This window comes from Gobius niger, assembly GCF_951799975.1.
Source record: "Gobius niger genome assembly, chromosome: 22".
Taxonomy (NCBI): domain Eukaryota; kingdom Metazoa; phylum Chordata; class Actinopteri; order Gobiiformes; family Gobiidae; genus Gobius; species Gobius niger.
In genome coordinates, this window is record NC_136873.1 from 4,326,539 (window position 1) to 4,440,942 (window position 114,404).

At 40.1% G+C, this 114,404-nt stretch overlaps 4 protein-coding genes across 6 annotated transcripts; 2 read left to right on the forward strand and 2 right to left on the reverse strand.

Moving 5' to 3' along the window:
• Nucleotides 1-8,358: 8,358 nt before the first annotated feature.
• Nucleotides 8,359-20,711, forward strand: sowahb (sosondowah ankyrin repeat domain family member B; the record flags this gene model as incomplete). Its single annotated transcript, XM_079581163.1, has 9 exons — nt 8,359-9,432; nt 10,229-10,345; nt 12,965-13,049; nt 13,134-13,262; nt 14,893-15,057; nt 16,200-16,411; nt 17,457-17,644; nt 17,852-18,932; nt 20,679-20,711. 8 exons carry the CDS (start codon nt 8,359-8,361, stop codon nt 18,297-18,299), a joined length of 2,418 nt encoding a protein of 805 aa, XP_079437289.1. The 3' UTR covers nt 18,300-18,932; nt 20,679-20,711.
• Nucleotides 20,712-24,627: 3,916 nt separating this feature from the next.
• taf1c (TATA-box binding protein associated factor, RNA polymerase I subunit C) lies at nt 24,628-43,833 on the forward strand (the record flags this gene model as incomplete). The annotated part of the gene is made up of 15 exons (XM_079581164.1): nt 24,628-24,925; nt 26,977-27,079; nt 27,519-27,568; nt 29,209-29,304; nt 29,400-29,482; nt 31,847-32,097; nt 33,767-33,880; nt 36,047-36,161; nt 36,413-36,484; nt 38,087-38,222; nt 38,301-38,429; nt 39,743-39,926; nt 40,880-41,017; nt 42,061-42,908; nt 43,777-43,833. Coding segments are annotated over exons 1-15 (2,502 nt in total), but the record flags the coding sequence as incomplete, so codon positions are not given.
• Nucleotides 43,834-45,143: 1,310 nt separating this feature from the next.
• LOC306981394 (uncharacterized protein) lies at nt 45,144-47,291 on the reverse strand. The gene is made up of 2 exons (XM_079580999.1): nt 47,184-47,291; nt 45,144-45,965 (listed from the first exon to the last, which is right to left on the reverse strand). Exons 1-2 carry the CDS (start codon nt 47,235-47,237, stop codon nt 45,582-45,584), a joined length of 438 nt encoding a protein of 145 aa, XP_079437125.1. The 5' UTR covers nt 47,238-47,291; the 3' UTR covers nt 45,144-45,581.
• A 10,286-nt stretch (nt 47,292-57,577) lies between these two features.
• LOC306981631 (regulator of G-protein signaling 3-like) lies at nt 57,578-102,173 on the reverse strand. 3 transcript variants are annotated; one of them, XM_079581254.1, is made up of 16 exons: nt 101,838-102,173; nt 83,939-84,020; nt 83,552-83,657; nt 80,624-80,711; nt 79,432-79,660; nt 76,833-77,020; nt 67,645-67,728; nt 67,473-67,584; nt 65,195-65,391; nt 64,884-65,061; nt 62,940-63,151; nt 61,859-61,905; nt 61,706-61,789; nt 61,572-61,633; nt 57,993-58,156; nt 57,578-57,920 (listed from the first exon to the last, which is right to left on the reverse strand). In XM_079581254.1, the coding sequence occupies exons 1-16, from the start codon at nt 102,162-102,164 to the stop codon at nt 57,726-57,728; spliced, it is 2,355 nt and encodes a 784-aa protein (XP_079437380.1). In that variant the 5' UTR covers nt 102,165-102,173; the 3' UTR covers nt 57,578-57,725. The 3 variants fall into 3 exon arrangements, with proteins under 3 accessions (XP_079437380.1, XP_079437379.1, XP_079437381.1); XM_079581253.1 differs by having other exon boundaries at nt 61,572-61,645; XM_079581255.1 differs by lacking the exon at nt 101,838-102,173 and adding an exon at nt 95,122-95,217 and having other exon boundaries at nt 61,572-61,645.
• Between the last annotated feature and the right edge of the window lie 12,231 nt (nt 102,174-114,404).

Consider the following 114,404-nt stretch of genomic DNA (forward strand, 5'->3'; position numbering starts at 1 on the left):
AAAAAAAGACATAAAATCCAGCAAAAAAAAGACATAAAATCCAGCAAAAAAAGACAAAAAATCAGCAAAAAATGACAAAAATCCAGCAAAAAAAGTCAAAAATCCAGCAAAAAAAGACAAAAATCCAGCAAAAAAAGACAAAAATCCAGAAAAAAATGACAAAAATCCAGAAAAAAAACAAAAAATCAGCCAAAAAACGACACAAATCCAGCAGAAAAAAGACAAAAATTCAGCAAAAAAATGACAAAAATCCAGCAAAAAAAATGACAAAAATCCAGCAAAAAAATGACAAAAATTCAGCAAAAAAATGACAAAAATTCAGCAAAAAAATGACAAAAATTCAGCAGAAAAATGACAAAAATCCAGCAAAAAAATTACAAAAATTCAGCAAAAAAATGACAAAAATTCAGCAGAAAAATGACAAAAATCCAGCAAAAAAACGACAAAAATCCAGCAAAAAAAACGACAAAAATCCAGCAGAAAAAAGACAATAATCCAGCAGAAAAAAGACAAAAATCCGGCAGAAAAAAGACAAAAATTCAGCAGAAAAAAAGACTAAAATCCAGCAAAAAAAATGACTAAAATCCAGCAGAAAAAAGACAAAAATTCAGCAGAAAAAAAGACTAAAATCCAGCAAAAAAAATGACTAAAATCGAGCAGAAAAAAGACAAAAATCCAGCAGAAAAAAGACAAAAATCCAGCAAAAAAGTAGTAAAAAAGTGACAAAAACACATAAGGGAAAAGTGACGACAATGGCAAAGAGGAGAGAATGGATTTGGTTTTGGCGGGTGGTAAGACGTTAACAACAAAATGTAACGACGATCTGTATTAATAACGATGTGATCTGTCTGTGTACCTATTCCTCCCTTCCTGTAGGTGGAGCTGTGTGAGGCTTTGGGGAAGTGCATCGAGAGTTTGCAAAGGGAGAAGGAGGCTCTGAGCGATGCGTTCAGGGCCCACACGGAGCTGGGGAAGCGCGTGGAGGCCTGGGTTCGGGAGCTCTGCGAGGACAGCGAGAGGGAGAAGTACAACATGTTCATCGGTACGACACGGGAATCATGACTAATATGTGACCTCGCTGAAGAAGAGCCACAGCTATGGGGGAGACAGAGCCACTGCAGCCAGCACCTAATTTAACAATACGCTCATATTTCATCAATACTAGACTAACAAAATAAGTATTAAGCATTTTGTAAGGGCTTATATGAAAGGTCCATTAGAAGGCAAGGCAAGTTTATTTGTAGAGCACAATTCATACACAAGGCTATTCAAAGTGCTTCACAGTTGCAGAAATATAAGAAAAACAAATACAATCAATAAAAAACATCAACATAGAATTAGTCAATTACAGTAAGAGGCAAGAGTGTAAAATACTTTCAGTTATATGCATTTTTAAGTCTTGTTTTGACTCGCTCTGTCTTGGATCTTTTTCCTCACGTCATCAGATTTTCTTTCCATCGTTTTTTTGTTGGGTATTCAACTCATTATTTTTTTTTTTTACTTTTTTGTCATTTTATTGTCATTTTTTTGTCAGATTTTTGTTGTTTTTTTGTCACATTTCTGTCATTTTTTGTCATTTTGTTTGTCCAATTTTTTTGTCCAATTTTTGTAATTTTTTTCTCACATTTTTATCACATTTTTGTTCTTTTTTTGTCACATTTTTTTCATTTTTTTGGTCAAATTTTTATCATATTTTTGTTCTTTTTTGTCCTTTTTTTTGTCGTTTTTTGTAAATTTTTTGTCACATTTTTATCACATTTTTATCACATTTTTATCACATTTTTAATATTTTTTTGTCATTTTTTCGTCAATTTTTGTCAATTTCTTGTGACATTTTTGTGACATTTTTGACAATTTTTCGTCACTTTTTCGTCAATGTTTTCTCCCTTTTTTGTCACATTTCCATCATTGTGTTGACTCGCCTTCTCTTGAGCACTATTTTTCTTGCTCGTTCACACAAAGTTACCTAACCTCTGTTTTTGTCGCTCCTTCTCCTCTGGACATCAACATAAAATTAATCAATTACAGTAAAAGGCAAGAGTGTAGATAAAATACTTTCAGTCATATGCACGGGTAAAAAGAACTGTTTTCAGCCTGGATTTGAACATTGTCAGAGTTGAGGCCTGTCTCACATCCTCGTGAAGACCAAGACCAAGTTCCAGATTTTAGCTGCACGAAACTGAAACGCAGCCTCACCGTGTTTAGAAAACATTCCCAAGGTGGTTTGTTTTTCTTTTGGTTTTCAATCTCTGCGTAATCGTCCAGACAAAAATCCAGCAAAAAATTGACAAAAATCCATTAAAAAAATGACAAAAATCCAGCAAAAAAATGACAAAAATCCAGCAAAAAAATGACAAAAATCCATCAAAAAAATGACAAAAATCCATCAAAAAAATGACAAAAATCCAGCAAAAAATTGACAAAAATCCATTAAAAAAATGACAAAAATCCAGCAAAAAAAAGACAAAAATCCAGCAAAAAAATGACAAAAATCCATCAAAAAAAAGACAAAAATACATCAAAAAATGACAAAAATCCAGCAAAAAAATGACAAAAATCCAACAAAAAAAAGACAAAAATACATCAAAAAAATGACAAAAATCCAGCAAAAAAATGACAAAAATCCATCAAAAAAATGACAAAAATCCATCAAAAAAGTGACAAAAATCCCAAAAATTAAAAATTAGAAAAAAAAAACGTGAAAAAAAATTGAAACATTTTTTTTGTTGAAAAAAATAATAAAAGAAAATGTAAAAAAATATATATAATTGATTTTTTGCGATTATGCTAATTTTGTAATCGTTTATTGTTGTAATCGAAATCGTAATCGAATTTCGATTAATTGCACAGCCCTACTCAGAACTAAGAAATAGAAAGAAAAAACGTTCGATCATGCCGTTCATTCATTGCTCTATATTTGGGAGGCACCATGTTGACATTGCACTCCCCTCTCTGAGATATCAACAAATGAATGATGAAACTCCCCCTGTCCTTGCAGGTGACCTGGAGAGGGTGGTCAACCTGCTCCTGTCCTTGTGCGGACGCCTGGCCCGGATCGAGCGCTCGCTGGCCTCGCAACGCAGACAGCAGCCTGAGGAGGGCAGCACTGAGCTCTGGGTAAGACAACTGTTTATTCGATTGTCTCCGAGAGCCAAAATGAAAAAGTGCCTGTGGGTCTCGGGCCAAACATGGCGATGTCAAGCATGAAACACATATAACTGCAAATAATAAAAGTTACTTTATTTTCTTTTTTGGTTTACCTTTGCATTTAATTCAATCTATGCAATTAACCTCTTAACTCCCGTCTGAACCGAGAGGATCTTTTTCCTCACGTCATCAGATTTTTTTTTCCATCATTTTTTTGTTGGGTATTCAACTCATTTTTGTAACTTTTTTGTCATTTTTTTGTCATTTTTTGGTCACATTTTTGTCCAATTTTTGTCATTATTTGTCACATTTTTGTCATTTTTTCGTCCATTTTTTCATCACGTTTTTGTCACATTTCCATCATTGTTTTCGTCTCAGTTTTGTTGCTATTTTCACAGCTTTTTTCCAGAAGCTTTTGGATTGGGGTAAAGCCAAACTGGAGAAAATGTGCTCGGTTCAGGTGGGAGTTAAGGGGTTAAACATGCTACAAAAGCCTAGTTTTAGTAGAACAAAATCAATTATTGTAGCAATGTAGAGCAAAATGGAAACAACAGCACCACCTGTACCTGCAGCACCTACAGTGACTTTAGCTCATTCATTTCTTTAAGTCAAAGAAAATGCCATATTACATCATTTTGAAAGTGTCAGTTCAGCATAAATTCTTTTATAAGTCATAGATGTCAACGATTTTTGCAAAAAAAAGTTGGAAAACTGTGAAAGTTGATGCTGCGACGCTCTGTGATTGATAAACACCAAGACACCAGAACAGTGTTTCCTTAACTTTACGAAAGGAGTGAAACAGCGCCCCCAATTTGACGCTGGTGGACAAAAAGTGAACTGCATCTATATTTGCCATTGAAAATGAACGGGAGAGAGAGTTATTAACCAGATGCGGCGCAAAAGTAAGTCACCCTCTGGCGGGCCAACCTAATTGGGCCCCACTTTGGGCACCCCTGGTATAGACAGAATTGATGACGCTTTTACCTGTAGCTGCTCTGCTCAAGTGAAAGATGGGATTTTCCAACATTCTACCGGTCATTATTTTCTGATGAGGACCTCTGAGATAATGTGTGTTCCAGGACTCTCTGGCCCACAAGCGGACCCTCCTCCTGCGGCAGACCCAGGAGGCCCTGGAGCTGAGGGACCACCTGGAGCGGCGGCAGTGCGCGGTCCACGCCTTCCTCCGCCGCCGCCTGGCCCCGGCCCAGCTGCGGCAGTACGGGCGGCTGGTGCGCTCCACGCCGGCGCTCCTGGTCGGCCTGAGGCGCCTGGACGACCTGCGGCGCCAGGCTCAGGAGACGCTCAGCCTGCTCCTGGACACGGTTCCCCTGGAGGTGACCCAGGCCCGCGGCTGGAGCCGGGTCGGACTGGCTCTGTCCGCTGCTGTCCCCCCTCTCCTCATGCACACGCAGGCCTCGCCCACCTGGCACTCAGGCCCCGCCCGCCTGGACTGCCCTGTCACGGTGACCACTCTTTGACCGGATCAGGGGTTTAGTGAGAATTATGCAAAGACTTTCACCATCGAGGAGACTTCACCCTCTGCTTTCGAGGCCGAGGCGCTGAACAAAAGATTCACATGTGTGTGTTCCTTAAAGAGGGGGTATTCTGCTTTTTTCAGTCACATAGCCCCAGTCCATGTCACACTACAATGATGACCAAACCTTCTGTTGGTCTGTAAATGCAGTAAATTAGAATAACTGTATGTATAGAAATAATGGCTGGGTACTGTTTGCTTTTTTTGATACCACTACTTTTACGATTTTTCGGTGCTTTTCAGCACCGGTGCCTTAACAGTACTTTTTTCAATACCTATTTATATTTTAATAACATTAAAATATCATAGAGTTAGAATCTATGGAAGCCCGTTTCCGCCATGTTAAAAAATAAAAGCCCAACGGGAAGTCGAAATTACGAGATTTAAAGTCATAATTTTGTGTTTAAAACACAACATTACGAGTTTGAATCTCGAAATTACGACTTTTAATTTCGAGATTTAAACTCGGAATTTTGAGTTTTTCAGATCCGTGATCATAGACGTCTGTACGGCGGGACAGCCGAACCACGGGTGCAGATGTAATAAACAGTCATGGAGGATTAGCTTCATCGTGTTTTGAACCGGAGCTATAGCAACTCTGGGCTTTTACAAAGACACAGAAGTGTTTATTTTACCTCAACACCCAGGATTAAAAGCAGCGACAAGAAAAGTTATTAAAAATGTCTGTATCCACGATAGGAATGTGTTTAGGCCTTGATGATGCAGGGCATTCCCAAAGCTAATGCTACGATCGTAGCATCATGAACTTCCATGAACTTCGGATGATCATGATCATGTGAAAATGGGAAATATGCATGAATAAAGTCAATAAACCCACCGTCTACATAAAGTATCCCTTTAACACCGTCTACATAAAGCATCCCTTTAACAACGATCACATACTGAGCCGGGCTGGTTTATTACTCACACTTCATGTACAACTGGCTGTAGTGATTGCTTAGCACCCGGAGCTACCTAGCTTCTTAGCAGCTCTAGCATCCAGCTCCAATAATGGATCTTGTGGAATTAAGTATTTTACACTAAAAACGTCAATAAAGCCGTAACCACATAATGCAGCCTTGAAGATAATCACACACTGGGTCGGGATTGACGCATTGGTGGTTAATTGCAGACTTTTTTTAATCAACAATGAGCTGGATTGCACATGCTAACCGGACAAACTAGCGATTGTCCACCGGCATCGCCCTTTTATCATGGGGGAGACCATAGGGGTACCCATAGGACATGGCAGAGGCAAAGAGGCACCAATTTGCCCCAAACTAGCAGTTGTTTTTCAGGCATGATACGATTCCAAGATACGGCTCTGGCCAGATTAAGCTCCAAAGTTCAGACGCATCAGACAGGAAAGAGAACGGCAACAACAATTTTCAAAGTAAAATAGGGCTGACGTCTATGATTACGGATCTTAAAAACGTAAAAACTTTAAATCTCGTAATTCCGACTTCCTGTTGAGCTTTTATTTTTAAGCATGGCGGAAACTGGCTTCCATACGAATCAAATTGAAATAACGCAAAAAAGTATTTTTTGAGTTTAAAAAAAGTATTGTTCCGGTTGTCATAAAACCGCATACAAAGCAACACCGGACGTAGCAGTGTCACCTGCAACTTTGTGTTTTGAGCAGAATTTCCACTTAAGCAGTGACAAAAAGAGAGAGAGGTCTGCAGGGACAGACCAGATCCACATCATGACACTAAGCTTTTCTAAACACACTGCACTGTTCAACAAAGATCTTTACCCTGTGTCACCACGTCATCACTTTTTTGTTCCATAACCCTCAGGATCTTTTCAGAAATTCAAAATGATTGTGTTACTGCTTAAGTTTTTTTTGCCTTTGCCATCAGGACGTCACAGTGTGAACACCTGACAGAAACTGACACTGAATCTACAATTTTGCACATTTTTTTTCCTTTTAAAGGGATGTGGTGTGGTCCGAAACTTTTGATCAGCTGCAAAACAGAATATTTAATTTTATTTGTTGTTTTCAATAAAAGTGTTACTCATTTTTTCCCCCGTCTCGCTCCCTTTTCTTCTTGTTGCATCTTGAAGTTCTACTTGTTAAAGCAGTACTGAGTAACTCATGCCCCCTAGAGGCCATAAGCGCCACTGCAGGTGTCGTAGCATGTTGCAAGAATTGGATCTATTTTCATATCATTTGTCTGCACCTTCCAGATGTGAGTCCTGATCGTCTTTGGCCTTTAAACTGTCGGCGATTAAAGCATGTGGACTTTATTTGGATGTAACAGTTTCTTACACGTCTAAATTATATCTTTATTTGAGCAGTTAGAGCGGTTTTCAAGCGCCAGGAGAGAAAAAAACACAACAATGACCAAAACAAGTATTATTTTAAGTGCGCCCAAAATAGAAGAGGGAGATATGAGGTCATTTAGGCAATAAGAAAGAATGTGTGAGAAAACTGTTCAACTTGAACACTTGAGCAGTAGATTACTGACATTAATATGAGGAAAATTGTATTGCGGTTCACTTTTGGCCGTTCTGGTCCTGTCAAAATGCCCCTGAGAAGACCTGAGCAATGTCACACACATCGCAGTCTGATGTATCATTATGAATCTGATTCTATAATGTGCTTCTAACTGTTTGTTTGACACATGCGGCAATGTCAGATACATTAAAGTGGGAGTTAGGATGAGGGTTGCACTGAGTCGACATGTTTATGTTTATATTGTGTTCCAGTTTGTATTATGTACCTTTAACCTCTTAACTCCCGCCTGAACCGAGAGGATCTTTTTCCTCACGTCATCAGATTTTTTTTCCATCATTTTTTTGTTGCGTATTCAACTCATTTTTTTTTCACTTTTCTGTCATTTTATTGTCATTTTTTGTCATTTTTTTGTCATTTTTTTGTCACATTTTGTCACATTTTTGTCCATTTTTCGTCATTTTTTTTGTCAATTTTTGTCACATTTTTATCACATTTTTTTTTTAATTTTTTTTAATTTTTTGTAACATTTTGTCACATTTTTGTCAATTTTTAGCCTTTTTTTTGGTCACATTTTTGTAAGATTTTTGTAAGTTTTTTGTCATTTTTTGTCACATTTTTGTCATTTTTTTGTCAAATTTTTATCACATTTTTGTCACATTTTTGTCATTTTTTGTCAATTTTTTGTGACATTTTTGTCATTTTTTTGTCAAATTTTTATCACATTTTTGTCATTTTTTTGTAATTTTTTGTCATTTTTGTAAATTTTTTGTAATTTTTTTGTCAAATTTTTATCACATTTTTGTCACATTTTTGTCATTTTTTGTCAATTTTTTGTGACATTTTTGCCACTTTTTCATCCATTTTTCATCACTTTTTTGTCAATGTTTTCTCACTTTTTTGTCACATTTCCATCATTGTTTTCGTTTCAGTTTTGTTGCTATTTTCTCACCTTTTTTCCAGAAGCTTTTGAACTGGGGGTAAAGCCAAACTGGAGAAAACGTGCTCGGTTCAGGTGGGAGTTAAGGGGTTAAATAAATATCCGTTGTCCATTACCTCTATTTTACCAAACAGCCATTAAACCGCACTAGTTCCTGTCTGTCCAGGATCCTGCCTGACGCCGTCACGTGCAGGAATGCGTCAGGTGAGGGCTTTACCTTTGTGGGCGGAGCTAAGCGCGAGCTGCTGTTGGGACTTTGAACCCGCTCACAGCAGGGCGATGGCGGCGGAGTTCTCCCAGGACGCCGTGCTGCGCTTCCTCCAGAGCTGCGGGGGCTCCGTGTCCAACGCGGACCTGCTGCTCCACTTTCGGCCCTTCCTCCGGGAGCACGCGGACCGGGAGCGGAACCGCGAGCTGTTCAAGGGCTTCGTCAACTCCGTGGCGCGGGTCAAGCAGGAGCACGGCGTGAGTCACGTCGTGCTCCAGCGGAGGTTCCGCGGAGGCAAAGGGGAGTCGCCCGGAGGAGTCTCTACCCGGGGGAACGCGCACCTCAGCCCGCTCCGGAATGCGGACAATCCCCGGAACAGGAGCCCGGAGCCCAAGCCAACCCAGCCGGGGCCCGTGGTCCTCCCTGCCGCGGGGATCATCCTCAGCAACAACAACACCACCACAGAGCCCAACTTAAACCCGCCGCAGCGCAAAGTCCAGCAGAGCCATGCGCGCGGACCCTCTCCACAGGCGCTCCCCACGGGTGTTCCAGGCGGGCGCTCAGCCGCAGCCCAGCCCCGGGACCACACGGGGCCCCCTGGAGCTTCTTTCGAAATCAAAGCTGCTCCTCCAGAGTCCCTAGGGCCGAATCTGTCCGCTGAACGTGCCCCAGTCCCGGTGTTCTCAGGCCGTGCGTCCCCACCGCCGCACAGCCTGCCCCAAAGCGCGGCTCCTCCGGTACGCGCAGGCCCCGCGGCTCCTGTCAGCCCGGGACAAGCTCCAATCAACCCGGGACAAGCGCCCACGAACGTGCCCCAACAGAGTCAGCCCTCCCCCGTTAAAAAACCTGTTCCTCCGCGCGTCAGTGAAGCGCCCTTCCACTCCCAGCAGCCCGGCAGGCCGACCGCGCGCCACAGGCCGAGCTACAGGAACGCGCTGTCGCTGGGGGATGAAGGAGAGGAGGATGATGAGAAAGAGGAGGAGGAGAGGGTGGTGGTGCCTGACAGGAGGGCCTCGGCGCCGTTGGAGTGTGCGGCAGTGGGAGGTGTGAGGAGCGGGGAGACATGGGTGCCCCCAGCCCAGATCCAGGGTCCTCCACCCGGGACAGGCCTGCTCCAGACGGCCCCCTCTCAGCCTCAGGGGAAGGTGATGTCTCTGTATTTAACTCTATACCTCTAGACTATTTCTCATTAGACTGATGACTGATGATGACCGAGCTTTACCCAAATCTAAAAGCTTAACCTCTTAACTCCCGCCTGAACCGAGAGGATCTTTTTCCTCACGTCAGCAGATTTTTTTTCATAATTTTTTTGTTGGGTATTCAACTCATTTTTGTAACTTTTTCATCCATTTATTATCAAATTTTTGTCATTTTTTTGTCATTTTTTTGTCCAATTTTTATCAATTTTTTGTCAATTATTTGTCACTTTTTTGTCATTTTTTTGTCATTTTTTTTGTCATTTTTGTGACATTTTTGCCATTTTTTCATCAATTTTTCGTCGCTTTTTTGTCAAACTTTTCTCACTTTTTTGTCACATTTCCATCATTGTTTTCGTCTCAGTTTTGTCGCTATTTCCACACCTTTTTTCCAGAAGCTTTTCGATTGGGGGTAAAGCCAAACTGGAGAAAATGTGCTCGGTTCACGTGGGAGTTCAGGGGTTAAAAGAAAAGCATCCAAAAACAAAAATTCTCCCGGCAGAAGGCAGCGTTAGTCCACATTTGTTCTCGTTACAAAACGTTTCATGGCGATCTGTACAGCGTGCTCCTCTGTGGGGGCGCAGTCCACAACAAAGGCGTGTGTGTGTGTTTCTTTTTTGTTTTTGTTTTTTTCAACTTCAGAATGGTTTCAGGAGAATAAACATCCACACAAAGTTCCACAAGAGCCAAACTGACACAAAATGGAAGCTTTAAACCCTTGGCTTAACGTTGGTCTTCTCCTCAGGCGTCCCCAGAGAGGGTGGTCCCCCAGATCCACATCCAGGACGTGGACTCCAGGCGAGGATGGGACCTGCAGCCCAGGTTCAGGACCGGCTTACCACTGCCCGTTCACAACCTCTATGTATGTTACTATATTTTCAGCAATTAAATCTAAATAATGGATTGAGTCAGGTTTAAATGTATGGTTTGTTTTGCTGATGTATTGATCACAAAGGTTGTTTTCAGAGGAGATTTTGGATCCTGTTTTATGAGTGAGTTTTTTTGCCATTCAACGTCATCAGATTTTTATCCATCTTTTTTTTTTGGGGGGGGGGGGGTCAACTTATTTTGTAACTTTTTGTCATTTTTTTAAATCAATATTTTGTAATTTTTTTTGTGTCACATTTTTGTCAATTTTTTTGTCTTTTTTTAATCATTTTTTTTTGCCATTTTTTGTCAAATTTGTGTCATTTTTTTGTCACTTTATTGTCACATTTTTGTCATTTTTTTCGTCTTTTTTATCCATTTTTTGTCACATTTTTGTCCTTTTTTTGTCACTTTATTGTCACATTTTTGTCCATTTTTTTGTCTTTTTATCAATTTTTTATCAAATTTTTGTCACATTTTTGTCATTTTTTAATCTTTTTTTTTAAAATTTTTGTCTTTTGTTGCTATTTTCACACCTTTTTTCCAGAAGCTTTTGGACTGGGGTAAAGCCAAACTGGAGAAAATGTGCTCGGTTCAGGTGGGAGTTAAGGGGTTAATGGGGTCCCGTTGTACTTTTCAACCGGATATCTCATCAAATTATTAGCCTATTGAATACTGCTGTAGCATAGAAGGATTTACTGTCAATGTGAGATTTACTGTTTGTTAATCTGTGAAAGAGCGATCTATACAACGAGCTGGGTGTGTTTTACAGTATTATTAGCCGGCTGGTTTAGTGAAGTGTCAAGTAACTTACCTTATACCATGGTCTGGGTGATACTGGATTCTGATTGGCTGGTGCATTATTTTGGTATAACCGCACATGTAGTCCGGTAGTTAAATCACTGGGATATCACTCCGCTGTGGCGTCGCCATAGCAACGCATGACACAGCTGAATCAGATAAATGTGTAATTAGTGACTGACAGGAACGTCTGAGATGGATTTTGTTTTAATTTCAACGTTTTTGGCCAAAACAAAAGGTTTGCTAAATGTTTGTAGAGGAGCGTGAGCAGCTAGGTTAGCTACTGTTAATAACATATGAGCTTTACATTTCTATTGAAAACGGTTAAGGCTATTCATCATTTTCAGGCGTACATAAAATGATCCTGCATTGAAGCATATTTGTCTGGATTAGTAAAGTCAAACATAAAAGTTTGAGTTGGGGGGGCCCAGGTGTGAGCGACTCCACCGCAGCTGTTTCCATAAACAGTTGAGCTGGTTGAGCTAGCTAGCTTTAGCTTCAGGTTAAACAGCGTAAAAGGTAAATAACTCCTGCCCACGAGTGCCGCATATCGGTGTTTACTTCCAGGGAAAAGTGTTTCCGGGTTAGTCCTGTTGTGTTGTGATTCTGTGCTGATGTTGTGTCGTTGAGCCTGACTGAGATCCTCGTAATAGCTGCGGAGAATGACTCGCTCTGAGACCAGCCTTCAGTGACCGGCTAATAACCCACACAAAATAGTCCCGTAGTCTGGCACATTTAGTGAGTTTAGTCAATGAAAGAAACATTTATTATAAATGTTACGTTTGTGGGACCCTGGTATAAGAGGATTAAACAACGAGGAGCCGCATCAGACGTTATAATGCAGGAGGAACAACACTGCGCGTCGTGGTGTTCTTGACTCCGTGTCGTGCATTATAACCGTCTAACGCACGGCTCCTTGTTGTTTAATCCTTACTTACTCATGACAATGAGAATATTCTTTCTTTTTGGTCGCCATACAGGTGTATTCGAAACCCATCCTGACTCAAAATATCTGTTTGCAGAAAGGCTTTTATATGCTTTTAATGATTTTGAATGAAAGTCTATCAAGAAACTATGTACTATGTAAATATCGAGTGAAGGTATGTTGACCGAGAACTTCACGTCAGTAAATAACTCGGCCGGGAGCGTGTGTGGGTCTGTAATATCCAACAATAATAATAATAATAATGCATTGGTTTTATATAGCGCTTTTCTGGACGCTCAAAGACGCTTTACATTGCATTATTCATTCATCTCTATACTAGGTGGTGGTAAGCTACTATTGTAGACACAGCTGCCCTGGGGTAGACTGACGGAAGCGAGGCAACCAGTCTGCGCCATCGGCCCCTCCGACCACCACCAACCACTCACTCACGCATTACATTCGCTAGGCTTCCTGGTGTTACTAAATGGTCTCCCATCCAAGTCCTGCCAGGCCCTTCCCTGCTCAGCTTCCAAGGTCTGACGGGATTGGGCAGAGCAAAGGGGGTGTGGCCAACAATGACAGTTTGTTTGCATATGGAAGCGCCGCATCTCCTTGTAAGTGAGTTGTTTCCCTTCAAAATGTCGTGCGCTTGCATTTCTAGTCACGTGACTGGGAGACGCCTATACAGATAACCATGCGTGTGTATGTTTCTCCTGACTTTAGCCGAGGCTGTCTCCCAGAAAGGAAACCAGCCTTTCTTGCTACACAGCGAGGATGCTAAATCTGGCAGTATTTGTGAATGAGTATGTGTGGGAATCATCGTAAAAGAGAGAGTTGGGTCTGTTTTTTTGCTCTTCTATCTGAACGGCGCATGGTTTGTCCCTGCAGGGCTCCGGTGGCAGGGCGGGACACAGTCCGATGTTGGGCCGGGTGTCTTCGGGCTGGAGCAGCTGCGAGGAGCTGAGTCGTCCTGGTGCGTTCTCCTGGTGTGTGATAATGGGGAGGGCACTGGAATGACAGACCCTTTCACTGCTGTGCATGTGGGCAGGAGGATCAGGAGGATCAGGAGCTCCGGGAGGTCCAGGAGCTCGGGCCGGAGAACATGGGGCAGGACGGAGCGGGCAGTGGGCAGCAGATGAGGACAGACCCGGGGAAACCAGGGGGAGAGCCTGGCATCGCTCCACAGGTGACCACAAACCAAACTAGCTCTACCACAGGGGCTTCGTCCAGTCTCCTCCTCCGTCTACATGTTGCACCAAATGCATCCAAAATGTCCTTTCGAGGCGCGATGTTGGTCTGTCTAACGTTGCCATGACGACGTCAGACAGCTTAAAGTTCATGTCTGTGTAACACCATAGTGATGCCATACTGTGTGCCAGTGTTAGTTTTGACAACATATTTTAATTTAGTTTTAGTCTTAGTCTTTTGACTAAAATTTAATTTAATTTTTGTCGAGTTTCAGTCGAGTTTTAGTCCAGTTTTAGTCGGGTTTTAGCTTCTCCCACATGAACAAAGCTCAGAGCTGTTCCCTTGGCAGAGAATTTACATGATTTGAGGCTCTTTCAGACGGTCAATAGAAGTTTGGATGATTTTAGTCTCTCCTTTGACTTTTTATTTAGTCTTATTTTAGTCGGCTAAATTATCTGGACATTTAGTAATAGTTTTAGTCTCATGAGAAACTTTTAATTTAAGTTTATTCCAATTTTAGTCGTCAAAAATATCACTTTGACTAAAATTACGACATTAACACTGCTGTGTGCCATGCTTCTGTGCGCTCAAATCATTTGGAACTGCACAGCAGCCTGGGGACCATGGCCGAAATTTTCGCATGGCTTTGGGGACCAATCACAGAACAAGAAGGGACGGCAAGACGCACTATTCGACATACAGAAGATTGTAGTTTATTTACGGATAAAACATTTAAAAAAAAAAAAGTTGGCGGCAGCGACGCCATATTTTGATCAAGCTTCAGACCGTGTTTTAAATAGTTTAGCTTGAAAGTTTACAGCGGGTACGTCATACGTCATCTGATGCCATGATACGATTGGCTATGGCTTCATGCAGAGACAAGATAGACATTCGTAACAACCAATAAACAGCTATGGACGATCGTAAACCACATCTATGAGAAAATGAATTGGTGTTCCCCAGACTAAATACAATGATTTTGTATGATATAGGACCTTTAACCTCTTAACTCCCGCCTGAACCAAGAGCATTTTCTCCAGTTCAGCTTTATCCTGTAGGCCAGTGTAATGCCTCATTTGAAAGCTAAGATCTACAAAAATCATCTAAATGGATCTTTTTTCTCACGTCATCAGATTTTTTTCCATCTTTTTTTGGGGGGTATTCAACTCAATTTGTAGCTTTATTGTCATTTTTTGTCACATTTTTGTCACACATTTTGTCATTTTTTTGTCAATTTTTTGTCTTTTATTGTCATTTTTTGTCACTTTTTTGTCACATTTCCATCACTGTTTTCGTCTCAGTTTTGTTGCTATTTTCACACCTTTTTTCCAGAAGCTTTTGGACTGGGGTAAAGCCAAACTGGAGAAAATGTGCTCGGTTCAGGTGGGAGTTAAGGGATTAAGCTGTTAAGTGTTGACGTTTTGAACAATAAATTTGAATGTAATTTGAAAGAATAGCTGACAATTGCTTGCTCAGGTCTTTCATACGTCATAACACACTATTGATATACAGAAATAACACACTAATTATATGATGAGCAACAATAAATGCAAAGGTATAATGCTATGTACAGTTTTTCACTCCCGTTACATCCCTTTGTGCTGACGGTGACTGTGTCGGTCTCTCAGGTGACCTCTATGACGAAGGGACGGACACCAGTGGCAGCTGTGCCCCCTCCCCGCCCGCACCCCTCCGCCCGGCAGTGGCCCGGCGGCAGAGCAGTAACCTGAAGAGGATGTGCCTGAGCGTGGGCGCCGACCTGGACCAGCTCATGGACGAGGATGACAAGAGAGGTACGGACCGCGCCTTATACCAGGGGTTGTCAAAGCTTTTAGGGATATGGGTTCCCTTTACAGAACTTAAAAACCCCAAAGGTTCGAGGACTATGGAGGACTCTGATTTAAGGCGAGATACTGCAGGTGAAAAGGGAAGTAAAATGTCACCTGCCCCGACACAACCCTCACCTGCCCCTATAAACACCCCTCACCTGCCCCTATAAACACCCCTCACCTGCCCCTATAAACACCCCTCACCTGCCCCTATAAACACCCCTCACCTGTCCCGACACAACCCTCACCTGCTCCGACCCACACCCCTCACCTGCCCCTATAAAGACCCCTCACCTGCCCCTATAAACACCCCTCACCTGCCCCTATAAACACCCCTCACCTGCCCTATAAACACCCCTCACCTGCCCTTATAAACACCCCTCACCTGCCCTTATAAACACCCCTCACCTGTCCCTATAAACACCCCTCATCTGCCCCTATAAACACCCCTCACCTGTCCCTATAAACACCCCTCACCTGCCCCGACACACCCCTCACCTGCCTCAACACACCCCTCACCTGTCCCTATAAACACCCCTCACCTGTCCCTATAAACACCCCTCACCTGTCCCTATAAACACCCCTCACCTGCCCCTATAAACACCCTTCACCTGTCCCTATAAACACCCCTCACCTGTCCCTATAAACACCCCTCACCTGTCCCTATAAACACCCTTCACCTGCCCCTATAAACACCCTTCACCTGTCCCTATAAACACCCTTCACCTGTCCCTATAAACACCCCTCACCTGCCCCTATAAACACCCCTCACGTGTCCCTATAAACACCCCTCACCTGTCCCTATAAACACCCCTCACCTGCCCCTATAAACACCCCTCACCTGTCCCTATAAACACCCCTCACCTGTCCCTATAAACACCCCTCACCTGCCCCTATAAACACCCTTCACCTGTCCCTATAAACACCCCTCACCTGCCCCTTTAAACACCCCTCACCTGTCCCGACACATCCCTCACTTGTCCGAACAGCAGCAAAATCCTCATGAAACGTCCGTAATCTACACCCCGGTACTTCCCGGACCTCCTCACGGTTGGGCGGGGTGGGGCATTGTCGGCTGTGTTAATGTTTGGTGTTTGGTGTTGCAGCTCTGGGGGGCAGCGAGGCGGCCCGTCTCAACCGCCTGCACCTCATCTCCTCCTCCCTCAGCCTGGGACACATGTCCTCCATGTCCTCACTGTCCTCGTGCTCCACGTCGCCACGATATCACAGCCTGGCTGACCTCGCCGACCGAAGCAGCCCGGGAGAGCGCAGGAGCACCCAGAGCGCCCCGCAGCCCCAGGAGGGCAGCAGCAGACAGGTGGGAAAAAAGACTAAATCAATTCTTAATCTCTGAGTGTGAAGTCGAGCTTCAGTCGAGCGTCAGTCGAGCTTCGGTCGAGCTTCGGTCGAGTTTCGGTCGAGTTTCGGTCGAGTTTCGGTCGAGTTTCGGTCGAGTTTCGGTCGAGTTTCGGTCGAGTTTCGGTCGAGCTTCGGTCGAGCTTCGGTCGAGTTTCGGTCGAGTTTCGGTCGAGTTTCGGTCGAGCGTCGGTCGAGCATCGGTCGAGCGTCGGTCGAGCGTCGGTCGAGCTTCGGTCGAGTTTCGGTCGAGTTTCGGGTGAGTTTCGGGTGAGTTTCGGTCGAGTTTCGATCGAGTTTCGGTCGAGTTTCGGTCGAGTTTCGGTCGAGTTTCGGTCGAGTTTCGGTCGAGCTTCGGTCGAGTTTCGGTCGAGCTTCGGTCGAGTTTCGGTCGAGTTTCGGTCGAGTTTCGGTCGAGTTTCGGTCGAGTTTCGGTCGAGTTTCGGTCGAGTTTCGGTCGAGCTTCGGTCGAGTTTCGGTCGAGCTTCGGTCGAGCTTCGGTCGAGCTTCGGTCGAGCTTCGGTCGAGCTTCGGTCGAGTTTCGGTCGAGTTTCGGTCGAGTTTCGGTCGAGCGTCGGTCGAGCGTCGGTCGAGCGTCGGTCGAGCGTCGGTCGAGCGTCGGTCGAGCTTCGGTCGAGCTTCGGTCGAGTTTCGGTCGAGTTTCGGTCGAGTTTCGGTCGAGTTTCGGTCGAGTTTCGGTCGAGTTTCGGTCGAGCGTCGGTCGAGCGTCGGTCGAGTTTCGGTCGAGTTGAGCTTCAGTCGAGCTTCAGTCGAGCTTCAGTCGAGCTTCAGTCGAGCTTCAGTCGAGTTTCAGTCGAGTTTCAGCTTCTCCCACATGAACAAAGCTCAGAGCTGTTCCCTTGGCAGAGAATTTACATGATTTGAGGCTCTTTCAGACGCTCAATACAAATTTGGATGATTTTAGTCTCTCCTTTGACTTTTTATTTAGTCTTATTTTAGTCGACTGAAATATCTGTACCTGTGTGTAACTGCCCCGTGTGTGTCAGAGCCATGTGCCTTTGGAGGACACGGAGCACCTGTGGCTGGTGAAGGCGGCGTCGGGGGTGTGGCCTGACATCTACTCCCTGTTCAGAGAGGACCCGTCTCTGCTCCACAGACGGGACTTCATCTCTGGCTTCACCGTGTTGCACTGGATCGCCAAGCACGGAGACCACCGCGTCCTCAACACACTCTGGTGAGGGATCTGTAAAGTGCGGTCCGCGGGCAAAACCGGGCCCTTGACGGGGGTTTGTTGGGCCTGTGAGCGTGTGCTGAGGTTTGTGATTTGATTCAGTTGTGCTGTCAAACATGGTACTTTGTTTTTCGCATATGAACAGAAGAGAGAGCCGAGTTAGAAGTGTTTGTGAATCCCTTCTCTAAGCTCTTCACTCCTTTGCTTCAGGTACGGCGTGGACAAGGCGGGCCTGATGTTTGACACGGATGCTCAGTCGTCCTGTGGCTACACGCCCCTGCACATCGCTGCCATTCACAACCACAAGAACATCATCCGCCTGTTGATCAACAAGTTCAAAGCCAACGTGAGCCTACGGGACGCGGCGGGAAAGAAAGCCTGGTACTACCTGCCCCCGGGCGCCGCCCCGGACCTGTTCCAGCTGCTGGGAGCGCCCGCTAAAGCAGCTCTGGGGCCCACCGCTGCGGGAGAGGCATGGACCGCTCCCCAAACCCACCCACAGACACAGAAACGCCGCAGACGCCACCGCTTCTCCACCGCCTCCGGACAGCGCCCGCTGACCTTTTCAGGGGACGCTAAGGTCAAGAGGTCCAGTTCGCTGGCTGCTTTTCTCAAACACAAGTCCCTGCAGAAGGTCAAGGCAGAGTGGGCCATCTGAGGAGACTGCAAAAAGTATTTAACTAGATCAGTATAAACGTCTCAATTTGAGCATAATAACCCAAATTTTAGTTGTTTTGACTAGTTAAGAAGTTCTTGAGCGTTTGTCCTAGATTATTTCACTTGTTCTGAGATGTTTCGGACTCGTTTCGATGCATTTCGTCCTTATTTCAGGTCATTTTCTTTGCCAATGTGACAAAAATGTGACAAAAAAAATGATAAAAAATTGATTAAAAAAAAGACAAAAAATTACAAAAAATGACGAATGTGACAAAAAAAAAATGACAAAAATGTGACCAAAAAAAAAAAAAAAAGACAATAAATGACAAAAAAATTACTAAAAACTGACCAAAAAGTGACAAAAAATGTGACAAAAATGTGACAAAAAAATGACCAAAAATTGATTTTAAAAAATAACAAAAAAAGGACAAAAAGTGACAAAAAAAATGACAAAAAATTGATTTAAAAAAATTGAAAATTGCTCTCATCTCATTGGCAATTTTATTTTCTTGTTTCAAGCGAGATTTACCCTAGAACTGGTCTGAAATGTCCTCAAACAAGCAAAGCAAACTTCAGGAAAAGTGTCTAAATGAGTGAAAACCGCTCAAAACAAGAAACATTTCCTCAATTCAAAGTCATTTAAGCCGATGCTTGATATTTACTTTTTGTCGCAACTATAACTTTGTGTAGTCACGGGCAAAGAGATGGTGAGGTCAAGCCCAAACGTCTCTTTCTATTGTGCTCACACTACAAAAAGTAAATACCAATTGGCTTAAATTACTTTGAATTGAGGAAATGTATCTCGTTTTGAGCGGTTTTCACTCATTTAGACACTTTTCCTGATCGGACCGAGTTTGCTTTGCTTGTTTGAGGACATTTCAGACCAGTTCTAGGGTAAATCTCGCTTGAAATAAGAAAGTCAAATTGCCAATGAGACAAGACCAATTTTCATTTTTTAATTCAATTTTTTGTCATTTTTTGTTATTTATTTGGTCATTTTTTGTCCTTTTTTTGTAATTTTTTGTCTTTTTTTTTTAATCAATTTTTTGTAATTTTTTGTATTTTTTTTTTGTCACATTTTTGTCATTTTTTTTGTCACATTCGTCATTTTTTGGTCATTTTTTTTTGTTATTTTTTGTCACATTTTTGTCACATTGGCAAAGAAAATGACCTGAAATAAGGACGAAATGTATCGAAACGAGTCAGAAACATCTCAGAACAAGTGAAATAATCTCGGACAAACGCCCAAGAACTTCTTAACTAGTCAAAACAACTAAAATTTGGATTATTATGCTCGAATCGAGATGTTTATACTGATCTAGTTCAATACTTTTTGCAGTGTGGACCTGCACCGCTCACCTGGACTTGATTTTAGGTCTTGACTAAAGTCCAACTGTTGGTTTAAGGCTCCATTTGAGTACTTTCTTATTCAGATGTGATGATTAATGCTGCTACAGTAAGACATACTGTGCACAACATGAAAATATGTTCTGAACTCTGTAATCCACAGTTCTGGGAATGTTACACACCAAAGTCGCACTTGTGTGGATCAACTGTTTAAAGTATTATGCTGCACTTGAGCACGTCAATGTATTTAATTCAAATCCATATCACTTTAATCATGTTTAACACTTGGGGAATGTGAGTATGGTTGTGTTCGTAGAGATTTGTATAAACGGTATTCAATCACTGGTAGCTTTAGTGTTGCACTGAACTTTAATGTGAGGCTGGTGCCCGAGGTAACTTGTTCGTGCATGTCCTCAGATTGCATTCTCCAACATCTTCAAACATGTGCTGCCAGTCTGTTGCTCTACATCAGTGTTGATTTCGTCGACTAAAATATTTAGTGTTAATTTTAGTCAAAGTGATATTTTTGACGGTGAAAATTGGACTAAAACTAAATGAAAAGTTTCTCATGAGACTAAAACTATGACTAAAATGTCCAGATATTTTAGTCGACTAAAATAAGACTAAATAAAAATGAAAAGGAGAGACTAAAATCATCCAAACATCTCTCACTGCAAAAAGTCATTTACTAGATCAGTATAAACATCTCAATTTGAGCATAATAATCCAAATTTTAGTTGTTTTGACTAGTTAAGAAGTTCTTGGGCGTTTGTCCTAGATTATTCTACTTGTTCTGAGATGTTTCTGACTCGTTTCGATACATTTCGTTCTTATTTCGGGTCATTTTCTTTGCCAATGGGGAAAGAAAACTGGTCTTGTCTCATTGGCAATTTGACTTTCTTATTTCAAGCGAGATTTACCCTAGAACTGGTCTGAAATGTCCTCAAACAAGCAAAGCAAACTTGGTCCGATCAGGAAAAGTGTCTAAATGAGTGAAAACCGCTCAAAACAAGAAACATTTCCTCAATTCAAGTCATTTAAGCCAATGCTTGATATTTACTTTTTGTAGTGCATGAAGTCGAGGACCTTGATTAAATATGATTATAATGAATATTGTTAATGCAAAGTCGACTAAATTGACATGCAATTTTTGTCGACTAAAACTAGACTAAAATTGAAAAAATCATTTTAGACTAAAACTCGACTAAAATAAAATTACATTTCAGTCAAAAGACTAAAACTAAACTAAAATATGTTGTCAAAATTATCACTGCGCTACACTACAAAAAGTAAATATCCAGCATTGGCTTAAATGACTTGAATTTAGGAAATGTATCTTTGTTTTGAGCGAGCGGTTTTCACTCATTTAGACACTTTTCCTGAAGTTTGCTTTGCTTGTTTGAGGACATTTCAGACCAGCTATAGGGTAAATCTCGCTTGAAATAAGAAAGTCAAATTGCCAATGAGATAAGACCAATTTTCATTTTTTTAATTTAATTTTTGGTCATTTTTTTGTCACATTTTTTGTCACTTTTTGTTATTTTTTAGTCATTTTTTTGTAATTTTTTTGTAATTTTTTTTCCTTTTTTTTGTTATTTTTTATCACATTTTTGTCATTTTTTTTGTCATTTTTTTGTCCATTTTTTTTGTAATTTTTTGTCTTTTTTTTTTTTTAATCAATTTTTTGTCACATTTTTGTCACATTTGCAAAGAAAATGACCTGAAATAAGGACGAAACGTATCGAAACGAGTCAGAAACATCTCAGAACACGTGAAATAATCTAGGACAAACGCCCAAGAACTTCTTAACCAGTCAAAACAACTAACATTTGGATTATTATGCTCAAATTGAGATGTTTATACTGATCTAGTTAAATACTTTTTGCAGTGTACATCTATCTGTATCTTTATTACATTATATTACAACAGTTGAGCCCATCAGTCATTCTTCAGTGTTGCTGGGGACCCACAGGAGTCACCACACCTATAGATGAATGAACCTCACGTGTCTTTCAGGTGGAACCTCATTCAGACACATCATGGAGACATGCACTTGCTCGGACCTCCTTGGTGTGAGGTCAATGTGTTTAACCACTCTGCTTGTTGTCATTACACTCACAATCAAGACAGTCGAAGCCTCCTTCTGAGTAAAGCTAGGGCTACATTCTTGCACTTATTAAGACACTTGGTTTGGGATGTTGGGATGTTTTTTGTTAAATGTTTCTAGTGCAGGTGTTACCAAACCTTTCAGCCGACACCCTCAAACTACCAGAACAACTGCTTGAAACTGTATTTTGCGCTTTCAGATGCATAACACTTAAAATCAAAACAAAATAAACATTAAGGAACCCATTAAACATGAATAGGTTCAACATTAATTAACCTGTTAATGTTTATTAAAGAATACATTAAATACGCTGTTACAATAATTGAAAATGTTGTCTTGAAGTCTTGTCGCAAATCCCACTTCATTGTTTAATCCCAGGTACTTGCTGTGACTGTCGTCGTGTCCTTTGGTAATCCAGTGTCTAAGTACATTGGTGTGTGAAAGGACAAGTTCTTCATATAAAGTGCTTTACAAATGTACAATTATAGCCAACCATTATCGAGTGCAAAAGTCTGTTGTAGAGTTGACGAACAACAAAACATAACATAAAAGTACATCATAAAATTTGACAAGCAAATAATTATGAGGATATATGCAGGGGCGGACTGGCCATATTTACCCAAATCTAAAAGCTAAAAAGAAAAGCATCAAAATAGCGAGGAAAAGAGGATGAAAACATGACAAAAACACAGACAAAAAATCACAACAAAAAGTGATAGAAAAAATAATTTAAAAAAACAACAAAAATATGACAAAAATGTGGCGACGCGACGAAAAGTTTCCATCACTTTTGTAGGTCTTAGCTTTCAAATGAGGCGTTGCATTGTTGCTCTCCAGTCGAGAAGCTTTTAGATTTGGCTTCGTAACGTTCATTGTGTCTACTTGTGTAAAAAGTGATACTTTTAGATTTGGGTAAAGCCCAGTTTAAAAAAACATGAATCTAAAAGGAATTCCGTGGAGTATGGTGTGCCACAAGGTTCAATTTTGGGACCAGTATTATTTATTATTTACATCAGGGGTGTCCAAAGTGCGGTCCTCAGACCAATTTCTGGTGGCCCTCGGCCTCTTGCTGTATCGGTACACATCACCAGAGATGGACCTTTTTATTTGAAATGTAATAATTCTATACAATTCTAACCTAACAACTAACATTTTATTGTGAGACAGAGCTGGCATGAAGGATTTAAGCTTAAATAGAGGTGTGGGGCACAATTTAAACCTCTGCTAGTCGAAAAAAGTTTGGACACCCCTGATTTACATGAATGATTTTGCTTCTGTTTCTACGACCACCTTTCCCGTTCTTTTTGCTGATGATACCAATCAAAAAAATAACAATAAAAAGCCGAACTGGGGAAAATGCACTCGTTAATGTTAAGGGGTAAGAGGTTAAAATATGTATTTGTGGAAGTGCACATTCCCGCTAATTTGGGCCAGGCTGGTCAGAGTCCAGGGCTGTTTTTCAGTCCCAGTCCACCCCTGGATATAGAGTTCGGGAATGTGACGTCATATCGCTAAGCATTATGGGATTAGCGGCAATTGTAAACTAATGGAGATTTTAGAAGTTAAAATACTGGAGTTATTGTTCACATTAAAACACTTGGAGACCACAGTGTGTTAGATGTGTTTACCAGCAGTAACTCGGCAGCTAACGGAGCTGTTCCACGGCTATTTTCTCCACTTTACAAACTGTTTTTAGCTAATGTCAGTCAATGGAAATGTATGCTAACAGCTGCAAAGATGGCCGATCTCCAGGGTAACTGTAGGCTGGTTCCGAAACGGGCAGATTGCTAAGAGCTCTTACGCCAAACCGGATGTGCGTCAGCGTCCGCCATGGCAAGTTGCCTCCGAATTGGTCTGTCAGTTAGGAAGTAGTTAGGAAAAGGAGCCTTGATGCTAACTATCATGGCCACTTTAGCATAGGGACCTCTGATGCTAACTAACCAGTGATTAGGAGCTATGTGCCATCCCACAAGCCACTGCGCCAAAAAACCCCACCCCCCTCGCCCCCACCCTCGAGTGATTCATGCGCAACCACTGTTGATTGACAGGAGCACATTTAATAATAAAAATAATAATAATTAAAAATTAAGATTCTGCACAAGCCAAACTTTATAAAAGTGATAAATCCATGTTGTCGTCCCCACAGCTCAGTCACATGTCAGTGTTAAAGAGTAAACTCAGGAAACAGATTAAATGCTTTTGTTTTCATTTAGTAGAAACTTAAGCCACATGGATCATTTGCTGCTGTAGCTTTATGAAACAGCTGTGGAAATAAAATAACACTAAAGGGAAATGTTTGGATCATTTGGATTTATTTTTTTCCTTAAATGTCTTTGTTTGGACACTATGTTGTTGTTGGACACTAGGGGGCGACATGCACTTTTGTTTGACCTGCGCTCCACCAATAACTTTAAAGAAGAAGAAAAGCAGCTGTTGGTGATGTCACTTCCCCTTCCCCTGTTTAAGGACGGACGGATTGTGCAAATGCTGCTGAAGGTCTAGTTCCCTAACTGCATAGAGGTCTAACAGTTGACCCCATGAAAGGTTAAGGAGTTAGTTGCTAGTGTTAGTGCTTAGAGGCTACAATTTGATGGTTTCGGATTGAGCCGTAGACTTTCCCGAACTCTATATGTACTACAAAATGAAGTAATTAAATTAAATGTAACTAAATGTCAACATTTGTTGCAGTGTAAGTGTAACCGAATGTTTCATCTATAGTACTATTACTTCAAAATCATATTAAGTAGAAGTAAAATGAGTGATAGAAGGATGACCGTTGTAGAGGAGTTTTATTTTGGTAAAGCAGAGTTAGCGGAAGTTGGATATTTTAAGCGGAAGTGACTCTTGTTTGGGAAGTAGCCCGACCCCACGTGTCTGGGTGAGCGGACTTTCCCTCACACCAGAGTTTCCCTGCCCCGGGACCCCCCTCCTGTCTGCGGCCGAGGTCATATCCCCATCTGCGGGGCAGTTTCCCGATGATAAAGTTTACCAGAGGCTAATGCTAGGAGCGGGGCGCGTGGAGTGACGCAGCCGCGCGCGGGGCACGCATGGACCGCGACTTCCCCTCGGTGCTGTTCCCGTCCTACTACAACAGCGAGCCCCCGGACACTGCCCTGGGCCACTGTGCGGGGTCCTGGGGTACTTACGGCCAGCTCCAACCCCTCACTCCGCAGGTAAGCTCCTCACTGGGGCTGTTAGCACCATAGAAGTAAGAAATGAGCTTTGGAATAAGAGTAACGCTGCTTTAGAGTGACGTTACTCGAGTATAAGTTAAAGGTACTGGGAAAGTTACTACCTGCAAGTACTCGTAAATATGTTTGGTGAAAAAATTGCTACTAAGTATGTCGTGACAATCTGATAATTGTGTGTTGCTGTAACCTAATACAGTATATGATGCAAATAGAGTTCGGGAATGTCCACAGTTACCATGGAGATCCGCCATCTTTGCAGCTGTTAGCATACATTTCCATAGACTAATATTAGCTAAAAACAGTATAAAAAGTGGAGAAAAAAACCCAGTGGAACAACTCCGTTAGCTGCTGAGTTACTGCTGGTAAACACATCTAACACATTGTGGTCTCCAAGTGTTTTAATGTGAACAATAACTCCAGTATTTTAACTTTTAAAATCTCCATTAGTTTACAATGGCTGCTAATCCCATAATGCTTAGCGATATGACGTCACATTCCTGAACTCTATTCTGATATTTTCAAAGATGTTTATCATGAAAACAGATATTGGTTATTTCTAGGGCTGCAACTAACGATTATTTTGGTAATCGATTAATCTAGCGAATATTTTTACGATTAATCGATTAACCGCGTAGCTGTGAATGGTGTATGAAAATTGTATTTTTTAATTATTTTTAATCACATAATGCTATAGTGGCATCACTTGAGGACATGTTGATGGAGTAAACTTAAAGTGAGTGTTTTTGGAGGCTCTTAGTGCCAATTCTGCTTTACGACTGGATGAGACACAGACAGATATTTATGAAATTTTCAATGTACAAAACACTAAAGACCCTAACTTGTAAAACAAAGTAGGTTTCCATCAAAAATAAAAACATTTAAAGCAGTACTAAGTAACTCTTCCCCCAAGAGGCCATAAGCGCAACTGCAGGTGTCGTAGCAAGTTACGATTTTTAATTGTCTTGGAGAGTAAATACTACGCCGACAGAAAAGACGAAGGGAGGGAGGGTGACTGTGCATCCAATTATACAATGGAAATATTTTTTTTCACTCAAACTTGGCTGTAAATACTGTTTAAAGTGACGTTAGCCCGCAGTTAGCTTTGCCCGTTAGCATGTTAGCTTCTTCTTCATGATTCCATTAGTGTGTATTGGTGACTCCGGTCCGGTGGCAGCCAAGTTGCAAACATGGTTTTCTGGCCAGAGACACCAGGGGGAGATGAAAGACCCTCCAATCATCCCATAAACACTTCACTCCCCCATTATCACCCCCACAGGGACTACAGGAAGGATTTATTAAGGTAAACACGTTGCTTAATACTGCTTTAATGTCATTTTTGCTCTTTATAAGTCTGTGTTTACTAGAAAACGATTAATCGATTAATAAAATAGTTGACAACTATTTCAATAATCGATTAGTTGGCGATTAATCGTTTAGTTGTTTCAGCCCTAGTTATTTCTAATGAGCAGCCAACTTTTGCCATGCTCAGCACTGATCCACAGCCATTGGGTTGTGACTGAATACTTGTATTGCGTATTTAGATTTCTCATTTTGAGTATCTGTATCTGGCACAGTTACATTCCTAAATACGAAGGAATACATTGTGGTTCTATTCAATCGTTTAATCTCAGCTTCATATTGCACAACAACTATTAATAAAGAAAAGAACAACCTCAACACATAAAGCATGAAGGGACAACGTTACAAAGTGCATTTTAAGTCGAGTATTTTCTAACTAAATATCATTTCAAAGGATTCTCCCCAACACAGTCCACAGCTTTCAGAAGTGGCTACACAAAGAGGATTCAGCGTGATCAGGTTTACTGTGCAGGAGACCAGTAGTAGTTACAGTTGTAGTTGCAGCCTCCCATAGTTTGCCCTGTAACCCGTGGACATTTATTCTACATTCCTTGGATTGTCCGAGCCGGTGCTCCCAGTGCAAGCTTCATTTTTACTCAACAGCTTTTGACTACATTTTAATTTAGAACATGAGTCTTTACCTAACACGGTCCTGTTCTGTGTGTTTGCCTCAGACGTCCAGCTCCACCCACAGATTTAAAGCCCAACATGAAGCTGTGGGAGAGGTCTGGTGCCACACGGAGCCTGTGCCGGTGCCGCTGTTCTCTCCTAAACACGGTCAGTGTGTCCAGAGCTCAGGGTTCATCTGTTAAAGCCTTAAAGTGGCACTCAGGGTTAACCAGCACTGCACATTATATCACACAATCATTATTACTGCAATATTCACAGGACAACTAGATATTCCTTTTTTTTTTTTTTTTAATATTGATCAGTCTCAATTTCCTAGAGCTTCACATACAGTATTGTAATGGCAGCAGGGGAAAGTAGTGACTTTAATGGAAGCCGATGAGTAATACTGTGAGTGTTTTTCTACACGTTGCAAATTTAAGTTTTCTGAAGGCATTTGGCATTGGAATGAGAAATGCAAACATAATTACAAATGATTATCATGGCCATGCAGCCCAGCTTTCAAAATGACCAAAGCACAGCAAAAGATCCAAAGCTGAAGCAGGTCCCAGAATAAAAGAATAATGTGTACTTTATGTGTCGTTTTCAGCTGCACTCTGGCCTTCGACTCCTGCCAACCCTCTGGACTTCAGTGAGCACGTAAGTCGAAGGCCTCAGGCTCAACTCAAGAAGAGACACTGCAGACTAACTTTTCCTTTGCATTATTGGTGTAAAAAACAGCTCTGAACAGCAATCAGCATTGTTTACTTTTGATTTTGCTATCGTGTGATAGATACAGACGGCATCTTGTCATAGAAGGGGGCGTGGCTTCACCGAGGGGGAAAATAGAATCTTTTGGGAAACACAATTTTCCCTCTTTTTAGTCATTTTCTGGTGGAATATGAACTTATTTATCACATAAACAAAGTCAAGTGTAAATCGGGCCCATATGGATATTTTCTCACAGCAGATTGTTCAGTAGAAGTGAAAAAACGGCAGTTGTAGCAAGCGCAAGCTAAGCGTTAGCCCGATGCTAACATGTGGCATCAAGTTAGCATTCTCCGTTATTCATGTATTTATGGGCTGTTGAACCACTTTGCTCCTCTCCATGTCTTTGTATCTTTATTTAGTAGAAACTATATTCATATTTCAGCATTTGTTAAAGTAGTTTGTTTGTTTTCCCCCCTAACTGTTTTAAAAAATGACCATATATGGGCGATTCCAGAGATGCCGTCTGTATCTATGGCGTTTGTGGTAATAGAATCCGCTTTAGGACGTGGGGCGTGACCGTGCACAGGGCCACAATGGCAGCTCAGGACGAACACATGAACACTATTTCATTGTGCGGTTGTACAAAGACAAATAAAGCACTTACTTACTAAGAGGAAAGGGCGTAGATACTTTTGCAAAAACCGCACTTTTCAGTTTTGTATTTTTTTTTTTAATGTTCATAAATATATTTTACCAGGAAAGTCCCACTGAGATTAAGAATCTCTTTTTCAGGGGAGTCAGAGTTAGAATCAGGCCTTGATGCAATTAACAAGTTTAGCTGTCTTTGGGAAATTTTTAAAGTTTGTGACAGTATTTTTTTACTACTTTTTACATTTTCCTGACAATATTTACCGAATATGTTGCCAGGGTCATCACTTAGTAAGATATATGTCAGTTAACATACAATATAACAAAAGTATGAGTGATATCATGCATAGTGTATTTGACTTTAACCATAACACATTTCTATCCTCTACGGTGGCTCATAAAGATCACAAAGTTCCATCTGGAGCCTGTTCCGTAAAATTGTTTTTGAAATAAGTTTCCAATAACATTTTTCGACATCTTTTGATCCAATTGTTGATGCTTTTGGTTCAGGGACAGCATTAAAGGATGGAAAGGATGGATGGAAATTAGCTTGAGCTCTAATCCTGCATTTTAAGTATACTGTACTTTGTGTAAATGCATTGTCCCTTTTAAATAAACAAATACAAAAATACAAAGATTTGTTTGTTTCAGCTCAAATAAATATTTTTTTCCAAATGTTCCAATTTTTAAATATTACTAATCTCCCGCCATTTTTTTTTGCACATTTTTTCCTCATTTTTGCCACAGTTTCTCCCAATTTCCCCCAATTTTTCACGCATTTCATGACATTGGCGATGAACCCGATATTGTCAGTTTGCAGATCTTCCACACATTGTTTTGTTATATATATATTTTAGTATAGGCATCAGATAAAAGTATTGTTTAGGTACCGAAAAAAAATGTAGCATCAGCGCTGACGTGAGTGCTTTGTTTCCTTCTAGTTACAAAATTTCTTCGTGGACCATCCCTCAGACGCCTTCAGCTCCGCGGCCGGCCTCCTGGGAGACGACATGTACTTTGGAGGACGGCCACAGGAGGTAAAGGCCATCGTCTTCTCGTCTTCTCTTCATTTGGTGATCTCAAAGATGCCTCTGACATGGATTTGCTGTGTTTCTGTCTCTGTTTGTTACAGAATGCTCCGGAGCTTCAGGACTCCATCAAGATGAAGGAGATGAAGAAGATGAATCGTTTCATGGACAAGCTCAAGCACCAGATGTGAGTAAAGGCAGTGGTGGAAGGTTACCGAGTAAAAAGTGCACATTTTAAGTGCTTTTACTTTGCTTAAAGAGACTAGATGCAAGTGGGTCATTTTATACTCACTACTGCCACCCCAGGTCTTACGTGTAACTGCAGCTTCTATATTAAGCTAGTTTATGACAGCAGTTCAAAGTGACACCTTTTTGAGTGACAGTGCAGGATTTTAGAGGCAGTTGTGGTGAACAGGTCTGAGCTCATTCTACACATTAGGACATGGAGGAACATGTAGGGGGAAGAAAATACTTTGTTTTAGCATTTTTAAACTCCGTATAGTCCCTTTAAAGTAAAGTTTATCATGACTACTTTTTACTTTTGTTCTTCTGCATTTTAGAGCCTGTACCTGTTCTCCCTACTCCACTTTTTATTTGTACTTGACTAAAAGTAGTCTATATGAAGAATTGAGATGTGCAGTTTAAACGTTCTCTTTCATTGTTGTAAGTAAAAACAAACAAAAAAACAGGTACAGCACTGGAGTTTTTGGGAATCTTTACTTGAGTTGTGTTTTTGTTGAGAGCTTTCTGCTTTTACTCCATTACATTTGAAAGATGATATCTGCTCCACGACATTTCCATAAAGGCTCCAAAGTAAAAATCCCATTTGCAAATACTTCAGTGCTTTCAGTAAACGTATACATTAATTGGAGTAATACACTGCCTGACCACAATAATGTCACCAGATAAAAGAAAGAAATTCTGGCGTTGTCATGTTGGAATATGCCTGTGTCAGCTGGGAAGAAGAAATCCACTGATGGAGTAATATTCGGGATGTTAAAGTCATCAACTGATCTCATTCTTTGGGCACATAGTGTTGTGGTAAAGGTCCCGTCGTGCAGTGTTTTTGACCAGTAGCAGTATCTGTACTTTTGCTAAGATAATAGATAATAGTCAAAAACAGATCTAATTTGGACTAAATTATGTCTGGACTGAATAACCCAAGTGTTAACTAGAGCCACACCTGGTTTTTGAACCTTAAAGGCATCACTGAAGCGACAATGAAATCATCTCTATTTAAGGCAAGACGCAGCAAGAAAAAATAAATACAGAGATATCAATTTGAAACTTTGGTGGGAAATAATTGATCAAAAATATTACAAAAATGGATTGCAGGGATATCCGGGAAGTAGCTACATCCTGCATTCATTCACAGATCTACATATTTTATATCCACATGTCCTGCGAAGGGTCCCCAAGATGGCGCTATAGTACAAATGTTGAACGACGTCACCACTTAGATTCCAAAGCTTCCAGTCTTGGACTTAATTCTATTTTCCAGAGGGATTTTTTAGTGTCTAATTCTGGTCTAAAAGTAAAATTTGGTTTTGGTTTTTATTTTACAGATTTTTTTCACTGTCCAAATGACAGAAAACTTAAGAAAAACTATTTATGCCAGTAATCTACAGCAGAAGTTTCAAATTGACATTGCTGAATTTAATTTATTTTAGCTTATTCAAAAAATAAACAAGATGCAGAGTAGCTAATATGCAGACAAAATAATGCTATAAATTTAAACCTGGGTCTATCCATTATTTAGATTTTGTCGCTAGGCAATTTGCACCATTTTAAAGAATAAAATTTCCTTTTTTTTTTTCAAATGTATAAACATAAAATGACAGAAAACTTGCAATACATTTTTTTCCCTCATTTATATCAGTAATTTACAGCAGAATCACACATCACTGAATTTAAAAAAAATGTTTTAAGTGTCTCGCCTTAAAACATTAAATTCAGCTCAAACCGGCATTGAAGATGTTTTTGGGATATTAAAGGCACATTCAGCTGTAGGGCTGAAACAACTAATCGATTAATCGATTACTAAAATAGTTGTCAACTATTTCAATAATCGATTAATCGTTTTCTAGTGAACACAGACTAAAATAGAGCAAAAAAGACATGACAATTATGTATTTTGGATGAAAACCTACTTTGTTTTTAAAGTTAGGATCTGCAGTGTTTTGTACATTGTAAATTTCATAAATATCTGTCTTTGTCTCGTCCAATCAGAAAGCAGAATTAGCACAAAGAGCCTCCTACAAATGTTTACTTTAAGTTTACTCTATCAACATGTCCTCAAGCGGTGCAACTTTAGCGTTATGTGATAAAAAAATTGAAAAAATACAATTTCCACGCACCTTTCACAGCCAAGCGATTAATCGATTAATCGTAAAAATAATTGGTAGAGTAATCGATTACCAAAATAATCGTTAGTGGCAGCCCTATTCAGCTGCAATTCTGGCAGATATTTTCCTCTTTTTTCAAATAAGTTGCTTATTGTGTCCAATTTGCTTTTGAATATCAAAATGTCCCCTCATTCCTCCTCCCACAGCTGCCCCCGGACCCGCCCGTCGTCCCGCATGGACGCGTACAGCCGCCTGCTCTCCGACGCCGTGCACTCGGTCCCCGTGGAGCTGCTGGCGCCGCTGCTGCATGAGGAGCTCAGCCTGCAGAGCCTCGACGCCGCCTTCTGTGAAGCCAACACCGGGGGCGCTTTGGAGCTCCTCCCGTTCCCCTCCAGCACAGAGGGGGCGCCGCAGGCCGCGTGTCTGGTTTACTGCGCTAACGGGGTGGACAAGCTCAGTATCCTTCACGTGAATAATCTTTAAAATGATACAATTTAAGAGTTCATGTTTTAAGGGGCAATATTATGCAAGATAGACTTTTTACCAGATTGTTCTTTCGTCAGAACAGACCTGGAGCTGTGTTTGGTGCCACTCACACATCTTAGAGAATTCTTTGAAGTTTTGTTTACAGCAGGGGTGCCCAAAGTGCGGCCCAGGGGCCAAATGGCAATTTTTGGTGGCCCTCCAACACTAGGGATGATCATTTTTACAGAAAATGTAATAATTCTACATAATTATAACCTGAAAAACTAACATTTCCTTAAAGGGGCTGGAAGCAAGTTCGCCATTTTATACTCACTACTGCCACCTCAGGCCATATGTGTAACTGCACCTTCTATATTAAGCTCGTGCATGACGGCAATTCGGGCCCAAGTGACACATTTGAGTGACCGTACAGGATTTTAGAGGCAGTTGTGGTGAACAGGTCTGAGCTCATTCTACACATTAGGACATGGCTGGAACATGTAGGGGGAGGAAAATACTTCATTTTAACATTTTTAAACTCTTTATAGTCCCTTTTAAGAGACAGCGCTGCCTTTAAGGCTCTAAGCCTAAATAAAGTCTGTGGCCTTAAATGCACCCAGTTAATGTTACTGCATTGACCACCGATCTGTGGCCCTCCACGCCGTATAGATACAGACGGCATCTCTGGGATCGCCCATATATGGTCATTTTTGAAAACAGTTAAGGGGGAAAACAATTTTGAAAAGATGAAATTTTTCTCTAATTTTTCAAAAACTACTGTAACAAATGCTGCATTATGAATATAGTTTCTACTAAATAATGATACAAAGACATGGAGAAGAGGAAAGTGGTTCAAAAGCCCATAAATACATGAATAACGGAGAATGCTAACATGATGCTACATGTTAGCATCAGGCTAATGCTAACGGTTAGCTAGCGCTAGCTACAACTGCCGTTTTTTCACTTCTACTGAACAATCTGCTGTGAGAAAATATCCAAATGGGCCCGATTTACACTTGACTTTATTTGTATGTGAAAAATAAGTTGATATTCCACCAGAAAATGGCAAAAAAAGAGGGAAAATTGTGTTTCTCTAAAGATTCTATTTACCCCCTCGGTGAAGCCGCGCCCCCTTCTATGACGAGATGCCGTCTGTATCTTTAGCTGTTTTTTTCTTTTATGTGATATATTATTTACAATGGCGAAGTCTTCATAAGATTAGATTCTATGATTAAGTTTATTGATTTGAGGGTTCATTCTTTGTCCATAATCACCAAAAGTACATTTTTTTATTTAGCTTTTAGGATCAACCAATCACAACTTTTGAAATGATGACTCATACCTAGCAACGGGGTCAGCCACACCCCCTCACTAACATAGGAGTTTTTGTGCATTCCTTGCTCAGAGTTCCCTGAAAATGTTCTGGAATCACTCCTAAGCTAAGACTCCGTGCTAGGATTTTGTAGGTTTAGTTAAGACTATTTTTTGTTTTCTTTTTTTCCTCTATTGAAACAGCTGCTCAACAAAAAGGAGCAAGATGAGGGGATAGGAGGAACTTTTGGTGTGATCGTGTGAAAGTGCTTGTTGACTGAATACCGCCACAGTATTGGTCCGAAACCCCAGAGAATTGTGCAGTGAAAGCCTTTGACTCAGTTGCTCAGCCTTCCAGCAGGTGGCGCTCCGGCCCGGTGCAGTGGTGTGCGCTGATGAAGCCTCCACGTTCGTCCTCAAAGGCCCAGTGCAGCAGATCAGCTCCAGCTCCACCTGTGGCCACAGTAAGAGCCTCCACCTCTAAAGCAGTGCTTCTCAAACTGTGGTGCCTGAGTGCAGCGTCTCGTCTTAAATAGAGATGATTTCATTGACGCTTTAGTGACGTCTTCAAGGTTACTCTGGTGAACACTTGGGTTATTCAGTCTAGACATGATTTAGTCCAAATTAGATCTGTTTTAGACTACCGTAAATTCCTAATACTAGCGGGTTCGCGGCTGGTGGAGGCAAATTAAAGCCGGTCTCTAAAACAGGCCGGGGCTTTTATTAGAAACTATAGCAGTAGAAATATTCCCCATGTTAGGAATGTGTCTCATACTGGTGTAAATGAAAACTCAGGTGCAGGAAGTAACAAACAGGAACCCGGGCCGAGGGGGACGCTGCGGAGGAGCTGATCCGAGCGTAACTTTGACACAGATTTAGCCACTTTTCAAACCTCCTGTGACTATTTGTGGAAACAGGGCAGCAAAAAATGTTGTGTCCAGGGTTTTAATAAAGTCACCATCGCGTCTTCAAAGCACGTCCAGCTGCTCCGTGTGCAGGTCAGTCCCACGCCTCAAAATAACTCCTCCCATCAGCGCGAGCGTCTCGTCTTCTCTCGGGTCAGTCTCATGATCGATCACAAACACAAACGCTCCGTCTAAACTCGCCTTTTACTCGAGATAACAACAAATAATCCGGTCCGCGGTAAAAACGAAACAGAAACCTGCAGTGACATTGATGTCAAAGCTCCGCTAACAGCAACGAAACACTTCCTGTTGTCCCGACAAAATAAAAGGCGTCAATGTTCCAGCCGCTGGGAGAGGGTTTGAAATGTTCATTAATAAATGAACCTAATATTTTAGGTGCAAATGGACACAAATCTCGTTTTTCTTCGTTTTCCTGGTCGTCCGTTTTGCTCAAATAGAAATAAAGGCCTGTCTCTAATTGTGGCCTGGTTCCAATAAAGGCCTGGTCCTGATGCCCTTGAGTAAATAAAGGCCCCGGCCTATATTAGAGCATTTACGGTATAGGCTATTTCTGTAGACCTGGTTTAGTCCTCTTTTATGAGCTGGTACTTGATGTGAAAAGTTTGAAAACCACTGCTCTAGCACAATTAAAATGTTTTTTATGTCTTTTTGCAAAAACTGTACTTTTTATCTTTTGCTTGTAGCATTTGTTCTTCAGAGAGTGCTTTTATAAAACAGAACATTAAACTTTTACTTTGAAACATATTAATCCACCTGTAAAAGTGTACAATGAGAATACCTGACTCTAGTTCCAACAGAGCAACTCCAAGCACATTATTACTCACAGAAATACTTTTATCCAAGTTTATGGTTTAATCTTTGAAATATAATTCTCACATTATTATGTTGTTGAACCAGTGGTTTTGCTCGGGATCATGCAGGGGCGGACTGGGACTGAAAAACAGCCCTGGACTCTGGCCAGCCTGGTCCAAATTAGCGTAAATGCGACACTTCCACAAATACGTTCACCTCTTACCACCCAAATCAAAAGGCTTCTTGACTGGAGCGCAACACTGTAACGCCTCATTTGAAAGCAAAAATCTAGAAAAGTGAGGGTAACTTTTTGCCACGTTGTCGCTGCATTTTTGTCATGTTTTAGTTGCTTTTTTCTGCTTTTTCATTACTTTTTTGTCACTTTTTCGTCACTTTTTCATTGTGTTTTCGTCTCTTGTTTTTCGTTGGTTTTTTGTCTTGTTTTTGTTGTTTTTTCATCGCTTTTTTCATCGCTTTGTCGGCATTTTTTCCGTCACATTTTGTTGTGTTTTTGTTGCTTTTCCAGCACATTTTTGTTTTTGGATGCTTTTCTTTTAAGCTTTTAGATTTGGGTAAAGCTTGGTTACGCCCGGGATAAGGGTAAGTCGGGGTCGTAAAAATCCGTCATGAATGAATGTCTCGTGTGCATTTTTTAGGTGTTTAGAAAGATTCATACTCTGTCTTTATTTATTTTATGGAAGGAGGAAATGAGATTGAGAATCATGGAATAGGAATTGTATAAGAAAAAAGTGTAAAAGTCTCAAATGAGGACGACTTTTTCTGCTCATCAAAATGAAGGCTCATATTTCAATGTTACAAACTGGAGCTTATTGTTATTTTTTCAAGCCTAAACAATATTCAGTGAATGAGGAAGACTTTCCAGTGTGTGAAACCTTCATGGTTGTGTTGCAGGCTGCGTGGCGGTGCGCTCCCAGTACCAGTGTGGGGTCTGGGGTGTCTCTTCACAGCAGCCTCACCTACTGCAGGCCATGTCGTCCACGGAGAGGGTCAGCTGTGTCAACTTCAGGTGTGACATCTCTCATAATCGGACATGTACAATACACATGTTGATATAGAGAGAACTAGTTTTAATTATAAATTTACTGCAGGAATACGCATCATTGAGAAGCTAGACGTCCTCAAGACAAAAAAAAACAGTATAGATGACTGATACAATGTTTTGTTTCCATATAATTGGTCATTGTATCAAGCCTGACCTTGAAAGTGTGGAGTTTGTGTTTGAAGTTGAAGTGTTTGTCCCGCTGCTGTGCTTTCCAGTCCCCATGTGGTCGGCGAGCTGCTGGTGGCCAGTGAGAGTGGAGCTGCTCATCTGTGGAGGCTGGGACGAGGGTACGATCACATTGCATCGGTTCACAAGTAGGGCAGCGCCACAGCCTAGAAAATGATGAGAAATTATGAGAAATGTACAATTGCAGGGTTCCCGCGGGGTCTTAAAAAGTCTTACTTTGAAGTGAGAGCTCGTAGTCCATTCATTTGGAATAAGAAACATAATCTGTGTAAAATTGCAAATCAAAGCTAGCCTGGCTAACACCAAACTAAAATCACAAGTGATATTTAGTCTGGGGACACCAATTCATTTTCTCGTAGGAGAGGTGTGGTTTACGGTTGTCCATAGTCGTTTATTGGGTGATACGAAAAAAAAAAAAAAAAAAGTCTCATGCGTCTGCACGTAGCCACAGCCAATCATATCATCGTATGAGATGACGTATGACGTACCCGCTGTAAACTTTTGAGCTAAATTATTTAGAACAAGGTCTAAAGCTTGATCGAAAAATACCATTGTGTCTGCTGCTGTCATGTTTGATCCGTAAATAAACTTTTTTTTAAATTTGTAAATAAACTACAAGCTTCCGTATATCGAATAGCTCGTCATCCTCCTGCCGTCCCTCCTCGCTCTGTGATTGGTTCCCAAATCCACGCGAAAATTTCGGCCATGGTCCCCAGGTCCCCATGGTTCCAAATGATTCGAGCGCACACAGCAGCCTGGCGTTAGCCAGGTTAAATCAAAGCAATATGTAAAAGAAAATGCCTCCATCCCTAATACCTATTTCCATAACCATTTGTTAATATTATCCAGGTTGCTCTAAATTATGTAATTTATGCAAATCAAATGTGTGTGTTTTTTTTTTTTTTTTCACATATTACACTTAATTTTGCATAAAATGCAAGTCATCTTTAAAGCCGTACTAAATAACGTGTTTACCTTAATATATCCTTTCCGTGGTCCCTGTGGGGGTAATACAAGTGTTTATGGGATGATTGGAGGGTCTTTCATCTCCCCCTGGTGTCTCTGGCCAGAAAACCATGTTTGCAACTTGACTGCCACCGGACCGGAGTTACCAATACACACTAATGGAATCACGAAGAAGAAGCTAACAGGCTAACGGGCAAAGCTAACTGCGGGCTAACGTCACTTTAAACAGTATTTACAGCCAAGTTTGAGTGAAAAAAAATGATTTACATTGTGTAATTAGTAAGTAAGTAACTTGCTACGACACCTGCAGTTGCGCTTATGGCCTCTAGGGGGAAGAGTTACTTAGTACTGCTTTAAGAGCTCGTGGTCTTCAATTTTGTAATTCTAGGTCTTAAAAAGCTCTTAAATTTCTCATTGCAAACTGTGCAGGAACCCTGAATTGTCAACCTTAAACCGTGTGTGTCTTCAATTGAAACTTTACAGCAAGGCCTGATTCTAACCGCGCCTCCCTTTTAACCCCCTAAATATCATACATTCAAAAAGATACAGGCCTCAAATTTTAAGAATTTTGCCCAGAAATGTGCACATTGGAATGTTCTCAAACTGAAGCTAAATAACAGATGCAATATTCTAACCCTCACAGTGACAGACACATGCTCTTCTTCTTCTTCTTCGGGTGATTTCCGGCAGACATTTCTCTCTCACCGCAGCACTGTCCTGTGTTGTTGTTGTTGCAGGAAGCAGCTGGTGCGCTCAGAGGACAGTAACCTGTACTTCAACGGCCAGTCTCCATGGCGATGGTGCGAGTTCTCTGCTCACCCTCGAGTGATGCTGTACGCCGACCGCACAGGGGCGGAGCTTACGGACATCAGGGTGAGTCCTCTCTGCAGAATAAACACGTATAATAAGTAGATTTACAATGACAAGGATAAAGACTTTTGGTTTTCACAGGTGCAGCCGTCGTCGTGCCACACCCTGTTCCGGATAAGCCAAGGTGCCGAGTGCCGCAGCGGGGAGAGGCTGCTGCTGTGCCGGTACCTGAGCCCACTGCACTCCTTCCACCACCTCATCACCACGCAGGTACTCACGTGGAGATATTTCTTTGTAATTCAAGCCGTTCTTATATTTTCGTGGTGCTAGGCTAATGCAAGGCTAGTGCATGTCTATGGTATCAGCTAGCCTGCATTAAAAACAGTGTGACCCGCTCCACAGAGCACCTGAGGCAAATCACTTATAACACCAGACTAACCATATAAATGTCTGTTATGTCAGACTGTTTTTAATGCAGGCTAGCTGATACCATAGACATACACTAGCCTTGCATTAGCCTAGCGCCACTAAGCTCTTCAAATATAAGGATTGAATGAATTACAAAAAAAAATATCTCCAGAAATCAGCAACACTCTGGATAACTAGGAAATGTGGCCCTATGTCAAAAATCCTGAAATATCCCTTTAACCCCTTAACTCCCACCTGAACCAAGCACATTTTCTCCAGCTTTACCCCAGTCCAAAAGCTTCTGGAAAAAAGGTGTGAAAATGGCAACAAAACTGAGATGAAAACAAGGATGAAAATGTGAAAAGAGTGAGAAAAAGTGACAAAAAAACGTGCAAAAAATGTACAAAAAAAATGACAAAAATGAACAAAAAATTGACGAAAAAGTGAGAAAAATTTGACAAAAAATTTGACGAAAAATTAAGAAAAAAATGACGAAAAAGTGAGAAAAATTTGACAAAAAATTTAGAAAAAATTGACGAAAAAGTGAGAAAAATTTGACAAAAAAGTGAGAAAAATTTGACGAAAAATTAAGAAAAAAATGACGAAAAAGTCATAAGAATTTGACAAAAAAATGCGAATAATTTGCCGAAAAACTGACAAAAAAGTCACGAAAGACATACCGTGTGCAAAATCTGTTTTTTATCTCTTTAAACCATGTAATAACGCTGTTCCCTCATCAAAGACAGACCTGGAGAAGTATTTCACTACATTCCCGCAGTTTTGAGGTTTTTTTTCTTCTTCTACAGTGTTTGCTCTTTGTTCTTTACTTCCCGGATACAAAACCCAAAACTGTCCTCCACATTTTTAAAAAGTGAAGCGTGGTCATTGGGCTCTGCTGAAGCTGTAAAACATCAGTTACTTTTTGAGGACGTTATTCCCACGGCTGCCAGCAGGAGGAGCCCCCAGCAAAGTCTTCATTGTTACCATTTAACTTGTTTCGACTACAACATAAATATTAGGACCTTTAACCATAGAAACAATTAATCCAAGAGAAAATGAGCTTTTCTCCATTTGGAATTTGGGAAAAGTCCTCAAAACAGGAAAAATGTGTGGTATTTTTAAGTGCAAAACATAAATATAAATGCATATTGTATCACGCGTCTGTCTCCTCTCAGTATTCTGCGTACATCATGGACGAGCGCTTCCCCTGTGTGCCCATGCTGAAGTGGGACCACATGATGGACTCGCCCCCGGTCTTCTGCCAGGTCCTGCCCGGCTCTGGACCCTCGACCGGGGCAGTGGCCAAAGTCCTGCTGGGCTCTCAGTCCGCTCAGGAGGTCACGCTGCTGCAGTATGCCGGTGAGATTGTTGTCCTTCTGGGGGGGTAATACAAGTGTTAATGGGATGATTGGGGGGTCGTTCATCTCCCCCTGGTGTCTCTGGCCAGAAAACCACAATTACAGCCTTCCTGCCTACAGGTCGGAGGCCCCAATACACACTAATCGAATTATGAAGAAGAAGCTAACAGGCTAACGGGCAAAGCTAACTGCGGGCTAGCACCACTTTAACCCCTTAACTCCCACCTGAACCGAGCACATTTTCTCCAGTTTGGCTTTACCCCAGTCCAAAAGCTTCTGGAAAAAAGCTGCAAAATTGAGACAAAAACAATGATGGAAATGTGACAAAAAAGTGAGAAAACATTGACAAAAAAGTGATGAAAAATGGATGAAAAATGTTACAAGAAATTGACAAAAATTGACGAAAAAATGACAAAAATGTGACCCAAAAATGACCAAAAAAAAGACAAAAAAATTGACAAAAAATGACACAAATTTGACCAAAAAATGACCAAAAAAATTTCAAAAATATGACCAAAAAATTACAGAAATGTGACAAAAAAATTGACAAAAAATGACAAAAATTTGACAAAAAAATGACAAAAAAATGACAAAAATTTGACAAAAAAAATAACAAAAATGTGATAAATATGGGCCAAAAAAATTACAAAAATTTGACAAAAAAATTACAAAAAAAATGACAGTAAAATGACAAAAAAGTAAAAAAAAAAAAAAATGAGTTGAACACCCAACAAAAAAATGATGGAAAATAAATCTGATGACGTGAGGAAAAAGATCCTCTCGGTTCAGGTGGGAGTTAAGAGGTTAAGGGGGCTACGTCACGGCAAAAGCGCATATAGAAGGAAAAAAATTGCCTTATTATTATTATTTTGCGCAAAAAATAATACCGCGGCTATGATAAAGACTACAAGTATTTATTAAGACCCTGTGTGTGGGCTGTGGTGATGTTTGCAGGTGGAGGGGCAGAGGCCTGTGTGAGCCACGGACCCCCCCAGGCCCTGCTCAGGCCCAGGGACAGTGTGGAGCGCCTGCCCGCTCAGATCCCCCACCGTACGGAGGGGTCCCGGGCCCGACTGATTCACTCTGCCACAGGTACAGATACAACACTGTTTTACAATACAAAAACCTGTGCAAAAGAACAGCTCAGATCCTGATTTTCCTCATTTAGTTCCGTTCTGGCTTCAGGCTCCTTCTGGTGTTATTTGTTGGTCTTTTTTTGTCACAATTTAATGAAAAAACAAACTACTCATGAATAAATAAATGTCCATATTTGTGATTACAATGTTACTACAAATGCTAAAATAAAAGATTACATACTCATTGTTAAACAGCTTGTTTGTTTAACCCCTTAACTCCCACCTGAACCGAGCACATTTTCTCCAGTTTGGCTTTACCCCAATCCAAAAGCTTCTGGAAAAAAGCTGTGAAAAAGCAACAAAACTGAGACGAAAACATTGACAAAAATGTGACAAAATATGACAAAAAAATGACAAAAATGTGACAAAATGTGACCAAAAAATGACAAAAATTTGATAAAAAAGTTGACGAACAAATGACAAAAATGTGACAAAAAAATGACCAAAAAACGACAAAAATGTGACAAAAAAATGACAAAAATGTGACAAAATATGACAAAAAAATAACCAAAATTTGATAAAAATTTGACCAAAAATATGACCAAAAACTGACACAAATTTGACCAAAAAGTGACAAAATATGACACAAAAAATGACAAAAATATGATAAAAAAATTGGCAAAAAAATGACCAAAATATGATAAAAATTGAACAAAAAATTACAAAAATTTAATTTAAAAATTTGACGAAAAATGTGACAAAAAATGACAAAAATGTGATTAAAATTTGACCAAAAAATGACAAATTGACCAAAAAAATGACAAAAATGTGAGAAAAAATGACATAAAAGTTACAAAAATGAGTTGAATACCCAACAAAAAATGATGGAAAAAAAATCTGATAACGTGAGGAAAAAGATCCTCTCGGTTCAGGCGGGAGTTAAGAGGTTATAATATTCCTCTATATTGTTATTTTATTTGTAATGCTGAGCCTAACCCTTTTGTTTCAGTTTGTGGCCGCCTGTTTTGGCTTTTCTCTGACCAGAACCTTTGTGTCCAGGTCTGACCGCTGTCCATCTGCAGAGGAGCACTTCAGAGGAGAGCTTTTGTGTCCTTCAAGTGCTACAAACAGGAGACGTTTTCTACCAAATCCTGGAAAAGGCCTCTTCTCCAAACAAACTATGCACCGAGAGACCAGCGCAGCGAGTGCAGGCGGAGAGTCTCAGTCAAGAAACCACATCCGTCTGGAAACAGTGGCTGCAGAAACTCGCAAAAAGCCCCGAAGTTGACAAATCCGGCGGCGCCACAGTCAAAACCCGGCTTTACGTGGATAAAAGCAGAACCAAACGCCTTCGCGGGAGGAGAAAAGCGCAGGAGGATTTGAAGAAGTCCATGTGCGCCCGGTCTCTGCACGTGAGCTCCACCGAGGACGTCGTGCCGCTCAGCGTGGACGTCCGGGCAGAGGACTGGAGCGACGAGCTGAGCAGCAGGCTGACGGCGGGCTGGGGCGGCGAGGCGGCGTGGCAGGGCTGGTGGGCGGAGCGCCTGGGGGCCAACGCCGCGGAGAGAACCCAGGCGCTGCGCCGGAGACGCCGCCGGGAGAAGGAGGCGCGGCGGGCCAGCGGGGTCAGCCTCCTCGCCATGTCGGGCAGCTTCACCTCCTCCGTCAGCTACCAGTCGGAGCTGAGCGACCCGAGCGACTGGGCGGGGTCGGACGCGGGGGGGGCGTGGTCGCAGATGGAAGACACGCCCACGCTGGACACGCCTGAAAAGGGGAGCGCGTCGGCCGGGGCAGAGGAGAGGGGGAAGACACGGCTCACGCCAGCCGCTACACCGGAGACGGTCAGGCCACGCCTCTTAATGCAGACGCCCACCAATGAGAGGAGAGCGGAGCAGTTCTGGTCTGAGGTTGGTCAAAGAATCTCTGAAGTCAATTCTAGTCTAGACTTTAGGCATTGCATAATAAAATAAGAATTGATTCCCAGCCCTAAATGTGATGCATCAAGGAATTTTCCTGACCCTAAAATGGCCGATTCGTTTAACCCCTTAACTCCCACCTGAACCGAGCACATTTTTTCCAGCTTTTCCCCAGTCCAAACGCTTCTGGAAAAAAGGTGTGAAAATAGCGACGAAAATGAGACGAAAACAAGGATGAAAATGTGAAAAAAGTGAGGAAAAAATGGACGAAAAAGAGACAAAAAAATGGACAAATAAGTGACAAAAAAGTGACAAAAAAATTACAAAAATGGACAAAAACTTGACACAAAAGTGAGAAAAACTTGACGAAAAATTTAGAAAAAGTGACAAATGTACAAAAAAGACAAAAATTTGACGAAAAATTGAGAAAAAATGTGACAAAAAATGGACCAAAAAATGACAAAAATGGACAAAAACTTAACAAAAAAGTGAGGAAAAAATTGACGAAAAATTGAGGAAAAAATGGACAAAAAAGTGACAAAAAAGTGACAGAAAAATTACAAAAATGGACAAAAACTTGACACAAAAGTGAGAAAAAATTTAAAAAAAATGGACAAAAAAGTGAGAAAAAATGGACAAAAATGATCAAAAACTTGACAAAAAAGTGAGAAAAATTTGACGAAAAATTGAGAAAAAGTGACATGTACAAAAAATGTACAAAAAAATGACAACAATTTACAAGAATTGGACAAAAAAGTGAGAAAAATTTGATGAAAAATTGAGGAAAAAATTGACAAAAAAGTGATACGAATTTGACAAAAAAATGCGAATAATTTGACTTTTTGATTTTGTGTTTCAGGCGTCGCAGTCTCTGGGTCCTTCCACTCCCCCGTCCTCCTCCTTCCTCCCTGCCTCCTCCCAGGACACCTTCAGCTGGTCCCAGTCTTCACAGAGACCCACCCAGTCCTCACAGAGACCCACCCAGTCCTCACAGAGACCCACCCAGTCCTCACAGAGACCCACCCAGTCTTCACAGAGACCCTCCCAGTCTTCACAGAGACCCACCCAGTCCTCACAGAGACCCACCCAGTCCTCCCAGAGACCCACCCAGTCTTCACAGAGACCCTCCCAGTCTTCACAGAGACCCTCCCAGTCTTCACAGAGACCCTCCCAGTCTTCACAGAGACCCTCCCAGTCTTCACAGAGACCCACCCAGTCCTCACAGAGACCCACCCCCTCCCAGTCTTCACAGAGACCCACCCAGTCTTCACAGAGACCCACCCCCTCCCAGTCTTCACAGCCCAGGAAGAAGTCACGCATGGGCTTTTAGGGGGAAGAAGGTTTGATAAAGATTCCAGTTGAATAAAGTATATAAACAGAATGGCTAATGCTTCAACTTTGAGCTAATAAATCGCTAGTGTTATACAAACGTTTCTTTACCACAGATATAATTCAAAACATGATGAATAACGTTATACTGAAGGCCGTGGCCAAAAGCAGCGTTCACTTCACTGATGCTCTTCTCCACTAGGGGGTACCATTGCCGTCTTCTTCTCATAGTCGAACTTCGAGCGTCGGATATGTACCAGTTACCTCTGAACGCAGCATTAGTGCACATGTTTGTCAGTAAAATGGTAATAAAAATCACACTGTGGCCGCCAGCAACCTCCTTTTTAGTCCTAGCCTTTCAGTTTTTAGTGGTAAAATGTAGTTTGTGAACAGAACATGGACAGAGAGGCTTCGACACGAGCTTTAGACAAAATGACTTTTATATTAACCCTTGACAGAACAGCCACAAATCAACATTTATTTATAAAACTCTTTACAAAGTAGGAAAAACAAGAAAAACAATCTCAAATTCATATATAATAACTGTATATTGTTCTCATATGATTTAGTCTAAGTGATTAACTAGAAGATAAAATGTCTTGTAAGGTCAGGCTGTGGGGTTGATGAGCGAAGGATTTCTGTCATTTTTTGGTAATTTTTTGGTCCAATTTTTGTCAATTTTTTATCCATTTTTTGTCAATTTTTTGTCTTTTTTGGTCAAATTTTTGTCACATTTTTGTCACATTTTTGTCACATTTTTGTTAATTTAAATGGTCAATTTTTTGTCAATTTTTTTAAATCACATTTTTGTCACATTATTGTCATTTTTTTGTCAGTTTTTGTCACATTTCTGTCATTTTTTTTTGTCACATTTCTGTCATTTTTAGGTCATTTTTTTGTCAAATTTTTATCACATTTTTGTTTTGTTTTTGTCACTTTTGTGTCATTTTTTGTCAATTTTTTTAATCACATTTTTGTCACATTATTGTCATTTTTTCCTCAGTTTTTATCACATTTTTGTCACATTTCTGTCATTTTTTTTGTCATTTTTTGGTCAAATTTGTATCACATTTTTTTGGCATTTTTGCCACTTTTCATGTTTCGTCACTTTTTTGTCACATTTCCATCATTGTTTTCATCTCAGTTCTGTCTCTATTTTCACAGCTTTTTTCCAGAAGCTTTTGCACTGGGGTAAAGCCAAACTGGAGAAAATGTGCTCGGTTCAGGTGGGAGTTAAGGGGTTAATATTTGATCACATGATTTGTCACGTGACCAGACGCAGCCGCTCACTCCGGACAAAAGGACGGCCATCAGGATCCTCGTAATGAAACTAATTTAATTGTCCCCTCTGCTGGCTGTGACCGGGGTCCCCGTGGGGATGTCCACCGTCACGCACCCGCCGGTGGGACAGGGCTCTGGGACGGTGCTGTTGTCCGGCGTGGGCAGGGGTGTCCTGGGGGAGACTGTGCCGGCCGTCGTCATAGCCACAGGGATGCCGGTGGGAGGGGCGGTGCTCGCGGGGGGCGTGTCGGTGGGAGGAGCCTGGGTGAGGGTCTCCTCCGAAGACGACTCCGAAGACTCCTCCGAGGACCGGGACTCGCTGGAGGAGCGCAGGGCGGTGTAGCGGGACCTCATCCTCAGGTCGGGCCAGTCCGGCTCCAGGTCAGAGGTCAGGTCGGAGTCCGGGAGGTCGGCGTCCTGGTGCAGCCGCAGACCAGCCTGAGGAGGACGAAATTTAGTCTAGTAACATGCATTCTTAGGGGATTTTAAAGGTGCAGTATACAACTTTGCAGGGGAAAAAAGGGTTGACATGCTGACCATTCATAAAGCCACTATAGGGGCACTACAAGGTGTTTTTTTTTTCCACATAAAAAGTTGTTATAATGCACCTTTAACCCCTTAACTCCCACCTGAACCGAGCACATTTTCTCCAGTTTGGCTTTACCCCAGTCCAAAAGCTTCTGGAATAAAGCTGTGAAAATAGCAACAAAACTGAGACGAAAAATTGACGAAAAAATGACAAATTACCAAAAAATTACAAAAATGTGACAAAAAAATTACAAAAATGTGATAAAAATTAGACAAAAAAATTGCAAGAATGTGACTAAAAATGACAAAAATTTGATGAAAAATTGACGAAAAAATGACAAAATTGTGATAAAAATTTGACAAGAAAATGACAAAAAAATTGACAAAAAATTACCCAAAAAATGACCAAAATGTGACAAATTTTTATCACAATTTTGTTTGTTTTTTGACAAAAAAAATACAAAAAAATGACCAAAAATATTACAAAAATGTGATGAAAAAATAACAAAATGGTGACAAAAAAATGACAAAATTGTGATAAAAATTTGACAAGAAAATGACAAAAAAATCACCCAAAAAAATGACAAAAAATGTGAGAAAAAAGGACAAAAATGTGACAAAAAAATAACAAAATTGTGATAAAAATTTGACAAAAAAATTACAAAAATGTGATGAAAAAATAACAAAATGGTGACAAAAAATGACAAAATTGTGATAAAAAATTGACAAAAAATTGACAAAAAAATGACCAAAAAAATGTTAAAATTACAAAAAAATGACGAAAAAATGACAAAAATTTGACAAAATGTGACAAAAAACGTAGAAAATTGTGATACAAAAATTGACGAAAAAATTACAAAAAAATGACAAAAAATTGACAAAAAATTACAAAAAAACGACCCAAAAAATGTGACAAAAATGTGATAAAAAATGGACGAAAAAATGACAAATAAATGACCAAAATGTGACAAAAATGAGTTGAATACCCAACAAAAAACTGATGGAAAAAAAATCTGATGTGAGGAAAAAGATCCTCTCGGTTCAGGCGGGAGTTAAGAGGTTAATGAGACATTTCTCCAGAATGGTGCAGCCATTGAGTGTGAGTTGGCAGTGACAAACAGGGCGTACCGGGCGGGCGCTGCTGAAGAGGGCGCACAGCAGGGCCCAGGTCAGAAGCTCCATGTCACAGTGTCCTGCAGGCGAGAGCACAGGGTCAGACGCTCGGGACAGGAACTCACCGCTGCCTCTTGAACTCTGCAGCAAAAAAAGAGCAACACCAAGTCATTGCAGAAATATCTTATAAAATATTGTATTTACCACACGTTTTTATTGAACAAGCCGTAGATTTGCTTTTAAGACTGAAATTATGATCAAAACAACCCAATAATACTCATTTGAACACACTCCAGGGTGTTTCCGTGTAGTTTCAGATGGAAAATATTGAAAAAAAAGTTCCCTATATGCTCGCAATCCACTTTTGAGTCCTGACCCACCAGTTGAGAATCACTGTTTTATATGTGACCAAGTGGGATGTAGGTGTTTGATCCCTTATTTGCATAATAATATTTCTCAAAATCATCTTGGGGGCCAGAGGTTCTGTGCAGGAGGGCCGGATTTGGCTCCCGGGCCTGACGTTGCCCACCCCTGGCATGAATGAGACAAAACCAAAATCCCTCTTAGCAAATCTGTGTAACTGCAACGTCACAAAATTAACCTCTTAACTCCCACCTGAACGGATCCCATTTTCTCCGGTTTGGCTTCACCCTAATCAAAAAGCTTCTTCGGAAAAAAGCACCAAAATAGCCACAAAAAATGAGAAGAAAACAAGGATGTAAACGCAACAAAAATGTGACAAAAATGTGATAAAAGTTCAACAAAAATGTGACAAAAATTCAACAAAAATTCAACAAAAATTCAACAAAAATTCAACAAAAATGAAAAAAAACAGCAATGCGAAGAAAAAGATCTGTTTTGTGGGTCTTAGCTTTCAAATGAGGTTTTACACAGGCCTATATAACAGCCAAAGAGGACAGAAGGCATTTGGTTTAGGCGGGGGTAAGAGGTTAAGCCACAACTTTTAATCCCGGCTTTCTCAAAAATATGTGATTTGAGTCATGTTTACACTGAAAAGTTATTTTTACATAAAACCATAGAAAGACAGAAAACCTGGAATACATTATCTCCTCATGATTACAGTCCCGGACAAAAGTTTTTTAAATATCGATTTTTCAGTTTCAGTTTTTCATTTCCAGCAATATTTCCATTGTGTGATTCACATTGACGACATTAAACTATGAATGAACACATGGGACTATGTAGGAAACAAAAAGGGTGAAATAATAATGATAATAAATTCCCTTTATTCTTTGTCTTTTTCCCATGAGCCTCTTAACCTCTTAACCCCCACCATAACCGAGCACATTTTCTCCATGTTCAGCTTTCTCCAAATCTGAAAGCTTCTTGACTGGGGAGTTCACAGTCTATAGGCCGCTTTGCCTCATTTGTAAGATAGACTGTGTGTGTTTTTTTTGCTCTATTTATATCACATTTTTGCAGCTTTTTTGTTGGGTTTTAGTTGCTTTTTTAACCATTTTTTTTCTGCTTTTTCTTTAACCATTTTTTTCTGCTTTTTCAACCATTTTTTTCTGCTTTTTTTTAACAATTTTGTTCTGCTTTTAAAACAGCTGGGTTTTTTGTTGCTTTTTTGACCATTTTTTTCTGCTTTTTCAACCATTTTTTCTGCTTTTTTTTTTACATTTTTTTCTGCTTTTTTTAAACCATTTTTTTCTGCTTTTTTAAACCATTTTTTCTGCTTTTTTTTTACAATTTTTTCTGCTTTTTTTAAACCATTTTCCTGCTTTTTAACACGTTTTTTCTGCTTTTAAAACAGCTGGGTTTTTTGTTGCTTTTTCAACCATTTTTTCCTGCTTTTTAACCATGTTTTCCCGCATGTTTTTCTTGCTCTTTTGTCACATTTTTGTTGTATTTTCATCCTTGCTATTTAGCGCCTTTTTCCAGAAGCTTGTAGATTTGGGTAAAGCCAAACTGGGGAGATTGAGCTCAGTTCAGGTGGGGGTTATGAAAATGCTGTGAAGTCCAAACCATCAACAGTGCTGTTCAAAGCAGTACGATTTAAAAAAAAAAAAAAACATAATTACACATGCGTTCATTCATAAATTAAAGACAGACAGACAGACAGACTCACCTGTGCGGGACGGGGAGCGGCTCCGTTGTGCCCCGGCTCTGTGCGGCGGGGCCTTTATAGCCCTGGGGGAGGTGTTGTCGGGTCGGGCGGGGGTGGCTCTGTCTCCGCGGGGTGCCAGGGGTATGTGCGTCCCCCGGGGCAGGGCGGCGGGAGGCACAGAGGATGTTGGGTAAGACTGGGCCGTCCCGCGGTGAGTCTGGGCCATTCGTCACCACCTCAGCGCTGACAAACAAACCGGCGCTCGACCTCGGGATTCTGCGGAACACGAGCCACTCACACACGCGGGGAAAAGTACTTCAGACAGTACACAAAAGTTTATACACCCACGAAGGATTTTACATTTTTCATAGTGAGTGTTTCGTATGAAGCCATTAATGGTCAAACAACTGCTCTTTTTAAATGATAATGTGGGTTTGTTGAAGCCGTGGTAACGACTGGCAAGAACATTGTGGATGAAAAGAAAAAGTTAGAGACAATTATGAGAGTCCTGAAAGGAAAGGGAAAAAGAAGGAAAGGAAAAGAATAGAATAGAATAGAATAGAAGAATAGAAGAGAAAAGAAGAATAGAAAGGAAAGAAAAAAGAAATGGAAATGAAAGGAATAGAATAGAATAGAATAGAAAGAAAAGACAGGAAAGGAAAGGGAGAGGAGAGGAGAGAAAAGGATAGAAAAGGAAAAGGGAGAGGAGAGGAGAGGAAGAGGAGAGGAGAGGAAAGGAAGGAAAAGGAAAGGAAGGAAAAGGGAGAGGAGAGGAAGGGGAAGGAAGGAAAAGGAAAAGGGAGAGGAGAGGAAAGATAGAGGAGAGGAAGAGGAGAGGAAAGGGAAGGAAGGAAAAGGAAAGGAAGGAAAAGGGAGAGGAGAGGAAAGGGAAGGAAGGAAAAGGGAGAGGAGAGGAAAGGAAAGGAAAGGAAGGAAAAGGGAGAGGAGAGGAAAGATAGAGGAGAGGAAGAGGAGAGGAAAGGGAAGGAAGGAAAAGGGAGAGGAGAGGAAAGGAAAGGAAGGAAAAGGGAGAGGAGAGGAAAGGGAAGGAAGGAAAAGGGAGAGGAGAGGAGAGAAAAGGGAGAGGAAAGGAAAGGAAAGGAAGGAAAGGGGAAGGAAAAGGGAGAGGAGAGGAAAGGAAAGGGAAGGAAGGAAAAGGGAGAGGAAAGGAAGGAAAAGGGAAGGAAAAGGGAGAGGAGAGGAAAGGAAAGGGAAGGAAGGAAAAGGGAGAGGAAAGGAAAGGAAAGGGAAGGAAAAGGAAAAGGAAAAGGGAGAGGAGAGGAAGAGGAGAGGAGAGGAAAGGAAAGGAAGGAAAAGGAAAGGAAGGAAAAGGGAGAGGGAGAGGAGAGGAAAGGAAAGGGAAGGAAGGAAAAGGGAGAGGAAAGGAAAGGGAGGGAAGGAAAAGGGAGAGGAGAGGAAAGGAAAGGGAAGGAAGGAAAAGGGAGAGGAGAGGAAAGATAGAGGAGAGGAAGAGGAGAGGAGAGGAGAGGAAAGGAAAGGGAAGGAAGGAAAAGGGAGAGGAAAGGAAAGGAAAGGAAGGAAAAGGAAAGGAAGGAAAAGGGAGAGGAGAGGAGAGGAAAGGAAAGGAAAGGAAGGAAAAGGGAGAGGAAAAGGGAGAGGAAAGGAAGGAAAAGGGAGAGGGAAGGAAGGAAAAGGAAAAGGGAGAGGAAAGGAAAGGAAGGAAAAGGAGAAGGGAGAGGAGATGGGATGGCATAGAATAGAATACAATACAATACAATACAATACAATACAATACAATACAATACAATACAATACAATACAATACAATACAATACAATACAATACAATACAGTACAGTACAGTACAGTACAGTACAGTACAATAGAACAAAAAGGAATGGAATAGTAAAGAAAAGAAAAGAAAAGAATGACTTTGCAAGCACCACAAAGTATCCGCTTACAATATGCCAAACAGCACAGAGACAAGCCTCAGCACTTCTGAACCCATGTCCATGTCCATCATTTGTAATAATGAAACCAAAATGGAACTTTTTGGCCACAACCATAAACATTGGAGTCAACAAAGCCTGTGATTAACGGTGCATCATTCTTACAGTGAAACACGGAGGATTTCAACATGAACGCAGCGTGTCATTAAAGAACACTGGAGGAAAAGTGTCACTGGAAGAAGTTGACCATTTTATACTCACGACTGCCACCTCAGGCCATATGTGTAACTGCACCTTCTATATTAACATCTTAACTCCCACCTGAACGGATCACATTTTCTCCAGTTTGGCGTTGCCCTAATCAAAAAGCTTCTTGGGAAAAAAGCACCAAAACAGCCACAAAGAAATGAGAAGAAAACAAGGATGTAAACGCAACAAAAATGTGACAAAAAAATGACAAAAACTCAACAAAAATGTGACAAAAAGTCAACCAAAAAGTGACAAAAACTACACCAAAAAATGAAAAAATGTGACAAAAACTACACCAAAAAATGACAAAAATGTGACAAAAAGTGACAAAAACTACACCAAAAAATGAAAAAATGTGACAAAAACTACACCAAAAAATGACAAAAATGTGACAAAAATGTGACAAAAAGTCAACCAAAAAGTGACAAAAACTACACAAAAAATGACAAAAATGTGACAAAAACTCAACCAAAAAATGACAAAAACTACACCAAAAAATGACAAAAATGTGACAAAAAGTGACAAAAACTACACAAAAAAATGACAAAAATGTGACAAAAAGTCAACCAAAAAGTGACAAAAACAACACAAGAAAATGACAAAAACTCAACAAAAATGTGAAAAACACCAGTTTTGCGGGTCTTAGCTTTCAAATGAGGTGGTACACAGGTTACATAGCCAAAGCGGACAGCTTGCATTCGGTTTAGGCGGGTGGTAAGAGGTTAAGCTCGTGCATGACGGTAATTTCGGACCGGAAGTAACACCTTTTTAAGTGACAGTGCAGGATTTTAGAGGCAGTTGTGGTGAACAGGTCTGAGCTCATTCTACACATTAGGACATTGCTGGAACATGTAGGGGGAGGAAAATACATAACATTTTTAAGCTCCCTATAGTCTCTTTAAAGGGGGCAACGCATAGTATTGAGAACATGGCTTTAGATCAGGGTAATTTTGGTAGTTTCTTTTGTCATTTTGATTTAAAGAGATCAAACTCAGTTGCATGAACATGACATGAGAGAGAGAGAAAAAGAGAGGAGAGAAAGAAAGAAAAAGAGAAAAAGAAAGAAAGAAAGAGAGGAGAGAAAGAAAGAAAGAAAGAGAGAGAGAAGAGAGAGAAAGAGAGAGAAAAAGAGAGAAAAAGAGAGAAAGAGAGAAAGAAAGACAGACAGACAGAGACTCTGGAGAGATCTCAAAAATCCAAGCTGTTAATGATGTTAAAGGGGCTGGATTGAAGTTGACCATGTTATACCCACTACTGCCACCTCAGGCCATATGTGTAGCTGCACCTTCATCTCGGAAAAATGCCATTTGTGTCAGAAAAGTTCAGAAAAACAAAGAACAAATGCTGCCCGTGCTTCAGACCAAATGATTATATAAATGATACAACTTGGTCACTGTAAATACAATGTGCTGAAATCGTCTTATGCTTTGCTTGTACTTCTACAGCAGCGCACCACAGTCCCTGCAGGCCGGTGAGGTCTGCCCACGCCGTCGCACTCGCACGGGCGTAAATCTGCGGCGGCGGCGTCACAGAGGAATGATCGGCACTCTCCGGCCCTCGCAAAAAAACATCCACACGTCCAAACAGGAAAACCAGGAGATTCCACCGTGCGTCACCGTCACAGCAGGCCCAGGGCGGAGAACAACAACCCGGAGAGGAGGCACACGGACAACACTTCATACGACAGAACTACAAAGTGGCCATATTTACTCCATTGCCCTTTAAATGGTGAGAAAATATACACAAAGTACTTGCAGGTCTCGGGCAGGTCTTGTGCTTTACGTGCAGTGGGCGGGGTCAGTCACCTCCAATGTTGTTTGCCTAAAAATTGGTTCTTTTGTCAAGAAAATACAGTAAGGATGAATTATGCAATGGGCATGAGGACTATGTTTATTTACCTTAAAGGGATATTTCAGGATTTTTGACATAGGGCCTCATTTCCTAGTTATCCAGAGTGTTGCTGATTTCTGGAGATATTCTTTTTTTCTTTGTAATTCATGCAGTTCTTATATTTGAAGAGTTTTGTGGCGCTAGGCTAGTGCAAGGCTAGTGCATTTCTATGGTATCAGCTAGCCTGACCCGCTCCACAGAGCACCTGAGGCAAATCACTTATAACACCAGACTAACCATATACATGTTTGTGTCCATAGAATCATTTTTGGAATATAACTGACCTGCATCACATGAATGATCGGGACTATTTTCTAGCAGATCACTCCGCCGCTGCGAAGCTTATACAAACACGAAGCAGATGCTGCTCAAATATATGGTATTTTAAATGCAAAATGTTTAAAATGACTCTATGGACACATTTATATGGTCAGTCTGGTGTTATAAGTGATTTGCCTCAGGTGCTCTGTGGAGCGGGTCAGGCTAGCTGATACCATAGAAATGTGCTAGCCTTGCATTAGCGTAGCGCCACAAAACTCTTCAAAGAACTGCGTGAATTACAAAAAAAATATCTCCAGAAATCAGCGACACTCTGGATAACTAGGAAATGAGGCCCTATGTCAACAATCCTGAAATATCCCTTTAATTCAATTTGATAACGTACCGTATGTGGGAGCATCTGGATGTGTTTGTCAAAAGGCAGCTGTGTTTTGTACCAGCTGAAGGCGATGTGTTGTGGCTTGATACCAAAATAGAGCGCCGTACAGTAGTCAATGTGTGAACTGATAAAAGCATGTATGGCTTTTTTGAGGTCACTAGAGGAGGAAAAGGGTCTGACCTTGGCTAAAAGTCGCAGCTGAATAAAGCTGGATTTGATCACAACATTGACTTTCAGATCACTGTCAAACAATACACTGAGATTTTTGAAGACAAAAGGAGGTCCGAGGCACAGCCGACTTGTAGTAAAAATCCTTTATTTTATGAGGGACACCAACGCGTTTCGACCGCTTAGGTCTTCATCAGGGCAGACAGTGTGAAGACTAATCAAGCACACGTGCTATTAATAGTCTCACGTCATGTGAGAAGTCATGTGTAGTCTGAGATGAAATAGATACAAAATTTAAGATTAAAAAGCAAAATTTGAGAATAAAAAGCACAGCTACACTGCAAAAAGTATTTAACTAGATCAGTATAAACAGCTCAATTTGAGCATAATAATCCAAATTTTAGTTGTTTTGACGAGTTAAGAAGTTCTTGGGCATTTGTCCTAGATTATTTCACTTGTTCTGAGATGTTTCTGACTCGCTTCGATACATTTCGTCCTTATTTCAGGTCATTTTCTTTGCCAATGGGGTAAGCAAATTGGTCTTGTCTCATTGGCAATTTTACTTTCTTATTTCAAGCGAGATTTACCCTAGAACTGGTCTGAAATGTCCTCAAACAAGCAAAGCAAACTCGGTCCGATCAGGAAAAGTGTCTAAATGAGTGAAAACCGCTCAAAACAAGACACATTTCCTCAATTCAAGTCATTTAAGACAATGCTTGATATTTACTTTTTGTAGTGTGGTCTGAAGATACATTACTAGCTTGTGATGCGGAATGCATTCCACGTTAATAGTCTCACGTGACGTGAGATGTGACGGTCTCGGAAAAGTTTACTGAAGCAGCCGGCTTGCTTTGCTAACTGTCCGCAGACGTTAGCATACAACACCAATTCTCCTTGAGGTGAAAGCAAAGAGGTCTCTTACTCAAAACCATTTTCTAACATTTTATTTAAAACAGTCCAACATGACGACAACAATCTTCAGGTAGAAAGCAACGAGTAAAGGACATACTTTCTGTTAAATATTTAATCCAACATGTTATTTTAGAGCTTCATCTTTTATAATTCACAATCCACCACCAGCCTCATGCTAACTGTGCACTTTAAGTATCGCGCTGTCTCAAGGAGTAACCCATGGTCCAAAACATCCGGGAGTGACCGCTAGAGGGGGCGGTCGAAACTCTCTACTGTAGCCCTAAGTAAAGCACCTTTTTTCTACAAATATAAGTTATGCACAAAAGATATGATCTAATGGGGTGTTTTGCTGGGAAGTGTGAAAATATTGACAGTATTTTCCACATTTTAGAGTCCTTTTCATGTATTTGGTCTCTGATTTATGAATAAATGTTTCTTCAAAATTCTCTTGCGGCCAAAGGTCTTATGACGTTGCTTACCCCTGATGTAGGGGGTGGAAAATATATCATTTTAACATTTTTAAATGACCGCTTGTCCCTTTAACTATACTTGGTTTACGATGTTGGTACATGGACAAGACTTATTTTGAGACCTATGCTAAAATATTTGTCATTTGAGTTGAAACAATCAAGTAATTTCAGGGTTTCCACGAGGCGTTCAAAGTGTTAAAAGTGCCAAAATCAAGGCCTTAAATGTCATTAAAAAGCATTCAAATTGGTTCAAACTGGCATTAAATTTAAATTTAGTGGAAAATTATGACATTGCTCAAAAGAATTTACTGTATAAGTTGATCAAAAATGATTCCTACTTTTGATACTTTTGCTTTCTCAACATCTGCACTGCAAAAAGTATTTAACTAGATCAGTATAAACATCTCAATTTGAGCATAATAATCACATTTTTTGTTGTTTTGACTAGTTAAGAAGTTCTTGGGCATTTGTCCTGGATTATTTCACTTGTTCTGAGATGTTTCTGACTCGTTTCGATACGTTTCGTCCTTATTTCAGGTCATTTTCTTTGCCAATGGGGTAAGAAAATTGGTTTTATCTCATTGGCAATTTTACTTTCTTATTTCAAGCGAGATTTACCCTTGAACTGGTCTGAAATGTCCTCAAACAAGCAAAGTAAACTCGGTCCGATCAGGAAAAGTGTCTAAATGAGTGAAAACCGCTCAAAACAAGATACAGTTCCTCAATTCAAGTCATTTAAGCCAATGCTTGATATTTACTTTTTGCAGTGTATTACCTCGACTTTTTTTCAAAACCATGCTGGTATCGTTAAACAGTTCCCAGCCCGAGTTGTAACTTAGCTTTTGCTGCGGTGAATTGGACGGGGACAAACTTACTTCACGTGACACACTGAGCGTGCATCAAGAGTTTGCACCTGTTCCATTTACAGGATGTAGAAAATAGCCATTTACTATTGTCATTATGCAACTACCTTTAGTACAACGTCTCCCGGATGCTTGGTTTTATTGTTGAAGGGTGCTTGGTTTTATTGAAGGAATTCTGACTGTGGTGGACTATCGATTTTTACTTTTAAAGAGGGGTATTCGGCTTTTTTCAGCCACATAGCACCAGTCTATATCACACTACAATGATGACGAAACCTTCTGTTGGTCTGTAAATGCAGTAAATTAGAATAACTGCCTGTCTCTCTCAAAATGGCTGTAGTGAATGTCTTGAAATAGGCCTCTGTCTCTTTAAGAACCTCGGAGGCGTCTCCAGGAGGTGGGGGCGTTCCTAGGAGGACTCAGGCAAACCTATCCCTAAAATGGCCGCCATCAGTGTTTTTACAGATTACTCAGAAATACATGAATGTGCCAAGGCAACACTTCAGGCATGTTTTTTGTCAAATTTTTTATCACATTTTTGTCATTTTTTGTCAATTTTTTATCACTTTTTTGTCATTTTTTGTCAATTTCTGTCATTTTTTTTGTCACATTTTTGTCACTTTTTTGTAATTTTTTTGTAATTTTTTGACAATTTTTTGTCATTTTTTTGTCAAATTTTTATCAGATTTTTTGTCATTTTTTCCTCATTTTTTGTCACATTTTTGTCAAATTTTTATCACATTTTTGACATTTTTTTGTCACATTTTTGTCATTTTTTTGTCAATTTCTTGTGACATTTTTGTGACATTTTTGCCACTTTTTCATCAATTTTTCGTCACTTTTTTGTCAATGTTTTCTCACTTTTTTGTCACATTTCCATAATAATAGAGGAGCAGTGGTTGGTTACTCGGCTGGTGACGAAACCTTGGAGGCGTCTCCAGGAGGTGGGGGCGTTCCTAGGAGGACTCGGGCAAACCTATCCCTAAAATGGCCGCCATCAGAGTTTTTACAGATTACTCAAAAACACCCCCCCTTTAAAACTTCACTGCAGACGTGTTAGAAGAGGCACCCTCAGTTTTAGTCGCATCACGATGTATTTCACTGACAAGAATCTCTACTTGCGGGTCTATGGTGCTTGTGTGGCTCAGACCTCACGCCGTTCTGCGATCCGAACTTCCCACGACTTCGAAGCGGACGACACGAACATGCAAACTCCAACATGGAACACGTTTGCTCGCTTGAGAGCCTACATCGGGGGACGAGGTGAATATCCAAAGACACTACACAGCTTCACAATATAAACAGTTTGTTAGTTCTTTCGATCCTAGTCAGCCCTTAGTGGTGAATGCTCTTCCTGCAGGAGGCCTTCAGGGCAGAGTCTGGCTCTGATGCTGATTCTGATTGGCCAGCTGGTTGTAGAGGCGGGACTTGAGGAAGCGTGGATAGCTGTCCGTCAACATGAGGTTATAAATATGATCCTGCGCCAGCTGAAAGGAGGAGGGGCTGATGCTGAGGGACAGGCTCTGATTGGTCAGCTCTCGAACGGCGGAGTCGATGTTCACCTGTAAACACAAACACGTCGGTTTCTGCCGCGCACAAAGACTCCGCCCTTTTCCCCGCGGCCCCGCACTGACCTGTCGCGAGGCGTTGCTGGAGATGAACTCGTTGTAGATCCTGGTCGCCTTGGAGACCATCCTTTGAGGACCCGTTCTCTTGAACTTCTCCGCGGCCAGCCAGAAGTCCAGGTTCTCCTCGCTGAACTCGGAGCGCAGGAAGTGACGGAACACCGCCAGGCCATCTGCCAAACACAGCACAGGTGAGGGGTTAGCGCCCGCGGTTTTAATCCCCGGGGATCCTCATCTGGAGAGGGGCCCACTTCGATTGCGTCTGGTCCACATAAATAAATATCTCCCATTACAGGCGGGCAGGGAGTTACTGACGGACAGTAACAGCATCATCTTTGGAGAAGGTTCATACTGTCTTCTTAAGTCTATTACAGTTTTGTTCTTTTAGTAAGGCAGAAGGTTTACTTCCTGTGATCTTCCTCAGAAGCGCCCCCTGGTGGTGGAGGTGACGTGTCGTAGGCAGCTTACATGGATTTTCCAGTCAGTAGGGAGAGCTTACGCCCCCTACTGACTGGCGCCTTCTCCAGGACGGCATCCCAGGTGTGGGATAAGGTGTACGCCCCCTCGTCCCGGTTCATAGATGTTGATGTTTCCTGATCACGATGGCTTCTCTGATCCAGCGGTGGTACTTGTTACTTTCGGCACGGACGACCCTGGCATTGTCCCAGTTCATGATGTGGTTCTCGCTCTTACAGTGGTCTGATATGGCTGATTTGAGATTTTCTTGCAGTGCTTGTTCTTTTATTGCTCTTGTTTGTCTATTGGCCGTCTCCATTTCACACTCCTTCTGGTGTTCTTTCTCCCTACTGACTGGAAAATCCATGTAAGCTGCCTATGACACGTCACCTCCACCACCAGGGGGCGCTTCTGAGGAAGATCACAGGAAGTGATCGAAACTAGTAAAGCAGGTAAACTAAACCTTCTGTCTCACTAAAAGAACAAAACTGTAATAGTAACAGCATCATGTTAAAAACATCAGGAGTAAAGACTTAACTGGAGGAAAGTTCATCACAGTGTTTTTGTCTTGAAGCTAACGGCTAACACTAAGTAAAAACTAAAATAGAGCCAATATTTTGAATGAGTCGCTCAGGAGCTGCATTTTAGTAGAAATACTTTGCAGCTGTTTCATATTTGTGCCATTATTTTTTTTATATTAGCACCGTTAGCACAATGTTTTTAGCGCGCACCCAGTGACTTCCCATCAGTATGTCACTCTCCATGATATTATCCTGAACCGTTGATTTGTGCAAGACATCGATATTGGGGAAATTGCGAGAGAGGAAGGACCGTGACCTCCGGAGGTTGCACTCGGAGTCACTTGTCACTCGTGTAGAGCCTATAAAGAACACCCCATTTCGGTCAACTTCCAATCGCCCTGGTCTGAGCTTTACCACGACTCAAAGCAGCTGCAAACTGTTGTGAGATTTGTCCGCATGAAGCTACCATAGTGCGCTGACTAGAGGGCACTACGTTACTGCTTTTGATAGATCTGACTCAGTTAAAAGCGGCGCTCATGTTCACCTCGTGCTGTGGCTAAATCAAAGCTGTTTCCACCCTTGTGTCGTCCCTGGGGTCATTAATGACCACTCGTGGTCACCTGGGGTCATTTTTGACTCCATTTTGTTTCTCTAATATCTCAGCCATAAAATATAATTTTTCAATAAGTTTGGGTTCTATCTTTAGTGTAACTTCAGACTAACGGCCTGATACTAATGTTGTGTGTTTATTTTTTCAGTGTGTAGGCCTTGTTTGTGGAAAAATAAAACACCAAATCCTGAACAAACAACAGTCATAAAATATCAAAAATCTAATTCTCGAACTATCTGCTCAGTTTCCAAGTGGAAATAGTCAAAATTTTGTGTTAATGCAATTTTAGAATTTTCTCATACATTTGAATGAGAGCAAATAGTTACACTCGTGGTCACCTGGGCTCATTTTTGACCCCATTTTGTTTCTCTAATATTTCACTCATAAAATAACATTTTGAAATAAATGTGGGTTCTATCTTTAGTTTGACTTCATAAAAATGCACTGATAGTAAATTTACCAGTTTTTATTATTTTTTGCGTCGGTGGGACAAAAAAAGTCAAATTTTGAGCCAAAAATGGCCCTGTAACACTGAAAATCCTCATCAATTCTCATAAAAAAATCTGCTTAAAGCAGAGTTTACATCTCAATTCATGAACTTGTATTAAAATGTTAAATGTTCAGTGCAGTTTGACAGTGAAAGTAAAGTACAGTAGAGCAGAATGTGTTTGTAAAAACAAGTTCATGAATTAAGATGTAAACTCTGCTTTGAGCAGATTTTTTGATGAGAATATAGAGACTTTCCTGAAATAACAGAGTGAGAATCACAGTTTGGCTGTATTTCGAAACTGGGTTATAGCACTGGTTTTTGGGTCCTAAAATTTGCAAAAAATGGCACTAACACTAAATTTTGACTATTTCCACTTGGAAACTGAACAGATAATCTGAGTTATCCTCAGAATTAGATTTTTGATATTTTATGACTGTTGTTTGTTCGGGATTTGGTGTTTTTTTTACCCAAACAACAAAATAAAAAATAAAAAAAACATTTAGTATCAGGCCGTTAGTCTGAAGTTACACTAAAGATAGAACCCACACTTATTGAAAAATTATATTTTATGACTGAGATAATAGAGAAACAAAATGGAGTCAAAATGACCCCAGGTGACCACGAGTGTAACTCTGCATTATGGGGCACACAAGGGTTAAGATGACCTCATATCATCACATCGACAAAACCTCCTCCTGTATCAGCTCTCTGCTTCAAATCACCTGGTGGGACTTTCTCTAAATCTGCTGTAGTGTTTTTGAAGCGAGATAATACTTTGTTGACAGCACAGAGTGTACACCGAACCTTAATATTGTCATCTACTATAGCAGGACTTTTTTTTCCATCATTTTTTTGTTGGGTATTCAACTCATTTTTGTAACTTTTTCATCATTTTTTGGTCATTTTTTGTCACATTTTTGTCAATTTTTTATCACATTTTTGTCACATTTTTGTCAATTTTTTATCACATTTTTGTCACATTTTTTGTCAAATTTTGTCATTTTTTTGTTAAATTTTTGTCAATTTTTTTTGTAATTTTTTTGTAATTTTTTGTCACATTTTTGTAATTTTTTCGTCAATTTTTTGTCACTTTTTTGTCGATACTTTCTCACTTTTTTGTCACATTTTTTTGTAATTTCTTTGTAATTTCTTGTCACATTTTTCGTCAATTTTTTGTCAGTTTTTTGTAGATACTTTCTCACTTTTTTGACACATTTTTTTGTCATTTTTTGTCATTTTTTCGTCAATTTTTTGTCAAATTTCCATCATTATTTTCGTCTAAGTTTTGCTGCTTTTTTCACAGCTTTTTTCCAGAAGCTTTTGGACTGGGGTAAAGCCAAACTGGAGAAAATGTGCTCGGTTCAGGTGGGAGTTAAGGGGTTAATGTCCTTGTTTTTCCCATGGTCTGACCCGGGTGGGGGTCACGATCCTAATTAACTGTTATAACGGGGGTCGCGGCTCCGAAAGGTTGAGAACCACTGCACTATAGCTCCAAACGAAGCACCGCTTACACTGATTGGTCAGGAGAGCCTCCAGTGACTGGGACCACCTCCGCACCTGCTCCGTGGCGGGTCTGAAACAGAGGCTGCGGTCAGAGAGGGTCAGAAACAGGGGAAGAAGACTTGGGGTTCCTGTGGATAGTCACCTGTTGTTCCGCAGGGCCTTCTCCAGACTGTTGCTGTTGAAGTTGCCATTGTTTTTCCTTCGCTGGAGAAACGCCAGGCTCACCCTGAGGACATGACACACATGTTAGAGCCACACCCGCCTCTCGGCCAAACGAGCGCCGCCGGTGACTTACAGGTTCCTGGTCGTCTTCTTGAGCCGTGCTTGTCCCAACTCCAGAGCCTGCACACAGACACACAGACAGACAGACAGACAGTTGTTTTTAATTTTACAGCAGGAATTGCCTCTAAAGGGGTGGCTAAAGGTGGCTTCCTTGGCATTATGCTGCGTCACATTTGTGCTCAGAGGTTGGAACTCGAAGCTGTGTCTCAGGGCTCTTTGAATCACTGAACTCAGTCTCAGACACCTGTGATATCTGTTTGTCATGCATTCGTTCAAACAATTATCCGCAAGTCTTAAAAGATGGAAATGTCCAGTCATCAAGACAGATCAGAAAGAAGGCGGGTTCTGTGGTCTGAAATGTGAATATCAACCCAAGAACAAACGCAAAAGACCTGGTGAAGATGCGGAATCTGGTAGGAGTTTGTCATTATCCAGAGTGAAACAAGTACTGTACCGACATGGGCTGAGAGGGAACTCTGCAGGAAGAAGCTCGTACTCCAAAAGAAACATAAAAAAGATTGGAGAAAAGATTGGAGTCTGCAAATAAAAAAAGGATAACAACTTAAATTGTTTGGCCATAATGACCATCATCACGGGGAAAAACGCGGGAATCTTGCAAGCCTGAGATCACCCCTACTGTGAAATACGGGGGGGCAGCATCATGCTGTGGGGTTGTTTTGCTGTGGGAGGGACTGGTGCACTTCACAAAATAGATCAGACGTCATGAACAAAGAACAGCATGTGGAAATATTGGAGCAACATCTCAAGACATCAGCCTGGAAGTTAAAGCTTGGGCACAGATGGGTTTTCCAAATGGACAATTCCCAAAGAAAACTGCCAAACTGGTTACAAAGCTTAAGGTTAACAAAGTCAATGTTTTGAAGTGGACATCACAAAGTCCTGATCTCGATCCAGAGCTGAAAAGGCATGAGTAAGCAAGGTGGCCAACAAATCTGGCTCACTTACACCAGTTCTGTTTGGAGGAATGGACCAAAATTCATACCAACTATTGTGAGAAGCTTAGAAAGGAGGCTAATGTGGGATATGGGTGCGACAGTAGGAGGACGGACGTGTGGGAGTGTGGCTGGAGGCACCTTGGTTCCATAAAGCAGCTCCAGGACCCGCTGCAGACTGCCTCCCTCAGTCAGGTGCTTCTTCAGGGTCAGGGCTGAGGGCCGGGGGGTGTTGGAGCTCTCAGGGGCCAGGCCGGCTCTCAGGGGCCACGTTTGAACAGGGCTGTGCGTCAGGAGCTGCGGGGCTCGTGGCTCCGGGAGAAGGGACCCCTCCGAGAGAGACCGCCACAGACCTACGCCCGCAAGAGGATACAGAGTGACTCACACTGGGCTCTCCAGAACTGTTGCTGGTCAATATGAGGAAAGAATGAGACAAACTAAAATACATTTTCGTGACACTGTAGGTTAAAACATAGCATTCCCTCAGTGGTCAATGTCTTCTTTCATTTTTTTTTGTCAGTAGGTGTCAGCAATGAACCCTGTCGTCTCTTTTGTTTGATGTGTTTTTGTTGTGTTTTGTTTTTGTCACTTTTATATTGTGTCATGGCCGCTTCTCTGTCAGTTTTTTGTCGCTCTTTTGTTGCTTTTTGTTATGTTTTTGATGTTGTTGTCTATTGTATTGTTGCTTTTCCGACACATTTTTGATGCTCTTTTGTTGCATTGTCATCCTTGTTTCCGTTGTTATTTTGATGCTTTTTTTCCAAGCTTTTAGATTTGGGTAAAGCCAAACAAAATATGTTCGGTTTAGGCGGGAGTTAAGTGATTAAGCATTTTTGACAGTTCTAGATTTTTCTAAATTTAAAGTTCCCATTAGAGCTGGGCGATTTCCCCCCCCAAAAAATCTGTGATTTTTTAATAAAAAACTCGATTTACGATTCGATTCGAACAGTAAATATATTTTAGAAATATATATTTATTGTATTTAATTAATTGCATCAACATAAACAAAACTGCAAAGGCAAACCCTTTCTCTAACTGAAAAGTCACTGTGCAACAAAGATTGTTTAACCCCTTAACTCCCACCTGAACCGAGCACATTTTCTCCCGTTTGGTTTTAACCCCAGTCCAAAAGCTTCTGGGAAAAAAGCTGTGAAAATAGCAACGAAACTGAGACGAAAACAATGATGAAGATGTGACAAAAAAGTGACGAAAAATTGATGAAAAAGTGGCAAAAATTTGATAAAAATTTGACAAAAATATGACAAAAAATGACAAAAATTTGATACAAAAATGATGAAAAAATGACAAAAAATGTGACAAAAAATTTAAAAAAAATGACAAAAATGTGACAAAAAAATGACACAAAAATGACTAAAATTTGATTAAAAAAATGATGAAAAAATGACAAAAAATATGACAAAAAATAACAAAAAAATAACAAAAAAATGACAAAAATTTGATTAAAAAAATGATGAAAAAATGACAAAAAATGTGACAAAAAATAACAAACATTTGACAAAAATATGACAAAAAATGACAAAAATTTGATAAAAAAAATGATGAAAATATGACAAAAAATGTGACAAAAAATAACAAAAAAATAACAAAAAAAGGACAAAAATGTGACAAAAATTTGATTAAAAAAATGATGAAAATATGACAAAAAATGTGACAAAAAATAACTAAAAAATAACTAAAAAATAACTAAAAAATAACTAAAATGTGACAAAAAAATGACAAAAATTTGATTAAAAAATGATGAAAATAAGACAAAAAAATGACAAAAAATTGATGAAAAATTGATGGAAAAAAAAGAGAAAAATGTGACAAAAAATGACAAAAATGTGACAAAAATGAGTTGAACACCCAACAAAAAAATGATGGAAAAAAAATCTGATGACGTGAGGAAAAAGATCCTCTCGGTTCAGGCGGGAGTTAAGAGTTATTTATACTGTGTTTGGATTGAGCTAATAAAACAACCAAAAATCCTGAGGTGGGCTCTGTTCTTCTTGGCACATTTGTACAGCAGGACCTTCTTCCTCCTCTAACCTGTCACTCCGCTGTGAGTGTGTCCGTGTAAAACACCTGTGTCGACGGCAGGGTCCAGCCTGAGCTCCTCGTAGCCGTCCTCCGCCTGTGCGTAGATGGGACTCGGGTCTCGGCGAGCGCTCCCCCTCCCGGCGGGCCCCTGTTCCTCCGGGCATCTGGGCTTCCACACTGGGCTGCAGATGGACGAGGGCGGGTCAGAGGGGCGGTCCCTGGGCTGAGGAGATACACCCGGGGGATATATACGTCCAATCAGTCAATCAGAACATCGTTGATATAAAACTAAGAAACAAATGTATTGCAACTTTTCATTTTTATGTATTATTTCCTAACGCTTTGGAGACTCGTACCTGACGGGGCCCCGAGCCAGTCTGGGCGTTGTCGTGGAGCGAGAGGCGCTGTGTCTCCGCGGAAACCAAATACTGCATGTTGTCGTGGAGACAGATGCTGAGGCGGTGCTTCTGCTGGAGGCTGTAGGCTTCCAGGCTGAACTGGACGGAGCCGCGAGCCGTTTTCAGGAAGAACAGGTGCAGGGGCTTGGAGCTGACTGGGACAGAGACAAGGAGCAGGTTCGGTCAGATTATTGCAACTGAGTGAAGAGGGAATCTTGCAAGCCTGAGGTGAACGTCCCAACTGTGAAATACGGGGGGGCAGCGTCATCCTGTGGGGTTGTTTTGCTGCGGGAGGGACTGGTGCATTTCACAAAATAGATCAGACATCATGAAGAAAAAATACTATGTGGAAATATTGGAGCAGAGGACAAATTTCCCTACGGGGACAATAAAGTATACCTTAACCATAACCTTGTACTCATACTTGTACTCATTTACCGATACCACTTGACATGCGGCGCCCCGGCTGCTCCTCTCCACTAAGGAGAACATGGCAGAGCAACAAATCGGAGAATTCTTCAGTGGAAATGCAATATTCCATATAGAGCTGACTTTAATACATATTACACTCTATAAATCAGAGTCTGTGCTGGATTTAACAAGTGTTAAATGTTGTCTTCATTGTATCTCAGAGCTGGGTCTGCAGTGCTTACAAGACGAGCCGTTAATGTTGTTAACTAAGTGCCAATGAATCTGGTGACTCTTAACCTCTTACCACCCGCCTAAACCAAATGCATTCTGTCCTCTTTGGCTATTATATAGGCCTGTGTAACGCCTCATTTTGGTCACATTTTGGTCACTTTTTGGTTGAATTTTTGTCACTTTTTGGTTGAATTTTTGTCACTTTTTGGTTGAATTTTTGTCACTTTTTGGTTGAATTTTTGTCACATTTTTGTTTAATTTTTGTCACTTTTTGGTTGAATTTTTGTCACATTTTTGTTGAATTTTTGTCACATTTTTGTTGAATTTTTGTCACTTTTTTATTGATTTTTTGTCACTTTTTGGTTGATTTTTTGTCACTTTTTTGTTGATTTTTTGTCACATTTTGGTTGACAAAAATTCAACCAAAAAGTGACAAAAATTAAATAAAAAGTGACAAAAATTAAATAAAAAGTGACAAAAATTCAACAAAAATGTGACAAAAATTCACTTTTTATTTAATTTTTGTCACTTTTTATTTAATTTTTGTCACTTTTTGGTTGAATTTTTGTCACTTTTTTGTTGAATTTTTGTCACTTTTTGGTTGATTTTTGTCACATTTTTGTCATTTTTTGGTTGAATTTTTGTCATTTTTTAACTGAATTTTTGTCACTTTTTGGTTGAATTTTTGTCACATTTTTGTTGAATTTTTGTCACTTTTTTGTTGATTTTTTGTCACTTTTTGGTTGATTTTTTGTCACTTTTTTGTTGATTTTTTGTCACATTTTGGTTGAATTTTTGTCACATTTTTGTTGAATTTTTGTCACTTTTTATTTAATTTTTGTCACTTTTTATTTAATTTTTGTCACTTTTTATTTAATTTTTGTCACTTTTTGGTTGAATTTTTGTCACTTTTTTGTTGAATTTTTGTCACTTTTTGGTTGATTTTTGTCACATTTTTGTCATTTTTTGGTTGAATTTTTGTCATTTTTTAACTGAATTTTTGTCACTTTTTGGTTGAATTTTTGTCACTTTTTGGTTGAATTTTTTGTTGAATTTTTCTTTAATTTTTGTCACTTTTTTGTTGAATTTTTGTTGATTTTTGTCATTTTTTTGCTGAATTTTTGTCACTTTTTGGTTGAATTTTTGTCACATTTTTGTTGAATTTTTGTCACATTTTTGTTGAATTTTTGCTGAGTTTTTGTCACATTTTTGTCATTTTTTTGCTGTTTTTGTCACATTTTCTTGACTTTTTGTCACTTTTTTGTTGCGTTTACATCCTTGCTTTCTTCTCATATTTTGTAGCTGTTTTAGTGCTTTTTCCCGAAGAAGCTTTTTGATTAGGGTAAAGCCAAACTGGATAAAATGGGTTCCGTTCAGGTGTGAGTTAAGAGTTTAAGCAGCTTTATGATCAGGGGATAAATTCAACCCAGTGACTACAGAGAAAAGGCTAAATCATGTCCAAATGGAGCCAAATTTAGCTGCAGCAAAAAATCATAATCAAAATGCTGTATATGTATAAATTAACCCATACATCTACACACTTCGGTCTGTGGTGTAAGCGGTCACCATGTTAAATATATATATATACGGTCACCTTCTATGAAAGACACGGTGTCCAGGTAGACCGGGCTCTGCAGGATGTTGTATCGGCCGATCTCGTCCTCTCTGGTGAACAGCAGCAGGTCGTTGTAGACCATCACCGTCACCTGCAGGAGAGACGACAGCGCTTCAGGACGGCTCCACACAGGGCAGGGAGTGGGGAGTACCTTGGCGGGCAGCAGGTCCGGCTGGTGCAGGATGACGTCTTCAGACATGAGGAGAGTTCTGTCCGGGCTGCACAGGTCGATGGGCTGCAGAGCAAGGCCGAACTCAAATCAATACTTTCATTCATCTGCCTAAACCTGTGTGTTTGGAGAACAATTAAACAAACTCGACTGCTTGGTGTGTATGTAAAGATACACATTAGAAACTTTTGTTGTACATATGATATAAATATGAGGAAAAAAAGTATTGCAAGTTTTCTGTCGTTTTGTTTTCATGTAAATACACAGGGATTTTTATGCACAAAAAATATTCTCATCTAAATCGCAAAAAATGGACAGAGTGAATTTTCAGAAAAAAATTGGATCTCGTTTACTTTTAGAATAAGATATTATATTATTATATGTGAAATAATCTGTTGTTTTTTGTGGGTGTTCAAAGCGCAATAAATCAGGCAGAAATTAGATATGAAAAAATCCCTCACAACAATGATGGTAATGGTAAATATTGTTAAAAAAAAAAGACAAAAAAACAGAACCGATGTAAAGTGATTGTAAAGAATGTTTAACAAAATGGCAGATAACAAAATATCACTTTTCCCTTTTCATTAAATCTGCAATGGCTCAGCAGTTCTTTGGACAGTATATATTCTAAGGAAACCTTTGAATCAAATAAAAATACGTCAAATGAATAAATAAAAACTATAGAGCGGGTGTCAAACTAATTTTGGGTTGTGAGGCCCGTTGCAGATCACGTGCCATATATACATATATAAACATATATACATATATACATACAACATAAACAGGAAAGTACTATTGAAAAAACGTTTTCCAGTAAATGAATAATAATGAGCTGTGAGCCAGTGTTAATTTTGACAACATATTTTATTTTAGCTTTAGTCTTAGTCTTTTGACTAAAATGTAATGGAATTTTAGTCGAGATTTAGTCAAAAAAAACTTTGCAATTTTAGTCTAGTTTTAGTCGACTAAAATTTCATGTCAATTTAGTCGACTAAATTTAAGACTAATTTAGTCGAATTATATTGATAATATTCATTATAATCATATTTAATGTTGTTCCTCTGCTTCATGTTTCTGCTCCACATGAACAAAGCTCAGAGCTGATCCTTTGGCAGAGAATTTAACTGATCTGAGGCTCTTTCAGACGCTCAATAGATGTTTGGATGATTTTAGTCTCTCCTTTTCATTTTTATTTAGTCTTATTTTAGTCGACTAAAATATCTGGACATTTTAGTCATAGTTTTAGTCTCATGAGAAACTTTTAATTTAGTTTTAGTCCAATTTTAGTCACAAAAATATAACTTTGACAAAAATTAAGACTAAATATTTTAGTCGACGAAATTAACACTGCAGTGTGCTTTAAAATAGTGCTGATTTGGTCAAAAGCCGTCATGACTGTAGTCTGAGGAATAATAACTGCTGACACTTGTATTGCACTTTACCAGCCTCTGTCACGAGTCTCTCATTGTAGTCATTATTCCACATTTGGTGGTGGTAAGCTATGATTGTAGCCACAGCTGCCCTGGCTGGGGCAGACTTACAATTCACCACATGGCTATAATGATCTCTTATTATGCCAGTGCCCTCTGCTGGACATGTGGGGAACTCTTTCCTTTCCCTTTTGTTTTTTAGCTTTTTTTTCATATTGTGGAGATGTTGCTGCAAGAGTGGAATGAAAACCTCATTTGGAGAAAATGCTCTAATAGTCTAGTACGAAAATCTGAAATTGTAACTTTTGTGGTTCTGGAATGTTAGGGGTTGGCAACCTTGTTTTTATGTTAATATAAGATGTTGGGAACATATTTCATGAATATGCCAATCGCGTATCGCCTTCGTTTTTTTTTTTTTGAAGAAATAAGAAGAGAATGTTTACCTAAAAGTCGCACCTTAAATCATGCACTATCTGTCAGATAAAATGAAATATCTGCAATATTAAACAAGATTTTTTTCATGAAATTTGCACTGTATGTGTAGTTTGACAATATCTCACTTCACAGGAAATCTTGGATTTATAGATTTAAAAATAAACAAATTGTGTCAGTTTTTTCATAGTGGAAACAAGATGGCTGCCATAACTGAACTGGCTGATAGTCAGTTCAATTGTTGTATCTTCAAAACGATACCAGATTTTCTGAAATAATTTACACTGTATATACACTATATCAACCTCATGCAGTATGCAACATTCCACCTTCATCGGTTAATGCATCAATAAATTACATTAAATTTAATCTGTGAATGTTAGCTGAAATGGCTCATTTCCATCGATGTACTGTTGTCACATAAATTGAAATATTGTCAACATGAAATTAGATTTTCTCATGAAATTTGCACTGTATGTGTAGTTTGACATGATATCACTTCACAGGAAAGTTTTGCTTTATAAGTTTAAAAATAAACTAATTATGTAAGTTTTTTCATAGTGGAAACAAGATGGCCGCTGTAACTGAACTGGCTGATACTCAGTTCAATTGTTGTATCTTCATAATTATGCCAGATTTTCTGAAATAATTTACACTGTATATAGACTATATCAACCTAATGCAGTATGCAACATTACATCTGCATCGGTTACTGCATAAATAAATTACATGAAATTTAATGGGTGAATGTAAACCAAAATGGCTCATTTTCATCATGTACTGTTGTCACATAAAATTAAATATCTTCAATATAAAATAAGATTTTCTCATGAAATTGGCATAGTGTGTGTGGTTTGATGTGATTCTATCAACTCTCAGGAAATTTCGGCCTTACAGGTTTGAAAATCAACAAAATATGTGAGTTTCATTAGTTGAAGAAGCAAGATGGCCGCCATAACTGAAACGACTGCTATTCAGTAAAAATGTAATATCTTCAAAATTATACCAGATTTTCAGATGAAAATCTTACAGTATATAGAGTCAATCAACCTAAAGCTGTGTACAAAATTTTATCTTCATACATTAATGTATATGGAAATCACATGAAATTGAATTTGAGTCTAATTATACTATGTAAAGAGAACACAGCACAGAGAAGCTTTGCCCCTCAGAAATACTCACTCTGTGACCAACATGTCTCACAAACATTGTTTCGGTGGTGCTGATGTTTGAATGTGTTAGTGTGAGGCTGTTTCTAAAGGTGGTCGATCGGCCATTGGCACAATATCACCAATAGTCTGCCTCAGACCAGTTGTGGCTGAGTGATAGTGTATAGAGTCAAATGACCACACATCACATACAGCTTTATGCATGAATACAGCATAAGAATTTGATCGGAACAATGGGTACTCTAAGTAAAAATATAAAATACAGAATGCATTAAAGGATTATTCTTAATGAATACATGAAATGAAACTTATTTCTAGTCACAAGTATCATCAGCTTTTAGGGCATTTTGATGAATACGTCCATATCCACATGTGCTTCTCATATCATTTGCTTCTGCATTTTGCTTTATTACAGCAGTTGCATTGGCATTGTGTTATTTTAATATATATACCAGGAATTACACTTTCATTAAACAAACATGGAACTTTATTCCCATTTTTGGACAATGGGCAAACAGTTGAGCTTTCAAAGATGAAAACCACACAATGTGCACAGTATTCCAGGTATTTGTGGCTTCATGATACGGGTGAACACTTGACGGTGGGCCACTGCTGCCCCCTACGGTGTTGGTACCTCCTTTGGAACGGGCTGCTTTTTCTTTCACATGCATTGCTCACTGCACTCTTCCTTAGATTGAGTTGAGTACACTACATTGTTCTGGGCAGGGCACTTCCTCCAGCTGTTCTGGGGGGATAGCGAGTCGGCACACGGCCACAGAGACATAGTCCCTCCAGCGTGCCTGGGGGCCTCCTCCCAATAAGACATGCCTGGAACACCGCCCGAGGGCGACCAGTAGGCATCAGAGACAGATACTCAAGCCACCTCAGCTGGTTCCTCTCAAAATGAAGGAGCAGCAACTCTACTCCAAGCTCCTCCGAGGTGACTGAGCTCCTCACCCTATCTCCTAAGGGTGCGCCCAGCCACCCTGGGGAGGAAACTCATTTTGACTGCCTTCATCTGCAATTTTGTCCTTTTGGTCATTACCCAGATGTCATGGCCATAGGTCAGGGTAGGAACATGGATGGATGGGACGGTGTAGTAGGTTTTAGCGGGCATGCACTAGGAAAAAAAATAAACTTTTTTCAAATGAAAAAAAATATATATATATTGAGACAGGTCTCCAGCAGTTGGCAGATGTGGTCCAGTGCTAACTTGACCTTCTCAAGCAGTCTCTGTCTCACTGCTGTTACAACCTCTGAGACGGTGAAACAAGTAAACACGGATGTCACTTTGCAGAACACCATCGGCAAATTTCACATACGATCAACTGGGCAACATCATACCAGGGGTCACAATATGGGGCCTATGGGAAGCAATTATAAGCAATATGGGACACAACCATGCGACACTGTTGCATTGACGAATTGAGATAGGTGTCCCATAACAGACACAAATCAAGTGTCTGTATAGTCACTTTAGGGAGGTGTCTTTTGCAGAGTTTAAAAATGTTAAAATTATGTATTTTCATCCCCCTACATGTTCCAGCAATGTCCTAATGTGTCGAATGAGCCCAGACCTGTTCACCACAACTGCTGCTAAAATCCGGCACCGTCACCCAAAACTGTATTACTTCGGGTCCGAATTGCCATCAAGGTTCAAGGTTCAAGGTTCAACTTTATTAATGTCCCGAAAGAAATTATTATGCAGCAGGAGTCCACACACAATAAAGCAAAACAACAATTAAAACACAGTGAGACAACAATTGTGCTTGGGACAAAGATCACACAGTCACAGCATCATCAGTCACACAATAAGAATAAGATCACGTAAAGGCTAATTTGCAGCAGCTTCACTGAGCAACATATGATCGTTTACTTTCGCGACAGCCTCTGGAATAAAAGAGGCCCTGGCCCGACGAGTTCGAGTACAGGGCATTCTTAGCCTGCGTCCGGAGGGGAGTAAGTTAAACTCCTTAAAAAGCGGATGGTCCGGACACTCCATTATCTGTTGGGCTTTACGTACAACCCTTTGGCTGTAAAGGTCATGCAGCTGAGTCTGCTGTGCACCAATGATTTTCCCTGCTACTCTGACCAACTTCATCAAACAATTTTTGTTGGTCACAGAAAGAGCCCCAAACCAAGAAACAAAACAAAATGTTAAAACTGACTCAATAAAAGACTGGTAAAAGATCGTCATGAGGACATTACAAACTCTAAATGAATTCATTTTTCTTAAAAAGAAGAGTCTTTGCTGCACCTTTCTGCAGATGGCGTCAGTGTTAGACTCAAAGCGCAATCATACACGAGCTTCATATAGAAGGTGCAGTTACATGTATGACCTGAGGTGACAGTAGTGAGTATAACTCACTTGCATCTAGTCCCTTTAAGCTCACTATGAGTGATTAGGATTCTAGCAGTCTGTGCAAACCTTGGACAGTACTCAATCAAACTTCAAAGTCCAATAAGTCAAAAAGCAAGGCAGGTTACAGATATGAGCAGAAAGGGTGTGGCTACTCCCTATCTGTCTGGAGTAGGAGCAAAACTATAGAACATTTTTCGACAGGTCAAAATCAAAGTTTATTTCTAGCCAGTTAACGCCTGGAGACAGAGATTAGTCCATCATAAAGTTTGCCCATTGTCCAAAAATGGGAATAAAGTTCCATGTTTGTTTAATGAAAGTGTAATTCCTGGTATATATATTAAAATAACACAATGCCAATGCAACTGCTGTAATAAAGCAAAATGCAGAAGCAAATGATATGAGAAGCACATGTGGATATGGACGTATTCATCAAAATGCCCTAAAAGCTGATGATACTTGTGACTAGAAATAAGTTTCATTTCATGTATTCATTAAGAATAATCCTTTAATGCATTCTGTATTTTATATTTTTACTTAGAGTACCCATTGTTCCGATCAAATTCTTATGCTGTATTCATGCATAAAGCTGTATGTGATGTGTGGTCATTTGACTCTATACACTATCACTCAGCCACAACTGGTCTGAGGCAGACTATTGGTGATATTGTGCCAATGGCCGATCGACCACCTTTAGAAACAGCCTCACACTAACACATTCAAACATCAGCACCACCGAAACAATGTTTGTGAGACATGTTGGTCACAGAGGGAGTTTTTCTGAGGGGCAAAGCTTCTCTGTGCTGTGTTCTCTTTACATAGTATAATTAGACTCAAATTCAATTTCATGTGATTTCCATATACATTAATGTATGAAGATAAAATTTTGTACACAGCTTTAGGTTGATTGACTCTATATACTGTAAGATTTTCATCTGAAAATCTGGTATAATTTTGAAGATATTACATTTTTACTGAATAGCAGTCGTTTCAGTTACGGCGGCCATCTTGCTTCTTCAACTAATGAAACTCACATATTTTGTTGATTTTCAAACCTGTAAGGCCGAAATTTCCTGAGAGTTGATAGAATCACATCAAACCACACACACTATGCCAATTTCATGAGAAAATCTTATTTTATATTGAAGATATTTAATTTTATGTGACAACAGTACATGATGAAAATGAGCCATTTTGGTTTACATTCACCCATTAAATTTCATGTAATTTATTTATGCAGTAACCGATGCAGATGTAATGTTGCATACTGCATTAGGTTGATATAGTCTATATACAGTGTAAATTATTTCAGAAAATCTGGCATAATTATGAAGATACAACAATTGAACTGAGTATCAGCCAGTTCAGTTACAGCGGCCATCTTGTTTCCACTATGAAAAAACTTACATAATTAGTTTATTTTTAAACTTATAAAGCAAAACTTTCCTGTGAAGTGATATCATGTCAAACTACACATACAGTGCAAATTTCATGAGAAAATCTAATTTCATGTTGACAATATTTCAATTTATGTGACAACAGTACATCGATGGAAATGAGCCATTTCAGCTAACATTCACAGATTAAATTTAATGTAATTTATTGATGCATTAACCGATGAAGGTGGAATGTTGCATACTGCATGAGGTTGATATAGTGTATATACAGTGTAAATTATTTCAGAAAATCTGGTATCGTTTTGAAGATACAACAATTGAACTGACTATCAGCCAGTTCAGTTATGGCAGCCATCTTGTTTCCACTATGAAAAAACTGACACAATTTGTTTATTTTTAAATCTATAAATCCAAGATTTCCTGTGAAGTGAGATATTGTCAAACTACACATACAGTGCAAATTTCATGAAAAAAATCTTGTTTAATATTGCAGATATTTCATTTTATCTGACAGATAGTGCATGATTTAAGGTGCGACTTTTAGGTAAACATTCTCTTCTTATTTCTTCAAAAAAAAAAAAACGAAGGCGATACGCGATTGGCATATTCATGAAATATGTTCCCAACATCTTATATTAACATAAAAACAAGGTTGCCAACCCCTAACATTCCAGAACCACAAAAGTGTTAACGGAGCCCTTTTTCAGATTTTTTTACTAGACTATAAAGCAGGGGGGCCCAAACTTTTTGTCTCCGAGAGCCAAAATGAAAAAGTTCCTGTTGCGGGCCAAACACGGTGATGTCAAGCGTGAAACACATATAACTGCAAATAATAATATTATTATTATATTATAATATTATTTCACTTTCGGTTTACATGTGCATTTGATCTATGCAAATAACATGTTACATTAATACTATGTTAACTAATGTGGGAGAGGCTGAGTATGTGCTCCGTTTGCCTGACAGAGCGCACGGACAAAGACCAGACGGGGATATATTAACTCGACTAAGGTTAGGTAAGAACATATCTTAGTATGTAAAAACGGTGGCCTATTCCTTTAACGTCTTACAACCTGCCTAAACCAAATGTATTCTGTCCTCTTTGGCTATTATATAGGCCTGCGTAACGCCTCATTTTGGTCACATTTTTGTCACTTTTTGGTTGAATTTTTGTCACATTTTTGTTGAATTTTTGTCACTTTTTAGTTGAATTTTTGTCGCATTTTTGTCACTTTTTGGTTGAGTTTTTGTCACTTTTTGGTTGAGTTTTTGTCACTTTTTTTGCTGAGTTTTTGTCACTTTTTGGTTGAGTTTTTGTCACTTTTTTGCTGAGTTTTTGTCACTTTTTGGTTGAATTTTTGTCACTTTTTGGTTGAATTTTTGTCACATTTTGGTTGAATTTTTGTCACTTTTTGGTTGAATTTTTGTCACTTTTTTGCTGAGTTTTTGTCACTTTTTGGTTGAATTTTTGTCACTTTTTTGCTGAGTTTTTGTCACTTTTTGGTTGAATTTTTGTCACTTTTTTGCTGAGTTTTTGTCACTTTTTGGTTGAATTTTTGTCACTTTTTGGTTGAATTTTTGTCACATTTTGGTTGAATTTTTGTCACTTTTTGGTTGAATTTTTGTCACTTTTTTGCTGAGTTTTTGTCACTTTTTTGTTGAATTTTTGTCACTTTTTGGTTTAATTTTTGTCACTTTTTTGTTGAATTTTTGGCACTTTTTGGTTTAATTTTTGTCACTTTTTTGTTGAATTTTTGGCACTTTTTGGTTTAATTTTTGTCACTTTTTTGCTGAGTTTTTGTCACTTTTTTGTTGCGTTCACATCCTTGTTTTCTTCTCATATTTTGTAGCTGTTTTGATGCTTTTCTCCGAAGAAGCTTTTTGATTAGGGTAAAGCCAAACTGGATCAAATGGGTTCCGTTCAGGCGGGAGTTAAGAGGTTAAGCAGCTTTATGATCAGGGGATAAATTCAGAGAAAAGGCTAAATCATGTCCATATGAAGCCAAATTTAGCTGCAGCAAAAAATCATAATCAAAATGCTGTATATATATAAATTAACCCATACATCTATACACTTTGGTCTGTGGTGTAAGGTCACCATGTTAACTATGGCAAAGTCTAGTTTTGAAACAGCGCCCCCAATTTGACGCTAGTGGTCAAAAAGTGTACTGCATCCATATTTACCATTGAGAATGAATGGGAAGAGAGTTAATGTTTACGTCTTTAGCCGCTGCTGTCTCCCACAAAGGAAATGACCATATTTGGATTACAGCGTCATCTCGACCACAGCCTTTCGTGCTACACATGGATCCCAAACATGTCTGTATTTATGAATGAATGAGCCTGGGAAAGACAAAGGAGAGCCACGATCTCGTCTCACCTTGAGGTGTATGGGGAAGATGAGCGTTTTGGGGGTGATGGCGCCGAAGTCGTTGGTGCAGACGTGGGACTGGACGATGGTGCAGTTCTCGTAGTCGCCGTAGCAGCCCAGAGTCTTGGCGAGCGGAGGGGGCAGCGTGGCCGAGGCGTATGAGGAGCGCGAGGAGGGCGGCGGGTGGTACCAGCGACCTGCACCGAGAAGACACAGCCTTTTACTCTTACGTCTGGAGGGAATTGCACTTACAGAGGGATTATTTTAACATGTTGCCTGATTTGAATCTCTTAAACATAATCCAAAGTTAAATGTATTAATAAACAACACTTCCATAGAGCAGGTTACAGAGGCAAAGAATTGAATTTATGACAAAAAATATGGGAAAATCTTCAGCTGCAGCAAAAATCAAATACACACACCTCAAAAAGTATTTAACTAGATCAGTATAAACATCTCAATTTGAGCATAATCATCCAAATTTTAGTTGTTTTGACTAGTTAAGAAGTTCTTGGGCGTTTGTCGTAGATTATTTCACTTGTTCTGAGATGTTTCTGACTCGTTTCGAAACATTTCGTCCTTATTTCAGGTCATTTTCTTCTGGAAATCCCCCATTTATCTGGTGCAAGTCCACTGGGCTCACCACAAGGGTGTGTCCTGTCTCCGCTTTTATTTATCTTGAAACTGTGGGGTAAGAAAGTTGGTCTTATCTCATTGGCAATTTTACTTTCTTATTTCAAAGCGAGATTTACCCTAGAACTGGTCTGAAATGTCCTCAAACAAGCAAAGCAAACTTGGTCCGATCAGGAAAAGTGTCTAAATGAGTGAAAACCGCTCAAAACAAGATACATTTCCTCAACTCAAGTCATTTAAGCCAATGCTTGATATTTACTTTTTGTAGTGACTGCTGGATTCTTCATCATGTGAGACAAGTGTAGCATATAATATAGAAATTTGCCGTTTCCCAAAGTCCTCAATGTATTTTCCCAATCAAAAAATGTTTTTATTTGTATCTTTTGTTTATGGACCCCGGCGATGCATCCCGATATATTATACTTACACACTTTTCCTCCGATACCTTACTGGTGTTGTTTAACGGTACAGCCCTGAGCCTCACAGCTACATTCCTCACTCCCTCCTCACTACACTGACACACATCCGGGTCACCGATAAGGACAAGAACGTCCCAAGGTCATATGCTCATTTACGGACCACAGGAGAGTGCTCCGAGGCTCTGGGATGATTTTTGTTTCATAAAGCGTTTTTAAGTCCAGTGGATCGTGTTTTGTGACTGTACACTGCAAAGTAAATATCAAGCATTGGCTTAAATGACTTTGAATTGAGGAAATGTATCTTGTTTTGAGCGGTTTTCACTCATTTAGACACTTTTCCTGATCGGACCGAGTTTGCTTTGCTTGTTTGAGGACATTTCAGACCAGTTCTAGGGTAAATCTCGCTTGAAATAAGGAAGTAAAATTGCCAATGAGATAAGACCAATTTTAATTTTTTTAAATCAATTTTTTGTCATTTTTTGGTCACATTTTTTGTCACTTTTTGTCATTTTTTGTCATTTTTTTGTCAATTTTTAGTCATTTTTTTGGTCATTTTTTTGTTATTTTTGTCTTTTTTTTTGGTCATTTTTTGTTATTTTTTTTGTCATTTTTTGGGTCATTTTTGTTGTTATTTTTGTCATTTTTGTCATTTTTTTGTCATTTTTTTGTCATTTTTTTGTCATTTTTTGTCATTTTTTTTTTTTTTTTTTTTTTTTTTTTGTCATTTTTTTGTCATTTTTTTGTTTTGTTTATATCACATTTTTGTCACATTTTTGTTATTTTTTGTTATTTTTTGGTCATTTTTTTGTCTTTTTGTGTTATTTTTTGTCACATTTTTGTCACATTTTTTGTCACTTTTTTGTTTGTTTTTTGTTATTTTTTGTCACATTTTTTGTTATTTTTTGTCACATTTTTTGTTATTTTTTGTCACATTTTTTGTTATTTTTTTGTGATTTTTTTTTGTCATTTTTTTGTTTTGTTTATATCACATTTTTGTCACATTTTTGTTATTTTTTGTTATTTTTTGGTCATTTTTTTGTCTTTTTGTGTTATTTTTTGTCACATTTTTGTCACATTTTTTGTCACTTTTTTGTCACTTTTTTGTTTGTTTTTTGTTATTTTTTGTCACATTTTTTGTTATTTTTTGTCACATTTTTTGTTATTTTTTTGTCATTTTTTGTCACATTTTTGTCATTTTTTTTGTCATTTTTTGTCACATTGGCAAAGAAAATGACCTGAAATAAGGACGAAATGCATCGAAACGAGTCAGAAACATCTCAGAACAAGTGAAATAATCCAGGACAAATGCCCAACAACTTCTTAACTAGTCAAAACAACTAAAATTTGGATTATTATGCTCAAATTGAGATGTTTATACTGATCTAGTTAATTACTTTTTGCAGTGTACCTCATTACTTTCATATAAAAACACAAGATGAAAGAAAACTAGTAATATATTTTAATCTCTTATTTATGTCAGTAATCTAAATCGATAATCCAAGATTGAACATTTCCCTCCTGTTGGTCCGCTCGTGTCTGGAGCTGGTGGGAGTTACCGATGGTGGTGGCGCGGCCCACGCTCAGCCCATGCTCGACGGGGGACAGCAGGATGTAGTCGTCCCCTCCGAAGCCGCCCAGCACGTTCCTGCCGAGGGGCTGCTCGTCTCTGCCCGGCTGGTTGGCGTTGAGCTCCGACCCCCTGTCCTGGCTCCGCCTCCATAAGGAAGCCTGGCCCCGTCGCCTGTGCTCGTCGGGCCCGGCTTGCGGCGCCTTTGTGGTCTCGCTCTGGGAAAGTCAAACAGACGGGTCAGAGGGGGACTCAGACGGACGCTTTCTAAAGCCAAAAGTTGCTCTGTAGCGTGGCGTTATACTCAGTGTTTTTAATTGAGCAAGTTACTTTAGGGCTGCTCGATTATTGAAAAAATAATAATCACGATTATTTTTGTCATAATTGAAATCACGATTATTCAAACGATTATTTGTTGCCTTTAAAAAAATCCAGCAAAAAAAGACAAAAATCCAGCAAAAAAAGACAAAAATCCAGCAAAAAAGTGACAAAAATCCATAAAAAAAGTGACAAAAATCCAGCAAAAAAGTGACAAAAATCCAGCAAAAAAGTGACAAAAATCCAGCAAAAAAGTGACAAAAATCCAGCAAAAAAGTGACAAAAATCCAGCAAAAAAGTGACAAAAATCCAGCAAAAAAAGACAAAAATCCATAAAAAAAAGTGACAAAAATACAGCAAAAAAGTGACAAAAATACAGCAAAAAAAAGATAAAAAATCGAGCAAAAAAAGACAAAAATCCAGCAAAAAAAGACAAAAATCCAGCAAAAAAGACAAAAAATCATCACAAAAATGACAAAAAAACATCAAAAAAAAGATAAAAAATACAGCAAAAAAAGACAAAAATACAGCAAAAAAGTGACAAAAAACCATCAAAAAAGTGACAAAAATCCAAAAATTAAAAATTAGAAAAAAAATGTGAAAAAAAAGAAAAAAGAAAAAAAGTTTTTGAAAAAAAAATAATTATAATCGATTTTTTGCGATTATGCTAATTTTGTAATCGTTTACTGTTGTAATCGAAATCGTAATCGAATTTCGATTAATTGCACAGCCCTAAGTTACTTCATCCATATTGCCTTCATTCATTTCATTCCATTTACATTCACAGCAACATTAACATTAACTTTTTTTCTTGTCCATCTTGAAATTGTATATGAATATTCAGACAAAAACATAGTAGAGACCTGTTGGAGAGGTGGGCGGGGCCAGGCTCCAGGTGTGCTCTCAGGGGCGGGTCTCCAGATGACTAATGTGATGTGAGCGGGGCAGCTCCTGTTGGTAAAAGTCAGGTCAAATTTGATATATATAGCGCCTTGCAACTGCCAGAAGGTGCACTGGGCACTTTTCAACAAAAACAATAATCATAAAGCATCGGAAGCCAGTGCAGAGACCGGAGCACTGGACTAATGTGGTCCTGTTTTCTGTTTCCTAATCAGGACTGAAGCAGCGGCGTTCTGGATTTGCTGCAGCTCAGTTAGCAGGTGTTACAGTCCGCTAACCCAGTGGTTCCCAACGTTTTTTTGTCTTTCGTACCCCTTTGGCCTTTCAGTGGTCAACCGTGCACCCCTACCTCAAGGGCGTTACAGTTTATTTTGAAAGTAACTACTTAAAAGTAGGGCTGAAACAACTAATCGATTAATCGACGACTAATCGTTTATTGAAATAGTCCACAACTATTTTAGTAATCGATAAATCGTTTTCTGGCTCACACAGACTCAAATAGAGCAAAAATTACATGAAAATGTAGTATTTTTGATGAAAACCATTTTGTTTTATAGCAAGTGTATGTAGTACACTTTGTACATTGTAGATTTCATGAATATCTGTTTGTGTCTCATCCAGTCAGAAGCAGAATTAGCACCAAGAGCCTCCAACAAACATTTCCCTTACGTTTCCTCCATCAACACGTCCTCAAGCAGATCCACTTTAGCTTTATGTGATAAAAAAATGGAAAAAAATAACATTTTCCTACACCATTCACAGCCAAGCGACTAATCAATTAATCGTAAAAATAGTCGATAAATTAATCGATTACAAAATAATCGTTAGTTGCAGCCCTACTTAAAAGTGGTATTTGTAAGAAAAAGGACCATGTTGCCGTCAAAATAAACCTAAAATTCTCCCAAAGCAACACATTTTACTGAAAATGTAACCTTTCCTATAAAAACTATGTTACATTTTCCCCTTTTTTCAATCTGAAATAGTTCCAAGTACCCCCTGCTGGGTCCTCGAGTACCCCCAGGGGTCCCTGTACCCCTGTTTGGGAAACACTGCACTAACCAACTGGAGACAAACACATGGATTTGTCTGATGGTGGATTCAGACCAAATGAGAGTTTCCCAGCTCAGCTACAAGTTCAAATTCAACGCTATAAGTTTGGGGGTGGTTTAGAAGCCGTTTAGAGCTAGTTTTACATTGCATAGCATCGAACTTTAGACACGTTCTAAACAACTGTAAAGCCTGGTGCCTATTTTTTAGAAACTTTCTACTGCGAGATATTGCTCTTGTGATAACGCTGAGTTAGGCACAATTAAAGGGACCAGGCTGGTTTTCGTAAGAACATTTTTAGAAATCTTGTATGTTAACAAGGACCAGACTGTTAGCATTGAAGCTGCTACAAGTCTACAGTGAAGATCCCGCCCTTATGCCCTTTTTAGGAAGGGTTAGTGCTAGATCGTCTGCTCCGGAGATATCATGACACAAATGAGGGTTAGGGCCAGGGAAATGGTTAACCTCTTAACTCCCGCCTGAACCGAGAGGGTCTTTTTCCTCACGTCATCAGATTTTTTTTCCAAAATTTTTTTGTTGGGTGTTCAACTCATTTTTGTAACTTTTTTGTAATTTTTTATCACATTTTTGTCAATTTTACGTCAATTTTTCGTCAATTTTTCCGTCCATTTTTAATACATTTTTTGTCACATTTTTGACATTTTTTCGTCACTTTTTTGTCACATATTTGTAATTTTTTAGTCACATTTTGTCACATTTTTGTTGTTTTTCCGTCAATTTTTTATCAATTTTTAATCAATTTCTTGTCACATTTTCGTCATTTTTTTGTCGACTTTTTATCAAATTTTGTCCTTTTTTTCGTCAAATGTTTGTCATATTTTTGTCATTTTTTGTCACTTTTTTGTCATTTTTTCTGTCACATTTTTTAGTCAATTTTTTATCACATTTTGGTCATTTTTTTTCATCAATTTTTGTCCAATTTTTGTCAATTTTTTGTCATTTTTTTGTCATTTTTTTGTCCAATTTTTATCATATTTTTGTCACTTTTTTGTCATTTTTTGTCATTTTTTTGGTCATTTTTTCGTCAATTTTTCTGTAATTTTTTTGTCACATTTTCGTCATTTTTTTGTCGACTTTTTATCAAATTTTGTCCTTTTTTTCGTCAAATGTTTGTCATATTTTTGTATTTTTGGTCACATTTTTGTCATTTTTTTGTCCCATTTTTATCACATTTTTGTCATTTTTTTGTCCCATTTTTGTCATTTTTTTGTCCCATTTTTGTCATTTTTTTGTCCCATTTTTGTCATTTTTTTGTCCATTTTTTTCGTCAATTTCTTGTCAATTTCTTGTGACATTTTTGTGACATTTTTGCCACTTTTTCATACATTTTTCGTCACTTCTTTTGCTATTTTTATTGCTATTTTCCACAGCTTTTTTCCAGAAGCTTTTGCACTGGGGGTAAAGCCAAACTGGAGAAAATGTGCTCGGTTCAGGTGGGAGTTAAGGGGTCAACTTTAAGGATTAGGATTAGGATTAGGATTATTTGTATTTTTAGACAAACCAACTCATAGATCTATACAAACTCACAGCAGACCGTCCCTCCGGAGCATACGATCTAGCACTGACCTTTAGGAAGATGCCTCGTCAGAGCCGGGGAGGAGGAGTCTGTAAATCCGCCATGATTTCCTCCTCGAACGTGGTCATCGTGGCAAACGGGGAGGAGTGAGGAGGAGTTGTCTATTATTTTTTAGAGCCAGTTTGGAGGCGTTTTGGGGCAGTGTCAGGCGGTTAGGGGCAGTCTGGGGCCATGTGTGGGTAATTTGGGTCAGTCTGAGGTTAGGTTTAGGGACAAGGTTCTGTATTATGTATTATGTATTTATTACCTGATGGCGTGTGCGAGCTGGCCACACCCCCAGGTTTCCACGGAGACGCCGTTGAGTTGCAGCACGACATCACCGTGACGCAGGCCGGCGGAGTGGGCGGGGCCTCCTGCACAGAAACAAGACCATTGGCTGTGTCCTCTGACCACACTATCGCCCCTTTCAGGAAAAAAAGGCAATAATCCACACAGTTTTCTTCAATCGTGATAGAAAACGGCTTAATTTACTGATACAAAAATACGAATCTGTCTCTGAATTTGGTATTTTGGGTATTTTGAGTAAACTTATCGTAGCTGTAGACGCTAGTTCTGGGGATTCGGACGCAGCTCACTACTTTCTCCACACTTAAAGGTTCGTGAAAGGGCCACAGGTGTGCGGGGCGGGGCTTACCCGAGTCCACGTCCTGCACTCGGACCGGGCTGTCGGAGAAGATGGTGAAGCCAAACCCGTCTGGGCCTCGGATGACGACGATCTGAAACACATTAGACTCACTCTGAGCACAGACCTGAACATGACACTGAGGCGTCTATCAAAAGTAGAATCGCTGCTGCGTATTCCTGCCGGACATACTCATACTCGAGGCATAGGTTCGCAATCGTACAACGTTTTTTGGCCTTAGACAAAAGTTCTTGTCATCTGTAGTAGGTTGTTTTGAGTTGAGGACGTCTCACCTCTCACCTTAAGAGACTTTGTCAGCAACTAATGATCTTTAAGCAGCAGGCTGGTAACGGCAACAGTAGGGAGGGCATTGCCATTGGTATCACTCGCTTAACCCCTTAACTCTCACCTGAACCGAGCACATTTTCTCCAGTTTGGCTTTACCCCAGTCCAAAAGCTTCTGGAAAAAAGGTGCGAAAATAGCGACAGAACTGAGACGAAAATAATGATGGGAATGTGACAGAAAAGTGAGAAAACAGTGACAAAAAAGTGACGAAAAATTGATGAAAAAGTGGCAAAAATGTCACAAAAATGTCACAAGAAATTGAAAAAAAATGGACGAAAAAATGTCAAAATGTGACAAAAAAATGACAAAAATGTGACAAAAAAATGACAAAAATGGGACAAAAATGTGATAAAAATTTGACAAAAAAATGACAAAAATTTGACAAAATGTGACAAAAAATTACAGAAAAATTACAAAAATGTGACAAAAAAAGAATTACAAAAATGTGTTTAAAATTACAATTTGACAAAAAATTACAATAAAATGACCCAAAAAAAAAAGACAAAAAAAAAGAGAAAAATGTGACAAAAGTGACAAAAAAGTGACGAAAAATTGATGGAAAAGTGTCAAAAATGTCACAAAAATGTCACAAGAAATTGAAAAAAAAAATTGATGAAAAAATGTCAAAAATGGGACAAAAGAATGACAAAAATGGGACAAAAAAATACCAAAACAGGACAAAAATTTGATAAAAATTTGACCAAAAAAAAAAGACAAAAATGTGACAAAAAAATGACAAAAAAATTGATAAAAAATTGACACAAAAATGACAAAAATGTGACAAAAAATTACAAAAAAATTACAAAAATGTGACAAAAGTGACAAAAAAGTGACGAAAAATTGATGGAAAAGTGTCAAAAATGTCACAAAAATGTCACAAGAAATTGAAAAAAATGGACGAAAAAATGTAAAAAAAAATGACAAAAATGTGACAAAAAATGATAAAAATTTGAAAAAAAAATTGACACAAAAATGACAAAAATGTGACCAAAAAAGAATTACAAAAATGTGATTATAATTTGACAAAAAATTACAAAAAAATGACCAAAAAAAAAAGAAAAAAATGTGACAAAAGTGACAAAAAATTGATGGAAAAGTGTCAAAAATGTCACAAAAATGTCACAAGAAATTGAAAAAAAAATTGACGAAAAAATGTCAAAAACGGGACAAAAAAAATACAAAAACAGGACAAAATTGTGATAAAAATGTGACAAAAAAGGACAAAAATTTGATAAAAAATTGACCAAAAAATTACAAAAATGTGACAAAAAAAGAAAGAAAAAAATGTGACAAAAGTGACAAAAAATTGATGGAAAAGTGTCAAAAATGGGACAAAAAAAATACTAAAACAGGACAAAAATGTGATTAAAATTTGACAAAAAATTACAAAAAATGACCCAAAATAAAACACACACAAAAAAACACAATAATGTGACAAAAGTGACAAAAAATGACAAAAAAAAGTTACAAAAATGACTTGAACACCCAACAAAAAAAATGATGAAAAATAAATCTGATGACGTGAGGAAAAAGATCCTCTCGGTTCAGGCGGGAGTTAAGAGGTTAAGCTCAGGTCTGAGTCCATGATTACTCCTAGATTGATTTCTAACCTGACTTTGAAGTTTAAGAGAGAGACTTGACACTGTGTCTGTGTCTGTGGGCCAAAGGAGCAGTTGCTAGTTGCTCTTCAGCCCGGGGTGACGAGGGGATGACAGGCCCCTGCTTATACTGCCCTGGGCCTTGTCTTTTCAGGCTGTTCCGCTGTGGGCTCTAAAGGTTACACTGGATACTTGGGATGTTTCTGTGGAGACTGTGTGGACTCCTGCGGGGGTTTTGGACCAGGACAATGAGTGCAGAGAGTCCTGCTCCCAGGGGCAACAGAGCCCTCCACGAGAGAGGAGAATTAATAAAACATTTTGTAGCTTTACGGTGAAACTGGAAAAACAAATGACTTTTTATTCAGGCTTTTAAAAGTAGACCAATTACCCTTTTGTACTTTTGTAAAGCAACGTTTTGTAGAATAATGTACAGAATAATAATGTAAATAGCAGAGGTTAAAAGTAAAAAGATGAATAATTCTGTACTTTCAACACAACCTTTTTTGGAAATCGCTTTCTCCAGAAGATTTTACTAATTTCAAGATTTCTTGTTGCTGTGTGTAATGCAAATCTGCGACACGGACTGGTTAGGTTCGTTTCCCAGACCGTGTAGGCCTTTCTGTGTGGCGTTAGCATGTTTCCCCTAAGGCAACAATAAATGAAACTTAACCTTAAATAAAATATTTAAAATCAATCCAATCTGACTGAACAAAGTGACGAATCTTAAAGTTGTGGAGAAGTATAAAGCTGGGTGAGGTTATAAAAAGATTTCCAATGCTTTGAACATCTCTCAGAGGACAGTTAAATCCACCATCCAGGAATGGAGTCTGGCATCACTGCAAACCTGCCAAGACCCGGCCGTCCTCCTAAACTTACTGACCGAACAAGGACAGCACTGACCAAAGCTGTTACCAAGAAGCCTATGATGACCCTGGATGAACTGCAGAGAGACACAGCTCAGGTGGGGGAAACTGTCCACAGAACAACTAGTCGTACACTGCACAATGGAAGAGTCTTCAAGCCAGACGAAGCCATTTTGAAAAGAAAACCATAAGCCAGAAGCCACATGGGGGATCCAGCAAACGTGTGAAGAAGGTGCTAAATACGCTATGTTTGGTGTAAAAGTAACCCTGCACATCACCCTGAAAACATCATCCCCACTGTCAAACATGGTGGTGGAGCATCATGCTCTGGGAGTGCTTTTCTTCAGCAGGGACAGGGAAGATGGTTCGAGTTGATGGGAAGATGGATGGGGCCAAAACAGGGCAATCTTGGATGAAAACATGTTGGAGTCAGTCTGCAAAAGACTTGAAACTGGGGCGGAGGTTCACCTTCCAACAAGACAACGACCCTAAGCATGAAGCCAGGGCGACGATGGAATTATTCATGTGTTAGAAAGGCCAGGTCGAAGTCCAGACCTAAATCCAATCGAGAATCAGTGGATCTGAAAACTGCGGTTCACAAGCGCTCTCCATCTAATCTAACTGAGCTTGAGCTGTTGTGAAAACAAACAAACCCCAACAGACTCGAAGCTGTAAAAAACCTGCAAAAGCCAGTTCCACAAAGTATTAACTTAGGGGGTATAGATACCCCACAGTTTTTTTTAAATTCAAAATCATGTATACATTTCACTTCACTTCACGATTGTGTTTTTTACATAAAATTTCAATTAAATATACCGTAAATGCTCTAATATCGGCCGGGGCCTTTATTTACTCTCGGGCATCCAGGACCAGGCCTTTATTGGAACCAGGCCACAATTAGAGACAGGCCTTTATTTCTATTTGAGCAAAACGGACGACCAGGAAAACGAAGAAAAACGAGATTTGTGTCCATTTGCACCTAAAATATTAGGTTCATTTATTAATGAACATTTCAAACCCTCTCCCAGCGGCTGGAACATTGACGCCTTTTATTTTGTCGGGACAACAGGAAGTGTTTCGTTGCTGTTAGCGGAGCTTTGACATCAGTGTCACTGCAGGTTTCTGTTTCGTTTTTACCGCGGACCGGATTATTTGTTGTTATCTTGTGTAAAAGGCGAGTTTAGACGGAGCGTTTGTGTTTGTGATCGATCATGAGACTGACCCGAGAGAAGACGAGACGCTCGCGCTGATGGGAGGAGTTATTTTGAGGCGTGGGACTGACCTGCACACGGAGCAGCTGGACGTGCTTTGAAGACGCGATGGAGACTTTATTAAAACCCTGGAGGGTCATAAACATTTGTGGCCCTGTTTCCAAATATCGTCACAGGAGGTTTGAAAAGTGGCTAAATCTGTGTCAAAGTTACGCTCGGATCAGCTCCTCTGCAGCGTCCCCATCGGCCCGGGTTCCCGTTTGTTACTTCCTGCACGTGAGTTTTCATTTACACCAGTATGAGACAAATTCATAACATGGGGAATATTTCTACCGCTATAGTTTCTAATAAAAGACCCGCCCTGTTTTCAAGACCGGCTTTAATTTACCTCCGCCAGCCGCGAACCCGGCCTCTGTCGGAGACCCGGCCTCTAATGGAATACAGGCCAGTGTTAGAGAATTTACGGTATTTATGTTTGTGGTCCATAGCGTGGCAAAATGTTGAAAAGTTAAGTTGCACATAATGTGGTATTTTGTAACTAAACACAATGTAGTACAATAGATATAACTATTACATGATAAAAAACAACAAAGAAGTATTTTTCAATGAAATGTTTTAAATGACTGAAGTATAGCGCTCAGTTCCTCTGCGATCACCTCTTTAAAAGGAAAAAAACATCTAAAATATTTCTAATCTCACACTGATGAATGAGGTTAGAAAGCTGACACACCTGACCGCGGCCTCTCCTCAGTGGTGCTGCCGCGTCCCAGAGAATAAAGCGTGTGTGATGTGTTTATTCGAGTGAGAAAAAAGCACATTAATAATTGACCAAAACATTCAGAGTGCAGTGTGCCCCCGCTGCTGACGGACGGAGCGAGGGACGGGACGGGTCGGCTCTCGTGGGATTTATGAACTGGAAATGGACTGGACTTTCACAATACTGCATTTCAGTGACTCTAGTCCATGTGGGTGGATGGAATGGGATTTCTAGTATTGACTTAGAAGCTAGTGTGAGGGGGGGGCGGGGACAGCGCAGCGAGGGCCCCCGGGAGCCGCAGCTCATCAAACATTGACCAGTGTCACTAAATATACCCTGTCACTCCGCCCGCACATGAATAACACATGTGCCGCAGTCCGAGCGGATGTTTCTCTGTTCGAAAAGCTACAAATCCATGTGAGATGGAGCTCGGAGCCGACGTCAGGCCAGGAACCACTTCTACTGAGGGCAACCGGATCCTAACCCAACAGATGAGGAGGTTTTATTAACCTCTTACCACCCGCCTAAACCAAATGCATTCTGTCCTCTTTGGCTGTTATATAGACCTGCGGAACACAGGGTTTCCGTTAGCCGACTGTAGCAAATGGCCGGTAAAAATTATGTCCATCGGCCAAATTGGCCGACAGTAAAAAAGAGAGAATATAGAAAAATATATTAAACATGTCACCTAAGTCAGTGACTAACATAACAAAGTGTTTTCAAGACAGGCCTAAATATTAAAAAAGGTTCAATATTTCTATCAAAAAAGTTTTGATTTACGCCTTTAGCCCGTTTTACAAAGCACAGTCGAAGCGCCATCATCGCTGTCTGGATATGTAACGCTTTTTCTTCGTGCTTCGTCAACGTCGAACTACAGGTACATTTACTTTTATATAAGTGTGTTAAGAACTCAGCAGCTAATACGTTTGATTAGGATATTCTTGAAACGCGCGTGTGTTCAGTCAGACTGACGCGCTGTCCCGCAGCGGCTCTTCCTGGGAGAGTGGCCGGGTTTAGAGGCGCTTCCCTCGGTCGGTCTGCGCAGACGCCTCGGCTCAGTTACCGGTGTTGGAGCCGCTCAGAGTGGCCGGGTTTGGAGGCGCTCTAAAGCGCGGCAGAGCTGGGTCCGTTTTGAATCACTCGAGACTGACTTTTGTGACTTTAGTGCTGTCGATTTGTCTCTCCACAATATTTCCGTGCTGAGGGACTTAGTCACTGTTTTACACCTGAATCACGTAAAAGCGTGGAAGGGCATCTACAGCCCAGCCCTCGCTGTGCAGCTGGTCAGACCTGGATAAGGACAGCGTGAGGGTCGTAGATATCGGCTACTTTCTGTCTGAGTTGAAGTGCATATGAGCGGTGTATATCCGCGTGACACCTGCTGCTCCACCGTCTCCACCACAACTTCATGTTTGGATTTTCGCTGTTGCTACATTTTTCTCACGTCAGTCTTTTATTAGAAATAGCCGTGTTTTGGAATCCACTGAAGCACTCGTGTAGCTCTGTCTAAATGTAGATTGTTGTTGATAATAAGCCACGTTCATAATGTATATATTTTTTAATGACCGGTAATTCTTGCGAATGGCCGACATTTTACGACCCAGCGGCCAAAGTGGCCGACAAAAAAAAAGCCTAGCGGAACCTCTGGTGTAACACCTCATTTGAAAGCTAAGACCCACAAAACTGATCTTTTTCTTCGCATTGTTGCGGTGTTGTGTCACCTTTTGTATTTGTATTTTTTAATTTTTTAATTTTTTCATTTTTGTCACATTTTTGTCACATTTTTGTCACATTTTTGTTGCGTTTACATCCTTGCGTTCTTCTCATTTTTTGTGGCTATTTCGGTCCTTTTTCCCCAAGAAGCTTTTTCATTAGGGTAAAGCCAAACTGGAGAAAATGGGCTCCGTTCAGGTGGGAGTCTCCCTCCTGGAGACGCCTCCGAGCTTTCGTCACCGGCTTTCGACAGAGGCCTATTTCAAGACATTCTCTACAGCCATTTTGAGAGAGACATTTTATACAAGGCAGTTATTCTAATTTACTGCATTTACAGACCAGCAGAAGGTTTGGTCATCATTGTAGTGTGATATAGACTGGTGCTATGGGACTGAAAAAAGCAGAATACCCCCTCTTTAAACGAATCAGGCTTTGAAGATCTGGATTGCAACTAGTCCTTGAAAAAACAAGGCATTTATAAAGTGCCAGGTTGATGACGACACTAGGATTTAGACAGTTCCAGACAAGGACAAAACCGGCCTGACATCAATGGGGTGGCAGCTGGGGTGGCAAGACCTTTACCCCTCTAGATCCGCCCCTGAGCAGAGGGTCAACACAGCTCCAATTTGCATGTGTGTTTACAACATACAGGCTAACGTTGCTAACTCGCGGCTAGCGCAGTTTTGGCCATTCTGACGCCGTTTTATGCCCAGGGGTTTATTCATCTGAAAAACTAACGCAGCGACTAAAAAGTCCTCAGAAAATCCAGATTAAAGACATACAGCATGTTTATATTGAGGAAAATGAGCTGCAGCAGAACAATGAAAACGCTGTAGCTACTCGCTAAGTTACTACAAACACACGAGAAAATCCACAGGAGCTGAAGTAAAGACGAAAAGAGACCATTTAAGTAACATCTTAATACTATTGTTAAATAAAAATACATAAATGAATAAAGCTCAGGCATTGGACATGGACTGTTCTGTCTATGATGGACAGAGCAAGTCAATTAATTTATCTATTTATTTTTAAGTCTCTTTACTGAAAGAGAAGGAAGGAAAGTGAAGGAAAGGAAGAAGAGGGGTTGGCTCCATAGCTGCTTCAATACAGAGGAGAAAAAAGAAAACAAGTGGCGCTGTGGCGAGTGTTTTGCAATGGAAAGGTGAAGCTCAGCCAGAGAGAAGTGAGGAGAGCATTTCCTGGTAGATTTTGAGATTACTCAAAGGTGCGCGAGTGGCTCCGAACACAGCTCCAGGTCGTTTTTTTGACGAGGTAACTTTGTACACTACAACTGTTATTTTTTTGTCACATTTTTGTCATTTTTTTGTCACATTTTGTAATTTTTTTGTCATTTCTATTTTATTTTTTTGTCACATTTTTGACTTTTTTTTTGGTCACTTCTTGTTATTTTTTAGTCATTTTTTTGTCATTTTTTGTCATTTTTTTGTCACATTTTTGTCTTTTTTTGTTGTCTTTTTTTTGTCACATTTTTTGTCACATTTTGTAATTTTTTTTTATTTTTTTGTCACATTTTTGTCTTTTTTTTGTCACTTTTTTTTTTTTTGTCACATTTTTGTCATTTTTTTTGTGTCACTTTTTGTTTTTTTTTTGTCTTTTTTTGTCATTTTTTTGTTATTTTTTGTCACATTTTTGTCATTTTTTTTTGTCATTTTTTTGTCACATTTTTTGTCATTTTATGTCATTTTTTGTTATTTTTTGTTATTTTTTGGTCATTTTTTGGTCATTTTTTGGTCATTTTTTGTCTTTTTTTTGTCACATTTTTGTCACATTGCAAAGAAAATTACCTGAAATAAGGACGAAACGTATCGAAACGAGTCAGAAACATCTCAGAACAAGTGAAATAATCCAGGACAAATGCCCAACAACTTCTTAACTCGTCAAAACAACTAAAATTGAGATGTTTGTACTGACAGTTAAATACTTTTTGCAGTGTAGCATGGTCTAAAAAGTTTGTTCTTGCATAACACCCCCTTTAATGATCCTCAAATGGAACTAAATTAGGAAAATCTCTACTAAAACTGAACTTTTCCACACTTTCAAGCTCCCTTAAAGGGACTATACGGAGTTTAAAAATGTTAAAATGAAGAATTTTCATTACCCTACATGTTCCGGCCATGTCCTAAGAAATAAGAAAAGTGTACTTCAGAGAGCAGGCGTCCATTTCTCCGCTCTAAGGAGGTCACTTTTGAACAGTGAGGATGGAGTCTGCGGAAAGCAAGAAGAGGCCGGCCTCGAGCCCAGCGGAAACTCCATCACAGACCCCAAGAAAACACAAGAAAGTGAAGCGACAACTTTCGAGCGCAATTAAGCGAAGTAAACTGGAGTCAGACCGGCGCAGGTCAAAGACGAGAGTCAATATTGGAGCAGCTTTTCAGCGATGGCGAGCGCTAAGAGATGCTCTCGGTATGAGAAAAGTTAGCTTTCTTTTTACTCGATAGGTAAGACACAATTACAGGTTTACGTGAAAAATAATATCTTATGCTAATAAATGTACAAGCTATCAGCCAGTAGTACGTTTTCAAAGCAAGTTTTTTGCAACTTCAGTGAATGTTTGTTCTGTTGAGTCATTGTTATGCTAGTTTGTTAGCTATTATTATTAACTGCTAGCTTATCAGCTAAACCCATTTGAGATCAACAAACATCTTCTTCTGAGACACTGAACAGTGAAGAGGCACCAAGAGCCCCCACACCTGCAGCACGGAGGAGGCGTCACAAGAGGAGCCACAGGAAACAACAAAAGGGACCAACGAGGAGATGGTGATGGACTGTGGAGGGAGCTGTGCAGGAGGAAGAGGAAGGACGAGGTGGAGCTGACCAGTGCAGGACACCACGCTCTGCACCGTTTCAGATGATCAGAGGAGACAGAGGGCAGCTACAGTTTCTCCATCCTCCAAGGTCATGCGGGTGGAGCGGCTGAAGGACAACGAGATCATGGACCCGGCCGAGGACAGGAACTTCTACATCACCGTGGACACAACCTGATCATCAAGCAGGCGCGTCTGTCCCACACGGCCAACTACACCTGTGTGGCCAAGAACATCGTGGCCAAACGCAAGAGCTCCACCGCCGTGGTCATCGTCTACGGATTTCCCATCAACCAGTGCTCCTCCTGTGACCAAAACAGTGAAGATGGCGGCCGCGACACAACCATCTTTCACCAAAGAAAAAAAAGAGTGGTGCGCACTGAATGGGTGCTGCTGCCGGATGCTCTCTCATCGAATGCAATTTCTCCATCTGTGAGATCAATAAAGTACCATCTTATCTTATCTTATTAGAGAAATTTATAGTAGCTGTGTGGGTCTGCACAAGCAGCAGCTGCAGTACTGTAAGTAGGCTAATTACTATATCTACAAACGGAAGTAGTAGTTTATAAGGCTTTTCAGGACAAAAACATCTAGATAACCCCTTATATAAGCATTGGAGTACAAAACGTAAACAGGTGCTCTATTTCAAGTTTCTAATGCAATGCTAGCTTTTGGGCCTTGGAGAAGATGCGACAGGTTTTAGCTTTTTAAAATGTTTACTAGTGCATCGCTTATAATACACCTGTTGCCTACGTTTTATTTATACTTTGTCTACGTTGACAAAACGCACAAATAACGCTTTCTTACCTCAGTTCAAGTCATGTCTGTTTATCCGTGCGTGTACTAGGATGCGCGCGTCATGCACGTGCTTAAAGGAATAGGCCACCGTTTTTACATACTAAGATATGTTCTTACCTCACTTTAGACGTGTTAATATATCCCCGTCTGGTCTTTGTCCGTGCGCTCTGTCACGCAAACGGAGCACATACGCAGCCTCTCCCACATGTCACATAGCTCCGAAAAAGCTCACGATAGAAGCTACCAAGCTCTTCCACGTGTTCCCTATTTAAATAAAGTTACGTGAAGTGTTTTCATGCAAAGTATATTTACACAGAAATGTAACATGTCGATTTTATAAGCAAATAAAAAGGGGGACTATATTGTGAGGCGTAATGATACGAGGAGTAAAACGTCCGCACAGTAACTCCTAAAGGTTATTGACGGAAGTGAGCGGGGGAAGTCTTTAGGAGTTACTGCGCGGACGTTTTACTCCTCGTATCATTACGCCTCACAATATAGTCCCCCTTTTTATTTGCTTATAAAATCGACATGCTACATTTCTGTGTAAATATACTTTGCATGAAAACACTTCACGTAACTTTATTTAAATAGGGAACACGTGGAAGAGCTTGGTAGCTTCTATCGTGAGCTTTTTCGGAGCTATGTGACATGTGGGAGAGGCTGCGTATGTGCTCCGTTTGCGTGACAGAGCGCACGGACAAAGACCAGACGGGGATATATTAACACGTCTAAAGTGAGGTAAGAACATATCTTAGTATGTTTAAACGGTGGCCTATTCCTTTAACACAGAGACTGCAGTTACGCATTACACCTGAGGTGGCAGTAGCGAGTATAAAACTGAGAACTTCCATACAGCCCCTTTAAGACTAACATTGCCCCAACAAAAGTGAGGCTTTTCAAATGAACCTTTACAGTAGAAAGTGTTATATGTATCTTTCAAATGGAGTGGAGTAAGAGTAGAAAGTTCTCAACAAAAATACAACTCAAGTAAAGTACAGATCCAGTATTTAACTACCCCCTCTGGATGTGATTACTGCGTCGTGTTAAGTAGTGCTAAGAGAATAACTGTGCGGTTGCGAACCTGGGGCAGGCCGTGCTGGATGCAGGTCCGACACAGGCGGTGGAGCGTGTACATCTCAGACCAGCAGCAGAGTCAGGTCCACATGGAGGACGAACCTCGGCCAAAGCGACGCGGCTCCGGACAAAAACATAGCGAGCGGATCGAGTCCTGGAGCCTGAATCGGCACAAAGCGCTCGGTCCCGGCCCACAGCGAGGGGAGCACTGTGGGAAAAAGGAAGCAGCCGTGGCACAAACAAAAGCTGTTTCCTGCCGATAGGGCCTCCGCTCTGCCGCCGCTCTCGAAAACTTTCAAGTGAGAAATGTGCCCCCATGTACAGGCCTGCGCAATATGTATCAGCAAATCTTCAAGTGACGCAACATCCACATCACAAGAAGCAGCAATGGATTCATCTGATTCACAGCTGCCCCGGGTATAGCCTGGTCAGTCAGAATACACGCTCGTCCTATTCTTTACAAAGACGTGTGTGATCAGAGAGGATTTCTCAGAGTTCCCAATGGCCGGGATTGACATTAACCAATCAGAGAAAAGACAGATATGATGTATGAGACATTTACAAAGCAACGGCCGAAGAGCAGAGGCTAATGTGAACCATCTGTGTCGGTTTTGCCAGAAAAACATTGGGATACTAAGCTAAGTTATACTTTATTAATCTCAGTAAATATCTGAGCTGACATTACTGTAACACCGCCTCCTTGTGGCAGGGGCGACTCCGAAAGACACTTGGCAGACAGGATTCCCTAGAACGGCTTCAAAGCCTGGCTCCAAAGAGTTGTATTTTTTCTAGAAACCGCTATGACCCATGTGACAATGCTGGGGTAGGTGATATAATTAAAAGTGGAAGCTTTGTCAGTTCATTGACTGGCCTGTCAGTCAACGTGTGGAGCTCTGTGGAGGCTCCGCCCCTGCGAGCGCAGTAGCCTGGCACGAGCCAGACTGATCCTCCATGTTCAGAGATACATGGGGATACAGTTTGGAATTGTGCGATTAGAATCTCGATGACTCCGGCAAAACCAGGCAGAGCCAATCATAGCGTGGGAGGCGGGAGTTAACAGTGCGTCATTCTCCGTGCTAGGATTTCCCATCACCCAGTGCTCCTCCGGGCCGTAACGAAAACAGTGAAGATGGCGGCCACGACACAACGATCTTTTACCAGTGCCCTTTCTTCTGATTTAAATGAGCTGGACTTGTCCTTAAAGCCACAGCACGATGCTGCTCTGAGGGCTTTCACCGGAACATTTATTCCACTGCACGTGTGGATACAAACAATCATGGCGGAGGACGTGAACGCAAAGCGTAAGTTGCTTTGTGCTTGACTGGTTCGCTCTCGTTCAAACTACGATCATTAGCTCCGCCTCTATTACCACAATTCCAGACAGTCTTTTATATGTATTTATAAATACATAAATAAAGTCAGTCTGGCTTTTGCCAGGCTACGAGGGCAGGGCTTCCTGCCTTTTTGCTCTTTTATAGAACAGGCTTCGTAGGAGGAGATTGCACAGCCATGTACGTTTCACAGACGACTCAGGACCTTCACAATGAATGTGGCTGAATGGAACACTGGCTATATCTAATGACTAAGTCTATGATTTGACAGATCCTCAATGCCGCTGGGACGACCATAGGAGCAATAAGCAGCCATCGTGGGCTGGCACACCTCAATCAATCAATCAATCAAAGTTTATTTGTATAGCACCTTTCAACACCACAAGGAAGACCAAAGTGCTTCACAGAAAGATAAAACAATATCAAAAAAATCAATCAATCAAATAAGTGCGATCTAAGTCTTAAAAGCTAGTTTGAAGAGATGTGTCTTCAATCTAGACTTAAAGAGGGACAGCTCTGTGAGAACACGCAGACTGAGGGGCAGCTGTTCCACAGTTTTGGCGCTACAACCCTGAAAGAACCATCGCCCCACTGTTTGTACCGGGACCTGGGCACGTCCAGAACCATTTGAACATCTCCATCTGTGGAACCAGGCTAATGATCAGAAACACCTGGTGGTGCACGGTAGCACAGCGGTTAGTGCTTGTGCTTCACAGCTAGAAGGTCCGGGTTCGATTCCCACCAAGGACAGGGCCTTTCTGTGTGGAGTTTGCATGTTCTCCCTGTGTCTGCGTAGGTTTCCTCCGGGTACTCCGGTTTCCCCTACCACTAAAAACATGTACAATAGGCCAGGATGTATGAGAGTGTGTTTGAGAGTGCGCATGGGGGACGACGGATACAATCCGGTGTGGCTTGTTCATTAACTTGCACTGTCCCTACCAAATAAATAAAATAAATAAATAAATAAATTGACCTACTGTACAAGAGGCACGGGCACTAACCACTGTGCCACCATGCTCCTCTTACAGGGAGACATTAGCAACACAGATTTTAAATGTAGAAAAATTCACCGGCTATTTCAATCAAATGTACGTTTGGAACAGTACAGAAATGCTTTATAGCTGCTGATCCTTCTTTTTCAGCAATAACTGCTGTTCTGTATAGATTAGATCAGGATGAATATACATGTAGGTATATAATAGTATTTTTCAATTATGAAAATATCTGTCATAAAATAAAGGCTTGTATTTCAATTTTATTTATTGGGTAAAATTGTACGTGGTATGGCATGAAGTACCTATGTACCTAGTACTAACCATGAATATACAGCGCCCCCTGCTGTCACAGTTCAGCACTGACACATTAAGAAGCATCATACACAACATTATAGACAAGGCCTTTCTCAAACATTTGCCCTAGAAAAACCCACAATATTTCCAATATATTTCTATGATTGAAACATTCACTATACTAATAACAGTTTAACTATAGGCTATCTGGGAGAGATTTAAAAAAAACAAAAAAACAAATTGAATTATTAATGAAAATATCGGTATCGGACGACGCCAACAGTCCATACTATTGAGCACAACTAAGCATAATCTTAAACGGCTCAGGCTTTTTCGACAATTTGCAGAATGTCTCTTTCAGCCTTTGGGTCATAAATCCTTTGAAGGAAATATGACTGATGATGAAGAGTTTTTGCACAACTAAATAACACAAAAAAACAAACATTTATTGCACCTTTAATACGATTAAAAGGTGCAATAGCACTTGAAAAATCTAATCTAATTTCATTCCAAATAATTCCACTGACAGATTTTTTTTTACTTGGCAAATCTGATGTATGCAAATGAATCTATAATATTCTGAGTTGCTGTAATGTGAGCTCCTGGAGGCATCGTCTCTTGTCACATTTACCTTGTGATTTGGACTGAACTGTGATTAAACCCTCTGTCCCAGTTGCAGACGCTCAGTGGGAGCTGCTGCTTTTCTCACCCTCTACATTTCTGAGACGTGAAATATTGATGTCCTGAAAGTTTGATGAAGCCTGAGTAAAGTGGCGTAAGTTGCGACGGCCACTCTGCTGCCGTCACTTACAGGTCTCCATCGACCGAGGCACGCAGTACAAACCCACCACATGCAGGCAGGGTAGTGCTATACGAGGCCGAGCAAATACAAAATCACTAAATCAACGAGGACTCCGCTGGACTGAGATTTACACATCACAGCGACCTAATATATGTAACACAAAAAAGCTTAGTTTAAATCGTGATTAGCCTCATTTTGCCTTTGATAGAGCTGGGTTTAAACATCCAAATTATGAATACTAAAGACAAAAAAATGATTATGATTTTTTTTTAAATATTAATCAATTTGACCTACCAACTCGATAACTAATTCAAATTGATTTTTGGCCGAAGTTTTATTTTGCCACAATTTGATGGAAAAACCTTTAGTGGAATGTACTTGAAATGGAAGAGTTTTAGTTTAGTTTAGTTTATTTCTTTTTGAGCTTTCTTTTTACAATATTCACATGATCTATTTAGAAGCTCAAAGAAAGCGAGTAGGCTGAAGCTAAAGCTTGTAAACACCTACTCCATAAACTATGTAATAAACATGTATATTTCCTGGTGATGCAGCACAATCCAGTCTGTATCCAAAATAAGAACATATTCGATTCCAGAGAATGTACTCAGTTACATTTAACTTTTGGAAGAAATTGTACTTCTTAAAGTCCATACAGTACTTTTTACTTCAATTTCAGTAAAATTATAATGTATAATGAAGTAGCTGTACTCTTCCGTGAGTAACAATAAGGTACATTTTCCACTTCCAATTCTTTAAGCAGCAATGCTTCATTTTGATCTAAACAGATGTTTTACCTTAGGGCTGCTCGATTATTGAAAAAATAATAATCACGATTATTTTTGTCATAATTGAAATCACGATTATTCAAACATTTATTTTATTTTATTATATCTATATTTTATTTACTTTGTTCAGAAAACAGAAAATATTAGCATAGTTTTTTGATTAATGTCATAAAAGTACAAATGATTTCAAGTTGCCTTGATTAAGGAGAGGTCTCTGTTTCACACCTGCCCCCTGCTGGCCAGCCCTCACACCTGCGCAAGCAAACTGAGCAGCGCGGCCTGATGACGTCATCACGCAGCGCCGTTTGTTATTATTTTCCCTTCTCATGGCACGTGCAATGAGAAGGGAAAATAATCCCAGCGGCCTGAAAAGCAAGTCTGCTTTGCAAAAAAGAATTATAATCGTTGTTTTTTTGCGATTATGCTAATTTTGTAATCGTTTAGTGTAGTAATCGAAATCGTAATCGAATTTCGATTAATTGCACAGCCCTATTTTACGTCTCGTGCACCTTGTTCTTCAGGATTATTTCACTTTTCTGTATTTTCTGCCATTTTCTTAAAATTTTCCTTTTGACGTCATGAAAATAATTCTGACTTTTTGCTCAAACAGTCACACACAGAACTCAAGTACCATTTTCTTTTTCATTTTTTCTTTAACTTGAGTTATTGTTTGGGTCACCACCTTCCACTTTTACTCAAATAAAGATAACTTCTTTACTCTTACTTGTGCAAATATTTTGGCCACCTACCCACCTCTGTTTGATTCTGAAGAAAAGCTTCAAAACAGCATCAAGGACAACAACATTTGCATATGGATCACTACTAATATTTGAGTTTGAATTAGAATTAGAATATGTTGCTCCCCAAATAATGACTAAAAGTAAGTCTTTGAGAACGAGTTTCTCAGGTCAGGCGGTGCGTTAGACCAGGGGCTCGTCTCCTGTTTCCAAAATGCATCACAAACTGCTTGAGAACGTTCTACTATGATAATTGGTGATGAAAATAATTCATGTTCAAGAAGATGCACTTGTGTTTACTAACTGTTTATTCAGTTAAACATTCATTTTGAGCTGTAGGCCGACATTAGAGGTCCTGATGAACTGTTTACAGTCAGTAGCTTTGTGTCGATCAGTTATTATATATATTTTTTTTTACCAGATCAGAAAATACAGGCCTCTGTTTGTGAGCGTGGGAAACATGTGCGCGTCTCCTGATTGGTCAACAGTGTCACGTGATCACTGTCGCAACAACACAGTTCATGCTGCTGGAGCTACTACGAGCTTCAACCTGGCGATAGTTCTGTCAAAATGGAGATAAACGTCGACAACACGAAGATGCGGGACGTATTTCTTTGGATTTAATAAGAAAAGGAGACGGACCTCAGACGCGAGGAGGAGGAGACAGCAGAGAGCGGAGAAAGAGAAGCTAACGGAGAAAAGTAGCTGGAAAGTCCGTCTCCAAACTCCGCAAGTGCCGCGGTTGAAATGTAGCTGGAAAAGGCTCTGGTGAACTTTTGGTGATAAAGTTGCGCTGTTTCGTGTGGGGCTGTGGCCATGAAATGAGTTGTTTATGTCGCTGTTTTGAAAGAGAATTGAACACGGAGGCGCTGCGGTGTTTTTCTGTCATTGGCCGCTGCTTCTGTGTGTTCGCTTTGGAGACGCTATATTCACTCACGTTTCTCCCGTGCGTCCGAAATTGGGCATAAAAGTCGTGTAATGTGTGCTGACTAGGGCTGCAACTAACGATTATTTTGGTAATCGATTAATCGACCGATTATTTTAACGATTAATCGATTAATCGCTTGGCTGTGAAAGGTGCATGGAAATTGTATTTTTTTCAATTTTCTTATCACATAAAGCTAAAGTGGCGCCTCTTGAGGACACGTGGATGGAGTAAACTTAAAGTAAACATTTGTAGGAGGCTCTTTGTGCTAATTCTGCTTTGATTGGACGAGACAAAGACAGATATTTATGAAATTTACGATGTACAAAACACTGCAGACCCCAACTTTAAAAAACAAAGTAGGCTTTCATCCAAAATAAATCATTGTCTTGTCTTTTTTGCTCAATTTTAGTCTGTGTTTACTAGAAAACGATTAATCGATTACTGGAATAGTTGACAACTATTTTAGTAATCGATTAGTTGTCGATTAATCGATTAGTTGTTTTAGTGCTGACCTTAACATATCACGGTGAAAGTCATCAGAGCTCGCAGAGTATAGACCCAGCTCCCAACCCAGCTTTGAGAATAGATTAACGGCGATATTTTATTTATCGCCCGATAAGAGTCTCGCGTTAACGCAGCACGTTAACGCCGATAACGGCCCACCTCTAATATTTACTCTACTTTACTATAAACTGTGGAGTTGTCTGTAGTTTCTCTAAATTGGTAAGAAGATGATTTTTCACATGATAAAGTTATTATAATCTTTTTACCAGTTTTGTAATTGCTACACATTACACACAACACTGGTTCTGCTCAGCTTTTCGCGTTGATAAAAAGGAGCTCACACTCACCGTGAGGCCGCCGCTGTCTGCTCTTCCTGGGTTGGCGTTGGGGTGAACCTTGGGGTTGACCCTGGGGTTAGCGCTGGGGTTAACCCTGGGGTTAGCGCTGAGGTTAGCGTTGCTCTGCGTCGAGCTGTAGCTGGCGTAAGTGTGTTCCTTCTGTCCGCCGCGCCCATCCACCGACGGCAGCTTGGGCTTGGATCGGCCGCCGGACTCCGAGGCGGCGGGACATGCGCGGCTGGAGGCGGTGTGCTCCGCCGCTGTGAGCAAAAAACCGTCACTGTCAGTGTCTTTGAACGCGCCATCGAACGGCCAGACGGCATTTCTCCAAAACATCCTTCAGAGCTTCTTAAAACAAGACAAAAAACAAACTAGCTTAAGGATGGCTCAAATGCAGAGGACATTAGAGTTTTCAAAGACACAAAACAAAATCAAAAAAGAGCTGTAGGAGTAAAAAAAAAAACTTCAAACCAGCATCAACAGAGCTTAGTAAGACAACTCTCCTTCCATAGCAAACCCCACGGATTCAACCAAAGTGAATATGGACAAGTAGCTCCAGGAGGATCAAGATGTTCCCTCAAAAAGCTGCAGAATTCCCCGAGAAGGAGGCTTTCGTAACGCTGGCTCGCCGGTAGCAGGTCATCCCAGCGGGCGACGGAGCGGCGGAGGAAGAGCGGCGAGTCTGAGTGCGTCCCAAGTCAAGTCTGAGAGGCTTTTTTTTTCTCCCGTGCGCGACTTCACATTAAAGAAGACAGGAGGGGGGTATGGTCACGTGGCCGAGAGCAGCCGCTGGTTTCCACGGCGACACGGAGGTCCCGCACAGAGATGCCCATAGACCCCATAGGGACGCGCACTCAAGTAAGATGTCAGCTGCGAGTACAAAAGGCTGGAGGGAAGTTCATGTCCTCCGAAGAACATCGCCGGGGGGAAAAGGGCAAAAGCAACATGGACGTAGACAACTGACTATAATGAAATCACACCCACAGAGCAAAGATTAGATATGAAATATCTATGAAATATCTAATCTTTGAAAGCATATGAAAGCAATACCGACGTCTTCATCAAACTTCAAAAGAAGGCCTTAAGAATAATCCACAAAGTTGGGACCAGAGAGCATACAAATCCATTATTCCTTATGGCCACGGATCATGCCTTTTTAATGCCCAAAAGCTTTACTCTTAACCAGGGTTTTGGCCGGTTTGCAAAGCAACTGGCCGGAAAAAATAATTTCCATCGGCCAAGTTGGCCGACAGTAAAAAATATGGAGAGAATATAGAAAAATATATTAAATAAAACATGTCACCTGGGTCAGTGACTAACATAACAAAGTGTTTTTGAGACAGCCCCAAATATTAAAGAAGGTTCAATGTTTGTATCAAAAAGCCCATTTTACAAAGCACAGTTGAAGCGCCATCGACACGCTGGAAATGAAAGGATTTTCTCTTCGTGCTTCGTCACATTTTCCAAGTAACAGTGAACTACAGGTACATTAACTTTTATAAAAGTGTGTTAAGAACTCAGCAATACTTTTGATTAGGATTTTCTTTAAACAAGCGTGTGGTCAGTCAGACTGTCCTGCACTGGCTCTTCCTGGGAGAGTGGCCGGGTTTAGAGGCGCCTCCCTCGGCCAGTCTGCGCAGACGCCTCGGCTCAGTTACCGGTGTTGGAGCCGCTCAGAGAGTGGCCGGGTTTAGAGGCGCCTCCCTCGGCCAGTCTGCGCAGACGCCTCGGCTTAGTTACCGGTGTTGGAGCCGCTCTAGAGCGCGGCAGAGCTGGGTCCATGTTCAGTCGATTTGCCCCTCCGTTTTACACCTGATGTCACGTTAAAGCCCAGCCCTCGCTGAGCAGCTGTCTGAGTTAAAGTGCAGATGAGTCGGCTTGGTCCGCGTGGCACCTGCCGCTCTCAATCGATCCACGTGCACCGCCTTTTGGACCCACTAAAGCACTCGTGTAGCTCTGCCTAAATGTAGATTGTTATTGATAATAAGCCACGTTCATTATGTATATATTTTTTAATGGCCGGTAATTCCTGTGAATGGCCGACATTTTACGACCCAGCCGGCCAAAGTGGCCGGCAAAAAAAAGTCTGGCGGAACCTCTGCTCTTAACATTTTAAAAAATCCTAAAAAATCTGTGCGTAATAATGCCAGGAGTAGTTCGGCATCCGCACAGTAAAGTGAGGATATTACTACGCGGATGTCAAAGCACTCCTGGTATTATTATGCCGTACAATATAGTTCCCCTTTTTATCCGCTTAGAAAATACACAGGCCTATATAACAGCCGAAGAGGACAGAATGCATTTGGTTTAGGCGGGTGGGAAGAGGTTAAGATTTGCAAACATCCCATCAAACAGAGGAATTAGGAAAAGTTCAATCTTGACACCTCAGATGGATCCGTCCTCGAGCAAGTTACGAAATATATATTTTATCACATCAGCATGTTTCAAGCAAAGACTAAGACTGGTTCCTGTATCTCAGAGTAACTTTCTTATCTTATCTTATCATCATCAAATCAAAATCCTAAAAAATACAACAACGTTTCCCACTATTACAAAAGTATTGATTGACAGAGATACATTAGCGCATGTGTTCCCCTTCCTTACCCGCTGTGTGTGCCTGTGGAGACGTCCTCCTCAGGTGTTTGCTCCACCCGAACCGGGGGCTCAAGAAGTAGAACCAGCCACTCATTGGCTACAGGGCGACACAAATAAAGGAAACGTCATTTTATTGAAGGTAGAAACGCTTCTCACCAATGTTTTATATCGAGAAGATTTACCTCTCTTACTGTACTGTCTTTGTAAATGCTTTAAAATGTTTTGATTCTCGAAGAAAGGCTGATGCTAACAGACTAGCTTTGTTTTGCTAAACCTTTGGCCGCAACATTTTCTGACAAAGTTGTGTTTATTTCTGCTTTTAGGCGGGTTATATGTGTTATTCTGTGCTTTTTCCCTCTAAACTGAAGTCAATCATGAATGAATAATGGACCAACAATGAATTAATTATGGATAAGTGTTTGTATAGAAGGGGGCAACATCCGACTACTGAGTACTTATTTATGATCTGTTTACTAGGAGCCTTTAGGATCCGTTAATTTCAAAGGGCTGGAAAAGGAGATCTCGCATCGTTTCTTGTTCTGGGGATAAAATATTCCAGTGACAGAGCTCTCTCCTCGATAAGGGAAACGATACAGAACCAGATCGATAAAAGAAATGACCAATGGCACTGATATGGATAAAAACGTGCTACTATCTGTCAGTGGTCATTAGTGGGGAAACAGCTCCATCTAGTGGCCGTGAGGGCGCCCTTTGTGGCTTCTTTAATCTGTAAATATTCAGCCTGATTACTCGTGCTCAGGATTAGGCCTAGTTAATGATCCTGAGTCTTAAGCGTTAAACGTGTTAGCATTAGCAGCTGGTAGAAGCTGCTGTATGAACCATGGATATTTAACTCTCGCAATCTTGCAAAGCACATCATGAGCTGCAGACATTTGATTAATGTAAACCACATGAAAGGGCCTGGAAACTGGATGAGAATTAGTGATGGGTCAGTCGCGAACGAGTTGGTACAAAGAGCCGACTCTCACCTGTGAGCCGTTTTTTTATTTATATTTTAAAGGTTGCATGTTTATCAAGCTCCACGTGCACCGCTCGTGCTACATTAGAGAAAAATAGATAGAAAAAGGCAAATGCTAAAAAAGAAAAGAGTAAGAGAATGGGATCGGGGAGAGAGGGAGGAAGGAGGTAAAACACCTGCAGCTGCAGCCCCGTCCGCCATGAATGAACCTGCTGTTTACACAAAATCAAGATCTCTACAAACTTAAACTAATCCATAAATGTAGTCAGTGCATCTCTAGCTTTTAGCCACTTCTTAAATGAGAAAGATCCGCCACATATTTTGGGTTTTATGGTTAGATAAAGTTACACTGGGTTGAAAAAGTAAACAATGCGATACGTCGCAATGTCGGCCTTCACCCCTCATGTGTTTGAGCCCATTGCAAAAGCAACTAAAGCAGAAGTACAACAGAAGTCCTGGCTAAAGTTTGGACTTCAGTGATATCTGGAGTCTGTGTCCCTCTCTCAGGCTGCAGCAGGACCAGGGGCGGAGCTACAGGTAGCTGAGGGACTGGGGAGAAGCACTAAGGATTTTGACTGTAATAAAAGAGTACATTATGTAACTACTACCAGCTTTAAAAGTTCATGTGTTGCTATAATAAACAATGGCTCTGCCATCTCACTAATGAGAATACCTTTGCGATCAGAGAGTTGACTCCAAAGCTCATGCAGCCAATCAGAGCACAGCGTTCAGACCTGGAGGAAAATCATTTGATTAAAAAAAACAGATCTAGCTCAGGAACAGCTCAGATTCAGAACACAACGAGACACCCATTATCCTTGAATACTCTTCCTATCTTATTCCTATCTTCCTATCTTTCTCTATCTCTCGAAACAGTTACTCAAGTTGTACGTTCACCAAGTTTAGTTTAGTTTTTATACTTGAGTAAAAAGATTTGGGAGTAGTGGCCCTGTTGTTTGTGGCTGCACTGGCCTCCTGGGAGGGAGTAGAGTTGTAGTATTGATTGGTGGCTGTGTTTTTACTCCTCTGACCTGTGCGTGTGTGACCTGACCAGAGACAGCACCAGTCGGGAGTGGACGTCCTGGTCCCCGCCCACACGCCTGAAAAGGGAACAAGAAAAACATTCAGGACATGTAAGCAGTAATAAAACGTAGGGTGTGTGCAGAGGTGGTCGAAGTACTTGGATTCATTCATTGGATTGAAGAACAAATACTACAGGTCAAATATTCATCCAATACATGTCAAATTCTCAAATGAAAGTACTGCAGAAAAAACTTAACTTAAAAAGACTAGATGCAAGTTGGTTATTTTATACTCACTACTGCCACCTCAGGTCTTACACGTAACTGCAGCCTCTATATTAAGCACTTTGGACCCGAAGTAACAACTTTTTGGGGGCAGGATTTTAGAGGCAGTTGTGGTGAACAGGTCTGAGCTCATTCTACACATTAGGACATGGCTAGAACATGTAGGGGGAGGAAAATACTTCATTTTAACATTTTTAAACTCTGTATAGTCCCTTTAAGCATTCAAAGTAGAAAGTACAAATCCGTTTAAAGAAGTGTTGTAAAAAAAAAAAAACTTTAAAAACACATATATCAAGTGCGAATTCACTTTGTCACTGACCATTCATCACACTTTATTGTCTTAGTGTTTGTTATTCAAAATATTCAACAATGAAAAAGTAGTCTTACATCATTCTTATGCGAATGGTATTTACAGTTGATATATACAGTATATATATAAAAACTCTTCCTCACTCTCCGTGGGCGGTCTCTTTTTCCTCCAAGCTCAGGTCCTCTACCAGAGGCCTGGGAGCTTGAGGGTTCTGCGCAGTATCTTTTCAGGACCGAGATGTCTGATGTATTTCCTCCACTCCTCCAGTTTGGGGGTCACTGCCCCGAGTGCCCCAACGACCACGGGCACCACTGATGCTTCACCCTCCAGGTTTTCTCCAGCTCTTCTCTGAGCCCCTGGTATTTCTCTAGTTCCTATGTGTATATACTGTATATACATATATAAATACACTTAATACATGGACCCTATTTTATTTTTTTACTGAAATGAAAGTCCGGCTTGACGTTTATTTAAGTTCTCTTCAGTTTTTGTAAATCTTGTTTTATTTTTAATTTCTTTAACCTGCACTAAGCAACAGGACATTAGCAAAAACTATTCCGTGCACAGAGCCTATTTAGCTTTTGTCAAATGAAACTGTAAATATCTGCTGCCGTGCTGAGGTGAATAATATAATAATAGCCTACACACTTACAGGGTGAACATCTGCTCACACAAGGCTCTGCTGCTTCGGATGGTCCGAGTCCGGCTGAGGCCCCGGGGGTCAGAGGTCAGACACACCTGCACCACACACACACACACACACACACACACACTGGTCAGAACGTTGACGAGCAGCTCCGATACGTTTGTTCAGCGACGAGGTGGCGTTTACCTGGACGTAGCAGCTTTGAGTTGACCCCACATGGTGGCGCTGTGCCCGTTTCGGCCTGTGGGGGCAATGTTCTCCCGGCAGCCCGTGGACCTCCCGGACTGCACACATATAAGGGTCATTAGCAGGGGCGGACTGGCCACATGTCCATTCTGGAAGAGCACGGCCACTGGCTCTAGGGCCACCGGTCCCGCCTCAACCGAGCTTTACCCAAATCTAAAAGCTAAAAAGAAAAGCATCAAAATAGCGAGAAAAAGAGGATGAAAACATGAGGAAACACGGACAAAAAAACAGAACAAAAAGTGATGGAAAAAATAATTAAAAATGTGACAAAAATGTGACAAAAATGTGACAAAAATTCAACAAAAATGTGACAAAAATGTGACAAAATGTGACAAAAATTCAACAAAAATGTGACAAAAATGTGACAAAAATTCAACAAAAATTCAACAAAATGTGACAAAAATTCAACAAAAATGTGACAAAAAAGTGACAAAAAAGTGACAAAAATGTGACAAAAATGTGACAAAAATGTGACAAAAATTCAACAAAAATTTGACAAAAATGTGACAAAAATTCAACAAAAATTCAACAAAAATTCAACAAAATGTGACAAAAATTCAACAAAAATTCAACAAAAATGTGACAAAAATGTGACAAAAAAGTGACAAAAATTCAACAAAAATTCAACAAAAATTTGACAAAAATTTGACAAAAATGTGACAAAAATGTGACAAAAATGTGACAAAAATTCAACAAAAATTCAACAAAAATTCAACACAAATTCAACAAAAAATCAACAAAAATTCAACAAAAATTCAACAAAAATTCAACAAAAATTCAACAAAAAATCAACAAAAATTCAACAAAAAATCAACAAAAATTCAACAAAAATTCAACAAAAATTCAACAAAAAATCAACAAAAAATCAACAAAAATGTGACAAAAATTCAACAAAAATTCAACAAAAATTCAACAAAAATTCAACAAAAACTCAACCAAAAAGTGACAAAAATTCAACCAAAATGTAACAAAAAAAACATACAAAAGGTGACACAACACAGCAACAGCGCGAGGAAAAAGGTCAGTTTTGTGGGTCTTCGCTTTCAAATGAGGTGTTACACAGCCAAAAGAGGACAGAATGCGTTTGGTTTAGGCGCCCCTGGTCATTAGGGATCATTTTTGTCTTGTTTTTCTTCATAACTTAATAGTACTGAGTAGTTTGATCATACTATTAACCGTTTCCCTAAACAATACATTCTGATAAAGAAGTGACATTTATACAGAACAATAGAGTAATAGTTTTCTAATATCTTACTGTGGACATGGACCAGGGCCCGCTCTCTGTGGATGGACACCCGCAGAGCACCTGAAACAGTCGCACGGCAAACTTCACACCAGGGAGCCAACAAATACAACATTTATTACATCTAAAGATCCTGTTTGTTATGAAAGGTAAGTTGATTTAGTTGCAGCACAGTGACGTTTTTGTAACATAAAGCACCGGTATTGAATCTAGTGTTGAAAAATATTATGTTAAACCTAAACCGTTCAGACCCCTGGCTGCAGTGGCTCTGTCTCCCCCAGTCATGGTTCTCCAGCCGCGATGATAATTGCAGTGGCAAAACAAAGAAACACCTGTGGCTGAAATCTTAAGAGCAACTAAACGCTCCCTGTAACAATGACAGAATCTTGGCTTAAGAGTTATCAGGCTGTGAAAGGGGGAAAACACGGCGAGCTCAACTATTTTGTAAAGGAGGAGATCCAGAGAATGACGGGTAGCGACGCTTGCTATGAGGTATGATTGGACAGTGACCGTTTTGGGAAAGGTCAATTGCTCATTATTTAGCTTGAAAAATTATAAATGCCTTTCAGTCATGTGACTTTTGTTGTTATGGCGGCCATTTTGAATACCGAAGTAGCATTATGCAGTACTACAACATGTAACAATATCTCTACTCAAGATGAAAATGAAAACTGATTGACAGACGCATTTTTACGTACTTGTATTCATTGCTCAAGGGGAAAACAGTAAAAACACGGCCCCAGAGACGCACATTTATGTGAAGAAACCAGTGAGTCAGTGTTTAAGCTGCTCAAGACATTAGCATGCTACCGGATAGCATTTAGCTTCAACAGCTGGGCTCTGATATCTCCAAGAGAAAGCCCTGAACCACAAACATCTGGCCTTGGATACAACATGTGACAGAGGTCAGAGCTGTGACTGTAGTATTTCCTCAGTGTTCACAGATGTGTTTATTGTGTTGAAGCCATTGACAGTTGATGACAGTTGCTAACCGGTAGCATGCTAACGTCTTGAGCAGCTTAAACACTGACTCAGACCGAGACTCTGTTGACATGACAAACTGTAAAAATCACAGAGAAAGGTTTTCTGTTTCCCCTTTGATGTGTTAAGTTAGTCTGAGGAGTGAGGCAAATCTTTAGTAAATCCTGCGCTGCTACGTCTATGCCACATTTCCTGGTTATATCACATAAACGTATATCTCTGGGGCCGTGTTTTACCTGTTATCCTCTTGAGCAATGATTACGAGTACACAAAAAAATGCCTCTGTCAATCAGTTGTCTTTCATTTTCATCCTGTCTATTTCAGTATTCAAAATGGCCGCCGGAATTATGCGTGATGTCATTTGCAACGCATCAACTTTCATTACAACTCCTAATGGACTGGGGACTTTAATATACAATATCATGTGTTGTTACTGTAACCAAAGCTCTTAAATGTGTCATGGCAGGTGGGACAGGTGCTTGTGAATATTTTGATCCATGTATTGGACAAACATTAAAACAAAAATTTAAACTCTGGTTTCACGCAGAACTAAACTGGACTCACCTCTGATGGCTGAGCGCGGGACCGTCCTCTTCGGTCTCTGAGTGGCAGCACAGGGCCAGGCCTAAAACACCCCCCACAGCACTTTTACATGGGATAACAACCTTTATATTAGCTTATAAACAAACTTTTCATAGCAAATGGCTTCTGTATGGGACTAAACGTAGATGGAAAATACTTCTGGATCAAAAATAATATTGTTAGCTGTAAGTCTGGACAATCTGGGGTCGGTAGATGATACTCATTTGGAGATGTTGTTGCAAATGCATATTGAGAAAAGGGCCAAGCTTTGACGTTCCTAAATAAATCTATGGAGCAATGTTGAATCAGGGCAATATTTAAACTGCTTTTAAGATCTGACTTTAAAGTGGAGAAATGTATTTGCACCAGCTCTTAAAGCACACGGTTTGGAGGAGACTCACCTCAGCCCCGGCCCTGACGCCACCGGGCTGTAGCTGCAGGGTGTGCACCTCCCTGCAGGGGGCGCTCCTCTCCTCTGCTCTCGGTCTGAGCTCCCGGTCCACAGCTCCATTCACGCCTGGTGGAGAGCCGGTCCTGTTGGAAAAGACGTGCAGTTAGTCTCCAGAGGAACCACAGGTGGTACTTCATAGGGCACACAACCTCTTTTTAAATGACACATAACACAGCAGATGTTTTGTTAATGCTGGTCTAACCTGGTCCTCGTCCCCGGCTCGGCTCCTGGCTCTGGCTGAACATTCTCCTTTCTCCCCCCTCTCCTCCATCTCCTCCCCTGGTCCTCCACATGCAGCTTGTCCTCCTGGCTCCTGTGAGAACGAGAAACAAAACACTCACTGGAGTTGATCATGACCTACAGGCAGATCTTTGGCATGTCCTCAGAACTCAGTCTGAATTTATAAATTATGACTGTGAGGTAAAGGTCAGGATGATTGTCACTTATATGGACTAAAAAGCTCACTTAAACCTATACATTTTTACCTGGAAATAAATCATTGAATAATTGTCACATTAAAGATTATTGAGTCTCTATTTCTCAATAGATATGGAAAACCATCTCCCAGTCTTTTAGTTTTTTTGTTTTGTTTTTTACAGAAGCATTTGTTGATATCGAATTCCGAGCCCGATTTTGAGGCAAAAGTTGTTTCTACAGATTTATTCAGTAATAGATATCTTAATATATCAATAAAATCAAACCATAACCCCTTAACTCCCACCTGAAGCGAGCACATTTTCTCCAGTTTGGCTTTACCCCAGTCCAAAAGCTTCTGGAAAAAAGCTGTGAAAATAGCAACAAAACTGAGACAAAAACAATGAGGGAAATGTGACAAAAAAGTGAGAAAACATTGACAAAAAAGGGACGGAAAATTGATGAAAAAGGGGCAAAAATGTCACAAAAATGTCCAAAAAATGACAAAAATGTGACAAAAAAATGACAAAAAATTTACAAAAAATTGACCGAAAAATGACAAAAATGTGACAAAAAAATGACAAAAAAATGACAAAAATGTGACAAAAAAAATGACAAAAATGTGACCAAAAATTGACCAAAAAATTACAAAAAATTTACAAAAATTTGACCGAAAATGTGACAAAAATGTGACAAAAAAATTACAAAAAAATGACTAAAAATATGATAAAAATTTGACGAAAAATTGACCAAAATGTGACAAAAGTTGACAAAAAATTGACAAAAATGGACAAAAAAATTACAAAAATGTGACAAAAATTGACAAAAAAATTGACAAAAAATATGACAAAAATGTGATAAAAAAAATTACGGAAAAATGACAAAAATGTTACAAAAAATGACAAAAAAGTTGCAAAAATGAGTTGAACACCCAACAAAAAAATGATGGAAAAAAAATCTGATGACGTGAGGAAAAAGATCCTCTCGGTTCAGGCGGGAGTTAAGAGGTTAAACCTTGCTCTGTCCATTATTCACACCAAAAATATCATCCATTTTGGACATTTTTATGCATAAAAAACGACAACATATGACAACAAAGACCTGACTGATTCATGGATGATAAAGGTTTGAAATATTAGTATAAAACATAAATCCTTTAATAATGAAGCCGTGTTACCTCTGGAGGCGATCCATGCTCGTCCGCGCTCCCTCAGCCTCTGTGGTTCAAACTCCCCCCAACAGCCGCCCCTTCCTCTGGCCGCCACAGTAAAGCGCGCTGAGGCGAGAGTCCGGGCGAGCGCACAACATCTGGAGCGTTTTATTGTGAAAGGCTGAGGGGCCGCTTGTGAGGGCCGCACATCTGGAGCTCATCAGGACTGTAACGGCTGACCAAGCGGCTCGTCAATAGAGTCTGAACGAAGAGGACTGGTGACGATGATGCACTTTATTGCACTTTACAACCTTGAGGTGACAAAAAGACAGTTCAGATATTACTCCAGTAGGTTGCTGGCAGTGCAGAAGATGCTGAACTTTTGACAGTTTTTGTTTCATGTAAAAGAAGTATTGAGTTGGAGGAAAAATGTAGAGCATTTATGACAATTGCTTTATGGATTTTTTTTTTCTAGTATGCCACAATAAGAACATATATTCAGGAAAAGTCCATGTTTTTATGGCAAATAAAATCAAACAGACTGTGGGTTTATTTCACTCACAGTCAGACATAACATGGTTTAACCTCTTAACTCCCACCTGAACGGATCCCATTTTCTCCAGTTTGGCTTTACCCTAATCAAAAAGCTTCTTGGGAAAAAACACCAAAATAGCCACAAAAAATTAGAAGAACACGAGGATGTAAACGCAACAAAAATGTGACAAAAATTCAACAAAAAAGTGACAAAAAATCAACAAAAATTCAACAAAAATGTGACAAAAATTCAACAAAAATGTGACAAAAATTCAACAAAAATGTGACAAAACTTCAACAAAAATGTGACAAAAATGTGACAAAAATTCAACAAAAAAGTGACAAAAACTCAACAAAAATTAAACAAAAATGTGACAAAAATTCAACAAAAATGTGACAAAAATTCAACAAAAATGTGACAAAAATGTGACAAAAATTCAACAAAAATGTGACAAAAATTCAACAAAAATTTGACAAAAATTTGACAAAAATTCAACAAAAATGTGACAAAAATGTGACAAAAATGTGACAACAATTTGACAAAAATTCAACAAAAATGTGACAAAAATTCAACAAAAATGTGACAAAAATTCAACAAAAATTTGACAAAATTTCTACAAAAATTCAACAAAAATTGTGACAAAAATTCAACAAAAATGCAACAAAAAAGTAACAAAAATGTGACAAAATTCAACAAAAAATCAACAAAAATGTGACAAAAATTCAACAAAAATGTGACAAAAATTTAACAAAAATGTGACAAACGTTCAACAAAAATGTGACAAAAATTCAACAAAAATGTGACAAAAATTCAACACAAAAATGACAAAAATTCAACAAAAAGTGACAAAAATTCAACAAAAATGTGACAAAAATTCAACAAAAATGTGACAAAAATTCAACAAAAATGTGACAAAAATTCAACAAAAATGTGACAAAAAAAAATAAAAAAATAAAATAAAACATACAAAAGGTGACTCAACACAGCAACAATGCGAGGAAAAAGATCAGTTTTGTGGGCCTTAGCTTTCAAATGAGGTGTTACACAGGCCTATATAAAGGCCAAAGAGGACAGAATGCATTTGGTTTAGGCGGGTGGTAAGAGGTTAAACCTGAAACACGGTAAGTGCGGCTGCCA

Bases quoted from the DNA above. Each gene is read 5' to 3' on its own strand.
- LOC306981394 (XM_079580999.1), bottom strand. From the start codon at position 47,237: ATGGAGCTTCTGACCTGGGCCCTGCTGTGCGCCCTCTTCAGCAGCGCC. The intron at 45,966-47,183 runs GTACGCCCTGTT...CGTCCTCCTCAG, and splicing joins TCTTCAGCAGCGCCCGCCCG to GCTGGTCTGCGGCTGCACCA.
- LOC306981631 (XM_079581253.1), bottom strand. From the start codon at position 102,164: ATGTTTTGGAGAAATGCCGTCTGGCCGTTCGATGGCGCGTTCAAAGAC. The intron at 65,062-65,194 runs GTACGAGTCTCC...GTATCTCCTCAG, and splicing joins CTGGCTCGGGGCCCCGTCAG to CCCAGGGACCGCCCCTCTGA. The intron at 61,790-61,858 runs GTAAGTCACCGG...TCATGTCCTCAG, and splicing joins AAGAAGACGACCAGGAACCT to GGTGAGCCTGGCGTTTCTCC.